At 44.6% G+C, this 139,023-nt stretch overlaps 3 protein-coding genes across 7 annotated transcripts; 2 read left to right on the plus strand and 1 right to left on the minus strand.

Moving 5' to 3' along the window:
* Positions 1-21,148: 21,148 nt before the first annotated feature.
* lsm7 (LSM7 homolog, U6 small nuclear RNA and mRNA degradation associated) lies at positions 21,149-24,410 on the minus strand. The gene is made up of 4 exons (XM_078555804.1): positions 24,279-24,410; positions 23,729-23,819; positions 22,850-22,921; positions 21,149-22,061 (listed from the first exon to the last, which is right to left on the minus strand). Exons 1-4 carry the CDS (start codon positions 24,282-24,284, stop codon positions 21,919-21,921), a joined length of 312 nt encoding a protein of 103 aa, XP_078411930.1. The 5' UTR covers positions 24,285-24,410; the 3' UTR covers positions 21,149-21,918.
* A 53-nt stretch (positions 24,411-24,463) lies between these two features.
* Positions 24,464-62,781, plus strand: sppl2 (signal peptide peptidase-like 2). 2 transcript variants are annotated; one of them, XR_013578487.1, is made up of 16 exons: positions 24,464-24,624; positions 28,679-28,798; positions 32,297-32,479; positions 35,867-35,956; positions 38,880-39,019; positions 39,804-39,943; positions 40,690-40,786; positions 40,911-41,021; positions 45,108-45,189; positions 50,136-50,210; positions 51,169-51,231; positions 56,123-56,222; positions 56,686-56,763; positions 58,344-58,567; positions 60,377-60,436; positions 62,077-62,329. XR_013578487.1 is itself a non-coding variant. In XM_078555803.1 (16 exons), exons 1-16 carry the CDS (start codon positions 24,577-24,579, stop codon positions 62,251-62,253), a joined length of 1,725 nt encoding a protein of 574 aa, XP_078411929.1. In that variant the 5' UTR covers positions 24,464-24,576; the 3' UTR covers positions 62,254-62,781. The 2 variants fall into 2 exon arrangements, 1 of the variants encoding a protein (XP_078411929.1); XM_078555803.1 differs by having other exon boundaries at positions 58,344-58,504; positions 62,077-62,781.
* A 29,136-nt stretch (positions 62,782-91,917) lies between these two features.
* On the plus strand, positions 91,918-137,686 carry tmprss9 (transmembrane serine protease 9). Of its 4 annotated transcripts, XM_078555806.1 has the most exons (14): positions 91,918-92,116; positions 95,711-95,777; positions 97,657-97,817; positions 98,354-98,410; positions 106,134-106,247; positions 107,097-107,262; positions 108,063-108,340; positions 114,958-115,097; positions 121,510-121,765; positions 123,061-123,177; positions 128,841-129,012; positions 130,192-130,457; positions 134,037-134,173; positions 136,452-137,686. In XM_078555806.1, exons 3-14 carry the CDS (start codon positions 97,676-97,678, stop codon positions 136,608-136,610), a joined length of 2,004 nt encoding a protein of 667 aa, XP_078411932.1. In that variant the 5' UTR covers positions 91,918-92,116; positions 95,711-95,777; positions 97,657-97,675; the 3' UTR covers positions 136,611-137,686. The 4 variants fall into 4 exon arrangements, with proteins under 4 accessions (XP_078411932.1, XP_078411931.1, XP_078411934.1 ...); XM_078555805.1 differs by lacking the exon at positions 95,711-95,777; XM_078555808.1 differs by lacking the exons at positions 91,918-92,116; positions 95,711-95,777; positions 97,657-97,817; positions 98,354-98,410 and adding an exon at positions 98,746-98,870.
* Positions 137,687-139,023: the final 1,337 nt, after the last annotated feature.

A 139,023-nucleotide genomic window follows, 5' to 3' on the forward strand; every position in this document is an offset into this window, starting at 1 on the left:
GCATCACTGCTGTTAGGCAAACGAGTGCAGCTTTGGGACTGAGTGCATACCTGGGAGTTTGGTGACTGGTGGGAAGGGGGGGGTTCCTTCCCTTCATCTTTTTCTATTCACCATGTAGGAATGGGTTCTTGCTCTATTACAGTGAAAAGAGCTAGCTGTTTGGTGACTATCTGGTAAGTGGTTATGGTCTATTCCAGTCCAAATGTTTAAAATAGTATACAAACTGGTGGTAAAGTTAGAAAAATATATATAATAAAGCAAAATAATGTGAATAATCTCATTAATTAATTAAAACACATTAAGGATGGCAGGACATCAAGGATGTGTCAAGGCTGCAGATGTGTGGGTGGGGCTCCTGGATGTCAGTGTATCCAGGACAAATATATCTGCAAAAGTGTTTGCTGCTCGAGAAGCTACGGCTCAGTCATTGAGCTGGTGGTTGAGCTGCAGACACTGCAACACATCAGGGAGGGGGGAAAGTTACCTGGCTGCTTTGTACCAGGAGGCAGTCACACCTCTTAGGATAGGGTCTTCTGATTTGGTCAGTGGTCAGGGAGAGAAGGGTGTGACTGCAAATGAGGCAGCTAAGAGGACCCAGAGGACAGGAGTGCAGGAGCCTCAGCCTTTGCAATTGTCCAATAGGTTTGAGGTTTCCTCAGCTTGTTTGGATGAGAATGGAGGCTGCAGGGTGGATGAGCAAACAAACTGGTACAGGAAGCCATCCAAGTGGAGGGAAGCAAAAAGGAATGTAGTGGTAGTAGGGAATAATTTAGTGAGGCGGATTGACACTTCACCACAGCAAAGAGCGAGAGTCCAGGCAGCTGTGTTGCCTGCCCATTGCCAGGGTTCAGGACATATGCTCAGGGCTGGAGAGGAACTTGCAGTGGGAGGGGGAGGATTCAGTTCTTGTGGTCCATATAGGTACCAACGACATAGGTACCACTAGGAAAGAGGTCCTGCATAGACAGTATGAGGAGCTAGGCACTAAATTAAAAAGCAGAACCTCAAAGGTAATAGTCTCTGGATTATTACCTGAGCCACATGCAAATTAGCATTGGGTACTGTCATGAAAAGCTGATTACCACTACAAATTATTTACAGGCATATTGAACTTTTTAAGGAAGACTTGTGTGTTTTTAAAGAAATACAAGCAAGGACACTGAGCAAATGATGGCTGATAAATGTAAAGTGATCACTTTCTGGAAAATGTCTATACTGACAGACCTGTCCTGAGAGAACGTGGGATGTCACACCTGAAGGTCTTCAAGGAGTGACACTTGAAGGGGAGAGGAAAGATGCAAAAGACTGAACTTTAATCTCCTGTAGTTGTGAAGACAAAAGACTGATTTGTACATCTCAGCAGTCAGGAATCCATCTCCTGTTTGTTTATATCTCAGAATATGTAAATAGTTCTAAGGTGGATGCAAGACAACTATTTTCCCCTCCTGGAATAGACAGGGAAAATGGGTTAAAAAGTTAGCTACAGAGCAGTGCAGTGTGTACTAGTATGCTGTGAGAGTGGCAGCACAATAAGACCAACTAATCACCCCTGCAGTTGCAGGCGAAGTCTCTCATTCTCTGTTGCTGGAGGCAAGGCTCAGCAGAAGCTACATTTGAAAGGAAATAGGATAGCCTCTTCAGCTACCCTGCAGAACCAAGTGTCTCCAAACCAACTGCAAAAGTCAGCTCTACTAGAATCACCCAACTTAACAGCCACAAGGTACCACCATCTACGCCTCACAGACAAACCAAAAACTGATCCATCCTTTTTTTAAACTTTTGGACTCTTAACTTCTCTTTTCTGATCTGTGTGCATGTGTTGCATTTTTTTTTTTGGAGTTTTAGTAACCAATAAACTTACTCTTTCTTTGATTCAAGAAAGCCTGGTTAAATTGGCTCCTTCTAAAAAATAAATACATTTGGACTGGGAAAATGTATCCACAGGGGAAGGGATCCCTTTCAAATTAACCTTGCTGAAACCAGCCAAAGGGGTTGAATAAAGAAGGGGAGCCAGCTCATTCTCCCTGATGTGGGAGCATAACAAAATTGGGGTCTCATTTGGGACGTTAACAAATTAGGGGACTTCGCCCAGGGACTGGTCGTAACAAATTGGGAGGTCATCCAGGATAGTTCCCATAGACGAAACAAAAGAATTAAGAGTGGGGAAAGTAAATTGTTCCTTTGAAACCAATTTAAATAAAAAACGCAAAAAGGTTTTTTGCCTTACTAAAGTGTAAAAATTCCCACATTTGATGCCAGTGTTTTTACAGATGGAAGGAACATTACTTAGGAAAATTTAATAGTTCTGTCCCTTGAAGAGTTAAAAGAACTAGTAAGGCACTTAAGATCACTCGAAAGCCAGAAAACCCAAAATTTTAAAAGGGGTGGCCAAGAGTCTACTGGTGGAAATTTAGGATGATGAAATGGTTAGAGTAGGGGTAGAAAGATTAAATTTGGAGCAGCGGAAATTAGAACTTCAGCAAGGTAAGATTTCAGGAAAACTTCACGAGGTTTACTCCCTCTCGCCTGAGGAAAGTGCCACTGACTGAGGCAGCAAAAAGGGCTATTTTAAGTGCGTACCAGTTAGTGCCGGAGGTGTACCGTCAGAAATTCCATACCCTCAGGAAACAGCCTAACCATATGTACCTGGAATTTGAAAGGCTTAAGCAACTTACTTTTGACCAGTTGATGCCGGCACTTAAAACAGAAGCCGCTTACAAAAACCTCCGTAAAATAATTCACCTTGAGGAGTTCAAAAACTCCATACCCTTCCCAATAAGAACACACATAGAGGAACAGAGGGTAACAGGGGCCAGGCTGGCAGCCACACTGGTTGATGATTATGAGCTGATTCACAAACCCTGGTCCCAGAAGAGACCTTCCCCTAGTCAACCCTGATCCACAAACCCTTGTCCCAGAAAAGACTCTTCCTTAGTCAACTGGAAAGGACAAAGGTAGAGAGAGTGACAGAAAACTGAGCACCCATGGGAGCGAAGGAGGTGTTGGGGAGAAAGGGTGGTGCTGAGATGAAAAGTGAGGCCAACTGCTGAAAGGTAGGGCAGATCCGGGCCAACTGTTGGAGATTACAGGAAAAACCAGGGATTTATAAGGGCACATACACCTCATGCAGAGAATGGGAGTCAGTCAGAGAGCATAGCAGACCAGGCTATGGCCCTGCCTGCGGCTGTGAACCTGCAGATGCACTCCTGAGAGTGCAGGTGAGGTTAAATAAATCCCCGAGTGTTACAAGGATTTTGTATCCAAAGGAAGGGCAGCCACATTTCCCCAGGGTGAGACGAGGAAGCCTATGGTGATACTGAGGGATACAGGGGCCAGCCAAACTCTACTGCTGGGAAAAGGTATGACCTTTCCACCAGGGAGTACAGTAAGTGCCAAGGTTGGTAAAGGGGACTGATGCCCATCTCCTTATACCGGATGCATCTGGAGTGTGACCTTGTGTTGGGACTAGTGACTATGGGAGTCACCCCCAGTTTGCCTGTGGACGGGGTCGACCTGCTCCTCGGCAATGACCTAGATGTTCAAAGGTAATAGCATCCCCAGTGGTCTCAGAGAAGCCAACTGAGGTCAGGAAGACAGAACAGCTGCAGGAGAAAGTGCCTGGCATTTTCCCCGACTGTGTGGTAATATGGTCTAAGGCCAGACAAGCTCTGTCAGCGGAAGCTGAAGTGGCACTGCAGACAGAAGACCCTATGGTCTGGTCATCGGAAACCTTTTTTGGGAGTCTAGAAGACCCTTAGGACGTAATAAATAGATCTTCCCTGGTAGCAGCCAAGCAAGCTGACTCACTATTAAAAACATTAGTTCAGATTACCCACACTGAAGCTGAGGCAGAAGCAGTCCCTGAATGCTACTACATTAAAAATGAGGTGCCAATGAGGAAATGGGGACCCCATTACAGACCTGTAAACGAGGAGTGGACAGTGATCTGCCAGGCAGTGGTGTTGCCCAGGTACCATAGGGAAATGTTATGGCTAGCTCATGAAATTCTGATGGCTGGGCATGTCGGTATACGCAAAACTCAAGCCCGTATCAGCCAGCATTTTTACTGGCCTCACCTACACAGGGATGTAGTCATGTTTTGCAGAACCCGCCACAACTGCCAGATTGTGGGAAAACCCCAGCCTGCAATAAAACCTGCACCTAAGATTCTCATGCCGGCTTTTGGGGAACTATCCAGCAAGGTGTTAGTGAACTGTGTGGGGCCCCTGCCCAAAACAAAAGGGGGCTACCAGTGTACCCTTACCATCACGGGCGTGGCTACCCACTTCCCAGAAACTGTTCCCCTGAGAACCATATTTGCCAAAACAGTGGTGGGGGAATTAACACAATTTTTTACCAGGTCTGGGCTGCCCACAGAGATCCAGTTGGATCAGGGCTCAAATTTCATGTCCAAAATATTCCAGGAAGTCACGGGTAACCTGGGCCTGACCCAGTTGAAGTCTTCAGCGTATCACCTGCAGTTGCAGAGGGCGCTAGATTGTTACCACCAGACCCTAAAACCAATGATCAGGGCATACTGCCACGAGTATCTCCATGACTAAGATAAAGGACTAGGTTTTCTTCTGTTCGCTACCAGGGACTCAACCAATGAGTCCACAGGTTTTACTCCATTTGAATTAGTTTACAGGCATCAAGTGTGAGGGCCTCTGAAACTAATCAAGGAGAGGTTTTTAGAGCAGAAGGAGGAAGTCTCCATGTTAGACTATGTAACAGTGTTCTGGCAGCGACTCATGAGAGCCTATGATGTGGCTCAAGAACACTTAAAAATCGCCAAAATAGCTATGAAGAAACAGGAAGACAAACATGCCAGGTCCCGAACCTTTCAGCTAGGAGACTACGTGTTGGTGCTCCTACCAATACCAGATGAACTCTTAAAAGCCTGATTCAGTGGCCCGTACAGAGTAGCAAAGAAGCTTGGGGAAGTAAACTATCTAATTGAGACCGAAGATTGGGGTAAAAGCAAAGGCTGTGTCGTATCAACATGGTAAAGCAATATCTCAGTCGAGAAGGGGACAATCAGGTAACGGTCTGTTTTATTGCCACCGACCTAGAAGTGAGGGTAGCAGTGGGGATGAATTGGAGGGAGACATGGGTGAGGCTTACATTGAGCCCCCTACTACCCGGCTAACCAACATAGAGATACCTAAGCACTTAAGTGCTAAACAGTGAGCTGACTTGAGGATGCTCACTGCATTTAAAGGCTTATGCAGAGACAAGCCAGGCTGCACCACACTAGCCCTACATGATGTGGATGTGGGAGAGGCCCCTCCCATAAGGCAACATCCCTATCGTCTGGGCCCAGAAAAGCTGGCCCAGGTTCGGGAAGAGATTAACTACATGCTGGAGCACCAACTAATAGGACCTAGCAGCAGTGGCTGGAGCTCCGCAGTTGTGCTCGTGCCCAAGCTGGATGGCTTCACAAGGTTCTGAATTGACTACTGAAAAATCAATGCAGTGATCAGAGCTGACTCCTACCTGATACCCAGCTTGGAAGACTGCATAGATAGGGTAGGTAAAGCAGCCTAAATTACAAAGATAGGTTTACTCAAGGGATACAGACACGAAGGAAATCTCCACCGTTGTAATCCCAGATGGGTTATACCAATGTTGAGTCATACCATTTGGACTCCGAAATGCCCCAAGCACCTTTCAAAGGCCGATGAGCCAGCTTGTGGTGGGCTTATCCAATTGCATTGTGTACCTAGACGACATCCAAGTGTACAGCAACACCTGGGAAACTCCCTTACAGCAACTGGAAGCCCTCTTCCAGAAAGTGCAGTCAGCTGACTTAGTGGTCAATCTTGCAAAGAGTGAGTTTGCTAATGCTCCGGTGACCTATCTAGGACGTGTAGTGGGTCAAGGACAAGTACTGCCCAGAGGCACAAAGGTACAATCAGTAGCACAGTTCCCCATTCCCACAACGACATGGGAAATCATGACGTTGTTGATGTGTGGGTTCTACTGTAAGTTTGTCCCAAACTTCAGCACAGTAATTGCCCTGCTGACAGACCCACATGAGAAAAATACAAAGGTAGTACGGACTGAGAAATGTCAGCCATCTTTCAAAAAGCTGAAAGTCATTTTAATAGGTGAGCCTGTCCTTGCCATTCCAGACTTTAACCAAGCATTTAAAGTAGCCATCAACGCGAGTGACATCAGGGAAGGGGCTGTCCTCCTCCAGGAAGATGAATCAGGGATAAAGAGACCAATTGGATACTTCACCAAAAAACTAAACAAGCATCAGAAATGGTACTCCACAGTGGAGAAGGAAACCCTTGGCTTATTACTGGCTCTCAAACACTGAGATATATGTCTGAAATGGATACAGAGAGACCACAGTCAATACTCCACAACCCATTAACTTTCGTAGAAAAGTTTAAGACACAGAATGCCAGGAATTTGGAATTTGTTTCTCCAACTGTATCACCTAAAGATCATCAACATTGCCAGGAAATCAAATGTGATTGCAGATACCCTGTCCAGAACTTAAAGAGACCCGGTTAGAACTGAAGAGATAATATTGACCAAGGCTAGGAGAATGGATGCGCGTGTTTGTTGTTTAATTCCCCCCCCCACCCTTGTATTCATTCGTGGTGTGGTGGAAGTGTCATGAAAAGCCAATTACCACCACGTGTTACTTAAAGGCATAGTGAATTTTTTAAGGAAGAAAAACACACAGGTGTGTTTTTAAAGAAATGCAAGCAAGGACACTGAGCAAAAATGGCTGATAATGTAAAGTGGCCACTTTCTGGAAAATTCCTATGTAGATTATATTGACAGACCTGTCCTGAGAGAACATGGAATGTCACACCTGAAAAGGGTCATGGCCTTCTTCAAGAGAGACACTTCAAAGGGAGATAGGAAAGATGCAAAAGACTGAACTTTAATCTCCTGTGGTTGCAGAGACAAAAGACTGATTTGCATGTCTCAGTAGCCACCCAAAAATCCATCTCCTGTTGATTTATATCTCAGAATATATAAATAGCTCTAAGATGGATGCAAGACAACTATTTTCCCCTCCTGGAATACAGGGAAAATGGGTTAATTAGCTAGCTGTAGTGTGTGCTGTGAGAGTGACAGCACAAGAAGACCAACTAGTCACCCCTGCAGTTGCAGGCAAAGTCTCTCTCTCTCCGTTGCTGGAGGAAAGGCTCAGCAGAAGCCACAATCAAAAAGGAAATAGGACAGCCTCTTCAGCTACCCTACAGAACCAAGTGCCTCCAAACCAACTGCGAAACTGCCAAAGTCAGCTCTACCGGAATCACCCAACTTAACGGCCATAACGTACCACCATCTATGCCTCATGGACAAGCCAAAGACTGATTTGTATATTTTTTTCTAACTTTTATTTGGACTCAACTTCTCATTTCTGATCTGTGTGTACATGTGTTGCTTTTTTAAATCATTTTTCTCAAGTTTAGTAACTAATAAACTTACACTTTCTTTGAAAGCCTGGTTAACTTGGCTCCTTCTAAAAAAAATACATTTGGACTGAGAAGAGATATCCACGGGGGCAGGGATCCCTTTTAAATTAACCTTATTGCGACCAACCGAGGGGGTTGAATAAGGAAGGGAAGCTAGCTCATTCCTCCTCATCCAGGAGTATAACAAAATTGGGGTCCCATTCGTGAAGTTAACAACTTGGGTGACCTTGTCCAGGAACCGGTTGTAACAGTACATAAAATTAGAGAGATGAATATGTGGCTCAAAGACTGGTGTGGGAGAAGTGGGTTCTGGTTCTTGGGACACTGGCATCAGTACTGGGGAATGTGGGGGCTGTACTGTTAGGACAGTCTACACCTGCACAGTGTTGGGACCAGTGTTCTAGTGAGCCACATAAGTAGGGAAGTAGAGAGGGTTTTAAGCTAAACAGTGGGAGCAAGGGATCAAATTTGGGAAGATGTGGTAAACCAAAGAGTAGAGAAAAGGCAAGAGAGAAAGGTATCAATGTGGGAAATGATAAACAGACCGTGACAAGAAGGGACAAGGAGTACAAATCTCAGAGTAAATCAGCATTAAGGCTAGAGGTTACAAAAATAATAAAAGGATAAAATTAAAGGCTCTGTTTCTGAATGCACGTAGCATTTAAAATAATTTGGATGAAATGAGAGCACAAATAGAAATAAATAAATACAATCTGATAGACATTTTAGAGACATGGCTGCAGGATGATCTAGATTGGGACCTGAATGTTGAAGCGTACGTGACATTTAGGAAGGACAGTTAGCTAGCAAAAGGTAGAGGGGTGGTTCTGTTAACTAATGATGGTATTGGCACATTAGAGAGGGATGACCTAAATTCAGGTAACCAGGATGTAGAAAAGTTTGGGTAGAGATGAGAAATGATAAAGGCAAGAAGTCAGTTGCGGGAGTGGTATACCTCTAATAGTAACCATATGGTAGGGCGGGGTATAAAGGAAGAAATAATGGGAGCTTGTCAGAAAGGTATGGTGATAATCATGGGGAATTTTAATCTGTATATAAACTGGGAAAATCAAATGGGCAAAGTTAGCCTAGATGAGGAATTCATAGGATGTTTTCAGGATAGTTTTTTAGAACTGCATGTTCCAGCACCAACCAGAGAACTGGCTAAAACAAAAACAGAATTACCTGGAAAAACTCAGCAGGTCTGGCAGCATCGGTGGAGAAGAAATCAGTTAACGTTTCGAGTCTTCATGACCCTTCGGCAGAACTGAGTATAGTTAGGAGAAAGGTGAAATATAAGCTGGTCTAAGGTGGGGGGGCGGGGGGAGAGAGAAGTAGAGGGTGGGATGATTGTGGAGATAAGCAAGCAGTGATAGGAGCAGATAATCAAAAGATGTCACAGACAAAAGGATCAAAGAGGTGTTGAAGGTGGTGATATTATCTAAGAAAAGTGCTAATTAAGAATGGAAGGCAGGATACTCAAGGTACAGCTCTAGTGGGGGTGGGGTGGAAAGACTAACAAAGTTTTAGTTTTAGATTTAAAAATAATGGAAATAGGTGGGAAAAGAAGAATCTATATAAATTATTGAAAAAAAAAGGGAGGGGGGAGAAACGGGGTGGGGATGGGGGGAGGGGGAGTTTAAGATCTAAAGTTGTTGAATTCAATATTCAGCCCGGAAGGCTGTAAAGTGCCTAGTCGGAAGATGAGGTGCTGTTCCTCCAGTTTGCGTTGGGCTTCACTGGAACAATGCAGCAAGCCAAGGACAGACATGTGGGCAAGAGAACAGGGTGGAGTGTTAAAATGGCAAGCGACAGGGAGGTTTGGGTCTTTCTTGCGGACAGACCGCAGGTGTTCTGCAAAGCGGTCGCCCAGTTTGTGTTTGGTCTCTCCAATGTAGAGGAGACCGCATCGGGAGCAACGAATGCAGTAGACTAAGTTAGGGGAAATGCAAGCGAAATGCTGCTTCACTTGAAAGGAGTGTTTGGGCCCTTGGACGATGAGGAGAGAGGAAGTGAAGGGGCAGGTGTTGCATCTTCTGCGTGGGCATGGGGAGGTGCCATAGGTGGGGGTTGAGGAGTAGGGGGTGATGGAGGAGTGGACCAGGGTGTCCCGGAGGGAACGATCCCTACGGAATGCCGCCAGGGGGGGTGAAGGGAAGATGTGTTTGGTGGTGGCATCATGCTGGAGTTGGCGGAAATGGCGGAGGATGATCCTTTGAATGCGGAGGCTGGTCCTTTGAATGCGGAGGCTGGTGGGGTGATAAGTGAGGACAAGGGGGACCCTATCATGTTTCTGGGAAGGAGGAGAAGGCGTGAGGGCGGATGCGCGGGATATGGGCCGGACACGGTTGAGGGCCCTGTCAACGACCGTGGGTGGAAAACCTCGGTTAAGGAAGAAGGAGGACATGTCAGAGGAGCTGTTTTTGAAGGTAGCGTCATCAGAACAGATGCGACAGAGGCGATGGAACTGAGAGAATGGGATGGAGTCCTTACAGGAAGCGGGGTGTGAGGAGCTGTAGTCGAGGTAGCTGTGGGAGTCGGTAGGCTTGTAATGGATATTGGTGGACAGTCTATCATCAGAAATTGAGACAGAGAGGTCAAGGAAGGGAAGAGAAGTGTCAGAGATGGACCATGTGAAAATGATGGCGGGGTGGAGATTGGAAGCAAAATTAATAAATTTTTCCAGGTCCCGACGAGAGCATGAAGCAGCACCGAAGTAATCATCGATGTACCGGAGAAAGAGTTGTGGGAGGGGGCCGGAGTAGGACTGGAACAAGGAATGTTCCACATACCCCATAAAGAGACAGGCATAGCTGGGGCCCATGCGGGTACCCATAGCCACACCTTTTATTTGGAGGAAGTGAGAGGAGTTAAAGGAGAAATTGTTCAGTGAGAGAACAAGTTCAGCCAGACGGAGGAGAGTAGTGGTGGATGGGGATTGTTGGGGCCTCTGTTCAAGGAAGAAGCTAAGGGCCCTCAGACCATCCTGGTGAGGGATGGAGGTGTAGAGGGATTGGACATCCATGGTGAAGAGGAAGCGGTTGGGGCCAGGGAACTGGAAATTGTTGATGTGACGTAAGGTGACAGAGGAATCACGGATGTAGGTGGGAAGGGACTGGACAAGGGGAGAGAGAAGGGAGTCAAGATAACGAGAAATGAGTTCCGTGGGGCAGGAACAGGCTGACACGATTGGTCTGCCAGGACAGTTCTGTTTGTGGATTTTGGGTAGGAGGTAGAAGCGGGCCATCCGAGGTTGGGCGACTATCAAGTTGGAAGCTGCGGGAGGAAGATCTCCAGAGGAGATGAGGTCAGTGACAGTCCTGGAAACAATGGCTTGATGTTCTGTGGTGGGGTCATGGTCCAGGGAGAGGTAGGAGGAAGTGTCTGCGAGTTGACGCTCAGCCTCCGCGAGGTAGAGGTCAATGCGCCAGACAACAACAGTACCACCCTTGTCAGCGGGTTTGATGACAATGTTGGGGTTGGACCTGAGAGAACGGAGTGCAGTGAGTTCAGAGAGAGACAGATTAGAATGGGTGAGAGGAGCAGAGAAATTGAGACGGCTAATGTCACGCCGACAGTTCTCAATGAAAAGATCAAGAGAAGGTAAGAATCCAGAGGGAGGGGTCCAGGTGGAGGGAGAATATTGGAGGTGGGTAAAAGGATCCGTTGAACGGGGAGAGGATTCCTGCCCAAAGAAGTGAGCACGGAGACAAAGACGGCGGAAGAAGAGTTCAGCATCATGCCGAGCCCGAAATTCATTGAGATGAGGGCGTAAGGGTATGAAGCTAAGTCCTTTGCTGAGTACTGAACGTTCAGCATCGGAGAGGGGAAGGTCAGGGGGTATAGTGAATACGCGGCTGGGGCTGGGATTGGAAGATGGGGTGGGGACGGAGGGACAAGCAGGGGTGGAGGGTCTCAGAACTGGCTATATTAGTATGGTATTGTACAATGATATAGGATTAATTAATGACCTCATAGTGAAGGTGCCTCCAGGTAGCAGCTAACATAATATGATTGAATTTTACATTCAGTTTGAGGGGGAGAAAAGCAGGTGCAAGACTAATATTTTAAACTTATGTAAGGGCAATTATGAGGACAGGAAAGCACAGTTAGCTAAAATGAACTGGCAAATTAGGTTAAAGGATAGGTCAATAGTGATACAATGGTAGGCATTTAAGGGGATATTTCAGAATATGCAAAATAGATACACTCCAACAAGAGGGAAAAATTCCAAGGTGAGGACCTACCATCTGATTAACAAAAAAATTAAAGATAGTGTCAAACTTAAAGAAAAAGCATATAATTGTGGAAAGGTGTGTGGCAAGTCAGAAGATTGGACAGAATATAAAAAAACAGCAAAGGATGATCAAAATGTTGATAAGGAAAGAAAAATTTGAGCACAAGAAAAAGCTAGACAGAAATATAAAGACAGATAGTAAGAGTTTCTATAGATATTTTTAAAAAAGAGTTAACAAAATGAGCATTGGTCCTATAGAAAGTGAGTCTAGGGAATCAATAATGGAAAATACGGAGAAGGCAAATGAACTGAACCAGTATTTTGATCGGTCTTCACTATTGAGGATACAAGTAACATCCCAGAAATAGCTGTAAATCAGGAAATGGAAGGGAGGGAGGAACTCGGGGGAAAATTACAATCACCAGGGAAGTGGTACTGAGAAAATTGTTGAAGCCGCAGGCTGACAAAGGTCCTGATGGACTTCATCCTAGGGTCTTAAAAGAAGTGGCTAGTGACATAGTTGATGTGTCGCTTTTAATTTTCTAAAATGCCCTAGATTTGGGGAAGGTTCCATTAGATTGGAAAATAGTGAACGTAACTCCTTTATTCAAAAAGGGAGGGAGACAGAAAGCAGGAAACCATAGGCCAGTTATCTTAATATCTGTCATAGGGAAAATATAAGAAGCTATTATTAAAGACACTATAACAGGGCATTTGGAAAAATTCAGGGTTATCAGGCAGAGTCAACATAGTTTTCTGTAAGAGAAATCACGTTTAACCAATTTATTGGACTTATTTGAAGAAGTAACATATGCTGTGGATAAAGGGAAAACAGTGGATGTACTGTATTTAGATCTCCAGAAGGCATTTGGTAAGGTTCCAGGTCAAAGTTTATTGTGAAAAATAAAAGCTCATGAGTAATATATTGGCATGGATAGAAGATTGGCTAGCTAACAGGGAACAGAAGATAGGCATAAATGAGTCTTTTTCTGGTTGGCAGAGTGTAACGAGTGGTGTGCCACAGGGATCAATGCTAGGGCCTCAACATATTACAATTAATAGAAATGACCTGGGTAAAGGGACCAAAGGTATGGGAGCTAAATTTGCTGATGACACAAAGATAAGTAGGATAGTAAGATGTGAATAGGACACAACGAGCCTACAAATGGATATAGATAAAGTGAGTGGGCAAAGACCTGGAAAATGGAGTATAATGTGGGAAAGTGTGAAGTTGTCCATTTTGGCAGGAAAAATAAAAAAGTATATTATCTAAATGGTGTGAGATTGCAGAGCTCTGAGATGCAGAAGAATCTAGGTGTCCTTGCGCATGAATCACAAAAGGCCAGTATGCAAGTACAGCAAGTAATTAGGAAATCTAATAGAATGCTTTCATTTATTGTGAGGGGAATTGAATACAAAAGTTAAGGAGGTTATACTTCATTGGCAAGACCACATCTGGAGTACTTTGTACAGTATTGGTCTCCTTATTTAAGGAAGGATATAAATGCATTGGAAACAGTTCAGAGAAGGTTTAATAAACTACTACCTGGATTGGGCAGGTTGTCTTATGAAGAAAGTTTGGACAGGCTAGGCCTGTATCCACTGGAATTTAGAAGAGTAAGAGAAGAGTTATTGAAACATATAAGATCCTGAGGGGTCTTGGCAGAGTATATGTGGAGAGGATGTTTCCTCTTGTAGAAGAATGTAGTACTAGGGAACACTATTTGAAAATAAGGGGTCACCCATTTAGGACAGTGATGAGGAGAACTTTTTTCTTTCAGAGGGCTGAGAGTCTTTGGAACTGTCTTCCTCAAAAGGTGGTGGAAGCAAAGTCTGAATATTTTTGAGGCAAAGGCAGATTGATTCTTGATAGAAAAGCAAAATACTGCAGATGCTGGAAATCTGAAACAAAAACAAAAATAGCTAGGAAAACTCAGCAGGTCTGACAGCATCTGTGGAGAGGAAGACAGTTAACGTTTTGAGTCCGTATGACTCTTCATCAGAAGACTCTTCATCTGATGAAGAGTCATACGGACTCGAAACATTAACTGTATTCCTCTCCGCAGATGCTGAGTTTTTCCAGCTATTTTTGTTTTTGATTCTTGATAGGCAAGGGGGTGAAAGGTTATCGAGGGTTGGTAGGAATGTGGAGTTTAGGTTACAATCAGATCAGCCATGATCTTATGGAATGGCGGTGCAGGTTCGAAGGGCCGAATGGCCTACTCCTGCTCCTAATTTGTATGTTTGTATGTATCAGCTGACTGAGTTTGGGAAACTACATTGGACACCTGAAATGGTTCTGCTCAGGTTGCTTAAATATTCAAAACCTTTACTACAGTCATCTTTCAATGTTTTTATGGGACAAAAATATATTTTTGAGTCCACCAACAACTTGTATTTATATAGCATTGTAATAAAATGACCCAAGGTGCTTCGCAGGAGCATTATAAAACAAAATATGACACCAAGCCACTTAAGGAGATGTTAGGTCAGATGACCAAAATCTTGGGCAAAGAGTTGTTTTTAAGGAGTGTCTTAAAAGAGGAGAATAAGGTGGAGAGCTGTCGGAAGAGAATTCCAGAGCTTAGGCCTTGTATTGTCCACAAGACAACTGCCAGTGTGTTCACTGAATCACCAGAGCCGTGGGTAAAACAATTGACAAACTCATATACTTGGCTTTTCCTTTTTCATATTTGGTATGTTTTAAAACTGAGATACTATCTTTAAATGTGTTTGGCAGCAGAGTGGAGAAAGCAGTGGGTTAATCACTGAATTTTTTTCTGAGACTGATAATGTTCTCTGTGCTGGCAGTTGGCAGGGGTGGGGGTCCTAGTCTCAACCTCATTCCCAGTAGACATGGATCCTCTGCACAAAACTGCCCTTAATTTAGCATTAAATTGGCAGAGGCACTGAAGGATGATTGGTGTGGGGGGGAAAAAAATCACATTGATGAAGTTGGATTTGTGGCACATTATTTGGGAGTTGTTTTACTCTGCATCTAATCTGCGATGCATTTCATGTGCTAATGTTTGATGGAAGTAAAAGACAAAGAGCTTTACTCTGTATCTAACTCATGCGGCACCTGATCTGAGAATGAGGAATGTGATTGTTGATGATGCTTAACCCTGGCCTGAGCTGGGCTGCGTGATCATGCAGAATTGAGTGTGCTTTACTTGGGAATGTATTTGAGCTGAGGGCATTTAATTCTAACTGTGGTACCAGAGATGGAAATGCTCCATTCTGCAGCACTAACATCTCTCACCCAATGAGGTATCAATTTTACAAAAAAAGGTCAAACTACTGTCATCTCTGTATGGTAAGACCTCTGGATACTGTCAATTGGACACAGTAGTTATTCACTAACTTGTATACAATCCTAGCATCTCCAGTAAGCTCACTGTTCTAGCTATACATTTCTACAATCTCAATTTTTTACTCAACACCTACACAATCTCCAGACACAATCAGCCTAATCTTCCACTGAACCTATTGTGTCAGTCTTCCCTCTGTCTCACAGAGTTTGTCACCTCCTCAGTTATCCATTCACTGACAATGCTGCATCCTTTCATCTACTGACACAATTTCCTGCCCAGTTGCTCGCTTTCACATAACCTTGAGATAAAACTTGTGGCAGAATTCAGATTGAAAATGGATTCCTGCTGTGGGAACTGAAAATACCAATTTTTCCAGCAGCACCCCACTTCCTCTATAATTAACTTGCTACATCAAGGATCAACATTACTCAACCAGTCTATTCATAGTCTGATGAAGGATCATTGACCTGAAACGTCAGCATCTGTGGAAAGAAGGAAGTTATCAGATTTGTTGAGTATTTCCAGCATTTTGTTCTTATTTCAGATTTCCAGCCTGCCGTATTTTGCTTTTGTATGCACTGAAGAGTTTATTCCAAGGTAAGCATACCTCCATTTTTTTTAAGATTTTCTGTCTCACCTTGATCCAGTTCTGCAGCCAATTAACTTATAGCTGGTAAGAGTGGTAATGAACCTGGAACTCGCTGCCACAGTGTAGTCAAAGTAGAGATGATCGATAATTTCAAAAGGAAATTAAATAGGCACTTGAGGGAAATAAACTGGCAAGGCTATGGGGATAGAACAGAGGAATGTGACTGACAAATAGGGCTAGCATGGACTTGATGGGCTGAATAGCTTCCTTCGGTCATGGCCTAATTCTGGGGAATGAAGCCGGACAGGTGGCTGAGGTGGTGGTGGGGGAGCATTTTAGTGATAGCGACCACAACATGGTACAGTTTAAGTTTGTTATGGACAAAGAAATAGACAAGTTGCAAAAAATTGTTTTGGATTGGGGGAGAGTGGATTTTAGTAATTAAGGCAGGATCTGGCCAAGGTAGGCTGGGAACAGCTACTTGTGGGGAAATCTACAGAGGAACAGTGGGGGCGTTCAAAAAGGAAATGGGGAGGTGCCAGAGGACTGGAGAACAGCTAATGTGGTTCCGCTATTCAAGAAGGGTTGTAGAGATAAGCCAGGGAACTATAAGCCAGTGAGTCTCACATCAGTGGTAGGGAAACTACTGGAGAAAATTCTGAAGGAGAGAATCTATCTCCACTTGGAGGCAAGGTTTGATCAGGGATAGTCAGCATGGCTTTGTCAGAGGGAGGTCATGCCTAACAAATTTGATTGAATTTTTTGAGGAGGTGACCAGGTGTGTAGATGAGGGTAGTGCAGTTGATGTAGTTTATATGGATTTCAGCACAGCTTTTGACAAGGTCCCACATGGGAGACTTATAAAGAAGGCAAATGCACATGGGATGCAGGGTAATTTGATAAGAAGGATTCAAAATTGGCTTAGTTGTAGGAGGCAGAGAGTGATGACAGAAGGATGCTTTAGTGACTGGAAGCCAGTGTCCAGTGGCGTATCACAGGGATCTGTGCTCGGTCCCCTATTATTTGTCATTTATATAAACAACATGGATGACTATGTGGGGGGTAGGATTAGTAAGTTTGCAGATGACACAAAGATTGGCCGGGTGATTAACAGTGAGGTTGAGTGTCTTGGGCTACAGGAAGATATAGACGGGATGGTCAAATGGGCAGATGGAATTTAACCCTGAAAAGTGTGAGGCGATACACTTTGGAAGGAGTAATTTGACAAGGAAGTATTCAATGAATGGCATGACACTAGGAAGTTTTGAGGAACAAAGGGACGTGGCATGTGTGTCCATAGATCTCTGAAGGCGGAGGGGCACATCAGTGGGGTGGTGAAAAAGGCATATGGGATACTTGCCTTTATCAATTGAGGCAAAGATTACAAAAGTAGGGAGCTCATGTTGGAGTTGTATAGAACCTTGGTGAGGCCACAGCTGGAGTAGTGTGTGCAGTTCTGGTCATCACATTATAGGAAGGATGTAATTACCCTGGAGGGGGTGCAGAAGAGATTCACCAGGATGTTGCCTGGGATGAAACATTTAAGTTATGAAGAGAGGTTGGATAGACTTGGGTTGTTTTTGTTGGAGCAGAGAAGACTAAGGGGCGACCTGATCAAGGTGTACAAGATTATGAGGGGATGGACAGGGTGGATAGGGAGCAGCTGTTCCCCTTGGTTGAGGGGTCAGTCACGAGGGGACATAAGTTCAAGGTGAGGAGCAGGAGGTTTAGGGGGGATATGAGGAAAAACTTTTTTACCCAGCGGATGGTGACGGTCTGGAACGTGCTGCCTGGGATGGTGGTGGAGGTGGGTTGCCTCACATCCTTTAAAAAGTACCCGGATGAACACTTGGCACGTCATAACATTCAAGGCTATGGACCAAGTGCTGGTAAATGGGATTAGGTAGGTAGGTCAGGTGTTTCTCACGTGTCGGTGCAGTCTCGATGGGCCAAAGGGCCTCTTCTGCACTCTGTGACTGACTTTATGGCTATTATGAGAGGATGAATTTTGAATTTCAGGGGCATCAGTGATATAACATGGTGTTGAAGAAGTTGTTAGATTAACAGGGTTTTGATAAACAGGCTATACATTACAGCAGGGTGAACATAAAAAGAAATGGAGATCTTTGCCTGAAGGCAGGTCTTGGCAATTATTTGCCAAACACAGCTAAGTGCCAAGATTTTTTTTTAACTAAGGGTAGGATAAGGAAGCAGACCTCAAGCCTACCTCAGCTGGGATCAAACCCCACATTGTTGGTGTTAATCTGATCCTCATGTGAGCCATCCAGCCAACTGAGCTAAACCCTCCCCAATGAAAAATTACTACAACATAAGACAATAGGTTCATTTTACTATAAAAACTGTAAAAATTCAAGACAAGGCTTGCCAATCAGGTTAGTCATTCAGCAAGTCACAGTATAATGACGTAAGACATGAGGGCTCCTTTAATACTCGAGTGATCTGTTCAATGATCTAAGTATCAGGAAATACCCAGTCGAATTTAATCCAGCAAAAAGACAATGAAATAAAATGGGATACAACATTAAATTCAGTAGGAACTTTGGCTACCTGCAAGACTAGAACATAAGAACGTAAGAACTAGGAGCAGGAGTCGGCAATTCAGCCTGAGCCTGCCCCGCCATTCAATACGATCATGGCTGATCTCATTTCAGCCTCAGCTCCAATTTCCTGCCCTCTTCCCATAACCTTTCAACCCGTTACTAATTAAAAATCTGTCTATCTCCTCCTCAAATTAACTCAGCATCCTGGCATCCACTGCACTCTGAGGTAGTGAATTCCACAGATTCACGACCCTTTGAGAAAAGTAATTCCTCCTCATCTCTGATTTAAATCTACCACCGTTTAACCTAAAACTATGGCCTCTCGTTCTAGAATGCCCCACAAGGGGAAACATCCGCTCCACGTCTACTTTGTCTATCCCCTTTAGCATCTTATATACCTCAATTAGATCTCCTCTCATCCTTCTAAACTCCAGTGAGTATAGGCCTAAACTGCTCAATCTCTCCTTATAAGGCAAGCCCCGCATCTCTGGAATCAATCGGAGCAACCTCCTCTGAACCGCCTCCAATGCAACTACATCCTTCCTCAAGATGACCAAAACTGCACAGTACACCAGGTGCAGTCTCACCAATGCCTTGTACAGTTGCAACACTTCCCTATTTTCATACTCTATTCCTTTAGCAATAAATGCCAAAATTCCATTAGACTACCTTATTATCTGCTGTACCTGCATACTAGCTTTCAGCGATTCATGCACGAGGACACCCAGGTCCCTCTGCACTGAAGCATTCTGAAGTTTCTCTCCATTTAAATAATAAGTCGCCTTTTTATTCTTCCGACCAAAATGGATGACCTCACACTTATCCACGTTAAACTTCGTCTGCCAAATTTTGGCCCATTCACCTAACCTGTCCATATCCATTTGTAAATTACTTATTTCTTCATTGCAACTTACTTTCCCACCTATTTTGGTGTCATCTGCTAGGTAGTGTTGAACAGGCTTAGATATGCAATTCTCACAATTCCTGCAAGGTGTCTATACTTTAGTTTTACAAGTAGTGTCATGAAAATATAATAATTCTCATAATATTGTGATTTATTATAAAGGTAGGTTAATAGTGGGGTTTGGATAGTTTCTCTGTGTGTGGGATTCAATTGAATTAGAGACAGCTAGTCTGGAGGCTGAGTCATCAAGAAGAAGCTAGACTTGAAATGCTAAATACATAAACATGGCTGAAGTTTTAGAATGTGAGGTGTAAGGAAAATTTGCATTTTTAGGTAAATTAAATGAGTTTAAATTTCAGAGAAGGTAAGTCTCAGTGTCCTAGTCGCAACCAATTTCAGCTGCTTCAATGACCTTCTCTCCATTATAAGGACAGAAGTGGCAATGTTCACTAATGGTTGCTTAATGTTCAGCTCCATTTGCAACTCCTCAGATACTGAAACAGTCCATGTTCATGTGCAGCAAGACCTGAACAACATTCAGTCTTCAGCTGATATAAGATGCAAATGTCACTTGCCACTTAAGAGCCAAGCAATGACCATCTCCAACAAGAAAATCTGACCATTTCCCCATGACATTCAATGACATTACCAACGCTGAATCCCCCACTTGAGGTGTTACCATTGACCAGAAACTTACCTGGACCAGCCACATAAATACAAGATGTCAGAGGCAAGTAACTCACCTCGTGACTCTGCCAAGGTTGTCCACCATCTGCAAGGCGTAAGTCAAATGCGATGGAATACTCTCCACTTGCCTGGATGACTGCAACTCCCACATTCAAGAAGCTTGACACTATCCAACACAAAGCAGCCTGCTTGATCAGCAGCCCATCCATCAACCTAAACATTCACTCCCTCCCCACCAATGCAGTGTGTACTATATATAAGGTGTACTGCATCAAACTCACCAAGGCTCCTTCCAAACCCACGACTTCTAACATCTGGAAGGACAAGGGCAGCAGACACATCGGAACACTACCACCTACAAGTTCCCCTCTGAGCCACACACCATCCTCACTCAGAACTATATTGCCATTCCTTCACTTTCACGAGATCAAAATCCTGGAACTCCCTCCCATACAGGACTGAGTGTACCTACACCAGATGGACTGCAGCAGTTCAAGGTGGAGGCTCACCACCAGCTTCTGAAGGGCAATTAGGGATGGGCAACAAATGTGGCCTTACCAGTGACACCCATATCCAATGAAAGAATAATAAAAAAGAAACTTGCCTATAACATTCAGCTGTCCAGTGAAAGAACTGCTCAGTTACTATACACGCAAAAACCGCCACCATCCTATGGGGAGATGCCTGGTCTCTGCTTGGTGCCTCTCCAATGGCAGAGTCAAGAGTGGGGCAGGAAAAATGAGAAAAAATAAATCATACATTATATGGCATCATGTAACAGAGTTTAATAAAATGAAAATTTGCTGTCCAAATATGGAATAGTCTGCCACCATTCTTTCAATGTTAGGTCAATACTTAATGCAATGTACATAATCAACTGGTTAGGTCAAAGGCTCTGCTCCTTGATTTGTGTCTAGATACAAGTCAAACTGGTACATATACAGCACTGTTAAAAGTCTTCAAATGAAGAAACAACTTTAAGAGCATATATGAAAATCTGGAAATGGCTGTACAGATGAATTTATACCCATACATTGCATTGACAGTATTTCATCAATACAGTTAGTTGTGAAGATCCCTAGAATTCAGAGTTAGAGTGCTGACATGGGCCCACAACCAAAACATAACCTTATCTGTCCTCTCCTCAGCTGCTGACTGATCTGACTTAGTCCCGTATTTTCTTTTTATTTTTTGCATTTAACAGAGATTCTAAATTAGTTCACATCTTAAATGTCCCTGTGGATAACTGTTGCATTCCACTTTCTAAAAGGACAGAAATACTTGGAAGGGCCAGAAGATTGTACGTAATCAGAGCAAGAGGCCACTTTGCAAATCTCAATTATTGATTCATATAGTGCTGTTACATTTCCTCATCACTGACGCAAATTAAAGCAGACCCAGTACTAACGACTGGAAAAACAAAGGTTTATTGTACAAGGAAAACAAGTTTGCCATCCACATCCAGCTTCAAAAAGTAAACAAGGAAACAAATCTAATCTCTGAAGAGACTTACATTAAACAAGTTTCTATGCAAGACTCCAACGTAAGTTATTAAATGTTGTTCACAACCATACAGAATGACTGTTCAACACTGGTAATTCATTTTTAAAAAAGCAGATAGGGTAAAAGTTGCCTCAAAAAATAAAAGACGATTCCAGAAACATGTTCAATTTAACATAATTTTAAATAAACAATGTAGAGTATAAAATTGCAGGTTTCTAAATCAGCTGGGTTTTTTTTAAACCAAAATAACTTCCACTAGTGATCATTGCTGGGGAAATTCAGCTGGAGCTTGAATTAAGTGACTGTTTCTACTGTACTATGATTCTAGTACCACAGAGAGCTCAAAATATCATAGGCACAGCTTCATTCCTAAAATCTTGTTCCAATGTGTTACACAGACTGCTGCCATGTCTAAATGTGCCTCTGCCAGGCAACACTCTTGGGTAGTCCAGCCAGTACTGCAATATGCAACTGGCGGATAGATGGCAACAAGTTCACAACGGATCTGCACAAGATAAAGAAATGAGTGCAAGCTCTTGTTCACCACCCATAACACAGCCACATTTAGAAACATCCCCCAGTGCTGGTGATATTACAAGTCCCCATCATGACACATTAGCTAATGGATAAAACCAACTAAATTGGAATCCTGAGATACAGTGATGAGTCATTTCCAAGTTAACCGTCTTGCTGTTGGATGAAAGGGTTTGGAATGGCCTCCATCCCATCCTGTGGGCAAATCAGAACAACCGAGGTCCCTCTGCATACAACCAAGCCAAGCTGCCGTGTGTCTTCAGTCAATTTGTATTGGTCATCTGGATCTGAAAGTTATTAATGTTAAATTTGTACAAAATATTTATTCACCCGTGATCATCAGCTCTATAATACAAAGCACTTTGTGGAACATATTAAATAGGTTATAGGAAACTGTATAATAAGTATTCACTTGAAGGACCAACCTGTATTTATTTAGTACCTTTAAATTAATAAAATTATGTCGCAAGATGTTGCACAGGAAAATCTGACACCAAGTCACATTACAAAATATTTTGGACAGATGACCAAAAGCTTGGTCAAAGAAGTAGGTTTTAAGGAGTGTCTTAAAGGAAGAAAGAGAGGTAGGGAGGAAGAGAGGTTTAGGGAGGGACTTCCAGAGCATAAGGCTTTGGCAGCTGTAGACATGGCCACCAACAGTTGGACAGTAAAAATCATGGATGCTCAAGAGACCAGAATTAGAGAAGCACAGATCTCTGAGGGTTACGGGTCAGAAGAGATTAGAGATAGGGAGAGGAGAGGCCATGGAAGGGTTTGAAAACGAGGATGAGAATTTTAGAACCGAAACATTAAGCAGGAGTTAAATTTGGTCAACAAGCACAGGGGTGACGGGTGAACAGGACTTGGTGCGAGTAAAGACATAGGCAGTAGAGTTTTGGATAACTTCAAGTTTATGCATGATGTATGTGGGAAGCCAGGCAAGAGTGTAACCAGTAGAATTGACATGGATGAGGGTTTCAGCAGCAGATGAGCTGAGGTAAGGGTGCAGTTGGGATATTAAGAGGTGGAAAGAGGAGGTCTTAGTGATGGCACAAATGCTTTTGTTGTGGCTTACCTCTCACATACTCTATTGTTCCATCCAATACAAGATTGAGGAGTGGGTCAAATCCTTTCAAAATCCCACTGGCTGTCAAGGGAAAAGAAAGTAATTTCAACAAACTTCAAATTAACTCTGCAACAGGCACTACTCTATGGAACCAAAACATACAGCACACAGGACTCTTACCATTATCGTCCTTTCCTTCCCCATCTCTCCCACCCTCCCACCCTGGGGGTATTAACTTCAGTAACGATCAATGAAGGCTAGCATTAAAACAGCAAGTCTTCAGTTCAGTTCATAGCACCCTCGCCTTTGAATCAGAGGGTTGTGGGTTCATGTCCCACTCCCGGAAAACCAAGAACTGTGATTGTACTCGAAAGAAGTTGCAATCTGTGACTGTTGGTAACTCAAAAGAGTTTAAAGTCATTTTAACTTACAAGAGAACAGTGAAGAAATACTACTGCAATTCACTGGAAAGTTGTATCTGCATCACTTCACAGCTAGTTCTCCTCGATAATTAATTGCTGAAGCTTCTATTTTAGTCCATTTTACATTTGCTAAACTCAGCCCCCTCATTACCACCAATCTAAAACGTAATGATAGTTATTCTGGGCAGCTGAAGGTTAAAAAAAAATAAACACGTTATTTCTAAAAGTAACAAGGTGGAACATGTATATCGCTTGACTTCACCCATAACAGTCTAAATTTGTATCAAGTTCTTTCCTCAAGCTTTTCTGAACTTATTCCCAATACTCAGCCAATGCTCATCCAAATAGCCAGGTACTCCTTCCCCAAACTGGAGATTCACATTTCATTTGCTGCTGTCGCCTCTTGTAAACGTCAAAATATCCATATGTCCTAGATAATTATAAAGGCTAGATCATCAAACCGTACCTTCTCGTCCGCCTTGAAACTTTACACGGATTGTTTTGTCTATGTACTTGGAGAGGTCGAGAATGCTCTCCTTCTTTTTCTTTTCCTTATCCTGAATTTAAAGATAGAAAAGGAATGTCAGAATCTGGATTCTCACAGCTCGAGTTCGGTACCAGGGCCTCCGATAACCCCCCACGTTTCGGTGAACATGCAGCTAAATCAAGCTACTGGCATGACTCAGACTTTCTACACGGTTAAGAGAAGCCCATGAAACTAAAACTAAACAAACCAGCGAGTAAGGGTTCCAGGCTTGGGTTTCATGGGCCGAAATCTGGGGCCTGGAAAGACCGAAAGAAACAAATCAGTGGGGGTTTTAACCCAGAGCCTGGCCTCTCCCCAGGCTACTCCGGGTTTACAATCATAATCCCTGCAGTTTTACAGCTCAAGCTCCAGACCTAAAGCAGAAACACCACTGGAAGAATACAGATACTTAGCCCAGCCCTGAAGCTCATTCCCTCCCGACTCCGCTCCCTCTATAAGCCACCAGCCCATTCCCACTCCTTTCTCTCACCGCCATCACCGCGCCTACAACCTCTGACCTCCGAACCTCATGACCTTTAACCCCGAACGCCGACCTGGGTTCCAGTAACACAAAGTTTCCGACCGAATCTCCCGAGCTCAGCTGCTCAGCAGCGACTGGTTTTCAACCGTCTCTTAGAAATGTAAAAAAAACTAAACAAGCCGTTTACCGCCACCGAACTCCGCCAACGTAGGCCCTCCCTATTTTGTGGATTTGGATTGTTCCGGACGCTGTGGTGGCGCGACCATTGTGCCGGCTGGAGGGGGGGATTCCAAACCGTAACTGGAAGATGGCGCTGGGAGCGCGGCTGCTGCTGTTCGTCCTCCAGCTCAATCAGGTACCGGCAATGGCCCCAACCCAGCGCGGGGCAGCCGACTGCTCACCTTCACTGTAACCCCATCCCCACTAAGCCGGCTACTGGGACCCGAATTCAACTCGCTATTGCCGCCCCCCCCCCGTTTCCGCCGTCGTCTCCCCCGCTCAGCCTACCCGTCCCCACCCCCATCTCCACCCCGTCGTCACCCCCCCACCCCCCCCGTCGTCTCCTCCCCCACCCCCCCCCGTCGTCTCCTCCCCCACCCCCCCCCCGTCGTCTCCTCCCCCACCCCCCCCCTGTCTCCTCCCCCACCCCCCCCCCCCCGTCTCCTCCCCCACCCCCCCCCCCCCGTCTCCCTCCCCCACCCCCCCCCCCGTCGTCTCCTCCCCCACCCCCCCCCGTCGTCTCCTCCCCCACCCCCCCCGTCGTCTCCTCCCCCACCCCCCCCGTCGTCTCCTCCCCCACCCCCCCCGTCGTCTCCTCCCCCACCCCCCCGTCGTCTCCTCCCCCACCCCCCCCCGTCGTCTCCTCCCCCACCCCCCCCGTCGTCTCCTCCCCCACCCCCCCCGTCGTCTCCTCCCCCACCCCCCCCGTCGTCTCCTCCCCCACCCCCCCCGTCGTCTCCTCCCCCACCCCCCCCCGTCGTCTCCTCCCCCACCCCCCCCGTCGTCTCCTCCCCCACCCCCCCCCGTCGTCTCCTCCCCCACCCCCCCCGTCGTCTCCTCCCCCACCCCCCCCGTCGTCTCCTCCCCCAACCCCCCCGTCGTCTCCCCCCCCACCCCCCCCGTCGTCTCCTCCCCCCCACCCCCCCGTCGTCTCCTCCCCCCCACCCCCCCGTCGTCTCCTCCCCCCCACCCCCCCGTCGTCTCCTCCCCCCCACCCCCCCGTCGTCTCCCCCCCACCCCCCCGTCGTCTCCTCCCCCACCCCCCCGTCGTCTCCTCTCCCCCCCACCCCCCCGTCGTCTCCTCCCCCCCACCCCCCCCCGTCGTCTCCTCCCCCCCACCCCCCCGTCGTCTCCTCCCCCCCACCCCCCCGTCGTCTCCTCCCCCAACCCCCCGTCGTCTCCTCTCCCCCCCACCCCCCCGTCGTCTCCTCCCCCCCACCCCCCCGTCGTCTCCTCCCCCCACCCCCCCCCGTCGTCTCCTCCCCCCACCCCCCCCCGTCGTCTCCTCCCCCCACCCCCCCCCGTCGTCTCCTCCCCCCACCCCCCCCGTGGTCTCCTCCCCGTGGTCTCCTCCCCCCACCCCCCCGTCGTCTCCTCCCCCCACCCCCCCCGTCGTCTCCTCCACCCACCCCCCCGTCGTCTCCTCCCCCCACCCTCCCCGTCGTCTCCTCCCCCCACCCTCCCCGTCGTCTCCTCCCCCCACCCTCCCCGTCGTCTCCTCCCCCCACCCTCCCCGTCGTCTCCTCCCCCCACCCTCCCCGTCGTCTCCTCCCCCCACCCTCCCCGTCGTCTCCTCCCCCCACCCTCCCCGTCGTCTCCTCCCCCCACCCTCCCCGTCGTCTCCTCCCCCCACCCTCCCCGTCGTCTCCTCCCCCCACCCTCCCCGTCGTCTCCTCCCCCCACCCTCCCCGTCGTCTCCTCCCCCCACCCTCCCCGTCGTCTCCTCCCCCCACCCTCCCCGTCGTCTCCTCCCCCCACCCTCCCCGTCGTCTCCTCCCCCCACCCTCCCCGTCGTCTCCTCCCCCCACCCTCCCCGTCGTCTCCTCCCCCCACCCTCCCCGTCGTCTCCTCCCCCCACCCTCCCCGTCGTCTCCTCCCCCCACCCTCCCCCGTCGTCTCCTCCCCCACCCCCCCCCGTCGTCTCCTCCCCCACCCCCCCCCGTCGTCTCCTCCCCCACCCCCCCCCCCGTCGTCTCCTCCCCCACCCCCCCCCCGTCGTCTCCTCCCCCACCCCCCCCCCCCCGTCGTCTCCTCCCCCACCCCCCCCCGTCGTCTCCTCCCCCACCCCACCCCGTCGTCTCCTCCCCCACCCCCCCCCCGTCGTCTCCTCCCCCACCCCCCCGTCGTCTCCTCCCCCACCCCCCCCGTCGTCTCCTCCCCCACCCCCCCCCGTCGTCTCCTCCCCCACCCCACCCCGTCGTCTCCTCCCCCAACCTCCCGTCGTCTCCTCTCTCCCCCCCCCGTCGTCTCCTCCCCCCCCCGTCGTCTCCTCCCCCCCCCACCCCACCCCCCGTCGTCTCCTCCCCCCCCCACCCCACCCCCCGTCGTCTCCTCCCCCAACCCCCCGTCGTCTCCTCTCCCCCCCCACCCCCCCGTCGTCTCCTCCCCCCCACCCCCCCGTCGTCTCCTCCCCCCCACCCCCCCCGTCGTCTCCTCCCCCCACCCCCCCCGTCGTCTCCTCCCCCCACCCCCCCCCCCCGTCGTCTCCTCCCCCCACCCCCCCCGTCATCTCCTCCCCGTGGTCTCCTCCCCCCACCCCCCCCGCCGTCTCCTCCCCCCACCCCCCCCGCCGTCTCCTCCCCCCACCCCCCCCGTCGTCTCCTCCCCCCACCCCCCCGTCGTCTCCTCCCCCCCACCCTCCCCGTCGTCTCCTCCCCCCCACCCTCCCCGTCGTCTCCTCCCCCCCACCCTCCCCGTCGTCTCCTCCCCCCCACCCTCCCCGTCGTCTCCTCCCCCCCACCCTCCCCGTCGTCTCCTCCCCCCCACCCTCCCCGTCGTCTCCTCCCCCCCACCCTCCCCGTCGTCTCCTCCCCCCCACCCTCCCCGTCGTCTCCTCCCCCCCACCCTCCCCGTCGTCTCCTCCCCCCCACCCTCCCCGTCGTCTCCTCCCCCCCACCCTCCCCGTCGTCTCCTCCCCCCCACCCTCCCCGTCGTCTCCTCCCCCCCACCCTCCCCGTCGTCTCCTCCCCCCCACCCTCCCCGTCGTCTCCTCCCCCCCACCCTCCCCGTCGTCTCCTCCCCCCCACCCTCCCCGTCGTCTCCTCCCCCCCACCCTCCCCGTCGTCTCCTCCCCCCCACCCTCCCCGTCGTCTCCTCCCCCCCACCCTCCCCGTCGTCTCCTCCCCCCCACCCTCCCCGTCGTCTCCTCCCCCCCACCCTCCCCGTCGTCTCCTCCCCCCCACCCTCCCCGTCGTCTCCTCCCCCCCACCCTCCCCGTCGTCTCCTCCCCCCCCACCCTCCCCGTCGTCTCCTCCCCCCCCACCCTCCCCGTCGTCTCCTCCCCCCCCACCCTCCCCGTCGTCTCCTCCCCCCCCACCCTCCCCGTCGTCTCCTCCCCCCCCACCCTCCCCGTCGTCTCCTCCCCCCCCACCCTCCCCGTCGTCTCCTCCCCCCCCACCCTCCCCGTCGTCTCCTCCCCCCCCACCCTCCCCGTCGTCTCCTCCCCCCCCACCCTCCCCGTCGTCTCCTCCCCCCCCACCCTCCCCGTCGTCTCCTCCCCCCCCACCCTCCCCGTCGTCTCCTCCCCCCCACCCTCCCCGTCGTCTCCTCCCCCCCACCCTCCCCGTCGTCTCCTCCCCCCCACCCTCCCCGTCGTCTCCTCCCCCCCACCCTCCCCGTCCTCTCCTCCCCCCACCCTCCCCGTCCTCTCCTCCCCCCCACCCTCCCCGTCCTCTCCTCCCCCCCATCGTCTCCTCCCCCCCACCCCCCCGTCGTCTCCTCCCCACCGACCCATCCCCCCCCTCCGTCGTTTCCCCGCCCAGCCGCCCCTCCGTCGTTTCCCCGCCCAGCCCCCCCAAACTGTCATTTCCCCCCCTCCTTGCCAGTGTCAAGACCTACTGAGTGGTTCAGCTTGTGGATAATTGTATTCACTGTCTTTTAACCTTTGGCTAACAAAACAGTCCTTCATACCAGCTGTCAATCCCTGCACTGTCACTTGTGATACAACATGCCCTTTGCTTGGAACTTGTAAACTCAGAACTCACCATCATTGTAAGTGAAGGGAATAATTAACAGTGATGAAATGGTCAGAAGGAAATAAAGAGGGCAGTTGTACACTATTAGTTGTCTCACTCACTGTCCTACTGTGTTAATTCAGCAACTCTGGGTTTTGGCCAAATGCAGGCTGACACGGTGTGTACTTACTTTACTTGGAGCTGCTAACCTGATGCAGTTTGTCCTGAAATATGCAGGTGCTGTCTGAGTATGGGATGGTTCACGTGCTATCTGAGAAGGAACATGGAAATACAAAAGATTACTGCATCCAATTCAACCCCTCCTGGGCCTATTTACCTCATGATCTCAGTAAGGCGGTAAGTGTGCATCAAGGAACATTTCAGAAAATGCATTACATCCTCATTAATACTCAAAGTAAGAGTAATCATCATGTGCATCTGAAACTCATCCTGGCTACACATTCCAGGGAGGGTTCTTATGCCTTAAAACCTCCCAAGGAGGGATCCTAGAAGGGCTGTGCAGCGTCTCAGTCCCCAAAGTTGCAGATCAAGCCCCTAATTGCACTGCTCCATTACCTAACTGAGAGTAGTGCAGTCAGAAGGTATGTCTGCAGCATCTGAAGAGGGCACAAATGAACTGTAAGGTACAAAGCCATGTTTCTCGCATCTAGTTCATTGATATTTTTCAAAAAGTACTCCTCGGGTCTCAAACAAAATCAAAGTCGAATGGAAAATGTATTTTTTTTTATTCTTTCATGGGATGTGGGCATCACTGGCTAAGCCAGCATTTATAGCCTATCTCTAATTGCCCTTGAGAAGGTGGTAATGAGCTGCCATCTTGAACTACTGCAATCCATGTGATATTTAACACATATACATGTGTTAGTAACTCGCGGTTCCCTGTTCTCGTAGTGTAATGCTTTAAACATGCTGGTTGGGAACCACCAGGGAGCAGCCTTGTTCTTTAGGTACCTCTCCTCTGTCATCTCTGGTGACGCATCTGTCATAGACGCCCGATCCTCTGTTCAGCAAGTCACTGCATGTTTCTGTGGGAAAGGTCAGCACCTGTGCTGCCTGTGCCCAGTAGTGTTAAGCATGAGACTGTAAAAGAGAAGGAATGGGGAATGTATCTAGTTATCTTCTGTAGTAGTTATGGTTATGTGGCCATTCAGTGGGATAATTTTCCCTTTAAGTATGACCCAGATTCGTTTCCTACAATAATCAATAATTATTTTACGTCACTTTCACTCCAATAAAGCAGATACAGAACTATGTTATAATTGCTTTGCGAAAATGTCCACAGTTTATCCTGTCCTTTTATTGCCAGAGCATAACTTCTACCCCCTCATATTCTATTCCTCTAGATATAAAGGCCAGCATTCCATTAACCTTTTTGATTATTTTCTGTACCGGTTCACGATATTTTAATGACCTATGGACCTGGAATCCCAAGACTCTTTAGATCTGTACTACTAACTTTTCACTACCCAGAAAGTATCATGTTCTATCCTTTTTGGTCCAAAGTAGGTAACCTTCGCCTAACCACATTGAAATCCGTTTGCCACAGTTTTATCCATTCACTTCATCTACCGTTATCTCTTTGGATTATAATTCTTCCATCTACGCTGCTTACAAATGCTGTCTATCTTTGTGTGATTGGCAAATTTGGCTTTCTATCCCACCATCTAAGTTAATAAATATTGTGAATTGTTGAGGTCCAACACAAATCCTGGTAGAGCACCACTACATTCTGCCACTTTGAGTATCTGCCCAATATTTGTACTCTGTCTCCGGCCGTTCAGCCAATTTCCTAACCAGGTCAATAATTTGCCTTGAATTTCATGAGCTTCAACTTAAGCAAACAGCCTCTTTTGAGGGACTTTATCAAATGCCTTCAGGAAATCCATAGACACTCCCTTGACACCTAGTCGCCTCCTCAAAATATTGTGTCCTTTTAATCATTAACAGATTTGCACAGTTTACTGTGGGCAGTCACTGTCTCATCCCATTGAAGTCAGTCTCTCTAAGTCTTAGTGTTTGAAAGGGAGAAATGAGAAACTATGTTGAACTTGCTCATATTAAGATCAGCATTAGATAAATGTTGATAAATTAGATAAATGGTTTTGATTGTTAACTAAATCTGGCTCATTACTTATTACTAAATCTAATATTGCCCCCTTGTTGGCTCAAGGACATATTGTTGCAGAAAATTGCCCTGGATGCACTCAAGAAATTCACGACCTTTCTGACATGCTAGTCTCCTTATTCCAATCTACGTGAAAGTTAAAACCACTCTGCTCCATACTTGTCTAACCTCAGCATTTATACAATCCACTACTTCACAGCTGCTACCAGGAGACCTATATACAACTTCTACTTCAGTCTTGAACCCTTTTCTATGTTTTAATTATGACCATAAAGCCTCCATTGCGTGTTTACCTCTCCTTACATCCTCTCTAATAATGAGTAATTTTATCCATATCCACTGAGGTGGCACTCTTCCTCTACCATTTTCCAAATCTTTCCTGTAGGCGTTATAACCTGGTATATTTAGTCCATATCGTCTTGCAGCCATGTTTCAGTAATGGCTGCCATGTCATGCCCTTCAAATTGAATTTGTGTCTGCAATTCATCCACTTTGTTCCTTGTAGGGCTGAAGAATATTACAAATAGGGACGGGTGAGGCCATGGAGGGATTTGAAAACAAGAATGAGAATTTTAAAATCAAGGCATTGGCGGACTGGGAAGCAATATAGCTCAGCAAACATAGGATGATATGTGAATGGAACTTGGTGCGAGTTTAGATGCAAGAGTTGTAGATGAGCATAAATTTATATAGAGTGGGAGATGAGAAGCTGGCCAAGAGAGCATTGCAAGAGTGAAGTCTAAAAGTAACGAAGACATGGATGAAGGCTCCAGCAGCAGATGAGCTGAACCCGGTTCAGAATCAGGTGATGTTACTTAGGTGGAAGCAGGCAGTCTTGGTGATGGAGTGGATATGCGGTGAAGCTCATCATGGGGTCAAATGCAACACCAAGGTCTGGCTTGGCTTCAGAGGAGCTAGGGAGAGAGATGGAAACTGGTCAGGAACAGAGTTTGTGGTGGGGACCAAAGACAGTGGCTTCAGCCTTCCTGATATTTAGTTGGAGGAAATTTCTCCTCATCCAATTCTAGAGGTCGGACAAACAGTCTAATAAATCAGAGACAGGAAGGCGCCAGATTCCACACTCTGGCACTAGCTGATTTCAGTTGGAACAGCACTTGGGGTGTTAATGGTTCACCACAACATTTGATGAAAACAAGCCAGTCTTGTTGTCCTTTATTGCTATTTAATGACTTTCTGGAGAAGTGCACTTTGATCTGGGCCTTGTGTAAGGATAGGATCAAGCTTGGTTACAGTGATCTTCACCATTAAATTGTTTGCAGACACTCATTCTGTAGGCACACATGTGAAGGACAACCACTTAAGCAAAGTACTGGCTGGTATCTAGTTTCCATAGGAACATCTCTCTAGCAATGATTCAGTGCCTTAAAAAATGAAGAAAATTGCCAGAGATTGTCCTTTTTAAATTTTTGTTAACGCAGAGTGTAACGTGTACGGTTCTGTCGCAATTAGCATTGTGTATATGATTCATTTTAATTGTATTGTGATCTTAGTATACTGTTTTTAAATTGGTAATATTTTAATGTAAATATTCATTTTAAAATGGTGCACAGTTCCAGTCATACCTGATTTATTTATTCAGATTCAATCCTTTTTCACCAGGAGCACTTTTGATTTGCTAAAAGTGATTCTGGAAACATCTCACCCAGCCTGTTTATCCTGCACCTTGAATGATGTTCTTTCTCTCTCAGTCTCTCTTGCAGCTCCAGGACCTGACATCCTCTGACCTGTGCACACCTTCAGATGTGCCCCTACAAGGATTTAGCAATAGAATCGCCATGGTGATGCGCGGGAACTGTACTTTCTATGAGAAAGTACGACTTGCTCAGATCAATGGAGCCAAAGGACTGCTCATTGTGAGCAGGCAGAGCCTGGTAAGAAATGTTGGACAGGAATATTGTTCTGGTTTAGCTGATTGTGCCTGTATTAGTGACTTTGCACTGCTGCATCTCCTGTAAGCTGAAGTTATGTTAAAGACTGCATGTAGCTACCACTTTTATTAACTGTACTGTATTATGTCAGTGACTGTAGCAAAAATCACTTATTAGCAATGAGAAGCAGAAACCCTCGCATTTTCTTCCCCCACTACCTTCCTCTGCGTGCTAAAGCCAATTAAATGCCTCTACGGCTATTTAGTTAACACAGCAATGTGTTAGGAATGCTAAGGCTGATAGCAGTGTCTCCATTCATAGCTCAGCACTAGGGTTTCAACTGTCATTTGAGTTATTAAAGGGTGTTACTTTTTAATTTGCTGTTTCAAGGTAACCAGTTTCAGTAGCATTAAGCATTAAAGAATTCCTTAGAATGAACATTTTAATCAAGTGCAGTTTGGTTTTAAAATGAGGGTTGCAGATACTGCATGAATCCTGTATCTGTAATGATATCTTTCTTGCCACTGTGTCTTGGATGAGAGCACATTGGCAGTGTTTCTCCTTGTGGGAAAGACCAAAACTGGAGGCCAAGATAGTCATTAAAAAACCAAATAGGGAATTCAGAAGAACCTTCTTTACCCAGAGAGTGATGTGAATGTGGACATTGCCACCACAAGATGCATATAAGGAGAAGCTATATAAGCAAATGAGGGAGAAGGGAATAAAGAGTTATGCAGATAATTAGATGAGGAAGTATGGGAGGAGGCTCAAGTAGAACATAAATGCTGACATGGATTGGTCTGAATGGCTTGTTTCCGTGCTGTATATTATATCTAATTCTATGTAATTTACACGGCAGTTTCATTCCACAATGGGATCCACATCAGACTTGCTGTAAAACTGAGTCACACAACTGGCCTCTGTTGCGATAACCCTGCTCCATAAGTTGCTCCTCTGAAGGTGAATCTGAGACATCAGGTTTAATGTTGTATCCTTCTAACAAAATTGGTAATATGACAGTGATTAAATTACTTTATCTTGAAAGATACTTCGGTGGTACTACAAAAGGGTTAGCATTAGTTTTCACTGCATTCTCTTTAATGCTCCTGTCCTTTCTTTTCTCAAATGCCTCCTTTAGCTCCACCAAATTGACTTAATGAGTCTTGTCCTTGTACTTAAATCCTTTATTGGCCCCACCTGTATCTTACCTTGCTGATATCCTCTAATTAAATCTTCACAATGCCCAGAGTTCATCTGACGCTGGATTTCTACTGGTTCCCTTCTCCCTCTGTTGTACTAACAGATTTCACTCACTATGCACCAACCCACTGATTCCCTCCACCCTTTTCTCTACTATCAAACGCCAACACTTCCTTTCATCCACGCTTTTGGCATCCCCCCCCACAAATAACATTTCACCAATCCTGCTTCACATCCACCATTTTTCCACCTCCTTCTAAAGCATTTTCAGATCTTGATGAATATGAGGGAAGTTACAGAAATGTCAGTTGCCATTCTTTGCTTGTCTGAGGCAAATGATGCTCTTTGTTTTCAGTGCAGACCCTGTAGTGTTGAATCAATGCACATCTCTTTCCCTTCCCCCCACTACACTGTTTGTTGTGTCTCCATGGTAACATTTGGATGCCAGTCCAATCAGCTGTGGGTCTCAAGGATAACATTTTGGTTACTATTTAATAATCAACTGCTGGGCACTGTTTGGTATAAGTTACATTGACCTAACTTCCAGTTATTTACTCAGAAATTAATGGACCTTGAGTGGTTTATTTTCTCAGGATTTTAAGTATTTCAATGTTTTAAGTATTTCAGTGCAGCATTTACACTGCCTGAACATTGATCATTTGCTGCTCTGTTTTTCATCAAATGAAACCCAAACATTAGTAAATAAATTTATTAATGAATGCATAAGATGCTATATGCAGAACACACACACTTTTGAAAGAAGAGTGCGATCGCACAAGCCATCGAGTGAGCATGTGGATCCCATCCGCTAATCATGGTGACACTTTGATGTGTAAGTCAATTCTAGAGCACAAAGGATGTTAAACTTAACCTAGTCACTGAGGTGGACATCCAGACCTTGGAAACCATGCCTTGCTGCAGGAATTCTATAGAACTCTGTGCTGATGTGGGAGAGGGGCTGTAGTGAAAACGGGTTTCATTGAAAGCTATCTAAATCTCACTAAAAATCTTGCATATGCACGTCCTTCTGTCCAGCTATACCCTTTCCTGTTGTCACGCTTCAGTGTCAACATTTAACCTTGAAATTGCCAATGTACCACAGCAGTTGTAGGCTGCGGACAACAGGTGGTGCAGCAGAGCAATTTACAATTTCTGAAGCCCAACTGTATCCGTCATCTTGTTTTTCTGCACATCCAGGTAAGTATTCTAGTTTTTCAAACTTTTAACTTTTTAATTTATATTTGTTTTATTTATACATTTTACTTTATTTTTACCTCCCCTTGGCTTCAATCGTTTGCTCATCACCTCCCCTGCCTACCCTTGTTGTGCTGGGACCTGTTTTTTCCTATTTACCAGCCCCAGTCTTGCTCTTTTCATTCAGCCTCCCCCATTCCCTCAGGTAAGTATTTCTTGTCACTTCCCTGGCAAACTCCAAGAGCTCCACCCTACTTGCTGCTGTCAAATCTTAATTTGCCCAACTCCTGGCTTCTCTACATTATTTCCTGCTTTGCCTTCTAACCTGATCTGGAGGCCTGTTTCTGGATGTTCTGCCCAATTCACTACTGTGATACCAGACCCCATTCGATGTTCCTCATCCACTGCTAGCTTGCCTGTAGGCCTACTATCTTTTTTTTTTGAGTCCCCGACCTAAAAGATATTTCTGAACATGCTCCCCATCCCAACTCCTTTGCCACTACTTGTTTCTTCTGTGGCTTGATGTGCTTCCTTACTAGACAAAGGGAGATTACCTGCTGAAAACAAAACCCTATTCTGCTTTAATTGTGTCTGCTATATCCCTTTTTTGATACCCCAGTTATGCAGCTATGCTTTTTATGGCCCCAGTTATGCTGTCTTTTTTAGTAGTCTCATTTTTTTTAAAGATAGCTCCGGTTATTCTCCAAAATAGCCTCATGAACAGCATCACAGGAAATCCACTAGTAACTGGAATAAATGCTCTATCTGTTATCCCGTCAATTATCCGTTGCCTATTAGTGAATTTATGTAAAATGTTGGCCTAGATTAAAAGTCATGCACTGTTTGTGCAGATACTGCCTGAGGCTTTTTGCTGTCTCTTCTTACGTTTCTCAAAACTGTTCAATAAACGTATGATGAAACAATGGGATTATAGACACGTCAGTGTAAACTATCGCGCCTGATTTAATATACGGTTGTTTTTGTCCTGCTCTGTAGGTGCCTCCAGGTGGAAATGGGAGTCAGTATGAGGAAATTGATATCCCTGTTGCTCTCCTCAGTTACGATGACATGCTTGATATATCAAAGGTAAAGCTTCTCATGTGTCCCTGTTAGTGGGTGGGGTGTTTTGAAAGTATTTACTGCTGATCAGTGTGGGTCGAATGCTGTGCTCTCACTTAAATAGACCAGCAGGAGTGAGTGAAAGAAAAGAAGGAAGCAGTTAAAATCTGAGACACAGAATCACAGAGCAACGTGCAATAGGCTGAAATTAATTGGCAGACACTATGTACTGACTGAGCAAGTCACTTTGATGTATTATGTGTTTTTAGCTGCTTTTCCATAGTTATTTTTTCTGCTCCACTCTTCTCCACTGATGACACAAATTCACACCATTTACGACTCAACCCATCATTGGCAGTCTGTTAAATCCTCAGGAGATCATTCCTATGACGTCTGTTCCTCGCCTCACACAGCATCCACTCACTTTCCAGCAAGAATCCCTGAATAGTGACTAGGAGCAGGAACCTTGGTTATCCCTGTTATCTAGGCCAATATTTATCCCTCTATCAACATTACAATATCTGGTCATTATCACATTGCTGTTTGTCGAACTTTGCTGTGCGGATATTGGCTGCTGCGTTTCCTACATTACACCAGTGACTACGCTTCAAAAGTGCTTCATTGGCTGTAAAGCCCTTTGAAACGTCCCATGGTCATGAAAAGTACTATAGAAATGCAAGTCTGTCTTTATTATTAAACAAAATTTGACATGAGCTATGCAGGGATATACCAGGATAGATAAGAAAAAGCCTGGTTAAAGAGGTAAGTTTTAAGGAACGTATTAAAGGAAGTGGAACAAGGAGAGGTTAAGAGACTTGACAGAGCTAAGGCTCTTGACAGCTGAAGGTATGGCCACCAGCAGTGGAACAATGAAAAAGAAAGATGTGCAAGATGTCAGAATTGGAAGAGCACAGGGATTTTTGAGGGTTGTAGAGCTGGAGAAAATTACAGAGGCAGGAGCAAGACCATGGAGGAATTTGAAAAAAAGGGTGAGAAATTTTAAAGTTGAAGTTAAAAGTTAAAGGAGGTGGAAGGACAGTGTCTTGGTGATGAAGTTAAAATGACAGTACCACTCTCAGTCTGAATGCAGGCAAGTGTCTGGATGACTTGCCTTACAGTTAGTGTTCCTTTTCTTCGTCTGCCATGTAGCAGTATCTAGGCAGTGATGGGAGCTTCTATTGGTAGTACAGTCAAGAGTAGGAGTGTGTCCAGAGGTGTGCTGCCATCTCATGGTGCAGTGGGTTGATGTACAAGTACGCCATACTGAATTTTGGTCAGTTTATGTGGTAATTTTTAAATTGTGCATTCATTTGCATGCAACCAGCTTGTGTCCTTGTGGAGTGCTGGAGGACTGAGTAAGAGCTGTGGATAACTCTGTGTCATTCATTACTATCTTTCTGAGCCCTGCAGGTCGATCCTGACCCAGCCATGCCATCTTGTGCTTCCTTATGTTGCCAACTCTACATTCTGGTGTAGAACAGGACTGTTGAGGTTTTTTTTAAGCACCAGCAGCTGACAGTAATGGTGTATCCTGTTGAATTCTGGATATGATAGATTATTCTGATCTAATTAACTGGATTTGTTGATGTCACTTCTGAGGGATCTGTAGATTCCTGTAATTTGAGCTTTAAAGCAGAGTTTGTGTTTCATTAATCTATCTGTAGCGTTGATTAACTAAAGGTTTTGCTTACAGTGAAGCAAAGAAAACAATTGCATTTAACTTAAGATGTAACTCTTTCGAGTTATCAACAGTCACAGAATGTAACTCTTTCGAGTACATTCACAGTTCTTGGTTTCCGGGAGTGGGACATTAACCCACAACCTTCTGATTCAAAGGCGAGGGTGCTATGGACTGAGCCACAGCTGACGGAGTTGAAATATCTCAAAGCACTTCCCAATTAATTACTTTTGGAGTGAAATAGCTTGTGAGACAGGGTTGGCCAAACTGCATTCTGCACCAGCACCCTCATTCTCCCAGCTGCCCACTTTTACAGTCCTACCAACCCAGCCTAGCATCTTGGCTCCTTGCTGGCTTTGACCGGTTTGAAGTTGATTAGGTAAGTGCTGCTTTTATCACTTGTATTATTGGTAGATAAACCCTAAATCAGAATAGCAAGATCTGTTGGTATCAACAAGTTCCCTTTATGCAAATTATTGAAAACAGGTGATCAAACTTGTTATGGGGTGGTTGATACTCTGTGATCCATAATATGTGAGCCCAATGACACATATCTGCACACTCTAATGCCGATCATCATTCACAGGGGTTAGACACGTGCAAGCAGAACAGTATTGGAAGTTTAACATACTCCACTTGCTTGGATGAGTGCAGCTCCAACAACACTCGAGAAGCTTGACACCATCCAGGACACAGTAGCCCACTTGATTGGCACTCCATAACACCACCTTCAACACTCACTCCCTCCATCACTGACGCAGAATGGCAGCAGTGTGTACCAGCTACAAGATGTTCTGCAGCAACTCCCAAAGGCTCCTTTGACAGCACTTTTCAAACCCGTGACCTCTACCACCCAGAAGGACAAGGGCAGCAGATGCATGAGACCACCACCACCTACCAAGTCATACACCATCTTGACTTGGAACCATATCACCGTTCCTTCACTTTCGCTGGGTCAAAATCCTGGAACTCCCTTCCTAACAGCACTGTGGGTATTCCTACAACTCATGGACTGCAGCGGTTCAAGATGGCAGCACACCACCACCTTCTCAAGGGCAATTAGGGCTGGGCAATGCTGGCCTAGCCAATGATGCCCACATCCCATGAATGCATTAAAAAAATTCTAAATTTCTCATTTTTCACCACTCCTATTAACATGGTTTGCTACTTTAAGCCCTGCCACAGCCAGTGATGCCTGATGTGTAACCTTCCAACTGATAAAACTAAACAAACAAACCATTTTTTTAACAAAATGATTTCTTTCCACAACAGACTTTTGGGAAATCGATCAAAGTAGCGATGTATGCCCCAAACGAACCATTCCTGGATTATAACATGGTGGTTATCTTCGTCATGGCAGTTGGGACAGTCGCTATCGGTGGTTACTGGGCAGGAAGCAAAGATGTGAAAAAGTAGGTGATTTCTGCTGTGTGGAAATGAGCAGTTGGTGTGTAGGGAGTTATTTGATTGATGGCTGTGGATACTCCCCCAGTCATCTGGGCTGAACCTGCCAGAGGAGTGTTCGTAATACAAAAACACTTTTGGAACATTATTTGCACAACTGCAATTCTGTTCTACCTCAACTATCCAATGCTGCAATCCACTTGTGATCAATTTCCTGAGGTTGATGGTTGGCACCATTGCATATACTGGGTTTACTTTACCATTGGCAGCAGAGGTCATGTTTGTGCCATCAAACTCCACTCAACTATATAAAGGAAGCAACTGGAGCAGGCCAAAATTCCTTTCTGATTCACTGTTGAATAGGACCAATAGGAACTGAAAGTACATCATGTGCAAAATTGGCAGATCATTTTTCTTTTAGTCACTAGTCTGCACTTGTGCGTCTTTCTCCCAGCAACTGCACTACAACGTAAGATGCATAGGAACACCACCGCCTGTAGGTTCCCCTCCAATTCACACACCATCCTGACTTTCCTTCACTGTCACTGGGTCAAAATCCTGGAACTCCTTAACAGCACTGTGGGTGTCCCTACATCATATGGACTGCAGTGCTTCAAAGAGGTGGCTCACCACCACCTTCTCATGAGCATTAAGGGATAGGCCAGCAAACACACTCATCCCATGAATGAATAAAAACAAGCTTGGATAAAATTTGCATCTAGACAGTGCTGTGGAAGTTTTCACTCATGTGAAATGTGATGGCAATTTTAATATTTTCTGTTCCTGTTTAAGGCGCTACATGAAACACAAGCATGATGGGGCAGACAAACAGGATGATGAAACTGTCGATGTTACACCAATTATGATCTGTATTTTTGTGGTTATGTGTTGCTCAATGCTGGTGCTCCTTTACTACTTCTATCATCAGCTAGGTATGTCACTGCTTACTGAATTTCCAAATGTCTGGGAGTGGGCTAGATGGCAGCAGGTTTTGTACCAGAAGTTACACTTTGCGCAATAAATTATGTTCTTGCTGTGGGTTGATGATTGAAATATCCTGTCATAGTATACATGCATTCCTGTGGTAGAACTTCTACATTGACTTATACAGAGACTAGAGCGAATAAATGTTTTTTGGCCTAGTCAGTGTAACTGTGTCAAACATTGCAAGGAAGTTCACGGGTTTCATCCATTTGTTAACACAACCATTCCCCAAAGTCTCTCCTGCCTCTGCTGATCTCAGCCAGATGTCAGGAGTCCTCCAATTAGCATTTGGACCTCTGGAGTAAAGAGGGGAAAAAATTTAGCTATGGTTCAGGAACCCTGAACCAGTGACTTCTGCTGCTAAGAAGTTGACGTGTGCAGATATTAGACAACAACAGGGTTGGGCTCTGTTTTGATGTCCTCAACAGTTAGCTTACCGATGCTCACTGTCTAGACTCCTGTTTGGAATAGATGAGGTGCTGCATAATATTCGATGTCTGGAACTACAGGGGTCTATATTTTTAGAAGAAGAAAATTCACAAAAACAGATGACATGGAATTTTTCGGGTGAAATTAGATGCTCAGTTCCAAGTGTGATGCTTGAGGGGAGAAATTTGGAAACTACTGTGACACTAGCAAATATTCAAAAGCCACATCAGATAAGCATCTTCTCTGTTTCTTTTCTCAAAACCAGTGTACGTAATCATAGGAATTTTCTGCCTTGCCTCTTCCATCGGACTTTACAGCTGCTTGTCTCCATTTGTAGGGAGGATTCCATTCTGTGAATGCAGGTAGTTTAAAATATGTCCTTTGTAAATTGATATAAAAACTGAACTTAAAACAATCGTGAATTTAGAATTCTCTCCTTGCCCGTCACTTGACGTTGCCCTGACTGCTCTCTGTTCTTCTAATCAGAATTCCAGAACTACCATGTACTCACAAGCGTCCCCAAGTACGGATGCTGGTTCTGGGCTTATTTTGTGTCTCTGTTAGCTGTGTGTGGGCAGTATTCAGAAATGAAGACAAGTAAGTAACATTATCTTGTTGTTTATTTTAGTATTTCTATGTACTTCCTCTTTTAGCATATTGTATCCATTGCTCACAGTGCAGTCTCCTCTACACCAGGGAAACCAAATGCAGGTTAGGTAGCTGCTTTGTCAAACATCTCTGTTCTGTTCACAATTGTTGACCCCGGCCTACTGGCTACTTGCCATTTCAATTACCCATCCTACTGCCACTGACCTTTTTGACCTTCTGCACTGTCTTCGTAAAGATCATCAAAAGCTCAAGATGACTTTAATTATCTTCAGACCTTAACTATATCCTCCACTTTCTTCACAGCAAACAATGCTGGTGATTTGTAATGACTGAAGAGGGGGTGGGGGGGGTGGGCAGTCAGATTGGTGCTTGGAGTGAAGGACCTTCCGGCACCACTCTCCTCCCCACACCACCCCGCCAGCTCTCCTAGTCCCTGTTGGAATCTGCACACTATGAATTGGCTAGCTTTTTTATTTGGATTGTTGATCTTGCTCTCCTTCAATAGCTTATCCTATTTGCCTTTTCACTTGAGTTATTGTCCCGCCTACTGATTCAATTTTTTACACAACCTTTGCCTCCCTCGTATCTTTAATGTTTTAAGGTGATGTTTCCTCCCATGTCTTAAGTAAATTTCATCACTACCATCCTACCGTCTTCTGATTTTCTTTTAAACATACTGCAAGTGATTGCTTCTTCGCTCTATATGCTTCTTTCCTTTTCCTAACCATTCTGCTCCTATTTAAATGCTGTTGATTTTTCAAGCTATGATAAAATGAACTAGTCTGTTCCCTACACAGATTTTTTAAAAATTCATTTACAGGATGTGGGTGGGATGCAGGCCAACATTTATTGCCCATCCCTAATGGCCTTTGAGAAGGTGATGGTGAGCTGCCTTCCTGAACCACTGCAGTCCCTGTGGTGCAGGTACACCCATAGTGCCGTTAGGGAGTGAGTTCCAGGATTTTGACACAGCAATAGTGAAAGAATATGTTTAACTATTTAAACTGTTGGCAATAGGGAGCCAGTCAAACAAGGTTTTCTTGAGTCAAAGAAAGAGAAGATTTATTAACCACTAAATCTGAGAAAAATAATAAAAATGCAGCGTCAAACATTCGGCCGCCATGCAGTCATTTGGGCAAACACACACACAGATATCAGAAATAGGGGGAGTTAGAATCCAATTTTTAAAAAGTAAAAGAATATACAGTTAAGTGTCAAACAAAAACAAAAATAGCTGGAAAAACTCAGCAGGTCTGACAGTATCTGCAGAGAGGAACACAGTTAACGTTTCGAGTCCGTATGACTCTTCATCAGAACTAAGGAAATATAGAAATGAGGTGAAATATAAGCTGGTAAAGGGGGGGTTGGGACAGGTAGAGCTGGATAGAGGGCCAGTGATAGGTGGAGGCAAAGAAGAGATTGCCAAAGATGTCGTAGACAAAAGCACAAAGGGATATTGACGGTGGTGATATTATCTAAAGAATGTGCTAATGGGGACATTAATGGTAGAAAGCAGGACGAGCAGGTGACAGATAGCCCTAGTGGGGGTGGGGTGGGGGGAAGTGATCGAAATGGGCTAAAAGGTGGAGATAAAACAATAGATCGAAATAAATTTAAAAATAGGTGGGAAAAGAAAAATATATTTTTTAAAAATTATAAATTATTGGAAAAAGGGGGATCGGAAAGGGGGTGGGGATGGAGGAGAGAGTTCATGATCTGAAGTTGTTGAACTCAATATTAAGACCGGAAGGCTGTAAAGTGCCTAGTCGGAAGATGAGGTGCTGTTCCTCCAGTTTGCGTTGAGCTTCACTGGAATATTGCAGCAGGCCAAGGACAAACATGTGGGCATGAGAGCAGGTTGGTGTGTTGAAATAGCAAGCTACAGGGACGTCTGGGTCATGCTTGCGGACAGACCGAAGGTGTTCTGCAGAGCGGTCACCCAGTCTGCATTTGGTCTCTCCAATGTAGAGGAGACCGCATTGGGAGCAGCAAATGCAATAGACTAAATTGAGGGAAGTGCAAGTGAAATGCTGCTTCACTTGAAAGGAGTGTTTGGGCCATTGGACGGTGAGGAGGGAGGAAGTAATGGAGCAGGTGTTGCACCTCCTGTGGTTGTATGGGAAGGTGCCGTGGGAGGGGGCTGAGGTGTAGGGGGTGATGGAAGAGTGGACCAGATGTCCCGGAGGGAACGATCCCTGCGGAAAGCCGCTGAGGTGGGAGGTGGGGGGGTGGCGGTTGAAGGGAAGATGTGTTTGGTAGTGGCATCATGCTGGAGTTGGCTGAAATGGCGGAGGATGATCCTTTGAACGCGGAGGCTAGTGGGGTGATAAGTGAGGACAAGGGGGACCCTATCATGGTTCTGGGAGGGAGAAGAAGGTGTGAGGGCGGTTGCGCGGGAGATGGGCCGGACACGGTTGAGTGCCCTGTCCACCACCGTGGGTGGAAAACCTCGGTTAAGGAAGAAGGAAGACATGTTAGAGGAACTGTTTTGGAAAGTGGCATAATCAGAACAGATCGACGGAGGCAAAGGAACTGAGAGAATGGGATGGAGTCCTTACAGGAAGCGCGGTGTGAGGAGCTGTAGTCGAGGTAGCTGTGGGAGTCGGTAGGCTTGTAATGGATATTGGTGGACAGTCTATCACCAGAAATGGAGACAGAGAGGTCAGGGAAGTGTCGGTGATGAACCACGTGAAAATGATGGAGGGGTGGAAATTGGAAGCAAAATTAATAAATTTTCCCAGATCCAGATGAGAGCATGAAGTGGCACCAAAGCAGTCATTGATGTACCAGAGAAAGAGTTGTGGGAGGGGGCCTGAGTAGGACTGGAACAAGGAATGTTCCACATACCCCAAAAAGAGACAGGCATAACTGGGGCCCATGCGGGTACCCATAGCCACACCTTTTTGGAGGAAGTGAGAGGAGTTTAAGGAGAAATTGTTTAGTGAGAGAACGGAGGAGAGTAGCGGTGGATGGGGATTGGTCGAGCATTTGTTCAAGGAAGCCGGACTCAAAACGTTAACTGTGTTCCTCTCTGCAGATGCTGTCAGACCTGCTGAGTTTTTCCAGCTATTTTTGTTTTTGTTTCAGATTTCCAGTATCCGCACTATTTTGCTTTTATCTTACAGTTAAGTGTCCTTTGATTGTCCTTGAAGCATAGATTTTAAACGCTGCGGCTGATTTAGGTTAGCTGGTTTCTTGGATGCGGTCAGACGTGGAAGATGTTGCAAAATTGAGATCTCGGTTTGCTGGTAGGTTTCTGGTAGAGTTGGCTCCTCAAACTTTTATTCCAAAGGAGAGAGAGAGAGTAGCCTTCAGCCTGTTTCGTCTGCTGAAGACTTTCTTGACACCACCTGTGTGACTTGCAATCTTTCTAAAGTGACTGGGCAGCCTTGCCTTGAAATACTTCACCCATTGTGTATTTCCAAGAGGTTTTGGGTCTGTCTGTTTGTGGCAGCCTTTGTTTCCATATCCAGTACTTTGCATTTTTAATGTCTCCTCCTTAGTTACGAGTTTCGATGGGTGCCTGGATAGTAGAAAATATGTCTCTCTTCATGCTCCCCTGAGGGTGCTGTGTTTTTTTCACCTTCACTTTGGAATGTGGCCTTGCATTTTTAAGCAGTTTGCTCTGTCTCAGTTCAAGTTGCAAAATCTCCTTTCACTTGAAAAATCATATTTTCAAAAATAGAGGCATAGCCTCATGACAAGATATACAATGTTTACACTGTATCAGTTATACATTTCTATTTGGATTCTGTTATTTTAAGACCAGAGTACAAACATGCACATGGCTTTCTCATAGTTTGATATTCCTGGTTTTACTTTTTTTAACTTTATGTAAAAGTCTGAGTCATTGTAAGTTGCTGCTTTTAAAATTACTTGAGAGTGAGCAAAAGTTTTTTAAAATGAGCATTCCAAGCTTATAAGTTGCTCAGAGACTAAGGTTGGTTTGCGCTGCTAAATCTTCAGTGTACAGCAATATTGCATAGCATCATGTTTGTGTTTGTCCCGTGTTTGTGCAATAAGTTATTGTATGGACTTTGAGCTTTGAGACACTGAATGGATTCTCTTTCACAGATGGGCCTGGGTCTTGCAAGACACTCTGGGAATTGCCTTTTGCCTTTACATGTTGAAAACAATCAGACTACCAACTTTTAAGGTACTTAAAGTTCTGTTGTGTGAACACTAACTGTTTGAGAGGTAATGACTCCAAAGAATGTCTTAAAAGCCCACAAACCTTTCTGTTAGGTGATCTACACATGACACACTGACTGTGATGTGCGGAATGACTGTTCATTATAGATGCTCTAACTCCTGGGTGAAGTTGGCCATCACCTGTAACAATGATTTTTCCTCATACATTTTACCTTTCAGACACTTAAGGACCATTATCCACTGCAGGTGCACTTTCACCAATTTCTTACACATTGATTTCCTCCCTCCCCCTCCAAACCTTGTGTTGCATAAAAGTGGTAGAACATGATCTGTGAGCTATTTCAATACTGCGGTAGTGAGATGCTTCATCCTTTTCTAGTCCACCAGGTCGAGGAAATTTCAAAGGATGAAGCTGAGCTATTTATCTATACAGTGTCTCTTAACATTAAGTGATCAGAGCCGATTTCCCCTAGCGATTGTTTCAGCTCCCAGTGAAACTAACTTGTACGATTAATGGGAGAAGAAGCAGGGGCCAGATGAAAAGAGTTCATTGGCCATATTTGGACCTTGAACAATGTGTTAGACAATCCTGCATTAAGCAGTGCGACCTCATGGACCACCCTCCCCAATGAATAGTAAATGCTGCATCTTATATTCTGGGTGTAAGAGTGCAGAGAGTAGGAACAGTTCCTGTACTTCATAATGACATAAGAAATAGGAGGAGTGACCCATTTGGTCCCTGCTCTGCCATTTAATAAGATCATGGCTTATCTTCTCCCTTAGCTGCACCTTCCCACACTATCCCTATAGCCCTGGTCCCTTTCCATAAAACCATCTTTGTCTGGAATATTCTCAATGACAGAGTATCCACTGCTCTCTGCGATAGGGAATTCCAAAGGTTCACGATCTTTTGAGTGAAGAAATTTCTCCCCATCTCAATCCTTAATGACCAACCCCTTATTTGAGACTTTGACCCCTATTTATAGACTGCCCGGCTCCTTAAGAATTTTGTATGTTTCAATGAGATCACCTCTCATTCTTCTAAACTCTAGGGAATATATGGCCAGTCTTCTCAATCTGTCCTTGTTGGACAATCCCCTCATCCCAGGAATCAGTCTAGTGAACCTCCATTGCACTCCCTCTAAGGCAAGATATCCTTCCCGAGGTAAGGAAACTAAAACCATGTACATTACCTCAGGTGTGGTCTCACCAAGGCCCTAAACAATTGCAGCAACACTTCTTTACTCTTATACACCAATCCTTTATTGTAAAAGGCTAACATACCATTTGCTTTCCCAATTACTCACTGTACTTGCATGTTAACCATTGTGATTCCATAGTTTTTGGAAATCCTTCTAAAACTGTTAAATTAGTGTGATCAGAATCTGGGAACATTTAAATCAATCATAAAAACAGAAAATACTGCTAATGCTCAGCAGTATCTGTCAGGAGAGAAAGAGTTAATGTTTTAGGCAAATGATTTTGCATCAGAATCAGAAGTTAAATCAGTTTAAATCTGTTAAAAGCCTGTTGCACATCTGCAGCAATTTTCATTTAAACTGCTAGGGGGTGCTAATTGCAAATTATAGGCTGGTACTGTCCTGTTAACATTGAAGGCCAGGGTTCACATGCATCTGATGCCAGTGTTTATGTTCAGATTCTGTGCGAGACCCAGCACCTTAGGGTGACGTAGTTGATATGCCTCATCTCTACTGGCGAGGACGCATCTATTTTAGACCAGTCTATCACCACATATACAAAGGAGGGAGAGGGCTGGGAGGTGGCGGGCGAGTGAGGGCTGGGGGGTGGTGGGTGAGGGCCGAGGGGGTGAGCAGGGAAAGGGGAGGGTGGGCAAATGAAGGGGGGGTGCGCACGAGATTGAAGGAGGTGTGGGTGGGGTGCGCAAGGGTGGGAGGGCGAGGGTGAAGAAGGGATGGGTGTGCGAGGGTGAAGGAGGGGTGAGAGAGGGAGGGAGTCATGCGGGGGTGTGGGAGGGTGGGTGGGTCACACAGGGTTGGGTGGGAGGGCGAGTCACGGGGTGAGGGAGGGGTGTGCAGACTGGGTGGGCGGGACGCAAGAGTGGGGGAGGGCAGGCGGAGGCGAGCGAGGGGAGAGCGGCCTGACGGGTTGTGAGGTAGAAGGGGGCGTGCGAGGGAGAGGGCGGACGGTAATGATGGGTGGGCGGGGATGTGTGAAGTTGAGGGAGGGTGGGTGGGTGGGATGCGCTGGGGGGAGGGGGCTGTCGGGATGCACGGGGAGAGAGGGTGGGTGGGGGAAAGAGTTTCCCTACCACTGATGTTAGACTCACTGGCCTGTAATTGCCTAGTTTATCCCTACTACCCTTCTTGAATAATGGTATTACATTCATTGTCTTCCAGTCCTCTGGCACCTCTCCTGTGGACAGAGAGGATCTGAAAGCTAGTGTCAGAGCCCCTGCAATCTGCTCCCTTGCCTCACATAGCGGCCTGGGGATTTATCCACTTTTAAGCCTGCTAAAACCAATTCCCTTTCAATGCTAATTTGTTCAAGTATATCACAGTCCCCTCCATGATTTCTACACTTACATCGTCCTTCTCCATAGTGAACACAGATGAAAAGTAATCATTTAAAACCACTCCTAAGAGAGAAGGAGCAGTACTGGACCTAATCTTAGGGAATGAAGCCGGGCAAGTGGTAGAGGTGTCAGTGGGGGAGCATTTCGGGGATAGTGACCGTAACCCCCCAACATTCCCCCCCCCAAGCCCGTCACGCCTGAAGATTCTATACCCTGGAATATGGAGCTACCAGTCCTGCCCTTCCCTCAACCATGCCTCTGTGATAGCAACAATATCATATTCCCATGTGTTAAGCAACACCCTCAATTCATCTGCCTTACTTGTAAGACTCATTGCGTTAAAATAGATGCAATCCAGCCTTGCATTATTCCCTTGTGTCTTCACAGGTCTATATTTTTCTTTGCCTTCCAGACTGACACAGTTTCTCTTCTATATTTGGCTGTGCATCACCCCATATTGTACCTCCGCTCTGTATCTCATACCCCTGCCAAATTAGTTTAAACCCCCTCTTTAACAGCCCTAGCAAACCTTCCTGCAAGGATATTGGTCCCGTTCTGGTTCAGGTGCAACCCGTCCGACTTGTACAGGCCTCACCTTTGCCAGAAACAGACCCAGTGATCCAGGAAACTGAAGCCCTCCCTCCTACACCATATCTTTAGCCACACATTCATCCTCTCTTTCCTCCTATTCCTATACTCACTGGCACATGGCACAGGGAGTAATTCAGAGATTACAACCATTGAGATCCTGCTTTTTAATCCACCTAGCACCCTAAATTCTTGTTGCAGGCCTCATCCCTCTTTCTACCTTTGTAGTTGGTACCAATGTGAACCACAACCTCTGACTGTTCGCCCTCCCCCTTCAGAATGCCCTGCAACCATTCTGTGACATCCTTGACCCTGGCACCAGGGAGGCAACACGTCATCCTGGAGTCACGTCTACGGCCACAGAAGTGCCTGGCTGCACCCCTCACTATTGAGTCTCCTATCACTATTGCTCTTGCATTCTTATTCCTCCCCATTTGTGCAGTTGAGCCACCCACAGTGCCATGAACTTGGCTCTGACTGCACTCTCCAGAGGAGCCTTCACCCTCACCGCTTTCCAACAAAGAAAAACGGTTCTTGAGTGAGATGCACTCTGGGACTTTCCTGACTACTTGCCTGCCTCCGTTCTTCTGACTGGTGGTCACCCATTCCCTCTCTGACTGCACTTCCTTAAGCTGCGGAGTAACCCTCAGCCTCGCAGATGCAGCGCTGTGTCTCCAGCTGACGCTCAAGCTCTGAAACCCGCTGGTCAAGCCTGTGGCACTTCCTGCACAAGTGGTCATGCAGACTGCAAAGAGTGTCTAAGAATTCCCACGTGCTGCAGGCTGTACAACACTACGGGACTGAGCTCCCTTGCCATACTTTTTTTGTTTTTAATTAAAAGACTATTTCCTTTTAGTTTTTCTTAAAAAAAAAACAAATGCTGAGACTCTTACCTTCTGTAATGTCGCTTTAAAGTGGAATAAAAACAACTTACCCACTACCTACCAATCAGCTTGTCACCCATGTCCTGACGTCACTCCTTTCGAATTCCAGCGCTGCCAAGTGTCTGGGTGAGAACCAGCTGCCTCACAGGTAAACTCCACTCCGCTCTTTATACAGCTGCTCTGCTCCCTCACAGGTAACCTCCCACTCTTTATACAGCCACTCTATTCTCACTGTTTTTTGTTGTTTTCTTTCATTATTTATTTAATTTCCCCCTATCCTTAAGTTATCAATTTAATAATAATCAAGTGATAGTTACTCAGCTGCTAATTTAAATCTAAAACAAAGCTAAAAGCTGAAATACTCACCAACCAACCACCTGACTGCTCTCCTGTGACGTCACTCTTTGTTCTTTCAGTGTTGGCTTGAATTTCTGTCTGCGGCCTCTGTCTCTCTCCCCCACTCTTTATTCATTCTCTTCCCCCATGCTGTTTTCACCCAGGGCCCCTTTCGCTCCTGCTGCCATTACCCAGCATGGTGTCAGTTCCTGGGGAGCTGTTACCCAGCAGGATGTCAGTGCTTGAGAAACTGCAGTCCGTAATGGTCGGTGTAATCAGAAAAGAAAGGAGAAAATTATGATTTAATCAAATTATGTAACACTTAGTCACTTGTTTCATCACAAAGCGATCCATATTTCCTTGAATTTGTTAACAGTATCTTCCTTTATATTGGTAGCTGGACTGATTGAGAATAAGGTTATTGATGAGGCACTCTAGATTTTTGGCTGCTTACAGTATGAACTATTTGTGGATTCTACCGGTATTTATATTTGACTTTTATAGTACATGTTTGCAGACCCTAATATTTATATTTAATTCAATTATTAATCATTTCTGGACTCTTATGGTGCTCTCATTTTATTCCAGGCCTGCACGCTACTGCTGATGGTCCTCTTTGTTTATGACATTTTCTTTGTCTTCATTACACCGTTTCTCACTCGGGTAAGCTGAAAACTAACTTCTTACTGCCCGTAGAGTCTTTAATCTTCAATTAGCAAAAGTAAATGACATTGCAAAGTTATTGTTCTGTTTATTTTTTTTAACTGAGATCTTGTCTCTGATTCTGCGGAGATCCCTATTTCAGCAATGTAAACACAACGGATCACCGTTAGTCAGTGGTATTCAGGAGTCAGATTTTGGGGTCACCAACTTCTTAAAATATTACAATGCAATGGAACCAATTGCAAGATGATTGGATGGTTCATTGGATTAAACACTGGCCTCCTACCTCTGCAATATAGGATCCAAACCAATGGTATAAAAGTCTCCTCTGTCTGCTGGCTCTAAGGATTCTGTGTGAAATGAGTTCAGGCAATCTTGTTCAGTTACCAGTGGACAAGCAGCACACAGAGTTTTAGGTGACGATTACATGTGACGTTTGCAGCAATCAGCCTTGCTATTTGGCAACCAAGCCATTTCTTCTGTTTTCTTAAAAAAGTGCTTGGAAACTTTCACTTTTTTAAAATGTGGCTAACTCACAACTCCAAATTAATCCCTTTTAATCCATCTGATTGAGAAATATGAAGAAAAACATTTCCAAAATAATGCCAACACCTTTTACCCCAGTTCTTTTAACTTGTGGGATATGTTTGAATCCTAGCAGCCACCAGTTAAAAGCGTCCTGCATTTATAGAGAATTTTGTTTTGCTCCAGAATTGAAGAAAATGACTAGAAAAGTCCTGTATAAAAGAAGGGAAACAAAGTAGCTTAACAGTATTAAATCATGAGCAGAGTAGTTCTGGGTGAAGTGGGTGTCTGTAACTTACTGGGAGTGGAGCAGAAAATATTATTGTCTCATTCAGTGATTTCTCCATAGTTGTTTTTCAAGAGTTCTAAAGGGCACTGAAATAATTTTTGAAGTGAAGCTGTGTTTTAAGAGTGATGACTTTGTGTGTTTCAGAGTGGGGAGAGTATCATGGTGGAAGTTGCTGCTGGTCCTTCTGATTTCTCCACTCATGAAAAGGTACGGCTGAAAAGCGATCTTCAAATGTTACTTGTTAAAATCTGGAGTGGTTCCACCAGCTAGTTATGAAAATTCTAAAATCTTTATTCATTTTTTTCTGTTCCATTCTCTCTCCTGGTTTGGTAGCCCTATAACCTGCTTTATTGTGCCTGCTTACCATTGACTGCTTGACCCGTTCCTCCAAACCTTTTGTGTTTTCCCTTTTTTCCTTCCTGATCGTGTCCCATCAATTTTCCTCCTTGTAACTGCTTTGCAGTATCTTCAGAACGCTATGCAAATGTAAGTGGTTGAGACTCAGTTAGAGCTGAGAATCTGTTATGGTGGGAACCCTGATGTTGGGATCCTCCAACCTCCTGCTTGATGCTTTTGCTGCTTGGCTCCTGTATTTTGCTACCATAATCTTTTACTCTATGGTTCAAGTATTAAATCTGTGCAGCACTCAATCCATTTATAGATTAAGAGGCCCAGAAGTTCCACTCCTTTTTGAGGAGGGCACTGGAGCTTGAAGTGGAACTGAGCTTAAACCACGGTGGACCACAGCAATTCACCCCTGGGCACTTTTCCTGCCATGTCCCAACTATAGTTTGGAGGCATTCCTGGGCTACACTGGAATTCTGCCAGATATGATCAATAGGCCAAGCAGTCTCCTTCAAGAAAATCTAGATGCCATTCTGGTTACATGTGGAGCCCCACCAAGCTGGAACTGAATGGTAAATGGCCCCAAATAGAATTCTGTTTGAATCTGGGCCTGCCAGATAGGATAAGAAGAGGGAGAGAATTAATCTGGTACATTCAGCCATTCAGGCCTCTGGCTCTTCCTTTTAATAGCAGGGTGCCATCCAGATTTTCCAGTATGATCACGAGGTGGGCGCCCATTACTCTGCTACAGATTTGGCACCCATCTCTGATATAAAAATGACCTCATCCCTGGAACTTGAATCAGTGGGTGACAGGTTCATCCCAATGTAGCTCTGGAAATGCTGGTAATTCTATCCTTGGATCTTTGGTTCTTCAGTTTGCCCTGCAGTTTCATTATTTATGTACAAACCTGGAGTGCATGTTGGCAAGTTGGCTGATTGCACAAGATATCAAAGCTGACCTTAATCCTATTTTTTATTTACTGTTCACATGCAAACTTCCAACAGGAGGTCATTGCAGAGCCATTGGGGATCAGGTGTCATGACCTGTTCTGCTGTGTAACTCAGAAGGGCTGAGATCAACTACTGCCCTGGCTAAGAGCAGCTAACAGCACAGACAGCGATCAACATGAGACCTTCCTGGTCTGAGTGGCTGAGCTACTCACTGGATAAATATGTTCAGCCATTGGTGAACTGGTGGCGTAGTGGTATTGTTGCTGGATTAGTAATCCAGGGACCCAGGGAAATGCTATGGGGACCCGGGTTCCTACCACGGCAGATGGTAAAATTTGAATTCAATAAAAATCTGAATTGTCGATTGACGTAAAAGCCCATCTGGTTCACTAATGCCCTTTAGGAAAGGAAATCTGTTGTCCTTACCTGGTCTGGCCTACATGTGACTCCAGACCCACAGCAACGTAGTTGACTCTTAAATGTCCTCTGAAATGGTGTAGTGAGCCACTCAGTTATACCAATCCGCTAAAAAGTCTAAATGGAATGGCACTGGACGGACCACGCAGCATCGACCTAGGCACTGAAAATGGCAACAGCAACTCTGCCCTGTCGACCCTGGAAAGTCCTCTCACTAACATCTGGGGGCTCATGCCAAAGTTGGGAGAGCTGTCTCAGAGACTAGTCAAGCAACAGCCTGACATAGCCATACTCATGGGATCATACTTTACAACTCATGTCCCAGACACCAGTATCACCATCCCTGGGTATGTCCTGTTCCACTGGCAGGACAGACCCAGCACAGGTGGCGGCACAGTGGTATACAGTTGGGAGGGAGTTGCTCTGGGAGTCCTCAACATCAACTCCAAACCCCATGAAATCTTATGGCATCAGGTCAAACATGGGCAAGGAAACCTCTTGGTGATTACCACACATTCTTTCATCCCTACTGACCACTACAGACCGCGCTGGCCGAACCCTAAATGACATAACTGTTAGTCTGGGTCTGTGGCAGGTGGTGAGGGAACCAACAAGAGGGAAAAACATACTTTACCTCATCCCCACCAACATGCCTACAGCAGATGGATCTGCTCATGACAGGATCGGTAGAAGTGACCACCACACGGTCCTTGTGGAGACAAAGCCCCATCTTCACATTGAGGGTACTCTCCATCATGCTATGTGGTACTACCACCGTGCTAAATGGGATAGATTTCGAACAGATCTAGCAACTCGACTGGGTAACCATGAGGTACTGTGGGCTGTCAGCAGCAGCAAAATTGTACTCAACCATAATCTGTAACCTCATATCCCCCACGCTACCACTACCACCAAGCCTGGTTCAATGAAGAGCGCAGGAGGGCATGCCAGGAGCAGCACCAGGCATACCTAAAAATGAGCTGTCAACCTGGTGAAGCTATAACACAGAACTACTTGCATGTCAAACAGCGAAGCAGCATGTGATAGAGCTAAGCAATTCCACAACCAATGGATCAGATCTAAGCTCTGCAGCCCTGCCACATCGAGTCGTGAATGGTGGTAGACAATTAAACAACTCACTGGAGGAGGAGACTCCACGAATATCCCCATCCTCAATGATGGGGAAGCCAAGCGCTTCATTGCAAAAGATAAGGTTGAAGCATTGCTACAATCCTCAGCCAGAAGTGCAGAGTAGATGATCAATTTTGGCCTCCTCTGGAGGTCCCCAGCATCACAGACACCATCCTTCAGCCAATTCAATTCATTCCACATGATATCAACAAATGGCTGAAGATACTGGATACTGCAAAGGCTACGAGCCCTGACAATATTCCAGCAATAGTACTGAAGACTTGTGCTGCAGAACTTGCCGCGCCACTGGCCAAGCTATTCTAGTACAGCTACAACACCGGCATCTACCCGGCTATGTGGAAAATTGCCTAGGTATGTCCTGCACCCAGAAGCAGGACAAATCCAATCCAGCCAAATACCGTCCCATCAGTCTACTCTCGATCATCAGTAAAGTGATGGAAGGGGTCATCAACGGTGCCATCAAGTGACACTTGCTTAGCAATAACCTGCTCACTGATGCTCAGTTTGGGTTTCACCAGGGCCACTCAGTTCTTGACCTTATTACAACCATAGTTCAAAAATGGACAAAAGAGCTGAACTCCAGTGGTTTGGTGAGAACAATGGCCCTTGATATCAAGGCAGCATTTGACCAAGTGTGGCATCAATGAGCCCTAGCAAAACTGGAGTTAATGGGAATCAGGGGGAAAACTCTGCTGGTTGGGGTGAAACCTAGCACAAAGGAAGATGGTTGTGGTTGTTGGAGGTCAATCATCTCAGCTCCAGGGCATCAGTGCATGAGTTCTTCATGGTAGTGTCCTAGGCCCAACCATCTTCAACTGCTTCATTAATGACCTTCCTTCCATCATAGGGTCAGAAGTGGGGAATGTTCACTGATAATTGCACAATGTTCAGCACCATTTGCGACGACGCAGATGCTGAAGCAGTGCACGTCCAAATGCAGCAAGACCTGGACAATACCCAGGCTTGGGGTGACAAGTGGCAAGTCACATTTTGCACTACACAAGTGCCAGATAATGACTATCTCCAACAAGAGAGAATCTAACCATCGTCCCTTGACATTTAATGGCATTACCGTCACTGAATCCCCCACTATCAAGATCCTGGGGATAACCATTGACCAGAAACTGAACTGAACTAGCTATATAAATACTGTGGCTACAAGAGCAGGTCAGAGGCTAGGAATCCTGTGGCGAGTAACTCACTTCCTGACTCCCCAAAGCCTGTCCACAAGACACAAGTCAGAAGTGTGATTGAATACTCTCCACTTGCCTGGAAGAGTGTAGCTTCAACAACACATATGAAACTTGACACCATCCAGGACAAAGCAGCCCCCTTGATTGGCAGTCCATCCACAAACTCCCTCCACCACCGATGCACAGTAGCAGCAGTGTGTGCCATCTACAAGATGCACTGCAGGAGCTTACCAAGGCTCCTTACACGGCACCTTCCAAACCCACAACCACTAGCATCTAGAAGGACAAGGGCAGCAGCCGGATGGAAAGACCACCACCTGGAAGTTCCCCTCCAAGCCACTCGCCTTCCTTACTTGGAAATATAATCATCTTTCCTTCACTGGCACTAGTTCGAAATCCTGGACTCTCTCCCTAACAGCACTGTGGGTGTACCTACACCACATAGACTGTAACGGTTCAAGAAGGCAGCTCACCACCAGCTTGTCAAGGGAAAATAGGGATGGGCAATAAATGCTGGCCTTGCCAGCAATGTCCACATCCCATGAATGAATTTAAAAAAAAAAATTCGCAATGGGCTTCGGTGTTTGGATTGAGTAAACAAGCTAGTTTCAAAAGATTTTACGGTTCATTAATTTTGAATCTGTAAGATCTTGTGCTGAATATTTTATACAAGCCAAACATTAAGTATTTGTTTCTAAAGAGTATTTGTTCTAGAATAGGTTCCTCCATAAGTTCATTGACATTTTTTGGAAATGGGACATCTTGTTAGTCATTGCAATGTTCATGCTTAGCAGGATTCTTCTGTAATCAATTGAATTTACCCTAAAATAATTTGTCCAGTCAGGTACGAATATGTACAATTGTGTTATCCATGTTTCAATACTGTAATGAAATTAATTAACTTGAGTCCTTGAAAATGTAATCGAGTGTGTTAGACTGGTTATGTTGCAAATAGAATCAAAGCAGATCAAACTTTCCCCTCTACTATAGTCGAATAAAACATTTGCAATCCTCATGAGATTTTCCTCTTGTCCTCAGCTCCCAATGGTACTAAAGGTGCCCCGGTTGAATTCTTCACCTCTGGCACTGTGTGACAGGCCGTTCTCTCTCCTTGGCTTTGGTGATGTCTTAATACCAGGTAAACAAGCTTTCACAATAGTAATCTGCTTTAGTTCTTAACCTTGGGACTGGTTGTCCTCAAATGTTTGGTTCATGAAATACAAAAAACCATTTGAATTTCTTTTTTGCAAATTTTGGATTTGGTGCAAAGTGGTTGTCCCCTGTAATAGGGCCACCATCTGTTATGTGTTTCCATGGCTACATGCAGAAACAATATAGTTCTTTGCAGAGCCTCAGATACCAAAAGGATGGTGGGCCCCCCAGTGGGAGGCCAACACCAAGTGGTACCTACATATTTATATGCTTATCAGTCTGTATTGAATTAAAAAGTACTGTTTCCCAGCCACTTGAGGATAAAACCATTGTGCAGTGTCTTCATTCAGAAATTCTCTTTGAATATTATTGTAAATTGCAGTTCCTTCTCTTTCTCCCTTCAAAAATCTAAAGTACAGTCACACTTTCCTCCTTTGACTTCCTTTCAGGAATGTTGGTAGCATACTGTCACAGGTTTGACATTCAGGTGCAGACCTCAAGAATCTACTTTGTGGCTTGCACGATTGGTAAGTGCCACTTTTTTTTTGATGTTACGACAAAACCCATCAGTGGAACAGGAACTTCATCAGTAAGTATATGTACCTTAAAATGAAAAATTTAACTGGGGAGGGGGGGAGAGAGAGACAGTGAGAGCAGGGAGAATGGGGCTAATTCTCTCTTTCAAAGAATCGACACACGCATGATGAGCTGAATGGCCTTCTTCTGTGCTGTAAGATTCGATGAATCTATAAGGAGAAGCCCCGGATGCACTATTACTATTATGGTGTGTGCAATCTACAAGATGCACTGCTGCAACTCACCAAGGCTCCTTCGACAGCACCTTCCAAATCTGTGACCTCCCCCACCAAGAAGGACAAGGGCAACAGGTGCATGGGGACACCACCATCTGCAAATTCCCCTCTTAAGTCACTCACCATCCTGACTTGGAACTATATCGCCATTCCTTCACTGTCGCTGAGTCAAAATCCTGGAATTCCCTTCCTAACAGCACTTGGGTGTACCTACACCACATGGACTGCTGCGGTTGAAGAAGATAGCTCACCATTACCTTCTCAAGGGCAATTAGGGATGGGTAATAAATGCTGGCCTAGCCAACGCCACCCATATCCTGTGAAAGAATATAAGAAAAACATTTCTAATTATCATACCTTGATTTGAAAAGGTAGAATTGAGGGAGTGAGAATTGAGAGTGAGGTTTCTTGTAGAATTGGCTAATTTTGTATTGCTGATGCTTTTCTAGCTGGACTATTTAGTTTCAGATGTAACAGTTTGAGCTACACAGTTGAGCTGTAATGTATATACAATCCAACTGAATAACAAGGATGTATAAACGCAATTAAGACACACCACATGTTGTGTACAGAAATATTTAAATCTTGATTAAGATAGTTGATACTTAGGTAGAAAATTGTGGCATTTCCCTTTAATGTTGGACATACGAAATACAAATGAAAAATTTCAAAAATAGCTTAATGTCAATGACCGTATTATACCATTCTCCTCCCAATGGAGGAAAAAGAAACCAGGAATGCAGAAATGCTGGAATTAACAGCAAAGCCATTAGCATCTGAAAGACACAAGATGATTAATGTTTCAGGTGCAGACTCTTTGTCGAAACTACCAGAAGCTTGAGAAGATCCTTTATATCTGATCAAACTCTGGGTGTGGGGAAGGTAGAGATAAAAGGTATTCAAGATTGTGTACCTGTTAATTACTTGTGTAGGAGGCAGTTAATGGATTTAATGGCCTATAATAATAGCTTTCAAGATGTTGGAGAGAATGAAGGCTTTGGAAAGACCAAAGTGGTGAAGCAGACATGACTCCAAAATGGAAGCGGAAACAGTGGACTGGAAGTTTCAAAAGGAAAATTAGAACTAGAGCCTGAATTTGGTGGTTGATATTCACAGAAGGAGCCTGTACAGTGTCCAGGAGGGATATGAGACAGATTCTAAATTAGCGCAATTATTAAATGTATGCAGTTGAAAGAGATCGAGTACTGTACAATGGTGTGTGATTTTTCTAGTTTCTACAGCTTTTCATGTTTCAAGTGTTTGTTGTACATTCAAGTCTCTGTTCTCTTCCACAGCCTACGGCATCGGTCTTCTCATTACCTTTGTTGCCCTGGCACTGATGCAGACGGGTCAGCCAGCGCTTCTTTACCTGGTCCCATGCACTCTGATCACTAGCATTTGTGTGGCTTGCTGGCGCAAAGAAGTGGCAATGTTCTGGAACGGAAGTGGATTTGCGGTGAATACCAGTTTGATATGAGTGCATAGAAGATTTTTTTTTTTTCAAAAATATAACAATAAAGTTGAGTAGATTTGCAGTTCTTCCATCATGCCTGTCTATCTTGGGACTGGTGTGAAGTTTGATAACAGGGTTTAATCATGTTGGGGTCTCCTGAAACCTTCATATCACCTAAGAAAAGCCATTTATGATTAAACATCTCTCAGTTTCAGTGTCTGTCTGATTCAAAGTCCGATCTACACTTTTAAGTAGGAAAGACTAAGACCTTTATTGGAAACTGGGCTTTGAAATTTTGCTATGTTATTGCTCATTTTGTGCTGATTGAGCCAAAGGACCTGAGTGCTGGGGAGTGGGCACTTCTTTTACTTTTGCCTCCCATTATTGGCATTAAGCACTCCCAGGTAAGGTAATGTGGTAAAGGTACAGAATAAAACACGTTCTATACTCCTCCAGTAAACATTCCCAGATAAAGTACACCACTAGCTTGTAAAATCCCTCTACTTGTCCTAATCTCTAACCTTTAAAAGAACATCCCTCACAATACCAGTGAGCTTTACATTATCAGCATTAGATATAATTGCTTGAGCAGACTTTTGTTGCAGATTAACATGTGACCTGTTTTTTAAATGGGTTAATTTAATTTCATTCGAATCTTTGATTTTTCTAACATACAACTGTGAAAATTCTTACTGATATGGTTTTTGACATTTTGTTGATTTGGTTTGTTAATCCTTGGGTCTGTCTATATCCCTGTTTATCAGGATTTGGTGACTTTTTTTGCAGCTGTCACCTGCCTGATGACAGTCTTGCCGCTGTTAGTGTCTCCAATTTGGACATTTCACAGACAGACACACAAATAGTGAAGATCCTCCTTGGTGGGGAAGTTGGCAGGATGATCTTGGGGTTAATTTGGGTGCAAGATGTTACACCTTTCAAATTTCCATGATAGACGTGGCAATCTGGTAGCAGAACTAGGTGGGTTTGCAATGCCTCAGGGCATTTGCTCAAAACTTGTCCCTAGGGATTAGGATTCTTCCCACTTGGCTCCAATTTATCCTGCAGGCCAAAGCCCTAATGGTGTTCCTAGCTGGTCAAGCAATGGGAAGTGGCTTTGGTAAGCTGCATAGTTTTAGCTGGTTTTACTATATCTGTTTTCTGTGCACACTTGGGGTTCCTTTAAAACGTAGCCCTGCCAACCTGCATTTAAGCTCTGTGCCTATTTGTATGGAATGTGCCCTAATAGGGTGAGTATGAATTCCCTATTGTTCAAGAAGGAGCCATGCAGGCGGCTGTGGATTTCTAAATAGCTCGGCTTGGAGATTCTTAAATACGGTTGTTGGCTTCTGCACGTGTTAGATGCCTATTGTTCAGAAAAATCCGCCGAGTGGCCAAAGATTTCATAATGATGTATAGGTCGTGTTCAAAAGCTTTTAGTATGTCACATTTTCATAATTTTGTTCCCCAGTTGACTCATCTTCTGCCCACTCCTTTCACAGAATGTGGATCCTACTTGTTTACAGCCCCATGGGGAATGGCTGGACTGTAAAAGCTCATCCAAGTGATCATTTATTGTGTGTGAGACTAGGCAGCGTGTGTCTGGCTGAATGTTCCCTCCTCCCCTAGGCTGCTGAGACCAGCTGCAGTACTGCACTGTTCCCGTGCCTGATGGTTGAACCTGAATTTAGTTCTGGTCTCCTGCAATTTTAATTCAGAGTCCCCTGGAGTTTATGCTGTAAAATAATTTTTAGTAGATCAGCAATGGGCTCCTAAACCTTTTGGATCACTGGAAAATTGAATGAAGAAAAGGGAGGTTTTTTTTAAAAAAGTCATTTCGCGTTAAAAAATTATCTCTCTTTTTATATGAAATTTCAGACCAGTTCACATGATGCCACCTTGTGTGTTGCTTCACCACCTCCAACTACATCCAAGCTGGTAAGTCTGCCTGAAGTTATTCAAACCAAGAGAATCTTTAAATTTTTTCGAACAACTGTTTAAAATTAATGTATTAATTGAATACACTTCAAGCAGAAGCAGCATATAACTTCTGTTAGTGCTCTGGAACCCAGTGCTGCATAACATAAAGTGGCTCAGTCTTTTTTAAAATTCACTCATGGGATGTGGGCATCGCTGGCAAGGCCAGCATTTATTGCCCATCCCTAATTGCCTTTGAACTGAGTGGCTTGTTAGGCTGTTTCAGAGGGCAGTTAAGAGTCAATCACGTTGCTGGAGTCACATGTAAGCCAGACCGGGTAAGGATGGCCGATTTCCTTCCCTAAAGAACATCAGTGAACTAGATGGGTTTTTACAACAATCAATGATAGTTTCATGGTCACCATTACTGAGACAAACTTTATATCCATATTTATTAATTGAATTCAAATTCCACCAGCTGCTAAATTGGGATTTGAACCAATGGGCCTCTAGATTGCCAGCCCAGTGACATTACCACTACACCACCATCTCCCCTCAGTGTGTATAAATCCAGCACATTTTGTTGCTCTACAGCCCAGTAAGACTCAGTACTCCATAACCTAGTGTGGTATAATGTAACAAGGGTCAGTGCTATGTAACCCAATATTGTGTAACCCAGTGCACCTTAGTGCTGCATAATGCTGGGTGACTGTAACTTAGTAGTTTGGTAATGTACAGTCCAGTGGGGCTCGGTGCTGTATAACCTAGTTCAGCTATATAATGTCTGGTTCTTTGTGGGCTGGAAGGGGTAGGGAGAGGCTCTGCTGCCTTGTTGGATTCCATTCAAAGTTTTCTTTGATATCCAAATTCTGGAAACATAATTTAGTGCTCGTGCTGACACCCATCTACACCTCCACCTCCTACTTAAATTGTGAAAACTGCTTCTACTCCATTGGCAAAATTGTAGATACATAGAAAGAGACTGCCCCAGGTTAATGGAGCTGGTGTGAATAGTGTAAACATGGGAAGCTGGCATACAAACACAACAAACTGAATTATGTTGGTCGATTGTGAGCTATTGTGGGTCAGTAAACACAGGGATGATAGGGGACAGAACACGGTGCAAGTTAAGACATTGGCAGCTGAGGTTTGGATGACCTCAAGGATGACCTTCAAGTAGAATGTGGGAGACTAGCCAGGAGTTACATTGAAATAGTCAAGTTTAGAGGTAACAAAATTATGAATGACGGTTTCAGCAGTAGATGAGCTGAGGCAGGGGCAAAGTCGGGTGGTATTACAGAAGTGAAAGCAGGCGGTCTTAATGATGGCCCCAATGAAGTACGTTTCTTTCTGAACTATAGTCACTGTTGTAATGCACTGAAACCAAATGCGGTGCCCCAATTACTGTCCTAGATCACATAGCCAACATGGCAAACATCAGTGCCTGGACCTAAGACCATCTGGCCTATACAGCTTAAAAACCATAAGACAGAATACATTTACCCACGGAACCATCAAAGAGGTTAAACTACAACTTTGGTTTGATTTGGATGCAGTGTTGGTCCTGTGAAGAATGGTCAGCAATTAAACATCTGATCATGGTTAATTGATTTAGAATTGTACCATACTGACCATTACTTTCATTTATTTGAATGTTGCAGGACGAACTACCCCCGCAGCCTATGTCTTTGGCACCCGACAGCTGTCCACAGCCTTCCAACAAGTCAGCTCCGACTTCTCCCCACCATGAGGAGGAAACCCTGACCGATCCACCAGCAGGATTCACAGGATCCATCAATGAAAATGAAATTGAATCTTGTGAGAACTTTTTGCCATGAGACAGAACCAGCCAGTCGTAATGCTGATAATGTACTTATATACAATTTTCAAATATGCTCATAGTGGGTTTATATCAAACTGAATAGATCTCTATTGCACGTGTAAACTGAACCACATAGTGGGATGCCAGCTGAGTACACTTTTACCTACTGAACAACTCCCGAACCATCAAGGCCAGGTTTGCAATGACCTTCTCAAATCTTATCCAAACTGTCCTCCAATCTTAAGCTATCGGGGTGAAGTATGCAACTATCCCAACTCAAACTATCCTTGCGCCCAAACTATGACAGCCAGCTGTACAATGACTACCCCTCCCCATATTTGTTAAACTATTCACACTTCCTCATCGTCAGGGCCAACTATACAAAGACTTCCCTCATACTACCTTTGCTCTCAAACTGTCAGTGCCAGTCATGCAATGACCCTCATTCTTATAAGAGCTAAATGTTTGTAGTTAAAGACGATTTGTTAGAAAAAACTTGTAATTCCATATTCCAAGACCCTTTGAATATTATGACTTCAACCAGTAACAGGCAGGCTTGATAGTCATTGTGCAAATATTTATAGAGATACCGTCCAATTTTATTCCTCATAAATGACAAACTGCTGAACCATAAGAAGGTTTGGAAGGCAGAACAATTTCTCCTTTATAAGAGTACATTTAGTGAGGATATCCTCAAAATGTTATGGCAGACTCCCCACCTAACAATGTCTCGTATGTTGTACATTTCTAGCTGACATCTCAGTGAGGAGATGCCTGTGGCCATCACTGCACCATTTAGTTGATAGATGAAGAGTTCAGAATTTAGTAATCAGTGATGTGATCTTTTAGATATCACCTAAACAAAGCATGTGTCAGTGTTTGGGTTTCAAATGACAGAAGCTATGCATCTGAAAGTCATGTTTATGGCACAGAGACAGGAATCTACAGGACTGGTAAGGCCTTTTGGTCCATCTAGCCTGGCCCATATTTCATAAACAGAACATTGTCACAAGACAAGTGTAAAACTTGATAGGCTAAGCTAGCATTCCCACATGATCTCCTTACATGCATTTTTTTAATATCTTGCTAATTTCCTCTCTTTCCCAAGATGTGGAGACTCTTGCTGGGAAATCATCTTGTGATTGTCAGTTACCCTCAAGTCTCATATTCAAGTGACCATTTTTCGAGTTTGTTCATTCATGTTTGCCCCGCTCAGAGGCAGGTTCTTGGCTCATTGGCTGCTGATGCTTCATCCTGAGCCATTTTCTTGGCGGTTTTTGTCAGTGGTGGTTTGCCATTGCCTTCCACTCAGGGGCAGGATGAGGAGGCAGGTCCCAACACTACCTCAGCCAGAATGGGAATCGAGCCCAAGCTGGCATTATTCTAAACCACACAGTAGCCATCTAACCTAACCAGCTCCCCATTTCTTAAGTAAACGAGCTATTTGCCCATGGGACCATCAGTGCTGAGCCCAATAATGTCTGCATCTGACATCTATGCACCCACTGGATACTGATCAAAAGCAAGAACCCATACTGCTTTTCTTTCTTAACCTAGAGGTGCTGAGGCCAATTAGAGCATCAGCTGTTATGGCAACAGCTGAAATGAATTAATTTAGCACAGATTGGGAATATTAATTTAACACTAATCTTGCAGTTTTTGTGCTGTTTAATGTGGTTAAGAAACAGATACTGCCTCTGTACAAAGCAGACATAATTATCTCTGCACTTGCACACCTTGGTATCTCAAAGATTTCTCTCTCTCTATGCTTGAATGACTGCCTCCCACATCCTATAAAATATGAACCAGTAGGAGTTTTGGCTCAGTGCTTAAAAAGATTGTTGAGAAGAATCAATCTGATATGGAGAACCTTGCACTGAGCTTTCTGAGATGAGGCCAGGATCATGAATCTTGTTAATGGTCAACTCCTCCCTCACTTCAAGTTGAGCAAGTGCTGAATGGGATGGCTGGCCACAGACACTTGCTATGAATCCTAATTCAAACCCCACACCAACTTAAAAATCACATGGATTTACTTCATGTGTAGGATCATTAGGATTCTCTTTTTCTTCATGGAAAAATCTTTACTACTAACATAGTTTTTAAAGCAGCTAACATATTCCTTCAATTCTGTAAAAAGCCTTTATTCAACCTTTACAAACAGTCTGACCTTTAGTGAGAGCAAGAATTTATACTGTAAATGAATAGTTCAGTCAATTTAAGCTTAAAATCAATATACAGGGATTCATTCATTTATTGCTATGTTTTAGTGAAAGAATTGCAGTGAGACATTTTCTACTTTACCCCCTCCTAAATGTTTATTCATTTCTCCTGAAAACGCTGACTCTTGCATGGTTAAGATTCCACAGAGAATGGCACCAATGTTCACTTGTGTGCCACACTGATTGTTGACAGACTATTAACTGTGGGGATATCGGAGCCTGATCCTGTGCACTCCCCAGCATTTCTGAATGCATACTTTGCGGCTGGGATGGCCTGGATGGTGATTGAATGGGAATCCTGGCTGATTTTCCCCTACATTAATCTATTGAGCATCTGTTGATCTTAGCACCCCTTACTGGCATCGGACTGAAATCAGCTAATTCAGCACTGGCATCTCAGCTTCTTAATGCATCAACCAGGACAAAGCAACCAGCTTGATTGGGACCCCATCCACCACCTCCAACATTCACTCCCTCCATCTGTGAAGCACAGCGACAGCAGTGTGTGCCAACTACAAGTTGCACTGCAGCAACTCACCACGGCTCCTTCGACAGCACCTTCCAAACTTATGACCTCTACCACCTAGAAGGACAACGGTAGCAGATGCATGGGAACACCACCATCTGCAAGTCCCCCTCCAAGCCACACACCATCCTGACTTGGAACTATATCGCCCATTCTTCACTGTCTCTCGGTCAAAATCCTGGAACTTCTTCCCAAACAACATTGTGTATCCAGCTACACCATATGGACTGCAGTGGTTCAAGAAAGTGGCTCACCACCACCCTCTCTAGGGCAATTGGGGATGGGCAATAAAATTGCTGGCTTAGCCAGTAATGCCCACGCCCCATGAAAGGATTTTTAAAAAGCTGAGCCCCTCTTCACAAAAACGACATGTCAGGTCACTGGTAGAGATGTTTTTAAAGAATACTTGGGTAAAAAAGCAAATTCCAAAAACAATAAGTGTAATTGTGCTCATGAAATATAATTTTCATTGGTTGAAAATATATTCAAGATAGCTGGAGAAGATTTCACAACATTTGGACTGTGAGTGGAGTGGGCTTATTGGGCCTTTTCTCACTTCAGACTCTCTCTGCCATTTTCTTTTCAGTCTTTGCCATCACTCAAGTAGGCAGATGGCAGCTGTTATACATTCATGGGATGTGGGCATTGCTGGCAACGCACCCCCATACTTAATTGCTACAAATGAGTGGCTTGCTAAGCCATTTCAGGGACAAGTTAAGAGTTAACCATATTGGTGTGGACTCACATTTAGGGTAGACCAGGTAAGGTTGGCAAATTTCTTTCCCTAAAGGGCATCAGTGAGCCAGATGGGTTTTTATGACAAATGATAGTTTCATGGTCACTGATACTGAGGCTAGCTTTCGATTCCAGATTTTTTTTATTCCATGGTGGGATTTGAACCTGTGTCCCTAGAGCGTAAGCCAGGGCCTCTGAATTGCTAGTCCAGCGGCATTACTGTTGCGCCACTGTCTTCCCTTATATGCAGTACTCCAGGTGTGGGCTGACCAAGGTTTGATACAAGTTTAGCATGACTTTACTTTTCAATTTTATCCCTCTAGAAATAAACGCTAGTACTTGGCCTGCAAGCAAAATAAGTTAATTTTTAAAAAAGCTAAGAGATAATTTTAGAGCCCATTTATAATACGTTCACTGCCAAGTCTCATGGGGTAATATTGTGGCTGGGCAGAACAAGTAAACAATGACTTTGCAGTTGGGGCTAATCTGCTGACCAGACTTGGGGATACTTCAAAAAGTTCAGTATTAGTCAATTTTACAATTTTTCTGCGACTAATGTTAAAGTGTCTAAAGTCATGGCATATAAACAAAGTTCTCTAGCGATGCCCACATGCCATGAGCAAATTTTAAAATGTCCAGCTGCTTCAATTTTACATTTAGATTTTTATTTGGTTGAAAGTGGGTGTGTGGGTTTCTTTTGACTGCGGCCATTTTGGCCGCCATTACTCAATATTTTTGAAAAAGATGATAAACCAGTACTTTTCAATTTAACTGAAAGTCATATTAATCTCTGTCCCTGGGCCAGTCCCCATCAATTTTCAATCTTATTTAGAATAATAGAAGAATCTAACACTATTGAAGGAGGCCATTCAACCCATTGTGTCTGTCAGGTCAGTGATATAATTGCACAATTTAGCCTCGCACCCCAGCCTTTCTCTTCTATTTTCCATGTCGTTTTTTCCATAACTTCCAAGTTAGTTCACTTCAAGTATATATCCAATTGTCTTATGAAAGATTCTATGGAATCTGATTCCAACACCCTTTTTTAGGTAGTGAGTTGCAGAACTTAATATCCCTCTTGTGTGATAAAAATTCTCCTAATTTCTCCTCTAGTTCTTTCACCAATTATTTTAAATCTGTGGCCTCTGGTTGCTAGCCCAGATGCAAGAGGAACTAGTTTCTCCCCAGCTGCTCTATCAAAGCCCCTCATAATTTGGAAGACCTCTATTGGGTTCCCCTTTAACCTTCCCTGCTCTAAGGGGAACAATCTCTCCACATAGCTAAAGAACCTCATCCCTGGCATTATCCTGGTAAAGCTCCTCTGTATCTTCTTCAAGGCCTTGGCATCCTTCCTAAAGTTTGATGCCCAGCATTGTTCACAATACTCCTGCCCTGGCCTAAACAGTGATTTGTAAAGGTTTAACATCTCTTCCTTGTTTTTTATTTACTGCCTTATGTACAAAACCAATTATCCCATGAGCTTCCTTAACCACCTTGTCAACTTGTACTGCTACCTACAAAGATAAAAACAAAAAACTGCAGATGCTGGAAATCCAAAACAAAAACAGAAACAGAAATACCTGGAAAAACTCAGCAGGTCTGGCAGCATCGGCGGAGAAGAGTACAGTTGACGTTTCGAGTCCTCATGACCCTTCAACAGAATGAAGGGACATGAGGACTCGGAACGTCAACTGTACTCTTCTCCGCCGATGCTGCCAGACCTGCTGAGTTTTTCCAGGTATTTCTGTTTCTGTTTTTGTTCTGCTACCTACAAAGTTCTGTCAATATGCACCCCGTGATCCTACTCTTCTTGCAACTCCCTCCCCACCCTCAAAATATTAACACACAGATTGTACTTGCCTCTCTGTTGTTCCTCCCTAAGTGCATCACACCTTATTTATATTAAATTGCTTCTGCCATGTGCCTGCCCATTTCACCAGTCTGTCCATTTTAAAATTATCATCCTTTTTTCAAATCCTTCCACAGACTGGCTCGTCCCTGTCACTGTAATTCCTCCAGCTTCTCTGCCTCTCAACCTTTTTTTAATCTTTTAAGACACTCATTAAAACTTACCTCTTTGACCAAGCTTTTGGTCATCTGCCCCTATATCTCCTTATGTGGCCCTTGTGAAGCACCTTGGGATGTTTTATTATGTTAAATTGTTACATAAGTACGAGTTGTTAGTTTTCATCCTGAAGTCTTTTACTATTCTCCTCACTACTAACTACGTTGTCAGGTTTTGTTTCGTCCAATTTTTAGGTTCCCTTGTTATACTACCCGCTAACTTCCTCTCATGCTCTCTCTTTGGTCTCCTAATATTTTTCCGTTTCCTCCAGGACCATTTGTATTCTTTCTGTTTTTTTGACTATATCCTGTACCTGACATTTATCATAAACTTCGTTTTTCTGTTTTATTTTAACCTTTATTTCTTTATTATCCAGGGAGCTGTAGCTTTGGATGCCACATCTTTTCTCCTTAAGGGAATATATTTGGCTTGTACTTGAACTATCTCCACCTTCCTTTCTTCAATCTTTCCTTCTCATTTACTGTTTTCAATTGTGCTAGATTCCTTCTCAAATCACTGAAGTTAACTCTCTTCAGTTTTCACTGTTGACTTTTCTTTGCCCTTTTCTACACCTAGTTTAAAGCTAATTGTATTATGATTGGGGTGGCACGGTGGCACAGTAGTTATCGCTACAGCCTCAGCTCTAGGGACCTGGGTTCGATTCTGACCTCGGGCATCTGTCTGTTTGGAGTTTGCATGTTCTCCCCATGTCCACATAGGTTTCCACCGGATGCTTCGGTTTCCCCCCACTGCCCAAAAGACGTGCTGGTTAGGTGGATTGGCTACGGTTAAGTTGCCCCTTATTGCATGTGTGTGCACATGTGAGTGTGTGCCCTGTGAAAGACTGGCGTCCCATCCTGGGTGCACTCCGCCTAACGCCCATTACCTTTGACTCCCTGCTACCCTGAATTGGATAAAGTGGCCACTGGAAAAGTGAGTGAGTGTATTGTGATCACCATTACCTAGGTGTTCCCCGACTAAAACAAATTCCACTCCCCAGAACTAGATCCAGTATTGCTTCCTCCCTTGTTTGTTCAGAAACACACTAAGTAAGAAAGTTCTCCTGTACATTTTAAGAACTCTTTGCCTGCCTTGCTCTTTACTTTTTCTTTTCTTAGTCTGTTTGAGGAATTGGGGTCCTGTGTGATGCCCTATTAGTTTTACATTCATTTAGTCACTTGGTAGTACAGAACTTGAGTATTGTTGAAAACAGAGACATTCCTCTGAAATTTTCCTATAGATTTGCCATCTCCTCCCCTGTTTAGGGTCTATAAACACCAGCAATGTTACAGCTCCTTTTCTGTTCCTTAAGTCTAACCAAATAGATAAACTTTTGAATCATCTAGTATATTGTCCCCACCCGCCCTCTTCCCCCATGTAACTATTATTATCCTTGATCGATATTGCTACCTCATCTCCAGTCAAATTTCCTTCCCTTTCTCTCTTGAACATGTTGTAGTTAGGAATATTTAGTGCCTGTCCTTCTGCATGTTTAATCCATTATAGCCACTATATCATAACCCCATGAGGCAATTTGTGCCTATAACTTGTCAGCTTTATTTGTAATATTCCCCACACAAACACACACAGGGCCGAATTTTTCTCTTGTCGGGCGGGTGCGCACCTGACCCGAATGAGAGTAAAATAGTGCGCGATGATGCTGGGCAAGCCTTGGGCAGCCGCACGGGAGAGGCAGCAGCACACCCGCCACCAATTAAGCGGTCTATTAAGGCCCTTAATCAGTTAGTGGACTCGAATTTTTTGCTGCCCGCCCAACTGTTTGCTTGGCAGGTGAGCGAAAAGGTCAAGCGGCCTTTGCCTTTTTGGTGAAACCTCATCCACGGTGGGATGAGGTTTCAACCAGTGATTTTAAAAAAAATTTTAAACTTTTAACACCTCATATTTAACGTCCCTGCTCATGTGACAGTCACATGAGGGGACATGTTTTCATTATTTTTAATATCTTTGTTTTTATTGTTAAAAATTTTCAGCTCCCTGAGTGCACTTCCTGGCAGCCCTGAGCGCTGCAGCGCATGTTTCATGCTGGCTGGCCATTAATTGGCTAGCCAGCGTGAAGTCAATGTTGGAGCTCAATCGCGGTCAGTGGTCGACTTCGCGACTGCTCCCAGGCCTGCCCGATGAGGGCAAAATTCTGCCCATACATTTTAACAATATGCTAATTAATTTTACCTCTTTTTCTCCATCTAATTTCTGCCCTTTCTACACTTTTCTTTGTTCTATTGCTATTTATCCTTCTTAGTTTTTTATGCTCCTTGTCTCTCTCTCTCTCTCTACCGGTGCCCACTCCCTTGCCAAATGCGTTTAAACCCTTCCCCACGTGACTAGTTTATCTCCCTGTGAAGACTTTGGACCTAACCCTATTCAGGTGCAACCCGACTGGTTTGTACAGATTCCTGTCTGTCCGAAAAGAGTTCCCAATCTTCCTGTTTTTGTACTCCCTAGCACGTCACATTGGGAGATTAACATCTTTGTTAATCTTTCTCCCAACTCCTGAAGTTCTGCTTGTAGGACCTCAACACTTTTTCTACCTGTGTTAGTTCCAATATGGACCATAACTTCTGGCTGTTTCCCTTCTGGTTGCAGAACTTTCTGCACCCATTTGTGATACCCTTTTACCTTGGCATCAGGAAGGCAACATATGATTGGGGATTCATGTCTGCAATTGCAGAAGCACCTTTCTCTCCCCTGGCTATTGAATCCCCTATGACACTGCAGGGCTACACTTTCTTATACTCCCCTGTGACGCCAAGTTCCCCCAGAGTGCTGTGGATTTGCTTCTGACTGCACCCTCCAAAGTGTCAGCATTCTCACTGATATTTGACGTTGAATATTGGTTTGTGAGTGCAACATGCCCAGGGGATTTCTGAACTGCCTGTCTGTTCATCCTAGTCTGCCTGGTGATCACCCACTCCCTCTCCTTCTGAACTCTTTTAATTTTAGTAATGGTAAACAGTTAACCCCTTGTACTTAGTGCAATGGAAGCTTTTTTAAAAAAAAATAGTTGTCTTTCTTCAATGATATCAATGGAACTTTTACCTGGCATCAGAACGTCGACTGCCATTCACCAGCTCCTATCCCTAATGCATGAGAATTTGTGTTTTCTCCACACCCACTGTAGCAATCATGTTCTTATTAAGGAACCATGTGCTCCTGTGATTTCATTTTTGGGTTGTTGATTACAGGGAAAAACAGGCATCCTGCCATTTCTCAATGAGGAATTTTGAGCCCACAGAGAGTTAGATTGTTAAATTCAAATATTGGAACTGAATTTTATTTGCCCTTTCTAAATTTTAAATCTGAAAGTAAATTCAGTACCATTTATGAAGAAGTACTAGTAAATGTGGGTTAAGGATTTTTTGTTGAATGAACACCTAATAACATATCAGACTGACTGCCACCACTCCTGTAAGTGGAACATTTTTAACTGTAATCTATTCAGGAAGCTGGGATGGCTTTCCAATGCCCTCCTGCATGTCACTAAAGTGGATTATGTTTCACTAGTTTGGAGTTACCTGATTATTTAGAAGCAGGTGGTAGTTTTGTACAGTTTTTAATTTTGCGAAGTTACTGTGTCCTAACTGGATACCTGTACCTGCTAATATCCCCTGTGTCCAAGTGACAACCTCTGACAATATCAAGTGGTCTCTGATTTTCATTTAACCGGGACCATTCGTGAAGACTCAGAACTTTATGGAATGAAATGCCCAATTTCTTGGAAAATCTGACCTGGTTTTTACTTCTCCTAATAGCTCAAAAATTTTAATCCAAAAACTGTAGTACATTCTGCATAGCAGAGGGCAGAGGATTTTCCCAGTGAATATGCTGGAAATTCCTGAAACTGTCAAATGTTTAATAAGGTAAAATGTCAGAAAATAAAACCTTCACTGGTGTGGCTTGTGTAAGCACAGTAAGAATAATCACTTTTTCCATCTGTTCAATGCAATAGTTCTTACAAATACATGCAACTGATAGTGTTAGCCAAAATAAGCATCTTCGACTGTAACTGATTTTTCAAAGAGGTGAGTGTGTTTGACTTGTCCGTTTAAAAATAAATAGGTGGCAAGTTTTGCATTATCCCCTTTTTTGACACAGATGCTATAAATCGGGAAATCTTTCGATAGAGAATTTAAGAATGAATGAGTGTGGCTTTAATTTCTTTGTTTGGTCGTTGTGTAATAACCATGGCAGAAACACTCCCAACAACCCATTTAGGCAACAAAAGAACAGACAGGAAAATAAAGCCCACATTAATTTTCCCTGATTGACAAGGGTCAGTGATCTGTGCCCAGTTAATGACTGATGACAGCAAATAGACTGGGCATTGGATTTTATTTATTTTGCTATGATAAGGCTTCTGAACTTTGCAATTATGTGGTACTGATTTCAATAAAATTATTTAATATGTACTTTTTCCTTGTCCAAAGAATTATATTGGATTGGTTATGGATTATAATTTTAAATAAAGTTTTCATAATTTAAAATGTACAGAGGTGAATCACTCTTTTCAGTTTCAAGATGCTGTGTTGATTTGTTTCTCCTACTTTTCAGCTAAGGCTGGGATAAAGAGCTATAATTAGGAAGGAAAAACAATTGGCCAGGGCACTCCTGATGAATATCCAGTGATCTGTGCTGAAATATGTATGTCAATATTTGATAAGGGCGGGATCAGGCTTACCCTGCTACCCCCACACCTTCCTACCAGCGTTGAATATCCTGCAGATGAAAGCAAAATACTGTGGATGCTGGAAATCTGAAATAAAAACAAAAAATGCTGGAAAAACTCAGCAGGTCTGGCAGCATCTGTGGAGAGAGAAACAGAATTAACGTTTCAAGTCCGTATGACTCTTTTTCGGAACTGGAGAGAAGTAGAAATGTGATAGATTTTATATTGTTTGAGAGGGTGGAACAAGATAGAAGGTCAGGGGTAGGTGGAAGCTAAGGAGAGATTGACAAAGATGACATAGACACAAGACAAAGGGAGTGTTACCAGTAGTGTTAAAGACTAAAGAAGGTGCTGATAGTGGCATAAAGGTAGAAACCAGTGACAGATGACCCTGTGGGGGATTGGGGAAAAAGGATTTAAAAAAATGAATGAATCAATAAATAAAACATTCCAATTTTTTTAAAATTGGATTAAAAAAGGGGGTAAAGATGGAGGTCAGAGTTCATGGTCTGAAGTTGTTGAACTCAATGTTAAGTCCGGAAGGGTGTAAAGTGCCTAATTGGAAGATGAGGTGCTGTTCCTCCAGTTTGTGTTGGGCTTCACTGGAACATTGCAGCAGGCCAAGAACAGACGTGTGGACATGAGAGCAGGATGGTGTGCTGAAATGGCCAGTGATAGGAAGGTCTGGGTCATTCTTTTGGACTGAGCAAAGGTGTTCCACAAAGTGGTCATCCAGCCTGCATTTAGTCTCCCCAATATAGAGGATACCGCATTGGGAGTAACAAATGTAGTAGACCAAACTGAAGGAGGTGCAAGTGAAGCACTGCTTCACCTGAAAGGAGTGTTTGGGGCCTTGGACAGTGGGGAGGGAGGAGGTAAAGGGGCAGGTGTTGCACCTTCTGCGATTGCATGGGAAAGTGCTGTGGGAAGGGGATGAGCAGTTAGGGGTAATAGAGGAGTGGACCAGTGTGTAATAGAGGGAACCGTCGTCCTGGAATGCCGACGGGGGTGGTGGGTGAGGGGAAGATGTGTTTGGTGGTGGCATCATGCTGGAGTTGGTGGAAATGGTGGAGGATGATCCTTTGAATGCAGAGGCTGGTGGAGTGAAAAGTCAGGACAAGGGGGATCCAATCATGGTTCTGGGAGGGAGGGGAAGGGGTGAGGACACAGGTGCGGGAAATGTGTCGGACACAGTGAGGGCTCTGTCAACCACAGTGGGGGTGATCCCTCAGTTAAGGAAAATGAAAGACATGTCAGAAGCGCCGTTTGGAGGGTGGCATCATCTGAACAGATCTGACAGAGGCGGAGGAACTGAGAGAATGGGATGGAGTCCTTACAGGAAGCAGGATGTGAGGAGCTGTAGTCGAGGTAACTGTGGGAGTCAATGAATATTGTAATGAATATTGGTAGACAGTCTATCACCAGAAATGGAGAAAGAGAAGTCAAGGAAGGGAAGGGAAGTGTCGGAGATGAACAACATGAAGGTGAGAGAGGAGTGGAAATTGGAAGCAAAATCGCTAATTTTTTCCAGGTTCAGTCGAAAGCATGAAGTGGCACCAATGCAGTCACTGATGTACGGAAAAAACATTTGTGGGAGGGGACCTGAGTAGGACTGGAACAAGGAATGTTTCACATACCCCACAAAAAGGCAGGAATAACTGGGGCCCATGTGGGTACCCATGGTTACACCTTTTATTTGGAAGAAGTGAGACAAGTTAAAGGAGAAGTTGTTCAATGGGTGAATAAGTTCAGCCAGACAGAGGAGAGTGATGGTGGATGGGGATTGTTCGGGCCTCTGTTCAAGGAAGAAAAGGAGAGCCCCCCAGATCATTCTGGTGGGGGATGGAGGTGTAGAGGGATTGGACGCCCATGGTGAAGAGGGAACTGGAAATTGTTGATATGATGTAGGGCATCAGATGAATTGTGAATGAATTCCATGGGACAGGAACAGGCTGACATGATGGATCTACTGGGACGGTCTGTTTGTGAAACTTGGGAAGGAGGTAGAAGTGGGCTGTCTGGGCTTGGGGACTATGAGGTTGGAAGCTGTGGGAGGGAAGATCTCCAGAGGAAACGAGGTCAGTGACAGTCCTGGAAACAATGGCTTGATGTTCGGTCGTGGGGTCATGGTCCAAGTTGAGATAGGAAGAAGTGTCTGAGAGTTGGCGCTCAGCCCCTGCAAGATAGAGGTCAGTATGCCAGACAACATCAGTATCACTCTTGTCAGCAGGTTTGATGATAAACTCAGGGTTGGACCTGAGAACACAGAATGCGGCAAGTTCAGAAGGCGACAGGTCAGAGTGGGTGAGAGGACCAGAGAAATTGAGATGGCTGATGTCACACTGACAGTTCTCAATGAAAATATCAAGAGCAGGTAAGAGGCCAGAGGGAGGGGTCCAGGTAGAGACACAATACTGGAGGTGGGTGAAAGGATCCGTTGAACAGAGGGAGGAGTCCTGCCCAAAGAAGTGAGCACAGAGACGAAGGCGATGGAAGAAGAGTTCAGCATCACGCCGAGCCCAAAATTCATTGAGGTGATAGTGTAAGGTGATGAAACTGAGTCCTTTGCTGAGTACAGAATGTTCATCAGAGAGGGGAAGGTTAGAAAGTATGGTGAATACGTGGCAAGGACTGGGATTAGAAGAAGAGATGAGGTCAGAGAGACAGGAAGGGGTGGAGGATCCTGGATGGGCATTGGTATCAATAAGTTGTTGGAGCTTGCGTTCCTTAATACCTGAAAGTAAGAGAAAAAGTTTATTGTTAAGGTGTTGGATGCAATGAAGAATAAAATAAAACTGGGGACAAGGACAGCTTTGAGATAGAGTGAGTCAGTGCTGCTGGAGAGAGAGGTCAAGTGTGTACATATGGCTGTACATGGCACCAGTGTGGATTTCAGGATGCAGTGAGAACAGCAGTCTGAGGAACATTGTATATCCCAGAGATTCCTGTAATCCTGAGTGGATTCGAAACATGAGGGATGGAACTTCAGTTGGACTCCATGGGGCTGAATTTTACATCCCGCGGGTGGGTGCGCACCCAACCCAATCAGGCATATTTCGCGTGAGAAGACATCAGGCGAGAGTCCCGACATCATCACGCACTTTCGCGACATTTTGCTCGGTGGGCGCACAAAAGTCGAAAGTGCGCCCGCCAACAATTAAGAGGTCAACTAAGTCAATTGGTGGTACAATTGTCTCCGATTTTTTGTGGCCTGTCCAACTTTACAGTTGGCGGACGGGCGCATTGGCCAGGTGGCCTTTACATTTTTCATCAAACCTCATCCAAGGGCGGGATGAAATCTCCGTTATGAAATAAAATAAAAATAAATATCTGTGGATGGCATTTTTAACAGCTTTATTTTCAGGTGCTTGATTGTGATGCATGGACATTTTTTTTGCAGCTTTTTAAACTTTATTTTAGCTTTTTCAGGTCTGCAGCTCCCTGAGGCAGCTGTCTGCCTTCAGGGAGCTTTCTTGCAGCGCTCACCCGCACCCATGGAAACGTCACCCCCGCCCTCTTCCTGGCAGCGCTGAGCTTTTCAGCACTCCTTCCATGCTGGCGTGAAATCGTAGTTGGGGGCCCATTTCCCAACCGCTCCTGGGCCCATCGATTGTGTGCGCGCGCGCCCACCAAAGGTAAAATTCAAGCCTATGTGGGTTAAGTCAGAGACGGAGACAGTCGCTGAGGAAGGAAATACGGCTGTGAAAGCGTGTTTTGTCAAACATCAGGAGGGACATGTAAAGCAATGAAGGTGAACAGGGCGAAAGAGACAAACAAAAATTCTGTCGGAGAGAAGAGCAGTACTTCAAGGTAGGCATTCCTGGAAGAGAAGTGGCAGTGAATTAACCACTAAGATGAAAGCCAAATACTGTGGATGCTGGAAATCTGAAATAAAAACAGAAAATGCTGAATATCTTGCTAATGCTCTCACATCAAGTATTTGGAGAAGATACCATGACAGTTTTCACCTGTGGAATCATTCCTCTTTATTCCCCCAACCCCAGCAGGCATTTTCCAGTAGGGGTTATTAGATAGTGATCAGACCCTTCCCTACTTTCCCCTTCCCCAATTCTGAGGTTCTTCCTCCTGCAATTTGCAAACTTTTAGAACTCAATCTTGAATTAGCAAACAATTACTTCCTATGTCCTCTTTTGTCTTGCTTGTGCCCTACGATATTAGCCTGGTCCTTCACATGGGTCCCCAATAGAGCTGAAGACTTGTGCTCCAAAACAAACCAAGCTGTTCCAGTACAGCTACAACACTGGCACCTACCCGACAATATGGGAAATTGCCCAGCTATGTCCAGTCCACAAAAAGCACGTCAAATCCAATCTGGCAAATTATCACCTCATCAGCCTGCTCTTCATCATCAACAAACTGATGGAAGGTGTTGTAAACAGTGCTATCAGTTACACAACAATCACCTGCTTACTGATGCTCAGTTTGGGCTGAGCACCTAGCCTTATTACAGCCCTGGTCCAAACATGAACAAAAGAGCTGAATTCGAGGTGAGATGAGAGTGACTGTCCTTGACATCAAGGCCAGATTTGACCGAATGTCATCAAGGAGCCCCAGAAAAACTGAAATCAGTGGGAATTGGGGAAAACTCTCCACTGGTTGGTGTCATACCCAGGACAAAGGAAGATGGTTGTAGTTGTTCGAGGTCAATCATCTTAGTCCAAGGACATCACTGCAGTACTTCCTCAGGGCAGTGTCATAGGTCCAACCATCTTCAGCTACTTCATCAATGACCTTCCCTTCATGGGGATGTTCGCTGATGATTGCTCAATGTTCGGTACTATTCGGTACTATTCGCAACTCCTCAGATACTGAAGCAGTCCACAGCTGCGTGCAGCAAGATCTGAACAAAATAAACATGGGCAAATAAGTGGCAAGTAACATTTGTGCCATACAAATGCCAGGCAATGACCATCTCCAACAAGAGAGAATCTAAACATCTCCCCTTAATATTCAATGACATCATCATTGCTGAATCTCCGACTATCAACATCCTGGGGTGACCATTGACCAGAAACTGAATGGGATTAACCATATAAATACTGTGGCTACAAGAGCAGGTTAAAAGCTGGGAACCCTGAGGCAAGTAACACATCTCTTGACTCCCCAAGGCCTGTCCACCATCTACAAGGCACAAGCCTGGAGTGTGATGGAATACTCTCCAGCTGCCTGGATGAGTACGGCACCAAGAACACTCAAGAAGCTGAACACCACCCAGGTCAAAGCAGTCCACCTGATTAGCATCCCATCCACCAACCTAAACTTTCACTCCCTCCATGAGTGACGCACAATGGCAGCAGTGTATACTTTCTAAAGATGCACTGCAGCAACTCACCAACGCTCCTTCAACAAACCTGTGATCTCTACCACTATGGTAAAGTGGAATGCTATGTACCTTTAAGAGAATGTAGTTGATTGACCACGTGACTGTATTGACCAATCGCCATACAGCGCTATACAGGCTACTTTGGTAACTGTAAGTCTAGAGCTGGAGGTGACTGAAGAAGCACACAATGTGTTAGCGCTCAGTTCTTAGTTCCAATAAACCACCAGTGTTTGTTCAGTCAATCAGTCTCTCTGCCTATATTGTATGAAGCACTAATTAATGTGTTAATATTAAGGGTGCAACTCGCATTCGCAGGCCAAAGGGAACTTGATAACTCAAAAAACATAAAAACACCTAGAAGGACAAGGGCAGCAGATGCATGGGAACAACAGCCCTGATTAATTCATTTGCATTGGTTCTTTCTGTCGGTATCCTTACTCTGTGTTTATGCCATATCTGGCAGCGGTGTCCTGCTTTCTGGTTTGCATCCAGATTTGCTGCAATCATTGATCACTCTTTTATTCCCCTACATCCTATTATCCTATCATCCTATTAGCATAAAGCAGAAGGGGGACTATTTTGATGATACAATTGAAATTTTTACAGCCTTTCCTGGCAGCAAGCAGCAATTCTCTGCTCAGTCCTCCCACCACTGCTTTAACAAGTGAATGCACAGCAGTTAATCACTAATCCAATCAAGTATGGTGAAATTTCCTGTTTGCGTCAAAAATATTTCCATCATACCACAGAAGGAAAAAGAGGTTTGGATTAACAATGCACGCTGCACCTACAGCATGAAGTGACCTGGTGACTGGAAGCATTGCTTTTGTGTTAGTCATTAATCAATGGCATAAGCACACAGTCAACTATTGTTATTATCAACAAGGAACCTGAAATTGTTTTCTTAAATTGTATGCTTTTACTTGATTACAAGGAGGGAGGGGAGAGAGATTGCTCACATTCTCTATTTATTCACTTACCTGTCACTCCATATATCAAGCTTCCCCCTATCTTAAATCTGTATTTGGTTACTTGTCTGATGTGTGTGCATTTGCTTGTTTTGTTGTAAGTCTTCCAATGGTTGCTCATGCAACACAGCCATGCAGATCAGAAAAATCAGCTCTGATCACTGGCTCGTGCTGAGTTCGCTAATCACTGCTGAAGGGACAGTTGATGGGAAAAACTTGGGTTCTGCCCAACGGGTTATGGATCAGAAAATCGGTCAGGACTCTGTCCTTTATTATAATGAGGTGACTGCTCTGCTGGAGAGTGCATGTGAACTTTAGGCGAATAGAATTGGGCTCAGCTATGATCTCCCTGGCAGTCAAATAGCTTGCCTAGTATCATGCTTCAAGTAGTTGGACCGTGCCGCACCACCTGTCCCTCGTGGAAAAATTTATGCAGAGAAACACCTTTGACCACAAGTCCATCAGGCAGTGGTCAGCACGTAACGTCTTAGAGGCCCTGTGGGAAAAGGAGAGGGTGGATCCTGTGGGATGGTTCCCCGAGCAGACTGTCAAAGTCATTTGGCAGAATGCCTCATCGCCAGAACTTTCCAACAAGCGCCAAGACATAGCTTGGCTGGTGGTGAGAAAGGCCCTCCCCGTCAGATCCTTCCAACATGCCAGGAGTCTCACCCCCTCTGCACGTTGCCCTCGAGGTGGCTGTGGTGGGGACGAGACCGTTGTTCACCTCCTTGTGGATTGTGCCTTTGCAAAGATGGTCTGGAGAGAGATGCAGTAGTTTTTGTCGAGGTTCATCCCGAGCAGTTCTGTGACACAGGACTCTGTGCTCTACAGGCTGTTCCCAGGGACACACACCGAGACAAACATCAACTGCAGCTGGAGGATCATCATCTTGGTGAAAGACACTCTTTGGTCTGCCCGAAACTTGTTGGTCTTCCAGCGCAAAGAGTTGTCCCCGACTGAGTGTTGCAGACTGGCACATTCCAAGGTCCAGGACTACGTGCTGAGGGACGCACTAAAGCTTGGGGCAGCCGCTGCAAAGGCTCAATGGGGAAAGGTCGCTGTCTAAGACCTTTCTGCCACAGTGCACCGAGGGCCTGGGAACTGTTGAGAGCCCCTCGGGCTGTACAGCTCAAAATGAATGTCTGCATTGAATACTAATTGTATTATAAATGTATTGAAGCATCTCAGGGTGCAACATGATGTATGTGGATAACTCCAATACCTTTGTCTGATTGTCTGCATTGACCATATTGAAATGATTGTAATGTTCATTGGTTGTATTGATGAACCTTGTGATAAATGTGTAAAAGTTGAATCTGATTGTACTTATATGATGGTGATTTTGAAATGGTTTGGAATGTTCTGCCAGATATTTTATGAATAAAGTATATTTTTCAAAAAAAAGCTTGCCTAGTATCATGCAGACTCTGAGACAGAAACCCCACTTCCTGTGGAATCGGTAACCCAAAGAGAGTTGGAGTTTCCAGAAGATGAGGGGAAGAGCTTTGTGGGGAAAAGGTTGTACTGTAATGGTGTGTCGCAAAAATAAGAACCAACAAACAGACCCCAATGTATTGAGGTTAAATGTAGAGTCTACAATACAAATTTTTCTCATTGAATATCACAAACTGTCCATACAGAAAGAGGCTGAATTATGTTATGTCTTAAATCACCCACACACTGTATCTGAAAGTGCTGTTAATTGAAAGAAATCTCGGGAATTTGCATTTGCATGAATCAATATGAATTGCTTTCTCCAGCTTCCTGGGGAGTATGTTCCATAGATTGATCACTTGCTCACTGAAATATTGGGCTAAATTTGATCTTTCAGACCACTTTGCAGCAAGGGAGGTCAGCAGTGCATCGGGAGCTTGCAAGTTTCAGCAGCATGTGTCAGCGTTTTTTACCTTTTTACATCTGACTCCTGGGATTCCCCACTGCTGGGAGCAGGTGGGCATGATGAGGACCTGCATCCGTCTGTTTCAGCTCCACTATTTAAATAGGGAGCCTGCAAAGGTCAGATTGGAAGCATTACGGAGCTAGGAGCTTCAGCGATGGGGTTTCAACATAGAACAGCAAAGACATGCTTCTCTGATGTGTCCCTGCCATCAAGCTGAGGCTATAATGGTCTGCAAGGAGATTCTGCTTCCCACGGGTGGGAAAAAGAAGACTGTCTCAGAGAACAAGCAGGCATGGCTGGAAGTGGCTGAGGAGGTCAGTAGAAGGAGTTAGGTGCCTTGCTCCTGGATACAGTGCTGACCTGATAAGGGCAGGAAAGCTGAGTTACAGGGTACATTCAAATACAAACCCCCTCAATCTATTTTTCCAGCCATATCTACATCATTCCTCATACCAACACTACTTGCAAGTGTACTCATCCCTCTCTGCTGAGGTACCTCCTCACATCTCCAGCTAGCCAGCCACCACTGACACTCACCAACACCTTATAGCAAAGTCAGACTCATCCCTGTGATCGCCACAAGTCCTTCCATCGTCTCAAAATATTCCACAACTCATTTTCATAGCTCCTCTCTTGCAGAAGAAGAAGAGAACAGCACAAAACACCAGGAAGAGGCTGAGAACTGGAGCCGTCTCCACCTTGACAGAGGAGGAGGAGGAAATGTTGACAAGCCAGGTCCTGGCATGCCTGGCCATTGGAGATGGAGAGATGGGGGACTTCTAGTTACCTTGTGATAGAATTAAATATAACACAGCCATATGATATACACCACTCATTCGTGTTAACTTAATGTCAGCAGCTACTGAAATATGATGTGTACAACAATGACTTAGAAACCTCTTACCTTGTCAGTTCTAATTCAGGTCATTCATCTCCCACATGTCCAACAAGTGTCCCACAGGAGGCGGTGCCTGTGGGAAGATGAACACTGACTCTAAAGATGCACCATCACGGGACTCATGCACATTGGCTACAAGCTCAGATATACATTCCTCAGTGAGGCCTCCAAGGCAGGGAGCTGCGTTGTCAGTTTAGAAGTGAGCAAGGGCAAATATTGGAGGCAGATATACTGGTAGGGAGAGCCATCAGATGGAGCAGGACCCTTCAGATTCTGCTCAGCTGAACGCAGATGTTGAGCCTTGGAGGCTGTTGTAGAAGAGAATAATTCTGGAGCAGCAGCAGAAAATGTATGTGTGAGGTTCTGTCATCCTTTCCAGAGGCACAGCGTATGATTGAAGAGAGATTGGAGGAGCCATCTCTAGCATGAGTGCCATGATGTCTCAGAATTTTGCAATGATGTCTACATGCATGAAAAGAGTGACCACCTGCAAGAAGCATTAGATGTGTCAGTTCACTGAATGAATGGTGGCCCTCACCAATGACTTGCACACACAGACTAACACATTATTTCTATATTCCACTATTATGGAGGATTGAGGAAAACCCCAACTTGCTATTCAGCAACTTACTGAATTTAGCAAAGTGGTCTCCAGCTCCAGGCTAGCAGGAAAATGCAGGTGAGACATGAGAGGGAAGATGGGGAAAGGCCACATGGGGAAAGGAAATGGAGCGTCTACTCAAAGCACTTCCACTCCCTACAGCTGAGCAAGCTGCCTCCTGTCCTGCTGACTGTGTCTGCCCCTGTACAGGTGCATTTGGGGCATTCTTTGAAGGGGCCCTTGCAGTCTCTAAAACCCAGAGGACCTCAACCAAGAACATCTGAGCTGTCAGAGCAAGGAAACCAGCAGCCTGCTTCTAGCTCTGCTGAAGCCACAGGGGTTGCAGCACATAGGAGTCCTAGAACAAAGAAAATAAAGAATTTGTAGTTGCACTAGGGTATTCGCTTGGGTGTTTAACACTGTATTACATGTCACATTGCTGTTTAGTGTTTATGGACCATTAGCTTTATTTCAAAGTTCCATTGTGTCTTATCTTCTAACCTTTTATCACCGTAAAGACCACTATCTCCAGGGGGATAAGCCCTAATTTCAGTACTCCTGTGGTCAAGCCAACTTGCTTGTTCTTTCCAGATACACCCAAGTGCTCTTCTTCCTGCTTGCATCATCTCGGTGCTGAAAGTAAACCTTGTCTCTGCATCTTCCACTCTGATTAATGCTTTCCCAGGATCTCTGATGTATAGCTGTGCACTTTCCTCATCTGTTGAGAACCTTCAAATTCTCAATGTCTCCCACGACAACTGCTAGCACAAACCACGAGCAAAGACATTGAACGATAGGGGACACAACTTTTACAATAACATTTGGAAACTGTGGGTGAGGGATTGTATGTCACATGATTAGATGTCATGAGATCAACCCTCCAGGCATATGTCTTAGCACTGCTATGCAACCCCTGGCTTCTTTACCATTCTCTAACCCAGAAGCACTGAGGCCTAATGCAGCACCTCTACTGCTGCCTGACTGACAGCAAAGACCATGGATTGAACCTGGGGCCTTCCTGGATGGTATGGCCCAGCTCCTCACTGGAGAAACTTGTGAACCAGCTCCTCTTGTGTCTGAAACAAAAACAAAAATAGCTGGAAAAACTCAGCAGGTCTGACAGCATCTGCGGAGAGGAACACAGTTGACGTTTCGAGTCCATATGACTCTTCATCAGAACTAAAATATGGAAATTAGGTGAAATATAAGCTGGTTGAGGGGTGTGGGACAGGTAGAGCTGGATAGAGGGCCAGTGATAGGTGGAGGCAAAGAAGAGATTGCCAAAGGTGGAGGCTTTGCCTCCACCTATCACTGGCCCTCTATCCAGCTCTACCTGTCCCATCCCCCTCAACCAGCTTATATTTCACCTCATTTCTATATTTCTTAGTTGTGATGAAGAGTCATACAGACTCGAAACATTAACTGTGTTCCTCTCCGCAGATGCTGTCAGGCCTGCTGAGTTTTTCCAGCTATTTTTGTTTTTGTTTCAAATTTCCAGCATCCGCAGTATTTTGCTTTTACCTCTTTGTGTCTGCCCTGTTTATGATGAGAGGGTTGGATAACAAACAGTGTTGCATTTAAAAAGTCAAAAGCAACACTTATCATTCACTCTTCAATGCCCCCTAGGCAGTGCAGTAATGAAGGGAGTGGACGGGTCAGCTGGAGGTACAGTCCAGATAAATTAAATACCATTGACTGGTATGGGGTAGGGCGCAAGAATCTACTTGCATTGTTTTCTGAAGTCCTTTGAAAATTTTCTCAGTGCGTAATGAGTGCTAAAGAAATATAAATGGTTTAGACTAATTAGAACACAAAGTTAATTTGTAAATATGTCTTGGAACAGTAGAAGTGTCCGCAATTCTAAGCAAAGTTGTTAAACATATTCTTGGGACATGGGTGTCGCTGGCTAGGCCAGCAATTATTGCCCATCCCTAATTGCCATTGGGAAGATGATGATGAACTGCCTTTTTAGAAATTGTCTGGGTAGCAAATACCTTTTGGGAATGAATTGTTTACCTTTGCTATGTTTACATTAAGTCTGAGATGTAATTTAGTGATCAGATTGCCCTTACAATTCCTCCAGCAATGCATCGTGGTTTGAATGTCCTTTGCATATGCTATACTGAATATGCTATTCCACCCACACTCCAACCCCTGTCCCCCACCTCCTGGAGCACTGGCACAGGATCAGGAGGAATGAGTCAGACTTGAGTTGCAGTCAATCTCACTGTGATTAACAGACAAGTAACCAGGTTTACCCTGAAGTCAACCTATGTACAGTGATTTATTCCCCTATGGTGCTGTTTCTAATTTCTAATTTTATTTCAAATAAATATTTACACCTCCTCTAAGTGATATGGCTCCATTTTCATCTGCCAGGAACAGAACAGAAGACATTTTCTGCAAGCCCTTGTTTCCTGCAAGTATTGACTTAGGCTGGGGTGCCATTTCCTGGTGCTCACTTTCATTGAGGTACTGTCCTCTGACTCTTTCTAGGGTTTGGTTCCCTGTACCGACTCTTGATAGGGTACAGTTCCAAAGTGCTGATCCTTGCTGTGATACAGCCCCACTTAGATTATCTGTACTATTTAATGTTGAGGTGTATGTGTATAGTATTGACTGGAGGGCTAAAGAGTGTCAGTCAGTACTAGAGTAAGAACAGAAAATGCTGGAAATGCTCAGAAGATCTGACAGCATCTATGGTGAGGGAAATAGAGTTAACGTTTCAGGTCAATGACCCTTCACCAGATCTGGAGATTTCCAGCACCTGTTGTGTTTTGCTTTTGTGTAAACGGAGCCAGTTTGCACTGGGATTTACAGGGCACAAGTTTGGGTGCAGTGGTGGATCCAAAGCCTTTGGAAGCAGTCATATGAAACATCTGAAGTTGTTGGTCAGTTACTGGAAGGGCATGTCATGACCCTGGTGGAGCAGTTTGTCCAACTTGTTGATGCCTTTCTATTACCACATCTTGAAACTGGCTTATGGTCACTGTTGCATCATTATGGGGAATGAACCAAAAGGCATCAGCAAAGTACATTGCAAAATTCCCTCTCAAAAATCCAGGTACAGGGATACAGTTGAGTGTACACATGTCCTTTATAATGGTGTATCGTGGGAGAATATGTGACAGGCCCCAGGTTTTTGTGGGAGGCCTTGTTACTGGCATTGATTCCAGGAGCTGAACACGTTTTTTGGGTTGTTGGAGATGTTTCAGTCATTTTCTTGGCTCCCTTCCTGTTAATATGCTCGGCAGGATCTTGGAACTGTTGAGCAAGGATGAGGGTGGTAGCATGTAAAACATGCTAGAGATACGGGGAACGCATTCATCTTTTATGTCGGTTGCCCTTCCTAGCAACAAGATAGGAAGAAATAAAAACAAAACATGCTGGAAATCCTTAGCAAGCCTGACAGCATCTGTGGTAAGAAAACCAGGGTGAACACTTCAGGTCGATGACCTTTCATCGGTACACTTCATTGACTTGAAACGTTAACTCTGTTTCTCTCTCCACAGATGCTGCCAGACCTGCTGCATTTTAAGGCATTTTCTGTTTCTATTGCAGATTTTCAGCAATCCGCACTGTTTTGCTTCAAGTTAGGAAAGATCCTTAGGCTGGAAATGAAGGATGAGGTTTCGATGTAACTACTTATACCTGGATTTAAAGACTGTCTTTGCAGACAAAGGCACAATCCTCTTAGAGGTATTGATAAAATAAGTAAAGAAGAAAATAATTCCATTGGCTTAGTGAGTCAATATCGAGAGGGCATTCATTTAAAATCGTCATCAAAAGAATGAGGGGAGGGATAGGAGTAATTGTTTTACGCATGTTCGAACATTGACTGGCCTATCAGAAAAAAGTAGAATTCAGAACAGTTTAAAAAAAATATGGATTAATATTTGAAAAAAGACAATTTTGAAAACATGTAAGTACAGGGCAAGGGGAATGGGATATGGAATGAGGGTACCTCCTTCTGAAAGTCAGCATGGGAAGGGTTGGGCCTGGTGATCTCCTTCTGTGCTGTAATAGAGGAAAGATTGAGGATTTGTGTGAAAGACAAAGAAAGGCTTATGTCTAGAGGAAGTGGCTATGAGGAAGTACAGCAAATATTGGAGTTGGGATTAAAATGAAACATTATTGAGTGGAGACTTGGAGCAGGTTAAGAGCCACAAACTCTCATATGCTGGGCCCCAGAACAGGGGAGGCACAAACCTGTAAGGGCAGATTGTTGAAAAATATCAGCTTTCTCCTCACCCTGTTGTTGAAGGAAGTTTCTTCATGAATATACAGACTGTGAGACACAATACTGCACAGTGTCTTGAAGGAATGTTTGGATAAATGCAGATTGGGCAGTGACAGTGTGAGGCCAGCAGTGTTAGTGTCAATAAAATTGTAGAGTCATTGACAGTTTTGGGTTAGTATCTTTAAATTAGTTGTAGTGTCAATGTTAGTAATATTGTCAGGCTCTCTACATTTTCACCTATTCAATATTCTGGTTGCTGCTAATGAAGATTCTGTTGCTGCTGATACTTGTGGAAAAGGCTTAAATGCAGGCGCTTTCATTATTTCTTAAACTGATCAGTTAATTGTTGGGAATAATTACGACAGTTTTGGAATAAAAATAGAAAGCGCTGGAAATACTCAGCAGGCCTGGCAGTATCTGTGGAGAGAGAAACAGAGTTAATGTTTCGAGTCGAACATAATTTCGTCAGAAGAGTTTTCTGGAGTAGAATAATATTCACCTTGAAACGTTAGCCCTCTTTCTCTCTCTACAGATACTGCTAGACCTGCTGAGTATTTCCAGCACCTTCTGTTTTCATTTCAGATTTCCAGCATCCGCAGTATTTTGCTTTAGGTTTACCACAGTTTTGGTTTGTTTAATGTAAAAATGAACAATGTGCCTGGACTGCTGGACTGTTGGAAGCAAGTTCAAAAATCTGTAACTTTGTGTTCTTTTTGCACATGAGGAGTAATTTTAATATTCTCCTGTTACATCTGACAAGTAACCACCTGCTTTCTGTCATGAGACACACAGAAACGGAATTCTATTTAATCACATCTTGATGTCCAGTTTACAGTTTAGAAATTCTTGCCTGTCACTTATTCAAAACTAAGTGAGTTACAATTCTTCTGTGGTTTATCACCATGATCTTCCCATGCCACCGCCTAGTGCAGGGGTGGAGAACTTTTTCTTATCACGAGCCATTCACAGGGACAAAATCAGCTGCAGGACACACACACAAAAATCAACTTAATTTAGTTTTTTTAGACATAATGTAGAAATGTTCAACTCACCCGCTGTTTCAATGCGATGGCTGAATTTGAGTATTATATTGTTAAATATTACTATTGTAATTTAGCTGATGCTTTTATCCAAAGCAAATTGGTAATGATGATGATAAACGCTATTTTGAAGGCGCCAATGTCATAGGTCTATATTTTTAGGAATCTTGCTGTGGGCCAGGTGAAATTGAGAAACGGGCCGGATCTGGCCCAGTAGGTTCCCCATCCCTGGTTTAGACTGAACCAAACTCTTCTCAACCCTTGTGATCCAATTAGAGTTTTCAATCCCATATCCTCTTCATTATTAAGACCGCCAACCTCTGTAATTTACCCCCAACCCTCCCTCAGGCCATCTGCTTCTGAAACCCTCTTCCATTCCTTTGTCACCTCTAGACTTTATTATTCCAATGCTCTCCTGACTGACCTCCCAACTTTGACCGTCAAAAAAGCTTAAGCTCATGCAAGACTCTGCTGCGCATGCCCTATCCCATGCTCACCCATCACCCCTATGCTCACTGGCTACAGTGACTGACAATTCCCTAGACTCTTGGATTTAAAATTCTCATCATACTGTTCAAATCTCTTCATGGACTTGCCCCTCCCTATATCTGTAACCTCCTCTGGCCCAACAGCAACAACAACTTTTCTTTCTTTATTCTTTCATGGGATGTAGGTGTTGCTGTCTAGACCAATATTAGCTGCCCATCCCTAATTGTCCTTGAACTCAGTAGCTCAGTAGCAACATTGCTGTTGGTTTGGAGTCACATGTAGGTCAGACCAGTTAAGGATGGCAGATCCTCTTCCTAAAAGGACATTAGTGAACCAGATGAATTTTTACATTAAAAATCAATGATAGTTATCATGGTCACCATTACTGAGATTAGCTTTATATTCCAGATTTATTAATTGAATTCAAATTCCAGAAGCTGCCAGGGTGGGATTTGAACCCATATCCCCAGAGAATTAGCCTGGGTCTCTGGATTGCTAGCTAACTGACATTACCATTACACCACCAACTCACCATGAGTATCACCCCATCTCCCCAACTTGCACTTAAATAGGACCTTCAATGTAACACACTATCTCAAGGCACTTCACAGGAACAATACCAAACATAATTTGACACCAAGCCACATAAGAGCTATTAGGATTGATGATCAAAAACTTGGTCAAACAACTGAAAATATGGCTGCCAATGGTGGAGTGATTAAAATGGGGGATCCACAAGAGGCCAGAATTGGCAGAGGCCAGAGATCTCAGAGGGTTGTAGAGCTGGAGAAGGTTACATAGATAATGTGAAGTGAGGGCAGTGAAGGATTTGAAAACAAGGATGAGTATTTTAAAATCGAGGCTTTGCTAAGACTGCGTCACATAGGTCAGTGAGTACACTGGTGATGGTAAATGGGACATGGTGCAAGTTAGGATACAAGCAACAGAGTTTTGGATGAGCTTATGGAAGGTGGTATGCTGAAGGCTTGCCAGGAAAGTGTTGGAATAGTCAAGTCTAGAGGTAACAAAGGCATGGAATCACGGGCTTAGTGATATGCAGACATGTGGTCGGTGTCTAGGAAACAGTTTGGGGACTGAAGACAATGGCTTCCATCTTCCCAATTTTTCATTTTTGCTCATCCACTACCAGATATTGAACAAGCAATGTGACAAATTACAATCACTGCAAATTCTTTGTGCCTCCAATCCTGACATGTTTGCATATTCCCCCCTCATATCCTTCAATATCCTTTATGCCATCATTGGGCAGCCATGCTTCAACTATGGAGACTCTAATTTCTGCAATTCTTTACCTAAATCCTTCCATCTCTGCACCTCCCTCTTGTCCTTTAAGAGTCCTCCTTAAAACCCATCTGTTGGATTAACCTATTAATTATGCTGCTAATAGGCCTTTCATTGACTTCTCATCCATTTTTCCCTAATAATACTTCCACATGACTAAAGTAATGAACAAGGAATGTCAATGGATACTATTTATATGGATTTCCAGAAGTCATTTGATAAAATCCCTCATGGGAGACAGTTAGTTAAAGTTGCAACTTGTGGACTGAAGGCGAATTGTTGTTTGGTAGTACAGAACTTGAGTATTGCTGAAAACAGACACATGTTGCTGAAGCTTTTTGTCCTATATTCATCAGGACAATTCGTAGGAATACATTTAGTATTCTTGTGAATTGTGCTAGTGAGCGCAAGCCAAAAAACTTCAACAGCAATACTGAATGCAAATTATCGACCTGGTTAGCGGATTGACTGAGAGGAAGGAGACAGAGAGCAGGGGTGATGAGCAGATACCCTGAATAGCAGGATGTGATTAGCGGTGTCCTGCAAGGATCGCTGTTGTGTCCTCAACTATTCACTGCATTCATTAACAACTTAGATGACAGGACAGAAGGTCACATATCTAAATTTTCCGATGACTCAAAGTTATGTAATCAGTACAGATGGAAGCATAAAATTTTAGACAGTTGACAGATTAATTGATTGGGAAAAACTGAGGCAAATGGGTTTGAATGTGGACAAGTGTGAGGACATCCACTTTGGACCTAAGAAGGATAGAACAGGGTTCTTTCTAAATAGGGGAAAACTAGAGACAGTGGAGGTCTGAATAAACTTGGGGATACAGGTATTTAGATCATTAAAATATCAATAATAGGCACAGAAAACAGTCAAAAAGGCTAATGGAATACTGGCCTTTATACCTTGAGGATTAGAAGTCATGCTTCAGCTATGCAAAGCCCTGGTTAGACCACACCTGAAGCACTGTGAGCAGTTCTGGGCACCACACCTTAGGAAGGACATATTGACTTTGGAGGGAGTGCAGTGTAGATTTACCAGAAAGATAATTGGACTCCAAGGGCAATGCTTTGAGGAGAGATTGAACAAATTATGGTTGTATTCTCTGGAGTTTGGAATGTTAATGGGCAATGGTATAGAGTTTTAAAGATATTAAGGGGAATAGATAGGATAGATAGAGAGAAACTATTTCTGCTAGTTGAGATATCTAAGACTAGAGGTCATATAGGCAAAAAAATTAGAGCAAGACCTTTCAGGAGTGAAGTTAGGAAACAGTCCTCCACACAAAGGGTAGTAGAAGTTTAAAATTCTTGCACAAATGGCAATTGATGCTAGATCAATCATTAATTTTAATACTGAGAAAGATAGATGTTTGTTCTCCAAAGGTATTAAAGGATATGGGGCAAAGGCAGGTATATGGAGTTAGGTCGTAGGTCAACCATGATCTCATTGAATGGAGGAACAGGCTGGAGGGAATAATGGCCTACTCCTGTTCCTATTTTCCTATGTCAAAGATCAGTCATGGTCTCATTGAATATCAAAGTTGGTTTGAGGGGCCATATAGCCTACGCCTGCTTCTTTTTCTGATGCTCTTATATTCTTACCATGAAATAAATTTTGAAATATTCTGTTTGTCTTGGTGATGAAATGCACGAACAGAGGTAAAAGTGACAACTTACTGGGCATCTGGATTCCAGAGGCTGGAAACTCCACAAACCCTATTCAGGGTGGCAGAATTGCGATGGAGAAAGACTTTTACTACCTGCTCTGTGACCTCTTCTCCATAATTCAGGACAATCCTTTGACTGTTACCTGATTTAGATATTTGGAGAGAGTGCTCTGCGCATGGAGAAGTGCAGCAGAGTAACCTTTCCCATTTTTGGGGACTGTTCGCAGCAGTCAACCATCTGAGGGATGTAGTCCGAAGCCCTCCTCGGGCTGTTTCTCTCATTCCCTGGATTGTTCTGTGACTCCCCTTCCAGGGGCAATTGATCCTTCTGAAATTGATTGTCATTTGAATTCTCCACTGCAGGCTCCACATAAAGCCCAGAACAGAAGCTTTACCTGTTTTCAACAGGTGTGGGAACTACTAGACACAACACAGATGAGCAGGATAGAATTCCTGCCCATGGCCACACTGTCAAACATCTGCCCAGAAGTAGGGGAGGGAGCAGAAAAACCACCTGTCCCCTGAGTTAGAATTTGCCAACCCGACATAAATGGGGTGTAAATACAGCAGATGTGCATTCTGCCTGATGTTCACCCCTCGCCCCACCCCCCTGCAGCCCCCCATGCTCATCCCCTACCCCAGGCCACATCTGCATTCTACAGGGGCCAGAATTATTATGTTCAGAAATCAGATATCCATACACTTTATCAAAGAATCAGATTGCAATCATGAGGCACCTTACCCCACCAGAGAAAGCGTGATGGCAGAAGGGGAAGAGCTTGTTCGTTCTGTGGGTAATGGCCAATCATTGACAGTGGGCCGTCTTTAAATTGATCTGATTCAGAGAGGAAGGGGGTTTTCTTCGTGTTTATTGGTCTGAACAAAGATTAACTGTTTCCGTTGGACCTGGCAGAAACTCAAGGATCGTTCAGCTCCACCCCCAGGGGTTTTAAAAGATGAATTCCTGGGACTGGAGACTGGGCTACCTGGGTGAGCTCATGACAGTGAGTTAATGAATGTGCATGTTAGTGAGCAAGTAACACAGGGTCAAGACTGAATGTTAGCCAGTTCTTTAGTTAGTGTTAGTGAATTAATTCATTAGGGTGTCACTGTGCAGTTCTATCAACTTCACATCTTGGCTCCTGTTACTGAAGCTTCTGTTTCGTCTGATACCCACGGAACAGGTTTGAATACTGGAACTTTCATTGTTTCTCATTTTTAAATCAGTAATTTAGTTAATGGGGATAATTATTACTGTTTGGGATCCTTTAAGCTATGAAGGTAAGTTCCCTTGAACTGTCAGAGTGTTAAGATCAAGTTGTAAAAACAGTTACTTTTTTGTGAATGAGAAGTAATTTTATGATTTGATTTCACTCGAGGAAGTTGATCAAGAGTAATTATCTAAATATAGTATTCAGTGTGGGAGAGGATGCTAAATGAGTTGTTCAAAAAAAAACAAGAAATCAAGTTAAAGGGATGGAAATTCTGGTAATCCAGAATTGGAATCAAATGGTGTGGCAGTTCATTTGGACTGCAATGAATTTACAAAGTTAAGGGGTTTTCAATCTACTGCGTTAAGTAACTAGTAATTGCAGTATGGTGAGAAGGGAAGAGACGCTCATGGACAGGGGGGAAAGGGCAGTAGGGTGAGAGGGGAAGAGGGAAAAGAGGGAGGAGAGGGAGGAGAAGAGGCAATAATAGGGGAAGGGAAGGAAGAGGGTAGTTAAGATGGGTGGGGAATAAGAAACTTGAAAGTTAACTTAATTTTGTGATTAAAACAAAAGTTTGAACGTTTGCAAATAAAAACTCCGCAAAAGGAAGTTAAGATTGTAACATAGAAGGGGCCTGGTTTGACAACTCCTGTCATTTAATTAATGGGCCATTCTTTTTCCTTTTGAGTTCCTTCGGAATAAACTTTAAAATTGGGAACATTTTTGAGCTTTGTGCAGTGGCAGCATCTGTGACAACCTGACAAACATGTCAATCAATATTTAATTAGTTTTCTTAACCAATGACAAGATTTAAACATATTCCCTTTCAGTGTAAAATAAACTTATCAGCTGCTCACTTAGCACCTGATGTAGAATATTCCTGTCCAGGTCTGCCTATACTGTACTATTGGTCTAGGAATGCAAAATACATCTGGGCTTAGTACCAGTGGGAGTGTAATCTGGATCCATGTGAGATCCTAGGATCTATGTCGCATCACTTGGGCTCAACATCCTGTGTTGTGTACATCGAGGTCATGTAATGTTGGCTTTATAATGTAATGAGACTCCCTCCTTGGTTTAACATTAGACATAAACAGATTCATAGAGTTCTCAACTAGCTGACTGTGATTCACAGCCCACAGTATAATTCTGCTTGCCACTTGCATTTTGCATTCTTAGGCCAATAGTGCACTATAGACAGCGCTGGATAGAAACATTCTATACCAGGTGCCAAATAAGCAGCTGATAAGTTAATCTTACACTGAAAGGGAATATCACAGAATCACAGAATGTTACGGCGCAGAGGAGGCCATTCGACCCATCGTGTCTGCACTGGCTCTCCGAATGAGCATTATGACTTAGTGCCATTCTCCTGCCTTTTCCCCGTACCCTTGCACATTGTTTCTATTCAAATAATCATCTAATGCCCACTTGAGTGCCTCAACTGAACCTGCCTCCACCAGCATTCCAGGCTCGAACCATTCACTGCGTGAAAAAGTTTTTTTTAAATCTCACTTAAATGCACTTAGAATGACTTCCCTTTCTGCTACTGAAGCTGCTAGTATCCAGGCTGTCTTCTCCTGACCAAAATACTTATAACCAAATGCAACATGGTTACTTGGAGCTTCATTTAGCAAGAATTAATTTCAAGTCATTTGGGATTTCTATTGGTATAATTCAACATGAGGGGATCAAAAACTGAAGATGAAGCTTGAATAGTTCAGCGATGGTATCTCAGCCCTGTCTCTCACCCTGCCATTATTTATAATGAACCTGATCTCAAATTAAATCAACATTCCTTATAATCTCAGCAGTTAAAAAACAGCACAGAAATTACACTGGACTGTGAGGCTATTGTGGTATCTGTAGCACCAAATAATGCACTCAGCCGATTCACTGGAGGGTGTAATGAGGAGAATCTTTTCAGTTAGCAGTGAATTACAGGGCTGTATATGTTAACAGGACAACAATTTGCTGTGAAATGAACTTTGCCTCATTTATTTTTTGTTAGGGAAGAACAGCTTCATTGCAGCTTTGAAAAAGAAATGCCAAATCAGTTATCCTAGCTGCAAACAAGAGAATATTGTTTTGGATTTTGGTTAGGCTTGTTTCTGTGCCCCAGGAAGCTTGCAAGTGAATTGGGGATATTCAAAGAAGGAAGTTGGAGGAGAGTTGGGTACAGGTTGGTAAGACCACAACATGTTCAAGGAGTTTGGAAAGGAAAAGGAGGTTGGAGTTGGGGCAGTAGTTTACAAGGACTGAGGGTCCAGAGAGGGATCACTGCCAGTACAGTGGTAGGGGCACTACATTGCCAGTGAGATAGGAAGGGGCGAATCTTCCAGGGTCCTTGCTCTTGGTAACTATCCCATAACCTCTATTCAAAATACACATTTGTGCATGTTGGATGAGGACTGTCTGGCTCAACTGTGGGCCGTCCATCGTAGAATAACCTGCAGACACTTAGGGCTGAATTTTACTGAGGTAGCAGGAGTGGAGGTAGTTGAGGGGGAGGGTGGAAAAGTAACGGGGAGCCAGGGACAGGGTCCCAGATCAGCTTTCCAGTGAACAGGGGCAAGCAGTCAATGACCATATTTAACTCCACAATTAGGGGTGATTTCAATGGCCTGCCAGCATTTTGCCAGTGGCTGAGTGCGCCCCCGCTACATGGGGAGGCCAGCCAGCTTTACAGAGAAGGCCTTACTGTGGCAGTCCGGGGAGCCATCGGAGCCAGTTGCTCCCTGGCTCAAAGAGGGGGCTGCAGGCTGGGAAGGCAGCTCCTACAGTCCTAAAGAGACATCTGGCAGGGTTTCCACTCCAATTCAAGAGATCTGCTTGGCCTCACTGAATTTTTATTTTAATATTACCCCTCAAAGAGTGCTTCCATGTTGAGGTCCCAACATCTTAACATCAGGGTCCCAAAGCCTACAGGAAAATTCTGTAGGAATTCTGTAGGAATCCCTTACTGTCTGGACTGGGCTCATGAATGGTCACTTGGGCAAGTACCAGAGGGCACACAACCCCGCTTGCTATTCAGGCATTTCAGGAGCTGGAAGTGGTGAAATTGGTGAGAGGGAGAAAAAAACAAAGAGAATGCGGAGGATAACTTTCTTCACAGAGAATGCAGGGTTTGTTAAAGCGCATATTCATGGCCGGTGATGTCTGATGCATTCTACTTTTACAGAGCAAAGTAATTTGTACCTTTGATGGCTCCACCATAATCTCTCTTCTGTCCTTGTTCCTGTCCTCACTATCTCAATGATCTCTAATGGAAAACCTACATCTCTGTTGTCATTACAGCTGCTTCAGTCTCTTCTTTCTTTCCATAACATTTTTCACCTCAACAACTCCTATCTCCAAATCTTAAATCAATCCCAAGCCTTACCCCTTGCTGTCATATCTGGGTAACTCTTTTAATCGTTTCACAGCATACGAAACAAAGTCTGTCATCTGAGGCACTACCCCTCTAGTGTCCAATCTCTTTCCCCATTTTTCCTTCTCTCTTTTATTGATACAACCGTAGTCAGTGGTTCTCTGAACTTTCTGAACTGGTTTGTCGTTCTTTATCAGATCAGTTTAATTACAGCAGAAATCCAGGGAATTGATACAATCAACATTATGGGTTGGGTCAGAAAAGGTGACTAATTCTCTATAATTACTAGCAACAGCACAGTCCCCTGATTAGCCTCTGGCTCAGAGATAAAGAAGCCATATTGAGTACAGTTGAATATTCTGTATCTGAATGAACTGACCTGAAGCTAATTATTCTTGTGATACAGATCGTTCCCGAAGATGGAGGATATGCACTATCAATCCTTCAAATGATACTTAGTTTCCCAACATTGGGAGATTCAGAAACAAAAACAAAAATAACTGGAAAAACTCAGCAGGTCTGACAGCACCTGTGGAGAGGAACGCAGTTAATGTTTCGAGTCCGTATGGCTCTTCATCAGAACTAAGAAATATTGAAATGAGGTGAAATATAAGCTGGTTGAGGGGGATGGGACAGGTAGAGCTGGATAGGGGGCCAGTGATAGGTGGAGGCAAAGAAGAGATTGCCAAAGATGTCATAGGTAAAAGGACAAAGGGGAGTTGACGGTGGTGAAATTAGCTAAGGAATGCGCTAATGGGGACATTGAGGGTAGAAAGCAGGATGAGCAAGTGACAGACGGCCCTAGTGGGTGTGGGGTGGGGAAGGGATAGAAGTAGGCTAAAAGGTGGAGATAAGACAATAGATCGAAATAAATTTAAAAATAATGGAAATAGGTGGGAAAAGTAAAATATGTTTTTAAAAATTATAAATTGTTGGAAAAAGGGGGATCGGAAAGGGGGTGGGGATGGAGGAGAGAGTTCATGATCTGAAGTTGTTGAACTCAATATTCAGTCCGGAAGGCTGTAAAGTGCCTAGTTAGAAAATGAGGTGCTGTTCCTCCAGTTTGCATTGAGCTTCACTGGAACATTGCAGCAGGCCAAGAATGGACATGTGGGCATGAGAGCAGGGTAGTGTGTTGAAATGGCAAGCGACAAGGAGGTCTGGGTCATGCTTGCGGACAGACCGAAGGTGTTCCGCAAAACGGTCACCCACTCTGCGTTTGGTCTATCCAATGTAGAGGAGACCGCATTGGGAGCAGCGAATGCAGTAGACTAAATTGAGGGAAATGCAAGTGAAACGCTGCTTCACTTGAAAGGAGTGTTTGGGCCCTTGGACGGTGAGGAGGGGGGAAGTGAAGGGGCAGGTGTTGCACCTTCTGTGGTTGCATGGGAAGGTGCCGTGGGAGGGGGTTGAGGTGTAGGGGGTGATGGAGGAGTGGACCGGGGTGTCCCGGAGGGAATGATCCCTGCGGAATGCCGCCGGGGGAGGTGAAGGGAAGATGTATTTGGTGGTGGCATCATGCTGGAGTTGGCAGAAATGGCGGAGGATAATCCTTTGAGAGATTCTGAGAGAATTGGGAGATTCAGGTTGTGTGTGGAGTCCATTGTTCCTAATTTTTAGAATAATTTCTCAATTGACAACAGGAATATGTTTAATATGTTATCTGTGTACCCTCTTTAGAAACCGCCCTGCTCAGTGGGTCTCAGCGTCCAAGGAACTGTACCCCTTGAAAAAATCCCTGGAGCTGTGTCCAAGTGAGAGTCAGCTCCTTCACGAGTGCAAAAGAGAAAATGCAACAAAAAATTAAACCTTTAAAATAAGCGACAAAAAAAAGTTGTGGAACTTGACAGTCACTTTTTGATAGATCAGCTGCACCTTTTGCACATGTCCCTGAATCCCTTTAAATCTAGAAATATATCTAATTACATCTTAATCTAATAATACCCATCTTAATGATCATTCCCAGTGTTCCACAACCTTCTTAACTTCTGGTTGAAAGAATTGTCCCTGACTCGCCTTTTCACTAATATCCTCATTTTTCATCTAGCACCCTGTGGATTTGGACTTTTCAATACAATGAGTAATTTGTCCAATTTGTCAATCCCCTTTCCAACCTTTCCTTACAAGATGGTTTATTTTACAGCGTAACTATTGGTACTATCATGGAACCGAACAACAAGTTGGATAAACTGCCAATCACAGAGCCGAAGACACAATTCAGGAACACACTCCAGTTTAAGTTGTCCTTAGCTGTGCTGTCCTTGTGTCTCATCATAGCTGCCATCATCTTGGGGGTTTATTTTGGTGAGTCCAACGAAATGTTATTTTCTGATGATGATTGTGAATTCAGTTCATTGTTTTCTCACCCCCTTCCTTTCTACTTAGTTTAATGTTCCTGACCCATCTAATGTTTTTGCTTAGTTTTCTCCTTTCTCCTGAAGGCACTCAGGTAGCTAACTCACCCAAGGGGCCGATCACCTCTGTGTGCAGCTGGGGAGTATCAAAGGGCATCCATCATTGGGAACATCAAGACCTTGTCTGTCCTCAGCCAACATCTGCAATACATGAATGCTCCAGCTGGACACAATGGATAACAGAGGAGAAACTTTCTTGGCCTACTCCTAATCCAGGCACACTGGGGCCTGTTGCAGTACTATTGCTGTTCTGACTGAAATCAGTACAAACCGGGGATTGAATGTAGGACCTTCCTTGTACTGGCAAAGTATCAAAGTGGGCAATGAATGTAGTCATTGAACAGTCCAGTGAGCCCATATATAGCCAGTGTTGTTATGCTTCCAATGCATATTCTCACTGTATCCATCTTCTTTTTTTCAAAACAGGGATATATGAAGCTCAAAAAGAATTTCCATCCCAGCAACACCTAGCCATGAAAGCTAGTAAGTACAATTTCTTTTCATTGCACAGATTGGACTGTTTTGCAATTTTCCAGATTATTCCTATAAGCATTTGATGAGCATCTTGTGCTGAGGAACTGCATTTACACTGACTTGGCCAGTGTGGTAATGTGAGATACCCTGTCCCTTTAAGAGAATGCAAGTGTACTGATCATGTGACAGCACTGATGAATCACTGTACAACGCAGACAATTGGAAACTGTAAGTCTAGTTCTGGAGGTTTCTGAGTGAGCTCGTATGATCTGGTGCTCTGCCCTATGTCTCAATAAACCATCACTGTTTATTCTTACATCAGTCTCTCCCCATTATTGATTGCAAGCAGCAATTGATGAGAACATAGGAAGGCATGTAGTTAGAGTTCAGTTGGCCAACGAACTCATTTACTCAAGACATAAAAGTGGCAACGATGTTAAAGAACAAAAGAAAATAAATTTCAAGACAGGTGAGCAATGCATTGGAAAGAGCATCTGCACTTAACTTGTAAAATAGGTGACAGCCAGCAATTGGAGCAGAAAGCAGTGCTGCAGTTTAAATTTTTTAAAAACCCTGTAGAATCGCGATCATGGGGATCCTGCCAAAACTCAAAAAGAGCACGAAACCCAGCAGAGAAAAGCCGACAACTGCAGAGACGGAGTTATAAAAAAAAGGATGACTGTTCTTAAAGCGGCAATTCATTTAAAAGGATAATTACATGAAAAATGGCAATGGACAGAAAATTATAAGAGACCCAGAGAAAAGGCGACTCCATGGTAAGCCAAACACTTAAATTTGTCATTACCTGGTAAACCTATCGGAAGTGCACTCCCCTTGCAGTCATTCATAATGCTGCATTTTGGGCATGTTGATCCATTCGATCCCATTTCAGATGACCAGTCTCAGTATGTTGAACGCATGGCATTCTTTTTTACCGCTAATGACATTGCGGGGGCCGGGGGGGGGTAGAAGAGATCGATTCTTTTGTCCTCATGTGGGAGCAAAACGTACGGGCTGATCCGCAGCCTTACGTCACCTAGCGCCCCAGACTCGAAGACTTTCAACGAGTTAATAAAAATTGTACAGAGCCACATGGAAGAGCCAGTAAAAATAGAACCAGACATCCATTCATTATATAATCTCAAAGTGGGTAGAACCGAGCCAATCCAAGTAGTCATTATGGTTAACGGACAACCCATTAAGATAGAAGTTGAAATGGGAGTGTCAATGTCCGTCATTGGAGAGCATACATTTAGATACCTGAGTAAAGAAACCCATCCTTTGAAGTTAGAAGTTTCGAACACAAAGCTGAGGACATACACGGGTGAAGAAATAAATGTGAAGGGGTATGTCAAGTCAAGGTACAGTATGAGGAACGGTCTGCAAAATTACCCCTATTTGTAAGGTCAGTGCAGGGGACTGAGTCTCCTCAGAAGGAACTGGCTGGGAGAGATAAATCTTGAGGGCCCGCTAAGTTCCCAATTTCAAACCAGAAGTGTTGCTACAAGAAAAAATGAGTATGCAAAGGCCCAACGGAAGAAGCCCCGTAGAAGGGTTAAACCGGGACAGAGTTCAAGCTGAAGTCAGCATCCTTCGAAAGGAAATGGAAAATCTATTAAAGGGCTTTCGTGCGCTGCAAAATTCAATCAGCTCCCAATTTATGCCACGAAAAAGATATGGGGCAGAATTTAGCCTTTGTCGGGCGGACTCGGCTGGGGCGGTCAGGAAGCTGACCGCCGCCTGTGACCGAGGCCAGAATGTGATTTCACGCTGGCAAGCCAATTAAGGCTCAGTGCTGCCTATGGGGGCGGGGGAAGGAGAGCGAGCGCGAATTTTGCGCATGTGCACGAGTGTGTGCTTCAGAATCTCCCTGAGGCACAGAGCTGCCTCAGGGAGATGAAGAGTTGTAAAAAGAAATAAAGAATTGAAAAATGTAATAAATCATGTCCCCTCATGTGACTCTGTCATGTTATTAATTAAATTTCAACACTTTTATTTTATTTTTAATTGCTTTAGTAAACCTCATCCCACGGATGAGGTTTCCTAAAAAGTGCAAAGGCCGCTTGGCCTTTTTGCCTGCCCGCCAACTGTAAAATTTCTTATAATAGCCATGTTAATGGCCTTAACAGGCCTTTTAATTGTCGGCGTACGCGTTGCCGACTCCGGTGTGCGCCTGCTAACCGAATTATCGCGCAACTGCGCGTTGACGTTGGGAAGTCGCCCGTCGTCAACGCGTGTCATTTTATACTCGAGCGGGTTGAGTGTGTGCTCACCCGCCGAGCTAAAAATTTTGCCCATGCAGAAGAAAAGGAAAAGTTAAGCCTGTTTCTGGCCGAAATCTCAATGCAGCGCTGAGGGATTGTTGCATTGTCAGGGGTGCCGACTTTTGGATTGGATGTTAAACAAGGTCTCGTCTCCCCGGTCAGATGCTTGTTAAAGATTCCATTGCACCGTTTGAAAGGGAGACAAGGAATTCTCCCAGAGTTCTAACCTTGAATAGCACAAAAAAAGATTAACTGGTCATTATTTTGGAAGCTTATGTGCAGAATTAGTTGTCATGTTTGCCTACATAACAAATAACCATGTTTAAAAATAATGACTGTGAAGCATTTTAGGATCTCTTGGGGACATATAAGATGCTATAAAATGCAAGGTCGGTCTTTCTTACTTCGCCTACCCGAAGAGATATCTTAATATGTAATATGACATACTTTCCCAAGTTTGCCTAAGACTGTCCTGCTTTCGTTAGCAGGCATTTGACAAGCTGATCTCAGAAACAGCAATCAGTGGGCAAACTTTTTATGTCTTGGTACCAGGCTGTGACTCTGCAAAGCCTTGGGGAAAGGTAGACAAAGTGATGCCTACTGGATCACTAAAGCCCTGATAGATGCTTCTGCTATCTCTTCCACAATCACTTGGAGTCTGTTAGAGAGAAACTCTTCTACTTTAGTTGCCCAGGTAATTGTGATGGCAGTCAGAGACTCCAGTTCAGAAGCTAGGGTTGGTTATTTCAATGCTGAAGCATCTTTCGATTTTGTACGCATTCCACTGGCAATTTCTCAATAGCAAACAGTATTACAATCAGAAGCTTGACCAGAATGAACAACTGAGGGTGAGCCCAGAATATCTGATGGAATCTGTGGTGTGTCATGGCAGTAGTCACAGAGATTTGGACTGATATCCTACCGTAGGAACTTCACAAATAAGCCGGATCCCTTCCCCACTGAGTACTCACATGCACGATTTCAACTAAGATTCACTGAATGGTGATCAGGAAAGAGCTCCTTTCATTTATTAGCATAAAGGCCAATTGTAGCATTCCTCTGCTGTTCCAGCTGTTCTAACTCAGCAGAGACTGGGGATGGTGTATGTATGGCTCAACAGCTCACTACATAAACCAACTGATTCACATGGGCAGCTCAGATAACAGCTTTCAAAGCAAAAGGATATTTTACTAAAAACCATTCAAGATTTAACTCATTACCAACATCCCATACGTCACCATAAAATATCTATCCTCTATCAAATCCCCCCCTCATCCTCCTCCTCCTCAATAAACCAGGGTAGACAATAATTCCTCCTAATGCAGCCCTCTAAGTTTAAGAATCAGTGTCATAGCTCTACTTTGGAATCCCTCCAATAATTCCACATGTTTTCCATATTGCGGTGTTCCAAATATAAGTTCAACATCAGCTGCTTAGATTTACTCCTCATCTCCGGGTATGCACCCCAATACTTTGTTTGCTTTCTTCACCGCTAGAAAATATTAATTGCCAGTCTAAATGTTGTAAAACTCACCTGTACTTATCTTTGTGATAATGTGCTAGCAAATGTGGTTTCAGGTCATTACACAAAAATTCACATGATGTGACACAAATACAAAAAGAATGCCGTCCATCCCAACCACTGCGCTCACCGACTTGCAGTGAAGTTTCATGGACAGTGAGAGGGTATGAAACAACTGGGCCCAGTATTAAATTGCTACACTGTAACACAGCTCTTTGATCTCGGATGTATTATTTACATCTCATTTGTTATCTGAATAGCGCTGACACATTATCCAGTACTGAAACAAGTATTGACTGCATAATCTGACTGAATATCTATGAAGTTAGCAAGGTGACAATTAAGGAACCAATAGCACTTATAATTCAGCCCCAGAGCACATTGCTGTTTGCAGGTTGTATATCATTTTTTAAATTCTGCATATAAGTGTAAAACAAAATCAGGGCTACTTCTGCCGACTACGTTTGATCACATTTTTAAAATATTCTTTCATGGGATGTGTGTCGCTGGCAAGGCCAGCATTTGTTGCCCATCTCTAATTGCCCTTGAGAAGGTAATGGTTGTAGTATAAGAGTGTTCGGGTTAGTAAGGGTTAATATGGGATTGGGGAAACAGTACAGCCCACATTATGTATCACATGATGATAGACTGTATGTAGGGAAAGTCTGAAAGATGTCGGCATGAAGCTAGTATCTTTGAGATATGTATGTAGTTGTGTGTTGACAGTTTATGTTCAACCACATAAGCCTCTAGACCTCTTAGTGAGACACCAAATGACCTTACAATAATGGTGAGTTACCTTCTTGAACTGCTGCAGCTCCTCTGGTGTAGGAACACCCACAGTGCTGCTAGGAAGAGAGTTGTAGGATTTTGTGCCAGCAACAGTGAAGGAATGGCAATATAGTTCCAAGTCAGGATGGTTTGTGGCTTGAGGGAACTTGCAGGTGATGGTGTTTCCATGCTCTTGTCCTTCCAGATGGAAGAGGTTGTGGGTTTGGAAGCTGCTGCCTTGGTAAGTTGCTGCAGTGCATCTTGTACATGGTACACACTGCTGCCACTGTGCATCGGTGGTTGAGGGAGTGAATGTTGGCAGATGGGGTGCCAATCAAGTGGGCTGCTTTGTACTCAGTGGTGTTGAACTTCTTGAGTGGAGCCGCTTTCATCCAGGCAAGTGGACAGTATTCCAGCACACTCCTAAAATGTGCCTTGTAGATGGCGGGCAGGCTTAGGGAGTCAGGGAGTAAGTTACTCTCTGCAGAATTCTGAGACTCTGGCCTGCTCCTGTAGCCACAGTATTTATATTTCCTTCCAGTTCAGTTTCTGGTCATTGGTCATCCCCAGGATGTTGATAGTTGAATGCCAAGGGGAGCTGGTTAGATTCTCTCTTACTGGAGATGGTCATTGCCTGGCACTTGTGTGGCATGAATGTTACTTGCCACTTATCAGCCCAAGCCTGAATGTTGTCCAGACCTTGCTGCATATTGGCACTGGTCGCTTCAGTATCTGTTTGAATGGTACTGAACATTGTGCAATCATCAGCGAACATCCCCACTTCTGACCTCATGATGGAGGAAGGTCATTAATGAAGCAGCTGAAGATGGTTGGGCCTAGGAAACTAACCTGAGGAACTCCTGCAGTGATGTTATGGGGCTGAGATGACTGGCCCCCAACAACCACAACCTTATTCCTTTGTGCTAAGTATGACTCCAACCAGTGAAGAGTTTTCACCCTGATTCCCACTGACTTCAATTTTGCCAGGGCTCCTTGATGCCACACTCAGTCAAATGTTGCCTTGATGTCAACTCTCACCTCACCTCTAGAATTCAGCCCTTTCGACCAAAGATCTATTGAGGTCAAGACACAAGTGACCCTGGCAGAACCCAAACACCAGTAAGCAGGTTATTGCTGTGTAAGTGCCACTTGATTGCACTGTCGACGACACATTCCATCACTCTGTTGATGATTGAGAGTAGACTGATGGGCCGCTAATTGGCCAGATTGGATTTGTCTTGTTTTTTGTGGTCAGAATATTTCGGGCAATTTCCACATTGTCGGGTAGATGCCAGTGTTGTAGCTGTACTGGAACAGCTTGGCAAAGGGCGCGGTTAGTTCTGGAGCATCAGTCTTCAGTACTATTGCCGGATATTGTCAGGTGCTTTTGCAGTATCCAGTGCCTTCAACTATTCTGAAGAAGAGTCATACGGACTCGAAACGTTAACTCTCATTCTCTCTCCACAGATGCTGCTGGACCTGCTGAATTTTCCCAGCATTTTCTGTTTTTGTTTCAGATTTCCAGCATCCACAGTATTTTGCTTTTGCCTTCGGCTATTTGTTGGTTTCATGTAAAGTGAATCGAGTTGGCTGAAGACTGGCATCTGTGGTGCTGGGGTCCTCATGAAGAGGCCAACATGGATCATCCACTTAGTGTTTCTGGTTGAAAATTGTTGAAAATGCTTCAGCCTTGTCATTTGCACTGATGTGCTGGGCTCTCTCATCATTGAGGATGGAGATATTTGTGGAGCCTCCTCCTCCTCCAGTGAGTTGGTTAATTGTCCAGCACCATTTATGACTGGGTGTGGCTGGACTGCAGAGCTTAGATCTGATCTGTGGTTTGTGGGATCGCTTAGCTCTGTTTATCACTGCTTCCATTGTTTGGCGTGCAAGTAGTCCTGTGATGTATCTTCAACAGGTTGACGCCTCATTTTTAGGTATGCCTGGTGCTGCTCCTGGCATGTCCTCCTGCACTCTTTATTGAACCAGGGTTGATTCCTGGCTTGATGGTAATGGTAGAGCGGGGGATATACCAGGCCATGGGGTTACAGAATGTGGTTGTATACAGTTCTGCTGCTGCTGATGGCCCACAGACGGGACTTAGTCTTCACAAAGACTATTGATATTTGCAACAGGCCCAGTTTGGCAGATATATACTTGAGGGCTCAGTCAGTAGTGGTGCTACTGAGCCACTCTTGGTGATGGACATTGAGGTCCCCCCCACCCAGAGTTCATTCTGTGCCCTTGCCACCCTCAGTGCTTCCTCCAAGTGATGTTCAACATGAAGTACTGATTCATCAGCTGAATGAGGCAGTTGGTGGTATTCGGCAGGAGGTTTCCTTGCCCATGTTTGACCTGATGACATGAAACTTCATTGGGTCAATATTGACGACTCCTAGTGCAACTCCCTCCAGACTGTATACCACCCTGCTTCATCTTTGCTGATCTGCCCTTTCAGTGGAACAAGACATATCCAGGGATGGTGATGGCGGTGTCTGGGACATAGGGTATAATTTGGTGTGTATGACTATGTCAGCCTATTGTTTGACTATCCTGTGGGACAGTTTTGGCACAAGCCCCCAGATGTTTGCAGTGTTGACAGGGTGGGATTTGCCATTGTCAATTCTGGTGCCTAAGTTAATGCTGGGTGGTCCATCCGGTTTTATTCTTTTCTGACATTTCTGTAGCAGTTTTGATACAACTGAGTGGCTTGCTAGGCCATTTCTGAGGGCAGTTAAGGGTCAACCACACTGCTGTGCGTCTGGAGTCGCATGTAGGCCAGTCCAGGTAAGGACAGCAGATTTCCTTCCCTAAAGCACATTAGTGAACCAGATTGGTTTTTATGACAATTTTATGACAGTTTCATGGCACCAATACCGAGACTAGCTTTCATTCGTTGAATTTAAATTTGAAAAGCTGCTGTGTTTGGATTTGAACCCCTGTCCCCAAAGCATTAACCTGGGCCTCTGGATTATTAACTCAATGACGTTACTGCTACGCCACCATCTCCTCCATGTGTGTGTTTTTGCTTTTTATTTCCCTATTCTATTTTTCCTTCTAGTTTCTGTTGCCTCTAAAAGGCCTCCGAAGACCTGTTAGTACATAAATTTCAGCTCTGTTAAGTTTAAGGGAAGATTATGTCTAAGGCACTAATGTTGTGTTCTTTGTAATACAGCAGGCTGCTCAGCTGGGAATTACATCTGCAGGAATGGCCAATGCCTTACAAAATCCAACCCGGAATGTGACATGACAAATGATTGCTTGGACCAGTCAGATGAGACAGAGTGCAGTAAGTTTTAATTGAAGGCCAGATTTCCATGGAGACCATACACTACAGGTGTAAACACCTTCAAAAATGTTAATCCAATAAAGGGCATTCCGTTGCTTAGACTGGATATCATTAGCTCTCACCTGTACAATCAGCCAACAGGATGCAGTGGGACAGGATAGATCAGTCCCAGGCTTGAATGGAGGCTGAGATACTGTTCCTTGAATCCTTCCACATGCCATTTTGCCTGCAGGAATTTTGTTTTGACTCCAGGCTACACATTGACACTATCTTCCTTTTTGTGCTTGTTTTTGTTGCATGTTATGTGGCATATGGAACTGTTAAGAATTAGTAGCTATGCATTCCTGGGGCCCTTTGTCCAGCCTGTTATCTAATTAAATTAGTTATGTGTAAGGCTGCCGGATTCAGATTCCAACAAGACTCTCCTCCTACCTTTGCCTTAACCACAATTCCATTTGGCTAACAGCTCTCTCTACTCAGTGACAGTATCAAACATGCCCTAGGTACAGCAAAGTTAGATACAGGGTAAAGTTACCTTTGCACTGTCCTGTCAAACATTTCCAGGTCGGGTGCATCACAGGGTCAGGTGGATATTAAAGACCATGCATCGTACATTTGCCATGACTTCTGTCAGGAAAGATCTGAAAGGGGTGGACGTGAACAGATTAGTTCCTGATGCATTTCCTGCCTAAGACCACACTAGCAATGCTATGTGATGCACTTGGGACATCCTTACTCTAGTCTGTCATTATCGTGTTTTTTAAGAACACTCAGGGTAAATCCTTCTTCTAATTCAGCTGTGGACAGTTGTAATGTTTGGTTATGAACATGTGTGTGTTTCTTTTATAGGCTGTGGTAAGCTCTTGGTATCCAACAGAATTGTGGGAGGCATGAAAGCTACCACTGGGGAGTTCCCATGGCAAGTCAGTTTACATATAGTTGGCATTGGCCATGATTGTGGAGCTGTAGTTGTGGGGAGCACATGGCTGATTTCGGCGGCTCATTGTTTTGTGGGGTAAGTCATTCTTTGGGCTGATCAGCTTTTGATTTAAAACGCAGAAATACATCCCAGACCATGAAGACCACATGATCCCAAACTGACATTTCACATGCTATTTTTGATGCCTCAAGTTCCACATTCCTTCTTACCTCCTCTATGCTTTGACTGCCTTGTCAATCAAGAATCTATCTAATTCAGCCTTAAAAATGTTCAATGACCCAGCCTCCATCGCTCACTGGGAAGAGAGTTCCAAAGATTCACAACCCTCTGAGAGAAAAACTTTCTTCTCATCTCCATCGGGTTACCCCTTATTGTTAAACTGTGTCTTCTAGTCCTAGTCTCTCCCAAAAGGAGAAACATCAAGTCCCTGCAGGATCTTATATGTTTCAATAAGATCATCTCTCAATCTCCTAATCTTGTACCTCAGTGGGAATTATTATCCGTGGAATTGTACTCCAGTGACAATTACTACCCAGGAAACTGCACACCAGTGGATGTCAGGATCCAGGAAACTGTATCCCAGTGGGAGTTCATGCCCAGGAAACTGTACCCCAGTGGGCATCAGTATCCAGAGAACTGCACCCCAGTGGGTGTCAGGATTCAGGAAACTGGACCCTGCTGAATGTCAGCATCCAGGAAATTGTACCCCTGCTGACACCTGTACCCAGGAAATTGTACCCTAATGGTAATCAACATCCACACAACCATGTGCCATTGAGAGTCACTGGCCTCAGGAGAAAGAATAAGGAAAATTGAAAACCTTCAATAAATAAAGAATGAAGATCCAAGAATAATCTTTCTGTTTTGGCTCTTAGCAAGTTTCGAGACCCAATGAACTGGGAGGCGGTCCTTGGAACTATCTATAGAGATGACCAAAGTTCTACAACAGTGAAAAGGAAATTGAAGAGGATCATTATTCATCCCTTATTTGAACGGTCTATACTTGACTATGATGTGGCTCTGTTGGAGTTAACCAATCCTGTGACATTCTCCAAGTCTATCCAGCCCATGTGTCTACCATCGCCTACTCATATCTTCCCTACAGGAAAGAACTGCACCATTACAGGATGGGGATCCGTGAACGAGCACAACGGTGTGGAACTAATTTATTTTTAAAGCTGCTCCTTTCTGTGCTATTAAAAAAAGAAACCCAAAAAATTGCCATGGACCCTCATCTCATACGTTCCCATCATGCATTGTTTCTTGAATGAGATAGGGGCTAAAATACCTTTCAGTTGGTCTCCCAATGTATGTTAGTGGTCAAACTGTTCCTCATATCTCCCATATGGAACTGCCTTTCCCCCTTTGTTTAGTGAAGAACTTGGCATATGGTGGAACTGTGGCAGTAAATCCACTATGTGTTGGGAGTTGGTCCTGTCCCACTGCAGTGCTACCCTCTGGAATTTCTGCTATTTGCTGTCCTCCCCTGTTTAATGTTGATACACGTCGACACTTTGCAACAATTGGAACTCCCCGTGTATCATTGTGCAATTTATATCATGACATTCAGTAACATGTTAAATTGAATGATGTGCTACTCATTGACAGAAACAGTGATACATGATGAGGTGCAGCACTGTAAAGATAATATCTGATGCTGGGGAGCTGATATGTTGGGCTCTATGTTGCCTCAGGACCCTACCCCAGATTCTGAAGATGTGCATTAGGCAGAGGAATGGCTCTCATTACCCTTTAGTACAATCTGCCCTTTGTCCCTTATACTGCTTGCCTGCTTTCACTCGTTGCACTTACAATTGAAATAGTCTTCTCAATACCTGGACGGAGCAGATCTTCATGGAATTCTGCTGGTCATTTGACAGACCTCACCCATTCAGCAGCTCTTCATAGCCTACTTTAAAAAGATCAAATTCATGTTTGTGTTCGTGAAAAGTAAAACAGTACCTTTAGGAACAGGAGTAGGCCATTTAGCCTCTTGAGCCTGTTCAAGGAGATTGTGGCTGATCTGTGTCCTAACTCCATATGCTTACGTTTGCCTCATATCCCTTAATGCCTTTGCCTCATATTCCTTAATACATTTGTTTAACAAAAATCTATCAATCTCAGATTTCAAATTAACAATTGCCGTTTTTTGAAGAGAGTTCCAAATTTCTACCAGCCTCTATGTGTAGAAGAATTTCCTAACTTCACTCCTGAAAAACTTGGCCCTAATTTTTAGACTATGTTCCCTTGGGCAGGATTTTAAGTCCCGCAGGGGGGTGTGCGCCTGGCCCGATTGGATGTAAACTAACGCGCGATGATGTTGGGTGAGCTTTCCGACACCATCATGCACTCACACGATATTTTGGTCGGCGGGTGCGCATAAGAGTTGGCAGTGTGCCCGCCGACAACTAAGAGGCCTATTAAGGTCCTTAATCAATTAATTAAAAGCAATTTTTCACTGCCTGTTCAACCTTATGGTTGGCGGGCAGGCGAATCGGTTAGGAGGCCTTTGGATTTTTAATGAAATTTCATCCATGAGCGGGATGAGGTTTCCAACAGTAGTTTTAAAAAAGTAAAAATTTTTAGACATAATTTTTAATATGTCCCTGTTCATGTGACTGAGTCATATGTGGGGACATGTTTCTCTCATTTTTAAAATATTTGTTTCTTTATCTACAAATCTTCAACACCCTGAGGCAGCTCCCTGCCTTGAGGAAGCTTTCAGTGCGCACTCCCTCGCGCAGGCGCAGACACCGCAGGTGTTCTGCGAAGCGGTCGCCCAGTTTGTGTTTGGTCTCTCCAATGTAGAGGAGACAGCATTGGGAGCAACGAATGCAATAGACTAAGTTAGGGGAAATGCAAGTGAAATGCTGCTTCACTTGAAAGGAGTGTTTGGGCCCTTGGACGGTGAGGAGAGAGGAAGTGAAGGGGCAGGTGTTGCATCTTCTGCGTGGGCATGGGGAGGTGCCATAGGTGGGGGTTGAGGAGTAGGGGGTGATGGAGGAGTGGACCAGGGTGTCCCAGAGGGAACGATCCCTACGGAATGCCACCAGGGGGGGTGAAGGGAAGATGTGTTTGGTGGTGGCATCATGCTGGAGTTGGCGGAAATGGCGGAGGATGATCCTTTGAATGCGGAGGCTGGTGGGGTGATAAGTGAGGACAAGGGGGACCCTATCATGTTTCTGGGAAGGAGGAGAAGGCGTGAGGGCGGATGCGCGGGATATGGGCCGGACACGGTTGAGGGCCCTGTCAACGACCGTGGATGGAAAACCTCGGTTAAGGAAGAAGGAGGACATGTCAGAGGAGCTGTTTTTGAAGGTAGCTTCATCAGAACAGATGCGACGGAGGCGAAGGAACTGAGAGAATGGGATGGAGTCCTTACAGGAAGCGGGGTGTGAGGAGCTGTAGTCGAGGTAGCTGTGGGAGTCGGTAGGCTTGTAATGGATATTGGTGGACAGTCTATCATCAGAAATTGAGACAGAAGGTCAAGGAAGGGAAGAGAAGTGTCAGAGATGGACCATGTGAAAATGATGGAGGGGTGGAGATTGGAAGCAAAATTAATAAATTTTTCCAGGTCCCGACGAGAGCATGAAGCAGCATCGAAGTAATCATCGATGTACCGGAGAAAGAGTTGTGGGAGGGGGCCGGAGTAGGACTGGAACAAGGAATGTTCCACATACCCCATAAAGAGACAGGCATAGCTGGGGCCCATGCGGGTACCCATAGCCACACCTTTCATTTGGAGGAAGTGAGAGGAGTTAAAGGAGAAATTGTTCAGTGTGAGAACAAGTTCAGCCAGACGGAGGAGAGTAGTGGTGGATGGGGATTGTTCGGGCCTCTGTTCAAGGAAGAAGCTCAAGGCCCTCAGACCATCCCGGTGGGGGATGGAGGTGTAGAGGGATTGGACATCCATGGTGAAGAGGAAGCGGTTGGGGCCAGGGAACTGGAAAATGTTGATGTGACGTAGGGTGTCAGAGGAATCACGGATTTAGGTGGGAAGGGACCGGACAAGGGGAGAGAGAAGGGAGTCAAGATAACGAGAAATGAGTTCCATGGGGCAGGAACAGGCTGACACGATCGGTCTGCCAGGACAGTTCTGTTTGTGGATTTTGGGTAGGAGGTAGAAGCGGGCCGTCCGAGGTTGGGCGACTATCAAGTTGGAAGCTGTGGGAGGAAGATCTCCAGAGGAGATGAGGTCAGTGACAGTCCTGGAAACAATGGCTTGATGTTCTGTGGTGGGGTCATGGTCCAGGGAGAGGTAGGAGGAAGTGTCTGCGAGTTGACGCTCAGCCTCCGCGAGGTAGAGGTCAATGCGCCAGACAACAACAGTACCACCCTTGTCAACGGGTTTGATGACAATGTTGGGGTTGGACCTGAGAGAACGGAGTGCAGTGAGTTCAGAGAGAGACAGATTAGAATGGGTGAGAGGAGCAGAGAAATTGAGACGGCTAATGTCACGCCGACAGTTCTCAATGAAAAGATCAAGAGAAGGTAAGAATCCAGAGGGAGGGGTCCAGGTGGAGGGAGAATATTGGAGGTGGGTAAAAGGATCCGTTGAACGGGGAGAGGACTCCTGCCCAAAGAAGTGAGCATGGAGACGAAGACGGCGGAAGAACTTGGCACTTGAGAGAAAGAGAAAAACAAGAAACTTTTTTTCTTTCTCTCAAGTGCTAAGGAACGCAAGCTCCAACAACTCATCGACACCAACACCCATCTGGGACCCTCCACCCCTGCTTGTCCCTCCGTCCCCACCCCATCTTCCAATCCCAGCCCCAGCCGCGTATTCACTATACCCCCTGACCTTCCCCTCTCCGATGCTGAATGTTCAGTGCTCAGCAAAGGACTTAGCTTCATACCCTTACGCCCTCATCTCAATGAATTTCGGGCTCGACATGATGCTGAACTCTTCTTCCGCCGTCTTGGATGTCCAATCCCTCTACACCTCCATCCCCCACCAGGATGGTCTGAGGGCCCTGAGCTTCTTCCTTGAACAGAGGCCCGAACAATCCCCATCCACCACTACTCTCCTCCGTCTGGCTGAACTTGTTCTCAGACTGAACAATTTCTCCTTTAACTCCTCTCACTTCCTCCAAATAAAAGGTGTGGCTATGGGTACCCGCATGGGCCCCAGCTATGCCTGTCTCTTTATGGGGTATGTCGAACATTCCTTGTTCCAGTCCTACTCCGGCCCCCTCCCACAACTCTTTCTCCGATACATCGATGATTACTTCGATGCTGCTTCATGCTCTCGTCGGGACCTGGAAAAATTTATTAATTTTGCTTCCAATCTCCACCCCTCCATCATTTTCACATGGTCCATCTCTGACACTTCTCTTCCCTTCCTTGACCTCTCTGTCTCAATTTCTGATGATAGACTGTCCACCAATATCCATTACAAGCCTACCGACTCCCACAGCTACCTCGACTACAGCTCCTCACACCCCGCTTCCTGTAAGGACGCCATCCCATTCTCTCAGTTCCTTCGCCTCCGTCGCATCTGTTCTGATGACGCTACCTTCAAAAACAGCTCCTCTGACATGTCCTCCTTCTTCCTTAACCGAGGTTTTCCATCCACGGTCGTTGACAGGGCCCTCAACCGTGTCCGGCCCATATCCCGCGCATCCGCCCTCACGCCTTCTCCTCCTTCCCAGAAACATGATAGGGTCCCCCTTGTCCTCACTTATCACCCCACCAGCCTCCGCATTCAAATGATCATCCTCCGCCATTTCCGCCAACTCCAGCATGATGCCACCACCAAACACATCTTCCCTTCACCCCCCCTGGTGGCATTCCGTAGGGATCGTTCCCTCCGGGACACCCTGGTCCACTCCTCCATCACCCCCTACTCCTCAACCCCCACCTATGGCACCTCCCCATGCCCACGCAGAAGATGCAACACCTGCCCCTTCGCTTCCTCTCTCCTCACCGTCCAAGGGCCCAAACACTCCTTTCAAGTGAAGCAGCATTTCACTTGCATTTCCCCTAACTTAGTCTACTGCATTCGTTGCTCCCAATGCTGTCTCCTCTACATTGGAGAGACCAAACGCAAACTGGGCGACCGCTTTGCAGAACACCTGCAGTCTGTCCGCAAGAAAGACCCAAACGTCCCTGTCGCTTGCCATTTTAACACTCCACCCTGTTCTCTTGCCCACATGTCTGTCCTTGGCTTGCTGCATTGTTCCAGTGAAGCCCAACGCAAACTGGAGGAACAGCACCTCATCTTCCGACTAGGCACTTTACAGCCTTCCGGGCTGAATATTGAATTCAACAACTTTAGATCTTAAACTCCCCCTCCCCCCATCCCCACCCCGTTTCTCCCCCCTCCCTTTTTTTTCAATAATTTATATAGATTCTTCTTTTCCCACCTATTTCCATTATTTTTAAATCTAAAACTAAAACTTTGTTAGTCTTTCCACCCCACCCCCACTAGAGCTGTACCTTAAGTATCCTGTCTTCCATTCTTAATTAGCACTTTTCTTAGATAATATCACCACCTTCAACACCTCTTTGATCCTTTTGTCTGTGACATCTTTTGATTATCTGCTCCTATCACAGCTTGCTTATCTCCACAATCATCCCACCCTCAACTTCTCTCTCCCCCTGCCCCCCACCTTACACCAGCTTATATTTCACCTTTCTCCTAACTATACTCAGTTCTGCCGAAGGGTCATGAAGACTCGAAACGTTAACTGATTTCTTCTCCACCGATGCTGCCAGACCTGCTGAGTTTTTCCAGGTAATTCTGTTTTTGTTTCAAAAGACATTCCTCTGTTGCTCTTCAAAAAATTATATCAGGTTCATCAAGCATGACCCACCTATTGAACATCTATGCTGGGTCTCTCTGATTAGCTGATAATTTTCAAGGTGTTCAGTCACTCCATCCTTCTTCATAGACTCTAACCATTTTCCAATAACAGTTGTTAGCCTCAGCAGTTTATAATGTCCTGGTTTCCCTCTCTCACCTTTCACCTGGATCATGAGAACGTTGGAAGATTATAGTTAGGGCAACATTAATGTTCCCTTAAAACCCAGGGATGAAAACCGTCTGGACCTGGGTGTTTATCTCTCTCCAATGCCATTATTTTCTTCATTGCTGTTAATTTGCTTATGTTAATTTTAGTGGGCTCCTATCCCAAAGTCAATATGTGTTTCCTTGACACAAAAACAAAAATAGCTGGAAAAATTCAGCAGGTCTGATAGCATCTGTGGAGAGGAATACAGTTAACGTTTCAAGTCCGTAATGCTGTCAGACCTGCTGAATTTTTCCAGCTATTTTTGTTTTTGTTTCAGGTTTCCAACATCCGCAGTATTCTGCTTTTATCTTTGCGTTTCCTTGACATGTCCAACATGCTATCCTCTTGCTCGACTTTAAAAACTGATGCAAAGTAATTATTAAATATATAGGTTATTTCCTCATTTTCCTTTGTAATCTGAGTTTTAAGAGGCCCACATTGCTTTTAACCACCCTCTTTTTCCTAATATAATTGTAAAATTTTATTTGTGGAAACATGACATGTTCCTACCTGGAAAAACTGAAGAAATGAAGTGTGGCCTTTCTATGGTGACGAGTGTTACAGTTTGGATTTTGTGGTCCAAAGCAGTGAACAGGTTACAGCACAGAACAGCTTGTAAATGAACTGTACTGACCTTGGAAATTCTCAGACAGCAAATTTCATACTGTACACCAGCAGTATGATGGCTGCTGCTTCTGTTTAAATCGGTGGTGTCTCACAGTTCACCCTTTTCTTTGTTCTTCTATTTCTGTCACAGCTTCTTCATCCAGCATTCTACAGAAAGCCACTGTTCAGATATTCAATCAACGTGAATGTGCCAAACTCTACTCCAGTGACCGTATAACTCCACAAATGATGTGTGCTGGATTCATAAATGGCAAAGTGGATTCCTGTCAGGTCAGTAATGTGGCCCAGTTCGAGAGAATGTCTCCCAAGTTCTGCTCCCATCCCAAATGTACTTTATCTTGTTTTGACACTGTAGTTATTTATTGTTTGCATGTGTGGATTTGTTAATCCCAAGTATGGCACTTTGGATGACCAGGATCAAACATTGCCTTTCACTTTTGGGACCAGGAACTGAATTCAGTCCAGTCTGACGAGATGAATATTTCTCTCTGGTTGCAATAGTCCTGAATGTGATGAATTTGAGCGTTCATAACATCACTTGCAATACACATGTATCTACCCAACTAAACCCAATTTGTACAGACAACAACCAATCTAATTTACTTATACTTCAATAACATTATGTTCAATTATTTTGGCAAGTACTGAAATCTGGCCCTCCCACCATCTGACCCCTCCCAGCATCCCCCAACTGTCCCCTCTCCCACCATCACATCCCCACCCCATCAGCCCCCTCCCATCACTCCACCAATCCCCCCCAACATCTGCCCTCTCCCACCGTCTGTCCCCTCCCATCAACCACTCCCTCCCACCACCCATTTCTTCCCAGTGTCAGCTATGGCTCAGTTGGTAGCACTCTCACCTCCAATTCAGAAGGTTGTGGGTTCAAAATCCACTCCAGGACTTGAGCACAAAAAACACAAAGCTGACACTCTGGTGAAGTGCTGAGGCAGTACTACACTGTCAGAGGTGCCATCTTTTGGAAAAGACATTAGGGCCCTGTCTGCCCTCTCAGATGGATGCAAAAGATCCCATGGCACTAATTCGAAGATTTCCTCAGTGTCTTGGGCAATATTTCTCCCTCAATTAACATTAAAAAAACAGATTACCTGGTCATTATCATATTTCTGTTTGAGGGAGCTTGCTGTGCGCATAATGGCTCCCATGCTTCCTACATCACAACAGTGACTACACTTCAAAAGCACTTCATTGGCTGTAACATACTTTGGGACGTCCTGGGGTTGGAGAGGTGCTATAGAAATGCAGTTATTTCCTTTCCTTTTCCAGCTCCTCACACCATCCTCTTCCTCCCACTGACCAATGCCCACCTACCAGCCTTGGCCTGAGATTATGGGGTAGTTTTAATGTAGAGTATAGTGTAAACTGGATGAGTGAGTGACTCAGCTGTCTGTGGCACATCACCCACTCCACTCCCCCACGCCTAATGATAGTAATGGAAATGAAGAATAGGCAGATTATCAGCTACCGCCCGACATCACAATTATCTTCATCAGAGAAAAAAGCTGAAGATTGCCACTGAGAGTTCCATCCCTTCAATTGCTCCTTAGAAACAAAACCGAAATGAGAGTTGATCTAAGCAAAGACATTGCTGAGGCAGTTAATGTTGTCTTTTTTAAACCACCCTGGACCAGTGATTCCAGAGCACATCTACCTAATCACCTTGGAGCCATACCTAGCACAAAAGAAGATGGTTGTGGTTGTTGGAGGTCAGTCACCTCAGCTCCAGGACATCACTGCAGGAGTTCTTCAGGTTAGTGTCTTTGGCCCAACCATCTTCAGCTGCTTCATCAATGACCTTCCTTCCATCATAAGGTCAGAAGTGGGGATGTTCGCTGATGATTGCACAATGTTCAGCACCATTCATGACTCCTCAGATACTGAAGCAGTCCATGTCCAAATGCAGCAAGACCTGGACAATATCCAGGCTTGGGCTGACAAGTGGCAAGTAACATTTGTGCCACACTAGTGCCAGGCAATGACCATCTCTAACAGGAAAGAATCCAACCATCGCCCCTTGATGTTCAATGGCATTACCATCACTGAATCCCCCACTATCAACATCCTTGGTGTTACCATTGACCAGAAACTGAACTGGACTAGCCATATAAATACTGTGGCTACAAGAGCAGGTCAGAGGCTAGAAATTGTGCAACGAGTAACTCACCTCCTGACTCCCCAAAGCCTGTCCACCATCTAGAAGACACAAGTCAGGAGTGTGATGGAATACTCCCCACTTGCCTGGATGTGTGCAGCTCCCACAACACTCAAGAAGCTTGACACCGTCCAGGACAAAGCGGCCCAATTGATTGTCACCACATCCACAAACATTCATTCCCTCCACCACTGATGCTCAGTAGCAGCAGTGTGTATCATCTACAAGATTCACCAAGGCTCCTTCGGCAGCACCATCCAAAACCATGACCACTACCATCTAGAAGGACAAGGGCAGCAAGTAGATGGGAACACCACCACCTGGAAGTTCCCCTCCAACTCACTTACCATCTTGACTTGGAAATATATCACTGTCCCTTCACTGTCGCTGGGTTAGAATCCTGGAACTCCCTTCCTAGCAGCACTGTGGATGTACATACACCACATGGGCTGCAGTGGTTCAAGAAGCAGCTCACTACCACCATCTCAAGGGCAACCAGGGATGGGCAACAAATGTTGGCCCAGCCAGCGAAGCCCACATCCCGTGAATGAATAAAAAAAATTACTATATAGAATAAAATCTGATTCTGTGTTTTCCTAAGCAATGAGCTGGATAATAGTTCTCTCAGCTGGTGTGAATAGGCTGCAATCAGCAGTTGTTTCTTTGAAATGAGATATGTCATTTAAAAACTTGTTTTGGTGAAAAACATTGAAAGCTTCAAACATTGCTGATGAAAACAGGGTCCTTGGGCTGGTAGATAATTGAGGTTTGACTCCTTTGTTTAAATTGTCTTTACTATGTTTGTGTCAAACACAGAGTTATTACATAGAGTTGTTACATTCACTGTCCTCAGTGCAACTCATTACCAAGGATTTGTTCAAGAACTGATCCCTTGTTCAGATTACTATCTTGTTGATGTGACTCATCTTAAGGTTGCTGTTTGTTCATGTTTGTTTCTGCTTCATGAATCTTGTAAAAGTTTGAAACTTAAAACCAGAGAAGAAAAAGATGTTTTGCATTTGTGGAGATGATGCCGGTGAGTTTTCCCCCTGTGAAGTCCATTCCTTTGCTCCATTTCCTGCCATACCTCAGCTCACACTTTTACCTCTGGATGATTTGCTGCTGATTAAGCCAGGGGGAGGAGAGATGGTTCTGTGGTAAGTGCAAGTTCAGCAGAAGTCCTCGGTGGTGTCTCATGTTTTGTAATTCAGCTCATGGGAATGTGTTGCATTAACAAAATCAGCATCCAGAGGAAATGTCAGGGGAACAACCCGAACCAAATCCTGTTTAAAATTGCCAACATCTGGATGTAGTGCAGATTATGCCTGTAGGCGGAGCTGTGTTAGGACTTTTCCAAAGTTCACCGAATGTTAGTTCAAAAATAGGTGAAAGGCTGATGTTTTGTGGCTCTGCATCACCAAAGCCAATGGTTTATTGTATAACAACATATTTATCATTTCTTCTTATTGCAAGTTTATTGAGGTAAATTGGCAAGCCTTTGGACCAATTGTTGTTCCCCATCTTGTTGACTTGATCTGCCAACTATCCCCAGTTGCATTAACTCCTTCAGTTCCTTCTGCACACAACTGAATGTTTTCAGCATAGTGACAGTATCCTCCTGATTAAATGTGGCACACTCCAACTCCTTTCTTTATCTCCCTCCTTCTCACCCTGCACCTCACTGCTTTCCCCTTTCACCTCCCTCATCCCTCCCTTGCCCATCATTCTCAAACCCTCTCCCTTCAATCCTTTCCACTTTCCTCCTCTCAGTCCCCTTCTACACCAATCCCCCATCACCCTCCCTCTCCCGTCCTTTCATCACTCCCTTCCTTTTTCCTCTTTTTCTCCTCTCCCTTCCCTCTGGTCTGATAAATTACTTGGACTGGGCTTTTACACCCTATTCTTCAAACGAAGAGAACTCAAATCAGAAAAAGGTTCTGAAGCACTTCTCACAAGAGACAATCTGATGTGGCAATCAGGAACTGTAGGGTTTTTTCTGGTGGGATGAACTAAGGTGGGCCAAACTAGCCTTTCTGGTCTTGTGCCTGTTTTTTGGTTTTGAGCTTGCTGCTACAGTGCTGCTCGGCTGGCCTGAAATAACCTAATTTCTAATAACCTTTCTTCTATGTCTGTGGCAGGTACTTATTCTGTGTATAATGGTAATGAAAAATTCTCTTATAATGAAACTTACAGTACCAGATGCAGTGGAGGGGACTTTGCTACTGGGGCTACCCCAGAAACCCTATTGCCCCATCCCTCATTTCCCACTAAATAATGGATATTGTCCAATAGTCAAATCTCATTTGACACCATCCAAACAAACCTCATGAAACTTTGTTCAGAAATCCTGGTTACCTGATTCCCCAGAAAATTCTATGTGACAACGGAGGTTTCCTTGTACTAAACTGCTATTTTAAATTTGCTCAGCTTAATAAAATATTATACACACACACACACACACGTGATAGACAAGCACATTAAAACCCATTGCAAGAAACTTTTACATACTGAGACTGAAAGTCCACACATTGAAACTGCTACCTGGAAATAGTCCTTTGGAGCATAGAAACAAAGTCCCCAGACAGGGAAAATGCTTTAAGCTCCTTTTAGGACAGGGCTTCCCATAAACTGTGTGTCACGACCCCCGATGGGCTCACAGAGGTCACATTTGGGGGTCATGAGCCACCCCTCTTCCGAGCAGCAATAGTGATTGTGGAGAGGAGATGGCCCAATCCAGAGGATCTGGTGGACAGCTCTGGATCTACTGGATCAATTCCACCAAACAGTATGAGCTAAACGGTGAGCTCAAAGTGCTCGTTAATTTCAGAAGACATTTCAGCAGCGAGTTCGAGTGAGATGTTTACCTGCCAATTTTGTGCAGCTAGATGCAGGCAAGAATAACTCAGTTATTGACTCAAGTGTGGGAAAAACCGGGAGGTCATGTGGCTGAGCTGAGAATGTGAGTGGTGGCTTCAAATTTTATTTTGGTCCTGCTCCCGTCTGCCTGCTGTACGGGCTCCTTACCCCAAGGTAGCGGCTCTGCTACACAGGTAGTGGCAACTAGATCAAAAGGGGGTAAAGGGAAGTGGGCTGGTGAGTGAGTGGCAAGGAAGAGGGTTTGAGAAGAGGGGGTTGCTGAGTAAGTGAGTGATTAGAGGGTGAGGGTTGGGAAGATGGGTGTGTGTGCATGTATGTGGTGGAGGGAAAAGGGCTGATTATAATGCGTCTGTGGGAGTGGTGGGGAGGAGAAGGGCTTCACTGCATCTTTTGTCACAGGAGTATGGAATGCTTTGCTGAAACGTACATGAATTCATAAAAATAATTTTTACCAAGTGCTTTAAAATAGAGGTTTTCATATTCATATGATGTATTATTATGAGTAGAATTTTTTGTCCCACAGGTGGGCATGCTCCCTGAATGGGAGTAAAATAGTGCGTGTTGACATTAGGTGAGCATCCCTACGTCATCATGCACTCGCATGATAGTTCGCTCAGCGGGCATGTGTGGGTGCCAGAGTGGCGCCCACCGTTAATTAAGTGGCCACTTGAGGCCATTAACAGTCCAATTGGCTGTGATTTTTCCTTGCCCGTGCAATTTTCTACTCCTCACACTGGCAAAATGGGCAGGTGGCCAGTCGACATTTTCACAAACCTCATCCACGGGCGGGATAAAAAGGGTCCGCAGCATTGCCAGTGTGAGTAGTGAGGAGTTTTGGAGATAGTTTGCAGCTGGTTGCTTATTGGTACTTGGCAGCTTCACCTCTGTTCAGGGCTTCATTCTTAGCATTTCCAGGCTTCATCTCAGGACTCATTGCTGTCTACCAGGCCCCCGGAGGATTCAGACAGTGTGGATCCTTCCAGGTATCAGACAGTCTTCCCTTACTCTGGTAATGGGGTTGTGACTCCGCTGGAGGCACCTCCTCCTCTGAGGAAGAAAGGGACAGGAGGCCACGTGTCCCCATGCAGCTTCCAGGGGAACGATTTGTGGGAGAAGAGGCACAGGCACAAGGGGCACAGGGCCAGCAGGTAGTCCAAGGCGGAAGGAGCTACAGAAGACACCACTATCCTGCTGCCAGGGTTTACAGGCGGCGATGCAGCTACCTCAATATGTCCAAGGTGCAATGCCGAAGGAAGCTCCACCTCTCAAGGGAGACAGTGACCTCCATTTGCCAGATGATTGCACCTGACACCAGCTCCGACTGTGCGTGGACACTCCATGTCAGTGGCTCTGAAGGTCACAGTGGCCCTCAACTTCTATGCCTCCGGCTCTTTCCAGGGTCAGTGGGGGATTTGTGTGGAGGGGAAAATCCTGCCTTATATGTTGACCTGTATTATGCGAACTTTAATAATTATATACTGATTGTTATTATGCTGCTTTGTTGCTGTTTTATTCTTGCTGGCATCTGGGGTCATGTTGATTTACAGGTGTTAAAATGGGGTCACATTGGAAAATAGTTTGGGAAGCTTTGGATGTTTTAGGATGTGCACTAATTTCTGGCCTTTCTCTCAGGGTGATTCTGGCGGGCCAATGGCTTGTGAGGAGTCACCAGGCAGATGGTTCCTGGCCGGTATCGTGAGCTGGGGAATAGGCTGCGCTCGACCAAACAAACCGGGTGTCTACACAAGAGTGACCGCAATCCAGGATTGGGCCTGGCTCACAATGACAGACCAATCACAGACCAACAAAATTACTCCTCCCATGGAGACCAGTACGGAACAGACAGCTTCAGTAACTAAAAGCACCGTCGACCCTAAATCACCAGAAGGTGGGTGTTCACATTGGCTGTGGGAGTGGGGGTTCAGATTATCACTGTGCATGATTTAGAGTCTCATGTACACTGTTTATGTGTGCTTTAGGGTTGTCTGTTTTGTGAGTGTGTTGCATGATAGGCTGGATAAAGATCTGGTTAGTGATCCAGTGCCTGTAATACCTTCCCCGCATGGTGATCTCCTGATTTCAGGTGAGCGAAGGAAGTGATTTCCTTCTCCAACCCTTCCGTAGTGGAGGGAAATCCTGTTCCTCATCACTACGGAGAGCAGGGGAGTGGGGGTGCAGCAGGGGGTGGGTCAAACTCAATTTCAATGGTGGGCCTGTTCTAGAAATCCAGGCACTTGGCATGGGTCACATGCAGCAAAAGTTATTTGCACAAACAGTGATAAAAATTGGTTTGCATTTCATCCATGTTTTGGGTGTAAAACAGGTCCAATGTATACCAATTACTGGGTCCAAGGTCTTGCATCTAATTAGTACAGCGGGTCTTTGGGCATCCCTGACAGCTGCCTGAAATCAGCACTGGATCAGTTTAAATATGCAAAAAAAAAGGTTCCGTGCCTGTTTCAGGTCTTGTCTGCAGAATTTGTGAAAAACTCAGGTGTGCATGAGCCATGCAAGCTTTTCCAGCTTGACAAAGAGCCATTAAGCTCTACTCAGCTTTCCTGCATCTCTGTTTCCGAGCTTGGGATGCACCCCATCCCCTTGTTCCCCATTGTTTCCACTGGTGGATCAATCTTTCACTATTTACCCACCATAAGGCCCCCAGGATTCACTCGCCCCTTTACTGACTGTCCTCTCTCAGCACTGCTCACACTCACCACATTACTGCTGCTGTTTCTCCCAGCTCTGAAGGAAAAGCTGGGCCCCACACCAGCCTCCAACTCATTCCTTTTTCTCCCTAATCCTCTACCCCATTGTTCAAGCCCCAATTTAAAGTGTGCACAATGAATAAGGATGAGATTGGGCTCAGCTGTGATATTCCAGAGTTTAACTTCCCAACACTGACTATTTAGGTTTACATGTGAGACTAACCACACATGTGAGGTGGTGGGGCAGCCAAGTACTTTGAACTGTACCTCAATGAGAATCGGTGAATCAGAAAAGGAGAGGAGAGGATGAACTGGGCATACAGACAAAATCAGGCAAAAAATAGAGAGCCTGCTGTCGCTTTCCCTGAACTCCCCTCACTCCTCCAGTTTAAGGGGGGGGGCCATCAAAGGGGGTGATTAGCTTAGTGATTAGGGGTTGCATAAAACCTCAAATCATTGTTGTTCTTCCATCTTTTAGAAGTTCCCTGTACAGCCTCTACTTTCAAGTGTTCTAACAACTGTTGTATCGATAAACACAACGCAGAATGTGACGGCATCATAGACTGTGTCACGAGGTCTGACGAGGAAAACTGCAGTGAGTACAATTACTTCATCTCTCTGACTAAGAGGGCAAGTGAACCAGGAAATGGCAAAGCAGTTGAATAAATACTTTACTTCAGTCTTCACGGTAGAAGACACTAATAGCATTCCAATGCTAAATAATCAGGGGGCAAAAGAGGGGGAGGAAGTAAATACAATAAATATCATTAGAGAAAAAGTACTAGGGAAACTAATGGGGCTAAAGGCCGATATGTGCCCTGGACTTGATGGATTGCATCCTAGGATAATAAAGGAAGTAGCTGCAGAGATAGTGGATGCACTGGTAGTAATCTTCCAAGAATCCTTAGAGACTGGAAAAGTCCTGGAGGATTGGAAAACTGCCAATGTAACACACTTATTCAAAAAGGGAGGTAGACAAAAAGCAGGTAACTATAGGCCAGTTAGCTTAACATACATCATTGGGAAAATGTTAGCGTCTATTATAAAGGATGTAATAGCAGAGCATTTGGAATTACATAATTTAATCAAGTGGAGTCAGCATGGGTTCATGAAGGGGAAATCGTGCCTGACAAATTTATTAGGGCAGAATTTTCCCCCCATTAGGGGGGAAGTTTAAGAGTGGGCCCGCGGAGGTGCGCCTCCAATTGATGCCCCAATTGGGGGCGCGGCGCCATTTTACGTGGACGGGCCTATTAGGGCCTGCCCAGCATGGCGTCCGCCCGGAAGCGCTATGCGCTCCCTGTGCAGGCAGAGGTGGGGGGGCGGATTCCCTGAGCCGAGAGTGCGCTCTTTCATGCGCATGCGCACGAAAGAACACACTCATCTCCCTGAGGCTATGTGCGGCCTCAGGGAGATTGGCTGTACATTAAAACATCTGAAAAATAGAGAAAAACAAATTCCCTGACATGTCCCTTCATGTGACACTGTCACATGAGTTGGGACAAGTTCATAACTTTTACATACGCTTTAATTACATTTTTTAAAACCTACATGAAACCTCATCCCACCCGTGGATGAGGTTTCGTGCTTTTTCTAATGCCTGCCAGGGCTCCTGGCCTGCCCGCCAACCTTAAGGTTGGAAGGGCAGATCCATTAATTAGTTTAATGACTCTGTCAATGGCCTCAATTGGCCATTGACAGGTCGGTGGGCACACAGCTGATTTTGCTGAGCCCCCGCCTACCTGAAGATTTAAATGGGGCAGAGTGATGTCAGGGGTTCCGCCCAACATCATCCCGCGTCATTTTACGTGTCGGCGAGCGGGCCCCGCCCCCTGCTCGCCGACCGGAAAATCCTGGCCTTAGAATTCTTTGAGAGGTAATTAGCAGGATATATAAAGGGGAACCAGTAGATTTAATATATTTGGATTTCCAAAAGGCGTTCGCTAAGGTACCACACATCAGGCTACTTAATAAGGTAAGAGCCCATGGTGTTGGGGGTAGTATATTAGCATGGATAGAGGATTGACTGACTAATAGAAGACAGAGAGTTGGGATAAGGGAGGCATTTTCAGGACAGCAACCTGTAACTAGTAGGGTGGCACAGGGATCAGTACTGGGGCCTCAATTATTTACAAAATATATTAATGACTTAGATGAGGGAAATGAATGTACTATCACCAAATTTGTGATGATACAAAAATACATGGGAAGGCAAGTGGTGAGGATGACACAAGGAGCCTACAGAGGGATATAGACAGGTTAAGTGAGTGGGCAAAAAAAGTGGCAGATGGAATATAATGTGGGAAATTTGAGGTTATGCACTTTGGCAGGAAGAATAGAAGAGCTGAATATTATTTAAATGGAGAAAGACTGCAGAAGGCTGCAGCACAGAGGGATTTGGGAGTCCTTGTGCAGGAATCCCAAAAAGCTAACATACAAGTTCAACAGTTAATAGGGAAACGGAATATTGGCCTTTATTTCAAAGGGAATGGAGAATAAAAATAGGGAAGTCTTGCTAAAACTATACAAGGCACAAGTTAGACCACACCTAGAATACTGTGAACAGTTTTGGTCCCCTTACCTAAGGAAAGATATACTGGCATTGGAGGCTGTCCAGAGAAGATTCACCAGGTTGATTCCAGGTATGGAGGGATTTTTTTTATGAGGAGAGGTCGAGTAGGTTGGGCCTGTACTCATTGGACTTTAGAAGAATGAGAGGTGGCTTTATTGAAACATATAAGGTTCTTAGGGGGCTTGACAGGGTAGATGCTGAGAGGTTGTTTCCCTTTTTCTGAGAGTCTAGGACCAGAGGGCATAATCTCAGAGTAAGGGGTCACCCATTTAAAACAGAGATGAGGAGGAATTTCTTCTCTCAGAGAGTAGTGAATCTGTGGAATTCTTTACCGCAGAGGGCTGCAGAAGCTGGGTCGTTAAGTGTATTCAAGGTGGAGATAGAGAGATTTTTAATCAGTAAGGGAAACAAGGGTTATGGGGAAAAGGCAGGAAAGTGGAGTTGAGAATTATCAGATCAGCCATGATCTCATTGAATGGCAGAGCAGACTTGATGGGCCGAATGGCCTACTTCTGCTCCTACATCTTATGGTCTTATGGTGAGTACTTGTAATTTAGGGACAGAAGTCTGTTCCTGATAACAAAGGTCCATCACTGAACATCCTACACTCCTAGGTCTTGGAAGGATCTATCCTATTGTTAAACTCCAACAAGGGCCGAGGGTAAAATCATACTCCTCTGAAATCTCATAGGAACATCTAGGAACAGGTGTAGACCCAGTAGCACCTCAAACCTGTTCCACCATTCAGTTAGATCTTGCTGACCTGTATCATAGCTCCATTTTTCCACCTTGGTTTGTAACTCTCCTGTTCTAACAAAAATCTATCAACCTCGATTGATCCCAATCTCAACGGCTCTTTGAGAGGGTAAATTCCAGGTTTCCACTACCCTTTGTGTGAGAAAGATAATCAGGTTGCATTGACAACCTCCTGCCCCCACCATCCTACGACTGTGACATTATTGGGAAACTCTGTCAATACTTCAGCACTAAAAGAGGACATCTGGATATGTACAGTAAGTTTGTTAGCACTTGAGAGGCAGAACAGATTCATGTTTTTAAAAACTCATCATCCTGATGTGTGCTTGTGATCTAATATGATTGGATTTCCTCTTAACCCACCCTTGCCCATCCCCAGTATACCTGGTCTTGTTCCTCAGACTGTACTGTCATTTTCACTCCAGTTTGGGAGTGAGCGTTAGGTCAGCTGTTCTCACTCAGAGAACAGTGAGTTCTGTCCTATTTGAGTGAGAATGACTACCTTGTCTGAGTGAGAATGACTGCACTGTCCGAGTGAGAATGACTGCCCTGAGTGAGAACGACTGCCGAGTGAGAATGACTGCCCTGCCTGAGTGAGAATGACTGCGCTGTTTGAGTGAGAATGACAGCCCTGCAGTCATTCTCACTCAGACAGGGCAGTCATTCTCACTCAGATAGTGCAGTCATTCTCACTCAGATAGGACAGTCATTCTCACCCAGACAGGGCGGTCATTCTCACTCAGGGCAGTCATTCACACACTCAGACAGGGTCGTCATTCTCACATTCAGACAGGGCAGTCATTCTCACTCAAACAAGGTAGTCATTCTCACTCAAACAAGGTAGTCATTCTCACACTCAGACAGGGTAGTCATTCTCACTCACTCAGGGCAGTCATTCTCACACTCATACAGGGTAGTCATTCTCACTCACTCAGGGCAGTCATTCTTACTCAAACAAGGTAGTCATTCTCACTCAGGCAGGGCTGTCATTCTCACTCAAACAAGGTAGTCATTCTCACTCAGATAGGGCAGTCATTCTCACACTCAAACAAGGTAGTCATTCTCACTCAGATAGGGCAGTCATTCTCACACTCAGACAGGGCGGTCATTCTCACTCAGGCAGGGCAGTCATTCTCACTCAGCAGTCAGTCTCACTCAGGGCAGTCATTCTCACTCAGACAGGGCAGTCATTCTCACTCAAACAAGGTAGTCATTCTCACTCAGACAGGGCAGTCGTTCTCACATCCAAACTGGATAGTCATTCTCACTCAGACAGGGCAGTCGTTCTCACATCCAAACTGGATAGTCATTCTCACTCAGACAGGGCAGTCATTCTCACATTTAGATAGGGTAGTCATTCAGTACAATATCATTTTTGTTACCTGAACCCAGTTGGAACAATGAAGGCCTCCAAGAAAATAACAGATGCATCATGAATATAACCAACAGCAAAGCGGCAATTAAACACAGCATCGTGAATACCACCCTAAACAGCGCCACGAACAGCCCTGTGATCACTACATCATACACTATGGTGAACAACACGGTGAACTACACCATTAACAGCACCACACACTGCCGTGAACAACATGACACACACCACTGCAAATGGTACCATGAACACCACTGGTGAACATCACTGGCAACACCACCGTATACATTACTGGCATACCAGCACACACACCACTAGTGTATCACCACACACACCTCCAGATGAACATTCTCATGCACAGTGTGCCCATCACCGGGCACATTGCCCACACATGTCACTTGGGACATCACCTGGCATGTCACAGCATTAAACATGACACTTTTTTTTTGCAAAAATATACTTTATTCACAAAATATCTTCAACAACATTTCAAACCATTTCAAAATCACCAACACAAAAATACAATCAGGTTCAACTTTTACAATGTGTATCACGAAATGCATTGATACAAAAAATGAATATTACAATCATTTGCAGACACTCATTTTGAGCTGTACAGCCTGAGGGGCTTTAAACAGTTCCCAGCCCCTCGGTGCACTGTGGCAGAAAGGTCTTAGGCAGCGACCCTTCCCCATTGCGCCTTTGCGGCGGCTGTCCCAAGCTTTAGTGCGTCCCTCAGCACGTAGTCCTGGACTTTGGAATGTGCCAGTTTGCAACACTCGGTCGGGGACAACTCTTTGCGCTGGAAGACCAATAAGTTTCGGGCAGACCAAAGAGCGTCTTTCACCGAGTTGATGATCCTCCAGCTGCAGTTGATGTTTGTCTCGGTGTGTGTCCCTGGGAACAGCCCATGGAGCACAGAGTCCTGTGTCACAGAACTGCTCCGGACAAACCTCAACAGAAACCACTGCATCTCTCTCCAGACCTTCTTTGCAAAGGTACAATCCACCAGGAGGTGAACAACGGTCTTTTCCCCACCACAGCCACCTCGAGGGCAACGTGCAGAGGGGGTGAGACTCCTGGCGTGTAGGAAGGATCTGACAGGGAGGGCCTTTCTCACCACCAGCCAAGCTACGTCTTGGTGCTTGTTGGAAAGTTCTGGCGATGAGGCATTCTGCCAAATGACTTTGACAGTCTGCTCAGGGAACCATCCCACAGGATCCACCCTCTCCTTTTCCCTCAGGGCCTCTAAGACATTATGTGCTGACCACTGCCTGATGGACTTGTGGTCAAAAGTGTTTCTCTGCATAAATCTTTCCACGAGGGACAGGTGGTACGGCACGGTCCAACAACTTGGAGCGTTCCACGACACACACATTAAACATGACACATATCAGCAATAAACATTCTTGCATGCGATTACCTGACAAAAGCTTTAATGAATTGGTAAACTCTGTGATCCTTGTTGCCACATTCAGTTCAATCTGACCTGTGTTAAATGTTTCTGTTGAGTTTCTAGTGTATTGAACCCTGTAACTGAGCTCAGTTTTCTTTGTAGACTGTGGAACTGCGCCTTTGATGGTCGGCTCGAGGATTGTGGGTGGAGTGAGCAGCGTTCCTGGCGAATTTCCTTGGCAAATCAGTCTGCAGCTATTTTACTTAGGGCACATGTGTGGTGGAACACTAATATCTCCCAGTTGGGTGGTCACTGCTGCTCATTGTTTCTTAAAGTACGTGAACAGCTCTCATACAACAGCAAGGGACAGGCTGTGTGTACTAACTGATTACGAAAGGATTGTATCACTTTTTAAAAAGCAATTTTAATGCTTGCAAGCTCACCCATAACCATCAACAAAGTGAGCACATTCACCAAAGCAGTGAACGCACAGATCCAAAAGTGTGAGCGCACAGACCCATAGCAGTGATCGCATAGACCCATTGCAGTGATCGCACAGGTCCATAGCAGTGATCGCACACACCCAAAACCATGTGCACGCACTCACAGCATTCCATACACCACTTCATAACCAGAGGCATAGCATTGTACACACTCAGAGCAGTGTGCACAGTCACTCATTGCAGTGTATACACACTCAGAGCCGTGTACACAGCCACTCATTGCAGTGTACACACTCAGAGCATTGTATACAATCACACATTGCAGTGTACACACACTATGAAGAGCAGTGTACACATAGCCACTCACTGCGGTTTGCATTTATATGCATGCACACGTGTATAATTATGGTAATGTTGACTTGTTATTTAACTTCATTGTTTGCTTTAAGTAGTTTGTTTAAACTGCTAAAAAAAGTTACATTTTATAGTTTGAATATTGGAAGGCCCAATCAGCAGTACTGTAAACATGGTCACAGCATGACTCTTTGATACTCAGCACGTTTTTCCAGTGAAGAAGATGAAAGGTTCCACCCTCGCTCTAGGCTGGTTCAGCCAATTTGACTAAGGACTACAGTGCCCTTAGTGCCCCTGTGCCAGGTTGGAGAAATCAGCCACTTTTGCTCATTATCTAGAGAGTCCAGCTGTGAATTTTGTGTACATGAGCAGTAATTGAGGGATCAGGTGCAGTGCCTGAACATCCTGCCCACAATCACCATCTGGACTCATATAAAAGAAGGGTCATCCAAGTGCAGTACCGCCCTGTACTGGCAACCTGTATGTGTGGAACATTACTCCTGAAATAGTCCGCACCTTCTGGTAAACGCAATAATAAGGAGTAAACTTTATTAACAGACAGTCCAAGGACAATGATGCACTGCACCGGGAGGGGAGGGAAGAGATATAGAGAGGGAGTGAAAATTACAAAAATACAATGGAAGTGGAATACATTTAAAATAAGGACGTTCTCACCGAACCACAAGCAGATGTTTGACTGAATTTTTCTTTCAAAGAGATAAGGATTCAAGAAATTGGCTGGGTTACCTGGGAACTCTCCACCGCTCAGGATTTCTTGGCACCACTGTAACCTTCAAACGCATCATCATCCACCCCTTCTTCAATACCTCAACTTGGGATTCTGATATTGCCCTCGTGGAACTGTCCAAGCCTGTCACCTTCTCCAAAGTCATCCAGCCTGCCTGTGTACCCTCATCTTCCCACAGATTCTCAGTGGGAATGAAATGTTATGTAACAGGCTGGGGTGCAACAACAGAAGACGGTAAGCAATACATTGGATATGTTTGTCTGAGCATTACTGTGTGTGTGTGTGTGTGTGTGTGTGAGAGAGATTATTCCTTTACAAATGGTGCATAGTAAATTGGCCTATAGAGGGAGACTGAGAGATCAAAACAGAACCAGTGCGACTCAAAGGTAAGAGAAACAGGGTGAGAAAGGAAAACAGAGAGGCACCAAAAGAGGGAAGCAGCAAGGTTTAAAAGAGACTGAAACACAGAGTGTAAAACAGAACAGAAAAACTGAAAAGAAAGATGAAATTGAAAAGAGAAGAGCAAATAAAGAAATTGAGCCAGAAATAGAGCAAAAGTGAGGGAGGGAGAAACACACAGAGAGGTGGCAGGACCGAGAACCAGAGACCAAAAGGGAAATGACAATATGAGGGGGAAGCAGAGAAAGAAAGAAAGAGTTAGACAAAGAAAGAGCAAGTCCAAGAGAGAGAAAGGATTGTTTCATCAGGCCAAAGGCAGAAGGAAAATACATCCGCAGAGGGGAGTTGCTAAAGCACAGGCGCAGAATGGTGGAGACTGCTGGAGGATGGGACAGACAGTTTGAGCATTCTGTAGCCAGGAGGAAGAGGATGGAATTAACAGATGATTGCAAGGTGCTATGGAATTCATCTCTGTTGTAAAATCAACAGCTTATCTCTATATAGCACCTTTAAGTAATAAAATGTTAAGGCACTTCACAGGCGCATATAAAACAAAATATGACACTGAGCCATATAAGAAGATATTAGACCAGATGACCAAAAACTTGGTCAAAGATGTAGGTTTGAAGGAATGCCTTAAAGGAGGAAAGTGAGGTAGAGAGATGGAGAGGTGTAGGGAGGGATTCCCAGAGGTTGGGGCTGAGGCAACTGAAGGCAGGGCCACCAATCGTGGAACAATTAAAATTAGGGATTCACAATAAGCCAGAATTTGAGGGAATATATCAGAGGGTTATAGAGCTGGAGGAGATTACAGAGATATTGAGGGATGAGGCCATGGAGAGCTTTGAAAACAAGGATGAGAATTTCAAAATCAAGACATATTACCATCAAGCCAGGGGATCAACCCTGGTTCAATGAAGGGTGCAGGAGGGCACGCCAGGAGCAGCACCAGGCACACCTAAAAATGACATGTCAACCTGGTGAAGCTATAACACAGGACTACTTGCATGCCACACAGCATAAGCAGCAAGTATTAGACAGAGCTAAGCAATCCCACAACCAACGGATTAGATCTAAACTCTGCAGTCCTGCCACATCCAGTCATAAATGGTGGTGGACAATTAAACAAGTTACTGGAGGAGGGGGCACCACCAATATCCCCATCCTCAATGATGGGGGAGCCCAGCACACCAGTGCAAAAGATAAGGCTGAAGCATTTGCAATAATCTTCAGCCAGAAGTGCCGAGTGGATGATCCATCTCAGCCTCCTTCGGAGGTCCCCAGCATCACAGATGCCAGTCTTCAGCCAATTCAATTCACTCCACATGATATCAAGAAACGGCTGAAAGCACTGAATAGTGCAAAGGCTATGGGCCCTGACAATATTCCAGCATTAGTACTGAAGACTTGTGCTCCAGAACTTGCCGTGCTCCTAGCCAAGCTGTTCCAGTACAGCTTCAACACTAGCATCTACCCAGCTATGTGTAAAATTGCTCAGGTATGTCCTGTACACAAAAAGTAGGACAAATCCAATCTGACCAATTACCGCCCCATCAGTCTATCCTTGATCATCAGTAAAGTACTAGAAGGGGGTCATCAACAGTGCTATCAAGTGGCACTTGCTTAGCAATAACCTGCTTGCTGACGCACAGTTTGGGTTCCGCCAGGGCCTCTCAGCTCCTGACCTCATTACAGCCTTGGTTCAAACATGGACAAAGGAGCTGAACTCCCGACGTGAGGTGAGAGTGACTGTCCTTGACATCAAGGTCGCATTTGATTGAGTGTGGCATCAAGGAGCCCTAGTAAAACTGGAGTCAGTGGGAAATCTCTCTGCTGGTTGGAGCCATACCTTGCACAAAGGAAGATGGTTGTGGTTGTTGGACGTCAGTCATCTCCGCTCCAGGAGCATCACTGCAGGAGTTCCTCAGAGTGCTCAGCCCAACCATCTTCAGTTGCTTCATCAATGACCTTCCATCATAAGTGATTGCACAATATTCAGCACCATGTGCGACTCCTCAGATACTGAGGCAGTCCTTGTTTTTTTTATTCATTCATAGGATGTGGGTGTTGCTGGCTGGGCCATCATTTATTGCCCCCTTGTTTAGAGGGCATTTAAGAGTCAACCACATTGCTGTGAGTCTGGAGTCACATGTAAGCCAGACCAGGAAAGGACAGCAGGTTTCCTTCTCTAAAGGACATTAGCGAACCAGATGCATTTTTACGACAATCAGCAATGGTTTCATGGTCATCATCAGACTTTTAATTCCATATTGGTTATTGAATTCAAATTCCACCATCTGCCATGGTGGGATTCGAACCCAGAGCATTACCCTGGGTCTCTGGATTACCAGGCCAGTGACAATACCATGATGCCACCACCTCCCCTTGCAGTAAAACCTGGACAATATCCAGGCTTGGTCTGACAAGTGGCAAATAACATTCGTGCCACACAAATCCCAGGCAATGACCATCTCCAACAAGAGGGAATCTAACCATCGCCCCTTGACTTTTAATGGCATTACCATCACAGAATCTCCCACTATCAACATCCTGGGGGGGGTTACCATTGACTGGAAACTGAACTGGACTTGCCTTATAAATACTGTGGCTACAAGAGCAGGTCAGAGGCTAGGAATCCTGCGATGAGTATCTCACCTCCTGACTCCCCAAAGCCTGTGCATAATCTACAAGGCACAAGTCAGGAATGTGAAGGAATACTCCCCACTTGCCTGGATGAGTGCAGCTCCCACAACACTCAAGAAGCTTGGCACCATCCAGGACAAAGCAGCCCGCTTGATTGGCACCACATCCATAAGCACTCACTCCTTCCACCACCGACACACAGTAGCAGCAGTGTGTACCATCTACAAGATGCACTGCATGAACTCACCAAGGCTCCTTAGACAGCACCTTCCAAACCCATGACCACTATCATCTAGAAGGATAAGGGCTGCAGGCAGATGGGTACACCACCATCTGGAAATTCCCCTCCAAGTCACTCACCATCCTGACTTGGAAATATATCACCATTCCTTCACTGTCACTGGGTCAAAATCCTGGAACTCCCTTCCTAGATCCATGTGTACCTACATCACATGGATTGCAGCAGTTCAAGAAGGCAGATCACCATCATCTTCTCAAAGGCAACTAGGGATGGACAATAAATGCTGGCCCAGCCAGCGAAGCCCACATCCCGTGAATGAATAAAAAAAGAGCTGTATTGACATTAGCTGTACTGAGGCAGAACCTGCTGTAAACATTGAGTGAAACATTCACAAACAGGTACTTCCATTAAAGGCAGGGAAGCATTGTAATAAATCTTGTATTTGTCTTTCTTACTCCAGAATGTAAACATGTATCATTTATTTTATAGAATTGATCATTAACTATCACTGCGCTCTCTGCTCCATGCAGGAGAGATGTCTTATTTGCTGAACAAAGCTCAAGTAAATCTGATCAGTGACAGATTGTGCCAGAAACTGCATAACAACTGGATCACTCCCAGAATGTTTTGTGCCGGGAGACTGAATGGAGGAGTGGACACATGCCAGGTAAGCTGCCAAAGATCAATCAGCAGAGCTAGGGAAACATGTAGCAGCACAAGCGTTCTCAGAGAGTTGGGCAAAATAGGGAATGGCCTGGACTGTGGAGAATGCTCCACTTACTTCACAATTCTGTTCGTGTTGAATCTGATGCATTTTTTCACATTGCAGATTCTTGAACAGTGTGTATTTGAGGTCTTTCTCAATATCTGGACTGCTGAGGATAGCCCTGTGCCTGTAATATGTATTCCTTGACAGTGCAGCCCCACTATATCAGCTCGAGGAGGGCATTGGCCACCCATCTCCCTAGCTACATGAGGAATGTAAGGAAATAACTGTGCAAAAATAGAGAACATCACCAGTCCTAGACATGCTTTATTTTCTTCAATCAGCTGGTTGGAAACCTGTATCAATGGAGCATAATATCTGGCCGGGGATCCAACCCAAACCTGCCGTGTTCCTGCTGGGCAGGTTAGATTAATATTGAGGCTTAAGTATCCCAGAGACCTAAATTAAAAATGAGGATGTTAGTAATAAGAAGGAATAGAAAGAAAGAATGAATTTACATTTACATGTATTTATGTAATCCAGATTTCTCAAAAGTACATCATCACAGCTAATGAATTTATTTTTGAAGCACAATTACTGTTGTTATGCAGGCAAATGTGGCATCAATTTTTGTCCAGCAAGATCCCCCAATTGGCAAATGGATGAATAACCAGCTAATCCCTTTCTGATTTTATTGGCCGAGTGGTAATGGTTAGTCTGGACATCAGAATAACTCCCTTGTACTTCTTTCAGTAATGCCATGGGATTTCTTTTTAATGTCAGTCTGAGTAAGCAGACAGGGCCTCCACTTAGCTTCTCAGAAGTCAGAGCATTTTCTCCCAAAATGCTGATTAAGCTGGAGAATCAATTACTAGAGAACAACATTGAAAAAAAATCTGTAGGAATGGGTGCAAGAGATGATGGTTGTTTCTGGAGATAGAGAGAGGGAGAAGGGATTGATGCATATGGTGCTGCACAGCTGGGTGGTTTGAGGCATATGGTGAAAAGATGGGAAGGTTAGGATGAGGAATATGACGAGTGGCTATGTAAATGGAATTGAGGGGTTTGGTGACAACTTGGGTATATGGGGGTTGAGTGATATGGCGAGGGATGGATAAGTTGAGATATAAAAAGATAGACAGGTGAGGTTAATGGATATGATGAGAACCTGTGTCAATGTGGTTGAGGGATATAATGAGAAGGTGGGGTTCGTGGATGTGATGAGAATGTGGGATAATAGATGTCTATGATGGTGATAAGATGGGTAGGTGGGGTTGAGCGATATAATGAATAAGCAATATTAATGAATATGATGACAAGGTGGGTAGGTGAGGCTGAACTATGAAAAGGTTAGGTTTATTGGGTCTGTTAGCGTTTCCTTGAAAAATCTTATGTTGCAACAGACAAGGATGTGGCAGTATAAGTTGATTTGGTACTATTGGTGGACTCAGACCAGCACAAAGTACTGCTCATACCTGGTCACAGAGAGTTAATGGATCTGCTTTGTAACTCATCAGATTTCAGACCTTATTTGAGTCCTTGTCAGTCAAATTGGAACTTTGATATTGTGCATCTGCATACATCAGAATCAGGTTTATATTCATTATTGGGATGTGGGTGTCATTGGCTAGGCCAACACTTATTGTTCATCCCTAATTGCCCTTGTTCAGAGGGCATTTAAGAGTCAACCATATTGCTTTGGGTCTGGAGTCACACATACAACAATTGCAATGGTTTCATTTCAAATTCAATTATTGAATTCAGATTTCACCATCTGCCACGGGATTCAAACCCAGGTCCCCAGAGGATTACCCTGGATCTCTGGAATTCTGGTCCAGTGACAATACCACTATGCCACCACCTCCCCCTAGGTGACTAGCATAAGCAGCCTGAATGGTTAGTTTTACTGCATGTCACATGATTAGTGTATTCTACAGCAAAATAACGCCAGAGATGACCAATTTTAACAAGCCTGAAGGTCATATTCAGTGTGTGATCACAGACAACGTGCATGTTATTGCAGAATATTCCACAGACGGTTCATCTCCAAATCATTATCCAGTGCCTCTTAGTGACTTTGTCACTTGCACAAATGATCAATATGTTGAAGCAGCTTCTCTCTGAAGGCATTAAAATGAGCTACCAGCACAGCACAGGAGCAATGATCAACAGATCTGTCTGAAGCAGTAACTCTATCTAATACATTTTCTGTGTAGTAATGATGGATTTGTTTTTACAGGGTGATTCTGGTGGCCCACTGGTTTGCAAGGAATCCTCTGGAAAGTGGTTCCTTGCTGGAGTTACGAGCTGGGGTGTCGGCTGTGCAAGAGAGTATGCACCTGGGGTGTACAGCAAAGTTACAGCACTTCGGAGTTTCATAGCACAATATGTTTTCTGAAAACTAAAAGGATCTGACAATATTTTGGATTTAATCAAACACTGTACCACACGCATTGGGATTCAACTCTGGATGTGTGTTTCTCAATGGGGCTGTGGGACTCCATCAATTCTCTAGGATACTCTGTGATCTGTTCTCTCAGGCTTCAGTACAATTTCTACAATTGTTTCATTTGAGCAGGAGTATGGATTTTAATAAAATGGGATGTATATGAATCTGATTTGTTGAGATATTTTTAAACTGATCCCTATATTTTGGTTCTTGATTCTAACAAATCATTTGAGATACTAAATATCTCAAAATATTTATCATCTATGTCATCAACTGGTGCATAATAACCTTAGTGCTACCCATTGTCAGTGTCTGACCTACATATTTGCAAGAATTTGGGGCTGAGCAGGGCCCAGTTTGCAGGGGGTATAAGACTGGGGAATTTATATTTGATCTATTCTCTGCACTTCACCAATTTTAAGGATTTTAAGATTGCCTTAAAATTGCTTTTCCAAATCTCTGAATCCAGTTATGTCAGGATGGGAGCACACAAAATCTGCTAGAGTCAGCTCTTAAACACTAAAAAGTAAAAATTACTTTTGGTGATGTTATCAGATAAACTTTTAATGCGTTCAAGCAAGTTGTTAACCCACCAAATAGCAGAGAAGTTTGTGCCTGCATAACATGGCACTGACAGTATTTTCAGGCTCACATAAGAGCTTCATAATCACTAAGTAGAATGATACTGAGGGCTTTATCGGGTATAGAGTGGTGCATTATCTTGTATATGTAGGATACACATTGGCAAATGGTTATTTACTGATAAATCAGATTAATAATTTTGAATTAATTATTTATCTGAATTGAAACAATTAGTTTAATTCTGCAACTTTCTGTACGATCAACACAAACTGTTTGTATTTTCCAGAATATTTAAAATTGTATTTGTATTAGTGCATTTTTCCAGTATTGCTCATTGTGTGCATGAGAAGATATTGTTGAGTGGGTCTGGAAACCACTACTTCAAAGGAACAATAGCATCATTGGTTTAACACCAGGAGATTAAAAGCTGGAGTTTGAAACAAGACATGAGTTCTGATAAATTCTAGGGTTTGATCAAAGACTCAGTTTTATTCCCCCCTTGGGAGCTATGATGTGCTGATTTAGGATTTAAAAAAATTCTTTCATGGGATGTGGGCATTGCTGGCACGGCCATCATTTATTGCTCATCCGTAATTGCCCTTGAGAAGGTGGTGGTGAGCCACCTTCTTGAACCACTGTAGTCCATGTGGTGTAGGAACACCCACAATGCTGTTAGGAAGGGAATTCCAGGATTTTGATCTAGCAACAGCAATATAGTTCCGAGTCAGGATGGTGTGGCCTGGAGGGGAACTTGCAGGTGGTGGTGTTACAATGCATCTGTTGCCCTTGTCCTTCTAGGTGGTAGAGATCACTAGTTTGGAAGGTGCTTTCAAAGGAACCTTGATGAGTTGCTGCGGTGCATTCTGTATACGATACACACTGCTGCCATTGTGCACCAGTGGTTGAGGGAGTATATGTTTAAGTTGGTGGATGTGGTGCTGATCAAGGGGTTGCTTTGTCCTGGTTATTTAACCAGAAGCTGAAACACCAGGCCAAAAACTACAACTTAAAGACAGCATGAGGCTGATGGAACTATGAAATTTCACAGAAATCAAGCAAGGTGGTTAACTAGGGGAGGAGAGCAGCCAATGTTTTTAAGGTGTCCTTATACCATTAGTGGGAATATTACAAATAAAATGGAGGAACTAAAAACACATGGACTGGAATAATCTGTTAGCAATTAGAGACTTGCCTTTAGCTTGGGTTAGAATGAGAGATAAATATAATCAAGCTATAGGATTCATAGGTGGTCTCGTGGCACAGTGGGTAGTATCCCTACCTCTGACCTCTGTGTCTGAGTCCCACTCCATGACTTGATGGTCAAGGAAGGTGCATTCATAACATGGTCAAACAGATTACCAACCTGAATCTGTAAAACACCAACACCATGGTAATAAAAGTAGAATCTCCATGGGATGCAGTTAGCAGAAGATGCTAACTGCATGTGCAGTTCAGGATGCATGTAGAGAAAAAACTGGTAACAATGGGAGATTTAGCAGCACAAGAAAGGGAATTAATTTACTGAGAGTATTCAGGATAGTTTGGTGATGCAGCATATGAACAACTGAACCTCAATGTAGTTGCAAGTATTGAACCAGGAATAAAGATCTGCCAATAAAGGTGCATTTTGGGAATTGTTACAAATTTCAGTCTTCCTTAGATATTGTCTCGGGTACACTCCCCTAGGCGGTTGAAATAAATTATTGCCCATTCTGCCCAATATCTAACTGTATAATTAGCCAGGTGTGGAATAATAGAGCCCCCTTGTGATCTGAACTGG

Source organism: Cetorhinus maximus, chromosome 13, assembly GCF_964194155.1.
Source record: "Cetorhinus maximus chromosome 13, sCetMax3.hap1.1, whole genome shotgun sequence".
Classification (NCBI taxonomy): Eukaryota; Metazoa; Chordata; class Chondrichthyes; order Lamniformes; family Cetorhinidae; genus Cetorhinus; species Cetorhinus maximus.

Bases quoted from the DNA above. Each gene is read 5' to 3' on its own strand.
- sppl2 (XM_078555803.1), top strand. From the start codon at position 24,577: ATGGCGCTGGGAGCGCGGCTGCTGCTGTTCGTCCTCCAGCTCAATCAG. The intron at 24,625-28,678 runs GTACCGGCAATG...TGAAATATGCAG, and splicing joins TCGTCCTCCAGCTCAATCAG to GTGCTGTCTGAGTATGGGAT. The intron at 40,787-40,910 runs GTAGTTTAAAAT...TCTTCTAATCAG, and splicing joins ATTCCATTCTGTGAATGCAG to AATTCCAGAACTACCATGTA.
- lsm7 (XM_078555804.1), bottom strand. The intron at 22,922-23,728 runs GTACGGTTTGAT...TTCCCTTGACAG, and splicing joins GTTTCAAGGCGGACGAGAAG to CCAGTGGGATTTTGAAAGGA. The intron at 22,062-22,849 runs GTAAGCCACAAC...AATAACTTTCAG, and splicing joins AACAATAGAGTATGTGAGAG to ATCCAGATGACCAATACAAA.
- tmprss9 (XM_078555806.1), top strand. From the start codon at position 97,676: ATGGAACCGAACAACAAGTTGGATAAACTGCCAATCACAGAGCCGAAG. The intron at 97,818-98,353 runs GTGAGTCCAACG...TTTTCAAAACAG, and splicing joins CATCTTGGGGGTTTATTTTG to GGATATATGAAGCTCAAAAA. The intron at 115,098-121,509 runs GTCAGTAATGTG...CCTTTCTCTCAG, and splicing joins GCAAAGTGGATTCCTGTCAG to GGTGATTCTGGCGGGCCAAT.